Here is a 144179-nt window from a genome sequence, read left to right on the forward strand (position 1 = left end):
AGATTCTGGTAAGCCCCCTGCCCGCAGACCCCCACAACCACCGGCCAGGGTTGTGGGGAAGAGGCCCTTGTCCTCATCAACATGGGGACAAGGTGCTTTGGGGGGGGAGCCCCCCCTGCCCCAAAGCACCCCCCCATGTTGAGGGCATGTGGCCTGGTATGGTTCAGGTTTTCTGACCTGCCGGGCTGCATGCTCGGATAAGGGTCTGGTATGGATATTGAGGGGGACCCACGCTGTTTTTTTTTTAAATTTCAGCGTGGAGTTCCCCCTTAATATCCATACCAGACCTGAAGGGCTTGGTAAGGATGAGAGGGGGGACCCACGCTGTTTTATTTTTTTATTTTTTTTTATTGCGGACCTTTATTTTTACATTCAGCTGTCAAAATAAATATTATCTAGACCTTTGAAATAAGTAAAATCATTACAGAAATAATTATAAAGTATAAGAAACAAAAATAGAATCACTAGAACTAAGGAAATCTAATTAGATTACATGAAGATATGCTTAGTGCTGTTTATTAAACACAGTAGTCACGACCGAGTGTCGGCTGTCAGAGGACTCCACAGTAAGATTCACTATTAGTCAGTGGCTAAAAAACAAACGCCCATGGCAGAAGTCTAAAATGTGTTCTGCACATGCTCAGTTGTATCTGCCAAAGACACTGCACGGGCGTCTAGATTTTTACTGTGTCGATTTCCTTCAAAAAAACGATTTTTAACACATTCTTAATTTTTTTTGAAATAGCAGATATTGTTTAAAGTGAAGTCCTGATATTTGGCAAAGCAAATTTCTAAGTGAACATGTCTCTGCAGTGATTTTTCATGGTGTTAGACTTGCTTCTTAGCAAGTCTGCTTTGTGAGTCTGATTCCGGGCGTGTGTCTTTTTGTGAATTAGATTGGACATCTGCTTATGGGCTCTGGTCAATAGTGAATTAGGTTGCAGGGTAAAAAATAGACAGACGCCCATGAAAATTGGGCTTAAGCCCATGAATATGCGCCCACGCCCAATAGTGAATCAGGGCCCATCTGTCGTCTCAAAAGGAGCATGTCCTGACATTGTCAGGCACGCATACAAGCAAGTGGGAGCCATACAAACTACTGAGTACCATTTTGAGTTCCTGCAATGAAATTTCAGCAAAATGGACTAGCCCGCTGCATTATTTTTTCATATTTTCCCCATTGAGATCTAATGTGTTTTCAAAATGTTCCTTTAATTTTTTTGAGCAGCGTATATACAATATATTGCCAAAAGTATTGGGACACTCCTCCAAATCATTGGATTCAGGTGTTCCAATCACCTCCATGGCCACAGGTGTATAAAATCAAGCACTTAGACATGTAGACTGCTTCTACAAACATTTGTGAAAGAATGGGTCACTCTCAGGTGCTAAGTGAATTCAAGCATGGTACTGTGATAGGTTGCCACCTGTGCAATAAGTCCATCTGTGAAATTTCCTTGCTACCAAATATTCAACGGACAACTGTTAGTGTTATTATAACAAAGCTGAAGCAACTGGGAGCAACAGCAACTCAGCCACAAAGTGGTAGGCCACGTAAAATAACAGAGCGGGGTCAGCGCATGCTGAAGCACAGATTGCGCAGAAGAAGCCAACTGTCTGCATAGTCAATAGCTGAAGACCTCCAAACTTAATGTGGCCTTCAGATTAGCATAACAATAGTGCATAGAGAGCTTCATGGAATGGGTTTCCATGGCCGAGCAGCTGCATCCAAGCTTTACATCACCAAGTGCAATGCAAAGCGTCGGGTGCAGTGGTGTAAAGCACACTGCCACTGGATTCTAGAGCAGGGGAGACGTGTTCTCTGGAGTGATGAATCACACTTCTCTGGCAATCTGATGGACATGTCTGGGTTTGGCAGTTGCCAGGAAAACAATACTTGCCTGACTGCATTGTGCCAAGTGTAAAGTTTGGTGGAGGGGGATTATGGTGTGGAGTTGTTTTTCAGGGGTTTGGCTTTGCCCCTTAGTTCCTGTGAAGGGAACTCTTAAGGCGTCAGCATACCAAGACATTTTGGATAATTTCATGTTCCCAATTTTGTGGGAACAGTTTGGGGATGGCCCCTTCCTGTTCCAACATGACTGTGCACCAGTGCACAAAGCAAAGTCCATAAAGACATGGATGAGCGAGTTTGGGGTGGAGGATCTTGACTGGCCTGCACAGAGTCCTGACCTCAACCCGACAGAACACCTTTTGGATGAATTAGAGCGGAGACTGTGAGCCAGGCCTTCTCATCCGACATCAGTTCCTGACCTCACAAATGTGCTTCTGGAGGAATGGTCAAACATTCCCATAGACACACTCCTAAACCTTGTGAACAGCCTTCCCAGAAGAATTGAAGCTGTTATAGCTGCAAAGGGTGGGCCAACTTAATACTGAACCCTATAGACTAAAACTGGGATGCCATTAAGGTTCATGTGCGTGGAAAGACAGGCGCCCCAATACTTTTGGCAATATAGTGTATATATGTTTGGGGGTTCTAGGTAATTTTCTAGCAAAAAAGGGATTTTACGTGTAGTAGAGAAATCTCAGAATTGGCCCTGTAGAGAAGTAGCAAATTCTGCGTTGAGCCACGCCCAATGTTTAGCGCAGTGTAGACACTCCCATTCTTTGCTGCACACAGTATGCGTATTCTGACACTGGGAGGTATAGGTTCATGGTAAATGCTGGAAGTTGAATAAAGTTCTCTGTATAGAAGAATGAAATGAGAAGAGACACTGTGATTGGTTCTGTTCCCTCCTAAGTGGAGTCTTCTCACAGTGTAAGCTGAGCGTTCACCAAGGGACTGCGCCTTTAAACGATAGCCACATGACATTACAGAAACTTCAACCTCTCTCCCAGCCAATCACAAGCTGCCGCTCTGACTTGCGCGCAGCCAATCAGCTCGCCCTTCTCAGTTTGACTCGTCCGCTTAGCCAGATAAACTTTATGCTGGGATCGGCCTCGGGGGTCCCCGGAGATGGGCTGGCCTCGAGTGACGTCAGAAGGACAGTAGCCAGTCGCGTCTTTCGCCACGCTAGATTGATAAGCCGGCCGACCAATAGGATCTAGGCGCTGGTATTTCCTGTATAGTAGTTTTTAATATGGCGAAGACTTACGACTATTTGTTTAAACTGCTTCTGATCGGGGACTCGGGGGTCGGGAAGACGTGCGTGTTGTTCAGGTTCTCAGAGGATGCCTTCAACTCTACCTTCATCTCCACCATAGGTGAGAGGCGGGGAGCAACTGGTGGGACTGACAGGGGAGCAGTGCTGGGGCCAGCAGGAAAGTCAGGGCAGGAGGCTACGTGTTCAGGCTGGTGGGAGCTCGTTCATCTGAACACTGTGTGGAATCAGCCGACAATTGCTGGCAAAGTGACTCTGGTGCTTAAAGAAAGATTAACAAAAAAACATTGAATAACCTTCCTTTGGTGGTGAATGTGAAATTCTCTGTATTTAAGAGCTTCATACAGAATCCTCGGCTTCTGACACTTCTGGGTGTGTTAAATGCCCCAGCACCTGCTCCCCTGAGGATGGAGCATCTTTTGCAGTGTTTCTTTTCAAGTCACAGCGTTTCTTAAAGGGTTTGTACACGCGGACAGGTTTTGTTATAAACTAGTGCGATATTCCCACGTGCACGCTGCGTACAGCCACCCATACAAGTGATTAGCTGTATGTAACAGTATTCTTCTTTGTGTGCCCGGCCAATGTATTTCCTGAATGTGACACATCCGTATTTTAGAGGTATGAGCAGGGAAACACCAATGAAAAAGAGCAGAGGCATTTACAGGAGTGCTGCTGCGTACAGCCATTCACTTCTGTGGCTCTTCTACAGGGGCATGCAGCTCCCCAGGAAAGTGGCAGGAAATGTATGCTAGGGATTCAAAATATAAAAAGCCATCCACAACACTGCCCCTAGCTACATCGCCAACCTCAACTGCAGATATCGCCCACTCCGCTCCTCCCAAGATATCTTCCTCTCTAGCTCCCTCACCACCACCTCCTCCCACGCTTGCCTCCAGGACTTCTCCAGAGCCTCTCCTATCCTCTGGAACTCCCTACCACAGTATGTCCAGTCAGCCCCCAACCTGTCTGCCTTTGGGCGATCTTTGAAAACTCACTTATTCAGGGAAGCCTACCCCACCTCCGCCTAAGAACTGTACTTGAATCACCTCCACCAGATCATCCCCCGCAGCTATCACCTTTTGTATCCCCTCCCGCTTCCTTTAGATTGTAAGCTCCACGAGCAGGGCCCTTATATTCCTTCTGTACTAAAATGTATTGTAACTGTACTGTCTCCCTTATATTGTAAAGCGCTGCGCAAACTGTTGGCGCTATATAAATCCTGTATAATAATCTGTCTTTATGAACCTTTAGGCTTACCATACAATGTAGTGCAAGGCCCTGCCTGACTGCAACTTGAAAGTGTTTAGGTTTGACCTCATATTATATAGTTTTGGTAAATCTAAAAGGAGAATTGTAAAATGTATGGCATACATTATACAATTCTCCTTTTAGATTTACCAAAACTTTAGAATTTGGTCAAAGCTAAACACTTTCAATTTGCAGTCAGGCAGGCCCTTGCACTACATGGTTGAAGGTAAATCTAAAGGAAATTGAACAAGAAAATTGTAAAATGTATGGCCAGCTTTAGGCTCCTTTTCACATCTGCGTTTCAGTGTCATTAATTGGTAATGGCACCCCCAAACGCGAGAAGCTCTACATTCTCTAAAAGGGTTGCAGGAGCTTCTTTGGTGTGCGTAGAGCAGCCCATTCTAATGAATGTCATGCAACCAAAAAAAAAATGACACAGTGGTTAAAGTATTTTTTTTTAATAGAGGTAACCGTTTACACACGTTAGGTTTTATTGTTGGCTATTGGTGTCTCAGATGACCGATACCCCTTCACTTCCTGTCTTAAGAACACGGCAGGAAGTGAGTGGAAATCTCTCCAAGGTGAGAGAAATTCCCTCCTAAAGTGGAACATGTAACATGTTCACAAAAGTGAGAAGGGGCCAGCGTGACGTGATCTAACAAGTTGATAAAAAAATAACGTTCTTTAGAAAGAATCATACATTCCACATAATGTCACCAAAATGAGTTTGTGCTGTAAATTGCCTCCAGCATTGCTCCTGTTTTTTCTTGCTGGAGGCTGCCATTTTGCTGAAGATTAGAGCTTCTGAGCAGCAGTAAATCTTTAGGCTGTCAGAAGATCGGCCTCTACATTTTCAACACCGTGCCTAAAAGTAAGAGCAACTGTGCATGTGCAGAGCTGGATTTTAAAGGATAAGTTCACCTTTCAACAAAGGTTAAAAAAAAGTGCATTTATTATTTTTTTGTTGCAGGAGCCTATAAATCATTGCACCAGCAATCAGCTGATACCATGCAGGTCTCCTGCAGACTCATTGGCCTTGATTCACTAAGATGTGAGTGTATTAGCAGAGACTGACCATTCAGGCAGACTCCGGTCAATCAATCAGTCGTCTGACCAGCGTCTAGCAAGCTCATTGACGAGCGTCTACTGACTACTTTGCTATCAATAAATGTGGTATCCCGTCTGGCACATTTTTAGGTGCAATACCGGATATGTTCGCTAGATGGCGCACAAGCGCGGGCTTTATTAACATTGGCGTTCTTATGATGGAAAAAGAGAATTCTTAGAATGTAATAAATAGTACACCTGTATTAGAATTTTCTATTTTTTTTCTATTTCTTTTCTTGCTGTGTCTCCAAAATGATCAGGAAACTAATGCATTTACTAATGAATGTCATACATTCTGTACTCAAATGTTAAACATTTTCACACTTATATCTCAAATAATTTATATACTTCTAATTTCCCAATATAATTATATATCTTCATTCTCTTTAATCACGTAACTATTCTATGGTAAAGACAAGTGCAGCGCTATAAATGCATGTGATCAATAATGAATGCATGTAAAAACCAAAAAGTGCAAAGAATTGCAACAATGATGTAATATTGTAAATGGTGCTAAAATAAGTTCATAGAATCATTCCTGAATAATGGAATGTCCTTCGTGTGAGAGTACCAACTCAGAGAGTGCCTATGAATGGCACGTGTGGTTTCTCCGTGACGGACAGTAGTGCATGAACTCGTGAAAGGTAAACCACCCTTGGGACTGGTCTACACTCGCCAGAACAAAAGTATTAATGTGTATGGGTTATACACATCACACATCTGGGGGTGCAGCGGTATGCTGGCAGTTATGGGTTAGTCATCCAGCTCCATCCATCCATCCATCCATCAGGGTGGGTGCCCAAATGGTCCTGGGGAGGAATTAGCTCAGCCACAGGAGCCAGAAAGGTGCTCAATAGTGTAGTACACTGTCACAGGGGTGGATGACCTTTCACGAGTTCATGCACTACTGTTCGTGGTTATATTTATCTTGTGTAATACCATTTTACTAGTCTATATCATTTGACCAGCGCTCGCTTTATCATTTTTAAACAATGTAACTATTCTACATTATAGCTCAAACTGTCTCCCACAGTGGTTTAGTGGTTAGAGCTCAGAACTTACAGCACTTGGGTCATGGGTTCTAATCCCAGTCTTGGCAACATGCCAAAAAAATGGAGATCAATTTTCTGGGTTGTGGCAGGAATATTGATCAATCAATTATGATTTTGCCTAATGACTAGAAAGTGGATGAATGTTACTTGCGTACTGTTCTTCTGCCAATTAGGAAATGTGCAAGTTTCATGCCGTGTATATTTCATTGTAACTTTTTTCTCTTTTAAATCTGTCTCCTTATACAACTTGACCCCCTCCCCCACCCCATCATCACCTGTCCCATATGCAAATCTATGGATCACCGCCCCACTCTTTAACTATTTACTGATCAAGTGAATGTGTCTCATTTTCTATCAGCTACAGCTCAGATCTCACATTATTATACAATTGCTGATTGTATCTCACCACTAGTCTGATTGAATTCACAATTCCTGGTCAGTCCTGTTCCCTGACCTCTAATAACCTTTAGGGCCAGTTCACACTACATGTGTTTCAGTTGCTTTTTCAGCATCACAAACGCACAGAAAGAAGGTTATATGGTTGTCAATGTCATAGTTCACATCAGCGCTTGCATTTTCAATGCATTGCAGGTGCTGTAAACAAAGTTGACCACGCTGCATTGTTTCTGCACAGAACTGTACTGGAACACATTGAAACGTCCTTGAATGTACTAAAACGCACATGTCCCTAACTACATTGAATACAAAGAAAATAGAAAAAAATAAGTGGAAGGGATACAAAAATGCAATGTAAACATGTCCAAAACGCATCCAAAATATACTGGAACACACTAAACATGCATGCCAAAAGGGCATGAAAAAAACCCATCAGGAACACATCTAGACTTTCTATAGTGTGAACCAGCCCTTAGGACTTGTTCACACCATTGGTGGTGCAGAAACGCATGCAAGAACACACATTTTCCAGCACAGCAAAGAAATGCAATGCCCTATGTAGATGTGCGCAGGTACCATGATGAAAACGTTGTTGCACCTACACACGTCTATTAAAAACAGCCCCATTCACAGCCACAAATACGCATGGCACCACACTACTGTGCGGTTAGGTGCGACACACTTGGAAAATAACATAAAAATAAGCCAACATGGCTAAAACATATCTTGAAAATATGGGGACTCTGATATCCGGCGACAGTCCGTTCACGAACGAGAAGCAATTCTGCACCCCTAAAACCAACATAGAGGAAAGGGATGGTCCAATTGCTGTGCTGCTTCCAAACCACCTCAGGCATGCCAGGGTCATTATGCAGGTCCTCGATGCCAGTTCTTGCCTGCGGCCACAAAATATCCACTGGCCACAAGTGAAGGTGAGTGGAGGACGTGAAGGTGGATTTCTACCAGCTTCAACCGCAAGCAGTACCACTCCTGAAAAATGAGAGCAAATAATCATTGACACGTCATCATGACAGTCAATTCTCAGTGCAGGCTATCTAGAGTGTCTTTCCTTTTTAACCATTTCAAGAGTTCAAGGAAACATTCTTGGAGCATCTACTGTGTTTGGAAAGGCCAAAGGTCCCCCCCTCCCCCAGGCACACTAATGCTTATGCAGGCCATAGACGGGGAGAAAAACAGCCGATTTTTCTTTTAAAAAATGAAAAATCGGTTGTTCAAGCGGCCGATGTTACTAGCAATGGTAAAAAAAAAAATCGGCCGATTTTCATCCCGTCTACAGCCGGCAAAAAGTGTCCCTGCAGAGAGCTCCGCTATTTCTTTGACAGTTCTTTGACATTTATAGCGGTTGCAACAATGTATTTGTATCCATTTCGGATACAGATGTTTTTATTCGGAAACAAATAGATACAATGTTGCAACCGCTGTAAATGTCAAGGAACTGTCAAAGAAATAGCGGAGCTCTCTGCAGGGACACTTTTTGCCATACTGGAATTCCTCTCACTTTTCATCCTTCTTCTTCATCATCATCCTCTTCTTCTTCATCATCATCCTCTTCTTCTTCATCATCATCCTCTTCTTCATCATCATCCTCTTCTTCTTCATCATCCTCTTCTTCTTCATCATCCTCTTCTTCTTCATCATCCTCTTCTTCTTCATCATCCTCTTCTTCTTCTTCATCATCCTCTTCTTCTTCATCATCCTCATCCTCTTCTTCTTCTTCACCATCATCCTCTTCTTCTTCTTCACCATCATCCTCTTCTTCTTCTTCTTCATCATCATCATCCTCTGCATCATCATCCTCTTCTTCATAATCATCTTCTTCTTCTTCTTCATAATCATCTTCTTCTTCTTCTTCATAATCATCTTCTTCTTCATAATCATCTTCTTCTTCTTCTTCATCATCATCCTTCTTCTTCTTCATCATCCTCCTCTTCTTCTTCATCATCCTCCTCTTCTTCTTCATCATCCTCCTTCTTCTTCTTCATCATCCTCCTCTTCTTCTTCATCATCCTCCTCTTCTTCTTCATCATCCTCCTCTTCTTCTTCATCATCCTCCTTCTTCTTCTTCATCATCCTCCTTCTTCTTCTTCATCATCCTCCTTCTTCTTCTTCATCCTCCTCCTCTTCTTCTTCATCATCATCCTCATCTTCTTCTTCTTCATCATCCTTCTTCATCATCTTCATCATCATCATCCTCTTCTTCTTCTTCATCATCATCCTCTTCTTCTTCATCATCATCCTTCTTCTTCTTCTTCTTCATCATCATCATCATCATCATCATCCTCTTCTTCTTCTTCATCATCCTCATCTTCTTCTTCTTCTTCTTCATCATCCTTCTTCATCATCTTCATCATCATCATCCTCTGCATCATCATCCTCTTCTTCTTCTTCATCATCATCCTTCTTCTTCTTCTTCATCATCATCCTTCTTCTTCATCATCATCATCATCATCATCCTCTTCTTCTTCATCATCATCATCATCCTCTTCTTCTTCATCATCATCATCATCCTCTTCTTCTTCATCATCATCATCATCATCCTCTTCTTCATCATCATCATCATCCTCTTCTTCTTCATCATCATCCTCTTCTTCTTCATCATCATCCTCTTCTTCTTCATCATCATCATCCTCTTCTTCATCATCATCATCTTCTTCTTCCTCCTCTTCCTCCTCTTCCTCATAATCATCCTCTTCTTCTTCATAATCATCCTCTTCTTCCTCTTCTTCTTCATCATCATCCTCTTCATCCTCTTCTTCATCCTCTTCATCCTCTTCATCCTCTTCTTCCTCTTCATCCTCTTCTTCCTCTTCATCATCATCCTCTTCTTCCTCTTCTTCCTCTTCATCATCATCCTCTTCTTCCTCTTCTTCCTCTTCATCATCATCCTCTTCATCCTCTTCTTCCTCTTCTTCATCATCATCCTCTTCTTCTTTTTCTTCTTTTTGTCTTCCTCTTGCAGGTCACTGCTCATGTGCAGATTTTTTATCAGTAAAAAATCGGCCGATTTGCCCATCATTGCCGCGAAAATCGGCCGATCGGCAAATTCGGCCGTTTTTTTTCCAACTTTACCGAAAAAAAAAATCTGCCAAAATACCGAAAATCGGCCGATTTTATTTTCGGCCGAAAAATCGGCTGATTTTCGACCCATCTATGGCCTGCATAAGATATGGTGTGGCCCTAGGGTCAATGTGTGTTTAGAATACTTCCAAAATGCACATACAAAGCATGTTGCATTTCTATAGCATGTTAAACAGAAGAAAAATGCACTTACATAATGTTAACATGCGCAAGTAAAAATAGACAAAATCCACATACTTTTATTCTGGCTTCACATACATGCATTGTGGTCTAACACCGCACTCCTGGGCAAATCACATGCAATTTGTGTGCGTTGCAATTAGAGACAAACATTTTGCACACCTCAAATTGCACCGCATCCGGGCCAAAAATGTGCAGGACCCTTTTTCAGGGTATGCACATGGGTGTGAATAGGCATGCCATCCAATTTGGCAAATCGCAATACGCTTTGTGTACCAATATTGGTGTGTTGGTAACTTCACCTAGAAAGCCGCAGCAGGTGGCATGAAGGGGTTGCGGTTGTGATGCGGTGCAGCGCTTGCACAGAAAACACTGCAAATTTCACATCGCATCTGTGTGAAACCAGAATGTGCCAATATGTGGCTTGACAAAGCACAGTGGTCAGTGCAGATTATTTTCAATCCATGTTTTTTTACACTTTTCATTCACTGGTTTAACTCAGGTGATCGTTAATCACAATTATCTCCGGAGATCACATGCAGCCCCTCAACCATCTACACATATCTCTGGAAATCTAGACAGATCTCCTTGAAAAAAAGTCTCCTCTCTTCTTCGGAAAACCATTGTCCTCCACCTCATAAACAGGGGGACAGAGAAGACTTCTCCTTGATAACTAAAATCAGATTAATTATCTGTGCTTAACCACTTGAGCCCCAGAGGATTTACCCCCCTTAATGACCAGGCCTTTTTTTGCTGTTTGGCGCTGCACTAATTCAAATGATAATTGCGCGGTCATGCAATGCTATACCCAAACAAAATTTACGTCCTTTTTTTCACACAAATAGAGCTTTCTTTTGGTGGTATTTGATCACCTGTGCGCTTTTTATTTTTTGCGCTATAAACAAAAAAAACACAAATTTTGAAAAAAAACAATATTTTCTACTTTCAGCTATAAAAAATATATCGTAAACTCAAAGTTAGTCATAAATTTAAGCCAAAATGTATTCTGCTACATGTTTTTGGTAAAAAAAATCCCGTGCATTAGCGGGCAAACTGGCGCTATCTAGGAGGGGCGCTAACAATCGGAAGTCACCAGTGACACTAATACAGTGATCAGTAAAAATCTGTTCACTGTAATCAATGACACTGGTGACAGGGCAGTGAAGGGGTTAACTGGGGGGGGGGCGATCAAGGGGTTAAATGGGATTTCTGGTGCACTAGCGGGCAAACTGGCGCTATCTGGGAGGGGCGCTAACACTATCGGAAGTCGCCAGCGACACTGATACAGTGATCAGTAAAAATTGGTTCACTGATCAGTGACACTGGTGACAGGGCAGTGAAGGGGTTAACTGGAGGGGGGGGGGGTGATCAAGGGGTTAAACGGGATTACTGGTGTACTGGCGGGCAATCTGGCGCTATCTGGGAGGGGTGCTAACTCTATCGGAAGTCGCCAGCGACACTGATACAGTGATCAGTAAAAATCGGTTCACTGATCAGTGACACTGGTGACAGGGCAGTGCAGGGGTTAACTGGGGGGGGGCGATCAAGGGATTAAACGGGATTACTGGTGTACTGGCGGGCAAACTGGCGCTATCTGGGAGGGGCGCTAACTCTATCGGAAGTCGCCAGCGACACTGATCAGTAAAAATCGCTTCACTGATCAGTAACACTGGTGACAGGGCAGTGAAGGGTTAACTGGAGGGGGGGGGGTGGCAGCGATCAGGGGGTTAAATGTGTCCTAGAGTGTTCTAACTGTAGTGTAGTGCTTGTGTACTCACTTTTTGGATGTCTTCTTCTCTGTCTGGAACGGAATGTGTCCAGGCAGAGAAGAATGACATCATATCCTGCCCTGTGTATGTCAACACAGGACAGGATAGGACAGGGACCGATCATGTGATTTCAGCAAGAAATCACTGGCTGAAATCTAATGATTGATCCCTCCTGGATCAAATAGTGTCACCCGCGGGTCGGCGGGAGCGCGCGCGTCCCCTGCCGGCGAAAGTGTCGGGAGCGCGGAACCCGTTTTTAAACATGGTTTTGCGCTCCACTGCCGCCCTGCACACGTATATACACAGTGGCAGGGCGGCAAGCGGTTAATAAACATACACCAATACTGCAAATGCATTGTACTGTCGAAGGCATTGCACACTAACGCATTGCACACTAGAAATGTCAAATGCGTTCGTGTGTACAGTGCATGAGTGTAAAATGCTTTAGTGCACACTGCAGTGTACAACGCATTGCACACTGTAATACACTGTACAATGTAATACCGTGTACACCCACACATTGTAGACTGTAATGCACTGTACACTGTCATGCAGGCTGGAGCTACGCATTGCACACTGTGATACGCTGTCCACTGTCATGCAGAATCCAGCAACGCATTGCACACTGTAATACCATGTACACCAACATATTGTAGAATGTAATGCATTATACGCAGTATACATGTCCAGATATTCAAAGATTAGCCATGAAGGCCTAGCTGGTTACCTATTTGGCGACTGCAGATAGCCGAATAACGCTACACTGCATCCAGGCAGCTCTGGGAGGGCGTCATATGACGTCCTGGCAGAACGCGCTCTCCGTGATTGCTGTGTCCTAAGGACACAGCTGATCACGTGATGTGGTAAGGCCAATCACAGCGGCTTTTTACCATGTGATCAGCCATGTCCAATGACACGCTGATCACCGGGAAATGCATTTGCCGGGTCTTGGCTGCACTTTCATCACGCTGTCAGAATGTGTGGAAAGTACTGCCGAGAACCGGCAGTTATCAAAGCAGGGGTCGGCCCCGATGATCAGTGCCCACCAGTGCCACCCAACAGTTCCGCCCACCTGTGGCCAGCAGTGCCACCCACCAGTGCTGCCTCATCAACGCACATCAGTGTTGCTAAATTACCAGTTTACCAAATGTTATAATATAAACAGACTTTTATTCATTATGAGCTATTTTGTGGTTTATCGAGCAAAAAGTAAAACTCACAGCAGCAAGTCAATACCACCCAAAGAAAGCTCTATTTGTCTGAAAAAACTGATACAAATTTAGGTTTGGGTACAATGTGGCATGACCGCACAATTGTCATTCAAAGTGTAACAGTGCAGAAAGATGAAAATTGGCCAGGACAGGAAGGGGGTATGAGTACCCAGTAGGCAAGTGGTTAATATCATTGACCCATCAATACCCAGGAGCTAATGTACAGATAAGTAGCATGTGCACCAAGTGAGATTCTGCTAGGCCCCACCCACAAAATTGCAATTACCTGTCCCTCACATGTTATAAACATATTTGCAATGGCCACAGTTACTTTACATATAAGGATCATCTCCTCAGTTGAGAACTGTGCTCTCGCCATGTCCAAATGCCAATAAAGTTATCAAAATTTTCAACCAACACAAAACCTCCAACCACTTCTCATCCACTTACACTCCCCACAACCACTTCCGGGTGCGCGCGCACGTGATGACGGACTTCCAGGATAGCCGTTCATGCGCCATGCGGACACCTGTTTGGTGCTTATTTGTTTGCAATCGCGCATTTCTATGCACGGCTATGATAGCTTTCGCAAATGTGTGTTTCTTATTGATTTGTTTTTTTTAACTTTGGCTAATATTTGTTGCCAAAGGCCAAAAATCAACAAAGTGTGGACTATTTTATTACTGTAAATCGAATTGTAGAAAACCTGTAGCTGGCTGCACAGTGAATGTGACATATTCATTAGTACATAACAATATTGTGGTGCAAGTGGGTTTTTTTTTTTTTTTTTGGCTTTGAAAAAGCCAGTTTGCACCCACTTGCATATTCACGCTCTTACAAGCTACATTTGAGCAGATTATATAAGTATACAAAGTAACTATTAAGGTTGTTCATATATTGAACATAAAATAAACACAAAAACATCGGTCAAACATTTATTGATCAAATATATCTTCATTTATTTGGTCAGCAGGAACAAGTAGGTACAGTCAATATCTTGGTGAGTCACAAAAATAGGATTCACGTGGCAAAAATAAAACACTCCTGCTCATAAGCGCTTACAATCTAAAGATACTTCTAGTGAACTGTGTGTGCTCAGGTTATAGCAGGAAACAAAGGGGAAGATGAATCAAGTAACATTTTCGTGCACATAAGATTTACTTACACAATCACTTAGTATGAAGATCCATTCACAAAAAAAGTCTACAGATCAAAATATCAAGAAAACAAAGCATGTGAAAAAAAACCCTCCCACCTCTACAAACCCCCTACACATACATTTGTCAGCAGGTTTGTCAGAAAAATGCATTGGAGTCTAAATAAGCAAACAAAATTAAAACGAGCAGATTTTAAACAAAACAATTGACATGTGTGAGGCTTTCAATGCAAAGAGAAAAAACACAATCCTTGTGCAATAACACACAAACACACTTTACAAGGCCAAAAATATGCAAACATTTCCAGCCCACTTCCAAACACAGCCTGAGTGGTGTCTGGGGCAATTCAGCACAAAATCTCTTCTTCCCCCAAACCACACCATGCAAGGACTTAGTCACAAACCACACGGCCTAGTAACAGGCCAAATCACTCACTACTGCACGTCTTTATATAAGCTAGGTTGTATTTGGAGCGTGCCAAACAAGGCCCCACACCCAATGAAGCCTCACCCACCACTGACCTTAATTTGGTCAGTGAAAGTGTTTTCACCTGATGAATCCGCTTCCTACCTGCATTAACCCTTGGTATACAGGCCCCACAAATCAGAAAGAAATATACAGTGAAATGTACGTGTGCAGCATACAACAGAACATTGAGCAGGGATGTAAAAGGGAACCCCAATTGGAACCTTTATTGCTACTATGGTCACAATTCCCTCCAGATTCTCGCATGAGTTAAGACAGTCACATGACCACATCTTGTATGCAATACTGAAAATGACAAATCGATTTGACTAGTATGGTGAATTTCCCATCAATTGGCAAAACACTCCAGAAATCAAACTTCACCAAACATTACACTCTGGGCAAAGCTTATTTACAAATCCTGCGACTTACAGTAAAATTGACCATTTCAATGCAATTTTCAAGACATCTGACACAGATCTCTATGCAAATTGCCACTAAAGTAGTACATGTACTACTATATACTACATACTATATGTACTATAGAAATCAATGTTTGAAACACACCCATGTGGTCGCTCTAATAGCATACAATAGGGTGCGACTTTGCAGACTTTCTCTCTCTCTGTCAGCTCTTTGCTTGCCAAATCCTTCACAAAAGTGGATGGAGTGTAAACCATCATTATCAAATCTATTAGTGCTCCAGGCTCTTATCCCATTGTATGACATTCACATAAGGTGCAGCTTTGAAGGTGTTTCAACAGACAAGGCCTCATTCTAATTCACATTTTAGGGATCATTTAGACAGAAAGCAAAGATGTTGCCAGAACATCTATTTGAAGACAGCCACACACGGAGATCATGCTACTTCCTCACCGGGGTTGGGATTCAAACCGACAACCCTAGAGTTGTGAGGCAGTAGTGCTAACCACTAATCCACGGAGCTACATTGCTAATCCAGCCTGTATTTCTGTGCTGTGAATCAATCTTAGGTCCCTGGGCAAGGTCAGCAAAGTAATTACTTCTGTCCCTGCAGAGAGCTGCGCTATTATATTTGACATTAAAAAGTATAAAGGTTGCAACAATGTATCTATTTGTATCCGAATAAAAACATCTATATCCGGAATGGATACAAATAGATACAATGTTGCAGTCTCTATACTTTTTAATGTCAAATATAATAGCGGAGCTCTCTGCAGGGACAGAAGGAATGTTTCAGCTGTCATCGGGGTTTCCCACTGACAGCTGAATTTCAAATTATTTCCGTGAATTAAATAAATAATAAAAAAAACAGCGTGGGTCCCCCCCTCTCATCCTTACCAAGCCCTTCAGGTCTGGTATGGATATTAAGGGGGAACTCCACACTGAAATTAAAAAAAAAAAACAGCGTGGGTCCCCCTCAATATCCATACCAGACCCTTATCCGAGCATGCAGCCCGGCAGGTCAGGAAAGGGGGGGGGACGAGCGAGCGCCCCCCCCTCCTGAACCATACCAGGCCACATGCCCTCAACATGGGGGGGGTGCTTTGGGGCAGGGGGGGCTCCCCCCCCCAAGCACCTTGTCCCCATGTTGATGAGGACAAGGGCCTCTTCCCCACAACCCTGGCCGGTGGTTGTGGGGGTCTGCGGGCAGGGGGCTTATCAGAATCTGGAAGCCCCTTTTAACAAGGGGGCTCCCAGATCCCGGCCCCCCCCTACGTGAACGAGTCTGCGGTACATGGTCCCGCAGACTTATTCACAAAAAAACTAAGTGTGGTGTAAAAAAAACACAGTACAGGGTCTTTGACAAGTCCTTTATTAAAACAATGTCCCCCGAAGTAGATCCAACGTCAATCACGGCGGCAGGGACCCGAAAAAAGAAAAAAAAAAAAAAAGGTTCCGCTCCCGTCGGAGGCTTCCAGCCTTGTGAAGAAGAGGCTAGCTGACATTTCTTAAATAGGTATGGGGCGGGGCCAGCCGGGCACATCATCCCCGCCCCTTACCTATTTAAGAAATGTCACCCTGTCTCTCCACTGAGGCTAACTAGCTGAATGCAGGAGACAGTCTGACATTTCTTATATAGCTATGGGGCGGGGTCAGCCGGGAACAGCAAGCATGTGACATGGGGCGGGTCACTCGGATGATGTCCCCGGCTGGCCCCGCCCCATACCTATATAAGAACTGTCAGCTAGCCTCTTCTTCACAAGGCTGGAAGCCTGGGACTGGAGCGGAACCTTTTTTTTTTTCTTTTTTCGGGTCCCTGCCGCCGCCGCCGCTGCCGCGATTGACGTTGGATCTACTTCGGGGGACATTGTTTTAATAAAGGACTTGTCAAAGACCCTGTACTGTGTTTTTTTTACACCACACTTTTTTTTTTTGTGAAGGAGTCTGCGGGAGCATGTACCGCAGACTCGTTCACGTAGGGGGGGGCCGGGATCTGGGGGCCCCCTTGTTAAAGGGGGCTTCCAGATTCTGATGAGCCCCCCGCCCGCAGACCCCCACAACCACCGGCCAGGGTTGTGGGGAAGAGGCCCTTGTCCTCATCAACATGGGGACAAGGTGCTTTGGGGGGGGGGGAGCCCCCCCCTGCCTCAAAGCACCCCCCCCATGTTGAGGGCATGTGGCCTGGTATGGTTCAGGAGGGGGGGGGGCGCTCGCTCGTCCCCCCCCCCCTTTCCTGACCTGCCGGGCTGCATGCTCGGATAAGGGTCTGGTATGGATATTGAGGGGGACCCACGCTGTTTTTTTTTTAAATTTCAGCGTCGAGTTCCCCCTTAATATCCATACCAGACCTGAAGGGCTTGGTAAGGATGAGAGGGGGGACCCACGCTGGTTTTTTTTTTTTTTTTTTTTTTTTTTTTTTTTTTTTTTATTGTGGACCTTTTATTTTTACATTCAGCTGTCAAAATAAATATTATCTAGACCTTTGAAATAAGTAAAATCATTACAGAAATAATTATAAAGGATAAGAAACAAAAATAGAATCACTAGAACTAAGGAAATCTAGTTAGATTACATGAAGATATGCCGAGTGCTGTTTATTAAACACAATAGACGCGAGCGAGTGACGGCTGTCAGAGGAATCCACAGTAAGATTCACTATTAGTCAGTGGCTAAAAAGCAAATGCCCATGGCAGAGGTCTAAAATGTGTTCTGCACATGCTCAGTTGTATCTGCCAAAGGCACTGCACGGGCTTCTAGATTTTTACTGTGTCGATTTCCTTGAAAAAAACGATTTTTAACACATTCTTAATTTTTTGGAAATAGCAGATGTTGTTTAAAGTGAAGTCCTGATATTTGGCAAAGCAAATTTCTAAGTGAACATGTCTCTGCAGTGATTTTTCATGGTTTTAGACTTGCTTCTTAGCAAGTCTGTTTTGTGAGTCTGATTTCGGGCGTGTGTCTTTTTGTGAATTAGATTGGGCATCTGCTTATGGGCTCTGCTCAATAGTGAATTAGGTTGCAGGGTCAAAAATGGACGGACGCCCATGAAAATTGGGCTTAAGCCCATAAATATGCGCCCACGCCCAATAGTGAATCAGGGCCATTGTATCTGTGTGCTCGTACATGCTCTATGGGCAAGCTGATACTTTTTGACTGAAATACTCAATGAACTACCACAGCACTTACAGCGCCTTGGTAGGTCATTGAAAACTACAAACTGACAGCCACTAAAGGTGTCGGGGCTTTTAGTTCATTCATTCACAGAACTGTAAATGGATGATGTGGCCCTAGCCCTGCACAGTCACCCTGTTATTTAAAACTGACAGCTAGTATGGGGAACTTCTCCCCATACTGCTGTCACTGGGAGGGGGCAGTGGCTGCAGCATTGGGGACATGTTCCACCCTAAAAACACGTGGAACATGTCACATGTTCCCAAAGGTGAACTTATTTATTTCAGGTACTTATATAGTGCTGTCAATTTATGCAGCACTTTACATATAGATTGTACATTCACATCAGTCCCTAACCCTCAAGGGGCGTACAATCTAAGGTCCCTAATTTGCATTTATACATACACATACTAGGGCCAATTTAGACAAGAGCCAGTTGGCCAACCAGCATGTCTTTGGGGTGTGGGAGGAAGGCGGAGTACCTGGAGGAAACCCACGCAGGCACAGGGAGAACATGTAAACTCCAGGCAGGTGGTGCTGTGGTTGAGATTTGAACCAATGACCCTAGTACTGCCAGGCAGAAGTGCTAACCGTTTAGCTACTGTGCCGCCCCACAGTATAGGCACTTATTCTGTATAATTCTATACCCGGAAAAGGGGCCAGCATGATGTGATCTAGCAAGACCTTAAGTGCAACTATAGGCAAAACTTTTTTTTTTTTTCCCCATTTTGGATAGAGCAAGGAAGGGTTATAACCCCTGTCAGTTTTATATTCTCCATCTGTGTCCCTTTGCAGAGATTTTCCTTCACTACCTGTCCCATAGCTAAAACAGGAAGAGAGTGGAAATCCCTGCAAATTAAGATAATCCCTTAGGGACCCCAGTGTCACCAGAACCAGTGTCCCCACTGGAAAATTTCCCCTCTATTACTTTTCCAGTTACAACCCAAAATGTGGGATTTTCTTTTACTTTCAATGATAATGGTAAACAGGACAAATAGAGAGGATGAATCTCTCTAACGGGAGCACAGACCGCAGGCAGTACAAAGTAAGAAGTGTTCTAATCCCTCTCCAATCTAAAAGGCAAAACTTTTTTTTTTGGATAGTTATTCTTTTAATTTTCTGAAAGAAGTTCCACTTTAAGCTCACCCCACACATTACAGTCTGTATAATCTCTTTTACATCTACCAACAACTATGTAGTACAATGGCCTGCTTAATTGGATAGTTTGGTAGGTCCTTATATTACAGAGTTTTGTTAGATCTGGAGTTGATTGTATGGCCAGATTGTAATATGTATGATGAGCCTCAGACTGTAGTCACGGGGACTTTTGTCCTTCTTTTCCTATGTAACAACTTAAGCTCGCAACACATATTCCAATCTGATTGTAAAACCTCTATTAGATCTGTCAATGTAATGGCAAAGGCCTGCCTGATGTTATACAGAATGATTGGATAGTTTAGAAAAGTCCACATTGTACCTAGTTCTGATAGATCTAAAGTTGATTGTACAGAGTTTGTATAGTTAGAATGTAAGCCTTAGGGCCGCCACACAAGTTATAACCTGTTTGTACAGTCTCCTTTAGATCTACCTACAACAGTGTAGGTAAGGGCCTGCCTGATTGCATGTAGATTGATTGGTTATTGTAGGTAGGTGGTCATGTTGCATAGTTTTTGTAAATCTAAGGCTTGCCATACATTATACAATTTTCTTGTACATTTTCCTTTAGATTTACCCAAACCATATAATATAAGGTCAAACCTAAACACTTTCAATCTGTATGCATTCAGACAGGTCCTTGCACTACATAGCTGAAGGTATTATTATTATTATACAGGATTTATATAGCGCCAACAGTTTGCTCAGCGCTTTGCAATATAACGGAGACCGTACAGTAACAATACAGTTCAATACAAGAGGGATAGGAGTGCCCTGCTCCTTGGAGCTTACAATCTAGGAGGGAGGGGCTAGTGGTACAAAAGGTAGTAACTGTTGGGGATGGACTGGTTGGAAGAGTAGAAGATTCCAGTATTAGCTGAGGGCAGGATCGGCTTCCCTGAAGAGAGAGGGTTTCAGAGATCGCCTAAAAGTGAGCAGAGTAGGCGATAGTCTGATAAATTGGAGTAGAGAGTTCCAAAGGATGGGGGAAGCTCTGGAGAAGTCCTGGAGATGAGCATGGGAGGAGGAGACAAGGGAGCTAGAGAGTAGGAGGTCTTGCGAGGAGCGGAGAGTATGGTTTGGGTGATATTTAGAGACAAGATTGGTGATGTAATTTGGGGCAAAGTTATAAATGGCTTTATATGTTATTGTTTTGAATTTTAATGGGAAGCCAGTGAAGGGATTGGCAGAGAGGGGTGGCAGATACAGAATGGTTAGTAAGGTGGATGAGTCTGGCAGCAGCATTCATGATAGACTGAAGAGGGGATAGCCTGTGATTCGGTAGGCCAATGAGGAGGGAGTTACAGTAGTCAAGGCGAGATATAACAAGGGAGTGAATAAGTTGCTTAGTAACTTCCGAGGTTAGGAACGGGCGTATCTTGGAGATGTTGCGGAGGTGAAGTCTACAAGATTTGGACAGTGATTGGATTTGGGGCTGAAAGGACAGATGGGAGTCTAGGATTACACCTAGTACTCTGGCATGAGGGGAGAGACTGGTGATTGTGTTATCTAAGAATGGTTGAATAACCAAATTGTATAATGTATGGCCAGCTGAAGGCTACACGACACAATTTGATGTTGCAATCTCCTTTAGATTTTGCAAAACTGTGTAATATCAGGACACACCTAATATATCCAATCATTGTGTATCCAATCAGGCAGGCTCTTGCACTACATAATTGATGGTAGATCTAGAAGAAATTGTGCAGCTCCACATCCACTATACAATCTGATTTTACAATCAACTCTAGATATGACAAAACCATGCAATTTGAGCAATTACCTACCTACCTAATATATCCAATAGTTTATCCTCAGTCAAGCAGGTCCTTGCACTACATATATGTTGGTATGCCATGTATTATGCGCACCTACCTAATCTATCCAGTAATTTTATACTCCCATCAGGCAGGTCCTTGTACTTGTAAGTATATGTAATGGAGATTGTGCAGTCATATTGTAAGGTGTGTGATGAGCATTTTGTCCCAGTAGTGGGAATCTCTCTAATGAGGACACAGCCAGCAACACCATTCTGCCAGTGGTTCTATGGCCTTACTGTTCTGTCCAATAGAGCTCATACTCCTGTCCATAGGACTTTATATAGGATCTCGTTGAGCGGTGAGATCCAACGTAAAATCTTACAGGTAACATTTATTCCAATGATTACATGTGTACAGCACAAAAGAGGATGCAGGCTTCAGATGCTGCCTACCATCCCTGGTTACTAGATCACAGGCAACTCCTGCCTCCTTTCATCTTCGGTGTTTTGGCCTATACTGTATATGCAGCACTGTGAACATGGATTTTACTTACTTTTTCTTTTCTTTGTCCATGCGGCCCTCAGGGCCCCTGCAGCCAGCAGTCTGTTTTCAGCTTCTCATGAAATGTATTAAAAGTCTATATTTAAGCTGAATTCACAGAGATTTATTTTAGTCATGTGACTGTAATTTTCAAATCTCATTGGACCTAAAAATAACTGTCTTTTTTTTTTTTTTTTTTTAAGTTAGGATCCTTAGGCTTCCCTTTTACATGTGTTTAGCTGCATACATTGGGTTCCATCGGCAAGAATTAGCGGTTTCTTGTGGCTGGGATGACAGGCACTTTTAAATAGCAGTGGTAGCTCAGCCTGTACATAGTATTGACAGGCAGACAGCAGCTGACACCATTTCCTTGTAGACTCACACCAAGCGGTTGCCTGTAGTCAGAGATGGGTGTTCAAGCCTAGACGCATTAAATATCCGGTGTTTGTGCTAAATGCCTGTGTGAAGTAGGTCTTCTGGTGTATTAGCTTTGTGAATTGAGAGCTATGTCTCCTGAAGTATGTCCCCACTTTTCAACAACCACTTTAGCATCTTCGCAGTCTCTGACCATCTCTTGTAGCAAGCAGGTAGTCGTTGACCATATCCTATTGCTTGACTGCAGGTCTCCAACAGCTTTCTGTAGTATTGCATTCAGTACAGATTATATGTGGCCCTTTGATGCCAGGGGCCACACCTAAAGCCCCCTGTATCAGGAAAGGTGACCACCACTGCTTTAGGACTTTTTTCCTTCATAAACTCTTTCACAGTTTTGAGGACAGGGTGTTCCAAATTCTATTGTAATGGAAGACATTGTAGGACAGATATAAAATACCAGTGTTGATATGACTGTGTGACTGACTCGTTAAACTTTGGACTTGCTGCTTAGTTTTATTGAGGAGGATATCAGGTGCTGCGTTTTGTATATTTCCTAGTCATTGCTAATGGTTTGCAGATCAGTACTTTATTTTCTTTATTATGCTTAGGCCCCTTTCACTTGGGTTGGACTACATTTTACATCAGTTTTTTGCTTTGAATGCAAGTAGGAGATGTGAGTAGATTGCACCTCACCCCTTTCACATTAGCAGGGGATCTTTCCACAGATCCCTTGCTGATCGGAGCAGAGCAGGTGGATGAAAGGTCCGTGTCTGCTCAGTTTATGCAGAGCAGACACAGACCAAGCCCACTCTGTTCTACGGGCGGCTGGGAGCAAATGGACTGTGATGTCCATTTATACCAAAGTACCCTCTGATCTGCCTAAACAGAGGAGGATGGATCCCCTTCAGTGTTTGTGTTTTTTTTGTTTGTTTTTTTTTCCACAAAATTACTGTGAAAAAGTTTATGAAGGAAGATTGGATTGGAGGTAGGTGGAGGAAAATGGACACAAGTCTGTTTACACCTGCCAGTCCGTAGGGGGTAAATGGAGGGCCTGATCAGGTCCACCTGAAAAACTGACAGGTGGACCTGATCAGACCTTTCGCCCTGGTTCACATCTACTTCAGCTTGACTTGGAAGCCGCCGATCAGAGTGACTTCATATGCTGCTTTCCGACATCTCTGCGACTTCATACACAGATGTCATTACAATTCGCACATGAAGTTGCACAAAAATGGTGCAGGGACCTTTTTTCAAAGTCACATCAATTTGAAAGGTTCCATAGCAACAAATAGGGTGTGACTTGCCATGGGACTTTTATCTGTCAAGTTGCAAGATGAGTCACACCCGGTGTGAAAGGGGACACTCTCCATGACTAAGCCCTGGTGGGCAGGGTGAAATGCATCAGAGGCATGGCTTAGGAGGAGTCCAGGGATGGGGCCATTCACATTCCTCTTTGCTCGTTGAGCTAGTGGTGTGCAGTGTTCATCATCCCCTCACATCTCCTCTCTCTGTGAAGGTACAAATCATATGTACTTTCCACAGAGTCTGATTAATCGGAAGCCTGTTATTTTTTTCAGCTTGCATTTTAAAGGTTTAGTTCATATTTTTCTTTGATTCCTTACCTTAATTGAGCTTCGGAAGGTTTCACCACTGGGTTTTTATTTTTTATTATATAGATGAAAAAAGAACACAGATTTGGAAAAAAGGCTATATTTTCTAACTTTGTTATAAAATATATCCAATAAAAATCCAAAAATCTAATTTTTCATAAATTTAGGCCAAAATTTATGGTTGAACTGGATGGACTTTTGTCTTTTTTCAGCCAGACTAACTATGTAAAATGTATTCTGCTACATCTTTGTCTTCGTTTTTGTCTTTGGTAAAAAATATCCCACATCTAATACTGCGTTTTTGGGGACACTTTTATAGTTCTGACCATGACTAGGATCCTGATCTGTTCAGACACAGAAAATAGCAATGGTTGTTCTAATGTGACTGTGATAGTGTGGTGGGCATTTAGGGACTGGCGCTAACTGACACTGGCTGGGAGGGACACTAACTTGACTCTAACACCATCTGATGTCTATAGTGACACTAATACAGTGATTAGTGATAATACTGTAGAGTATTACTGTACTAATGACACCCCTGGTGACAGGTGTGATCAGGAGGGCAGTCCAGGGGTTAACTGTGTGCCTAACAAGTGTATGTGTTCTGATTTTACTCACAGATTATCTTGCTTTTCTCCCTGATGTCAGCTCTGAACGGAAAGTGAGATCAGGGGGCAGAACCAGCCAGATCTAGGTTCTGTGTTTACATTGGCCTCCTGACAAACTCGTGCTGTGTCCAACCACAGCATGAGCAGCAGGGGGCGCACGCACATATAAACCCGGATGTTCCTCCGTGATGTACAGGTATGTTGCAGGGGAACAACAGAGACACTGGCTAGCCGTAAAAGTTCAACTGCTGGCCAAATACTGTAGCTGCTGACTTTTAATATTAGGGCACTTACCTGTCCAGGGATCCAACGGTGTCCTCAGCTGAGCTGATTCTTCAATCCGCTACTGGGGGCTGGCGCCGCCATCTTGACTTGAAGCCTTGTGGTTTCACAGCCGGCTTCCTATTACATATGCGCAAAGCATGCTACGCTTTGTGAATGGGCCACAGTTTTCTGGTGTCCCAGAAGGCTGCTGGAAAAGGAGGGGGCCAAACTTTGGGGTCAGTTCACCGTGGCGAACTGAGCTGGAAGTGGGAGTGGGTACTTGTCAAAACCAGGTACCTGCTCCCCCCAAAAACAAAAGGTACCAGATGTGGCAGCAGAAGGGGGGGGGGGGGTTTAGGTGGAACTCCGCTTTAAGTTGAAAATAGCCTTTGCTATCGCTGTACGTCATTTACATACCTCATGAAGCCTAACTACAAAACTGCCAGGATGATGCTAAGGATGTTGCTAAGAGAGGCTTAGCTGTTACTGTTCACCTTCACCATCACTGGAGTGAGCTCTTTCTCTGATTCAGATCTCTTACATTCATTTTCATTCCTCTGATGCAGTAGCTCTGAGCTCAGCATTTGAAATCTCACTCCTGTGATGGTGAAAGTGAACAACAATACAGGACATGACAAATTTGCTTTGAATCTAAGAGCCAGCTTAAAATAGGAGACCGTTTTTTTTTCTTTTTTTTTTTTTTTACCAGTTGCCTACTGGGCACTTTCACCCCCTTCATGCTTTGGCCAGTTTTAAGCTCTCACACTTTGAACGACAATTGCGCGGTCATGCAGCACTGAACACATGAAATATATTTTTTTTCATACAAATAGAGCTTTCTTTTGGTGGAATTTATTCACTACTGGGTCTTTTACTTTTTGCTAAACAAATGAAAAAGACTGAACATTTTGGAAAAAAAAACCCCTTCATTCTGTTTTAAAATTTAGCAAATAAATAATTTTTCTTCTCCACTGATGGGCACTAATGAGATTGCAGTGATGAGGCTGCACTATATGGGGGTTAGAGAGAGTGGGTGGGTGAGAGGGAGGAGGTTTACATATGGGGGGGGGGGAGTTGACCAAGAGAGGGGGGGGATTGACAGAGGGGGTGACCGGGGGGGTTGAGAGTAGGAGGGGGGGTGACAGGTGAGAAAAAGAAGGGGGTGGTGAGAGAGAGGGGGGGTTAGAAAGAGGAGAGGGGGGAAGGTTGACACAGAGAGAGAGTAGGGTGACAGTGAGGTTGGGGGGGTGACATAGAGAGGGGCTGACGGGGGTGTTGACAGAGAGAGGGAGTTGAGAAAAGAAAGGGGTGACGAAGGGCTGTGGGGGGGGGGGGGAGATTGCCCTAGTAAACTAGCCCGCCCCTGTCTGTAGTCCCTCCTGTGTCCCCATATTCCACTCCCTGTCTTCAGGAGGGTGTGTGATGCTCAGTACATTACCTTCCATGCCTGCAGGATGTACATGATGGCCAGCAGTAGCCAGGACCCATTTTCGTTCTGTGTGAGGACAGGAGGTGTTCTCCTCCTTCCAGCAGATCTGTTTGATGTGAGGAGTGGTCCCTAGCTGTCTGCACCTCCCGCCCCTCCTCGTTCTCCGGGCCCTTGGTCAGCCTGTCCTCCGGGCCTTGGAGAGAAGGTTGATGGAGTCCAGGGGTTCCAATCTCTGGGAGACGCCGGGGATGTTGTGCTCGCATCTTTGGAGGTCTTCTTCCTCCCTGACTATTGGCCCATGCCACTCTCAGTTCTCGCCGTCCCAATGACCTCTGTCTCCGGGGCCGCCCACTTGCCCTGTGGAGATGGTGCCTGGAGATAGGTGCTGTCATCCTGCCCACACCCTGAGGCCTTTGCTGTCTCACTCCCCACATCTGCTGCCACCAGACCGGGACTCTCCATGACTAGGCTCCATTGGCTCTGGGCCCTTGTGAAGTGCCCGATTGGTCAGTCCACCTCTAGGCCTATATTAAGGTAGGGGCCTGGAGCTGCAGCTCCATGAGCCCCCACATTAATCCAGCTTTGGCCAAGGGGCATTTTACTGCCCCTCCAGCCTGTCACCCTAAGGCAGCTGCCTAATGGTGGTGCCAGGATGCAATTTCTAGTCGCCATTGCAACCTGGCACCTGGAATTTGTGAAGCTCTGCAGCAACAGCTGGGTGTGTCTTAGCAACATTTTAGTTTTACAGTCAGGCCTCATGAGGAACATAAATGGCCTACACTTATAGCAATGGCATTATTCAACATTGAACAAAGTGGCACAGTTTGTTTTTCTTTTTTTTATCTACGGACACCCCTTGTCTGCATAGGCAGTTTTTTTCATAGAGGTGAACTAACCCTTTAAGGAAATCATCTCTAAGAAATATATATGGGCCGCTAATGCTTACCTGCTCCTAAGAAAGCTTGTTTTTTGCATTTTTATGGCTACAGTTTTCAACAACGATGCAGCCTTGAAATCAGGACCGCAGATCCACTTGGTCATTGACTGAAAGTATGGAAGCCAAAGAATTGGCACAGGAACCAGGCAGCTACTAATTTTGGGTTGCTAAGGAAGCCCACTTATTTCTTTTGTGACGGGTTCCCTCTAAGAAGCACCTACTCTTGTTTTCACTGGATACAATTAAAAGTTTGGTTATCCGTTAAAAAAAAAAAAAAAAAAAAAAAACATCAAAGGCGTGTTCAGGAGTGGAGCTGAGGAGCAGAAAAATGCTGAATGCACCTAAATATGCCTAAAAGCTAGATGAGTCTACCATTTGAGTGTTACTGCATTACAGTAGCCAAAATAAATTAATATTCTGGCCACTGGAATCTGTTAATGCTTTGGTGCTTGAGGTGCCTAAATGTGTGTGCAGGCCATAGCTTTTACTGATTTTCTCCTAGCTGGAGTTCTGGCATTCAGAGGGGCTAAACAGATGTCCTATGTGTAAGAGGCCTTAAAGTCATTGTTGTCTGACAGGTAGCCCAGCATGAAAAACCTGTCTCATGTCACTGGTAGTTTTGGCTGTAAAAATTCTTACACAGCTGTTTTAAGTTCAGATGCTGGATGTGTGGCACATCCTTTAAGTCTTACTGCTGGCACTGAAGACAATACTCTCCTGTGTCTCCCAATTTGTGCAGTAATGAAAATTGTGCAAGATCGGACACTTTAGGAGTGTCAAGTTTTTGCCGATAACCAGCATTTCCTGTATTCCCGGTGATCAGCTGTGATTGGACACAGCTGGTCGAATGGTAAAAGCGGCTGTGATTTGCCTGTTCTGTAACCATGTGATCAGCTGTGTCCAATGGGGGCGCGGTTCTGGGAGGGCGTCCATGGATGCCCTCCCAGGACTAGTCAAACATGCTGTAGCCGTCTTTCGGCTATAGCGCAGTCGGGAACTGGTTAATATTTGATAGCACTTGGGGAAAAAATAACTGAAAACTATCGCTTCCTGTAATAATCTATGAGTTTCTTACACCTCGCTACTGGAATTCTTTACCACTCTTCTTTCGCCAGGTCTCTCAGAAGGGTTCCTTTTCACAATTGATGTTTTGGGATCTCTCCACAGGTGCTCTATGCGATTGAGATCTGGGGTCATTGCTGGCCAGTTCAGTAATCTCCAATGCTTTGTCCTGCTGTAAGACCCATGACCTCTGACAGAGACCAAACTTTCTGACACTTGGCCCTACATTGCACCCCAAAATTCTTTGGCAGGGGTGTGAAATTATTTTTAAAAAACTACTTGTCCGGGGACTAAATCGGTGAGCCAATCTACTTGTCCCTCATGACAATATATTTGTCCAGATGAAAAATAATTTTTAACCAAAACAATATTTAAATCGGAGGTGATTTTAGGACTGTTTTAAAAACAAAAGGGGTTTTATGGCGACTTAAATGTGTAACATTTTTAACATTGTGCTGTTTATCTCCTCCTCTCCCCCTCCATCTGTCTCCATCACCACATCTGGGGACTAGCAGGGAGGAGAGAGACCTTGTAGTGTAATGAGCACCGATTGGCTGCACCTCAGGAAAGCGGAGTGTCAGGCTTATCCTTTTCGCTGCCAGAGCCGCTTTTGCGGTTTTTGTACAAGATTTAAAAAATCATTTTCTGGCCTGAAGATTACATAAAACCCCCTAATATTATATATTTTCTGAAATCGGAGACCTTAGAGAATAATTTTTTATATCAGATGATATGACTGCAAAATTTCAGTAAAAATACAAGTAAGTTAATTTTAGGGCACAAAAAAAGTAATTACCCTAATTTAAAAAAATAAAAATAAAAGATGAGGTTGCATTCAGATGGCGACGTATAGTGTGAGCTGACACAGTTGTACCCTGTGCCTGAAGGGCAGCTTGAATTTGTCTGGAAGTTGATCAAGGTTCTTTAGCCACAATTCAAATAATCCTTTTGTTGCAATCTTTGATACATTTTTCTCTTTTGTTTACGTCTGGTGAGATTGGCTACAGTGCTGTGGGCCGTAAACTTCTTGACATTGTTGCACACAGTGGATACAGGATCATTAAGGAGATGGACTTGTAACCTTGAGATTGTCCATGCTTTTCCACAATTTTTTTTTCAAATCTTTAGACCATTCTTTGCTGCTCTTTCTCTTCTCCATGCTCCATTAGGCACAGAGACACACAGCAGAAGGGTTGTCTTTTTTTCACCATTTTAACTGGTTGCCGGAGTGATTTCTAGATTGTCAGCACCTGTTAATTGATGCAGTTGAGTTTAATTACAAATTACAGGAGCATGACAAACTTGGAATGCAATTATTTCTTACAATTTTAAGAAGGTGCCAGTAAATTTGTCCAGCCCATTTTTGCAGTTCTGCGTGGAATGTGTAAGACTTGGCTGGCTTTTTGTTTGTTTCGCACCAATACAAACAAGAAATAAACATTTGTAAATACCTAAACATTTGTAATTGCAACAATTTTCTGGGTGAAGTGGTGCATTATCTGATAGAAATGTAGGGGTGCCAATATTTTTGGCCTTGACTGTGTTTTGCTTCTTACCCTTCTGATCACATTACCTTCAGCATATGTAGGGCCTCTTTACCCTCCTAAGTGGGACATATAGTAAGCCAGGCCTGAGATAATTTCACCAAGGAGCGAACTTTAAAAACTTATGAGCCAGCACTACACAACCTGCTTGTGACTATATAGGTAGCTAAAAGCCATTGCTTCTACTTCCTAAGTGGGAAGAAAGAAAACACAATTAAAAACCTCACCGATCCTCATTCAGTGTTCTTCCTGTCCCTTTCATGATAGGATAGGACTAGCCAAACATACTTGTATTTCTTTCATTAAGCCCCTTCATCCATGCTATGTTTGGAGGAATCTACACTACCAGCTGTTGTATTCTGACAGCCACAGCTGCCTGACTGCCCTAACAGTCACTGTACCTCATTGGATGCAGCTGACAATTTTCTACTGGCTCCTTCAAACCCCCCCTCCCCCTCCTTTTGAAATCTACTTTTGTTGACCTACACTATATTACCAAAAGTATTGAGACGCTTGCTTGTACACGCACATGAACTTTACTGGCATCCCAGTCTTAGTCCGTAGGGTTCATTATTAAGTTGGCCCACCCTTTACAGCTATAACAGCTTCAACTCTTCTGGGAAGGCTGTCCACAAGGTTTAGGAGGGTGTCTATGGGAATGTTTGACCTTCCAGAAGCGCATTTGTGAGGTCAGTCATTGATGTCGGATGAAAAAGGCCTGACTTGCAGTCCTCGCTCTAATTCATCGCAAAGGTGTTCTATCGGTTGAGGTCAGGACTCTGTACAGGCCAGTCAAGTTCCTCCACACCAAACTCACTCATCCATGTCTTTATGGACCTTGTTTTGTGCACTGGTGCGCAGTCATGTTGGAATAGGAAGGGGCCAACCCCAAACTGTTCCTACAAAGTTGGGAGCATGAAATTGTCCAACATGTCTTGGTATGCTGACGCTTTAAGAGTTCCCTTCACTGGAACTAACTTTAGCTATTGACTCTGCAGACAGTTGGCGACTTCTGTGCGCTTTAGCATGCTCTGACCCCGCTCTGTCATTTTACATGGCCTACTACTAGCCTACCCCTTCGTGGCTGAGTTGCTGTTGTTCCCAGTAGATTCCTCTTTGTTATAATACCACTAACAGTTGACCGTGGAATATTTAGTACCAAGGAAATTTCACGGACAGACTTATTGCACAAGTGGCAACCTATCACAGTACCACACTTGAATTCACTGAGCTCCTGAGAGCGACCCATTCTTTCACAAATGTTTGCGGAAGCAGTATGCATGTCTAGGGGCTTGATGTTATACGCCTGTGGCCATGGAGGTGATTGGAACACCTGAATCCAATGATTTGGAGGGAATACTTTTGGCAATCTAGTGTAGGTCAGACCTGGGCATATTATGGCCTCAGAGCTACATCTGGCTCTTTGGCTGTTGCTATCCAGCCCTCAATGCCTCCATTATCAGCATGCCTCTGAGTCTGTCAGCTTCCTCACAGATGTCCATCTGGAGAGCTGCAAGAACTGAAAGGAGAGAGCTTGAGGAGCTGATTGGTACAGCGGGGAGGCTCAGTTCTGTGGGGAGAACATTGCCTAGGTGATGTTCCAATGCTTTCCCACCACTCTGCTAGCTAGCCAAGCTCTTCCTGTGTTATTGCCTGCACACTGCAAATCCCAGGAGTTGCGCACCTGTTCTTCACTCCAGGTCAAGGTCTACAGAAACCTCTGCTGTATCGATCTCAGGCGCTCTCTTTCCAGTCACAGTGCTTTTCAGAGGGCATTTGACAGGTAGTAAGGAGGTGTTCTATTGCCTGTCCACCGCCTGATTCATAATGGCACATTGCAATTGCATGTGTTTGTGACACCTCGCCATTGAACTCGGTGGGGGAGTTTGACACGCAGTTCCATTTGTCAAACCCTGCAGCAACATGTAAACAGCCTCATTTGTCATTTTACAATTCAGAGACATGGTAAAACTGCAGCTCAGCCACCTGTATTTTCCACCCCCAGCCATCCCCCTGCCCCCCCCCCCAAAAGGTCTCTTTCAGATGGGCCAATTTCATGGGTAGTAATACCTGTTATTTTTAGCGCCAGGTGTTTGTTTTCTATATGTTTACGTACTTGCGGACCGCCCAAAATGTATACTGAGCAGAATGTAGTTTGGCCCTCCACAACAGTCTGTTTCTCATGTGGCTCCTTGGGGAAAATGAATTGCCCACCCCTGAACAAGGTGATGCTGGCATGAATGGCTCAAATTTCCTGCTAAATCAAGCGATGTATGGCCAGCTTATAGAAGATGTTTCTCCAGCTACTTTCGTTTTTTAAGACTGTAGACTGGGTTGCAGGTTTTCTCTGTACTACACTGTGTTCCAAATTATTATGCAAATGATATTTTTCTCATTTACCTAAATAATTGATGTAAATAACAGTCAGCATAATTCTCATGTTATCAACTATTAAGAGTACAATTCAAATTTTATTGAACAAACCTCCTAATGATAACCGTATTTTTTTTTAAACATACAAAACCTACAATGCACTGTTCCAAATTATTACGCACAGTAAGTTTCAAAACACTTTATAGGTTGTAAAGAACTGAAAATTGTCATTTGTTGTGTTTGCAGCATATTTATCAAAAGCTATTTCAATCAAACTTTTAACAACATTTTAACTTTTTTAAACATTTTAACAGGTCACGTTACATTTTAACATAGGACCCCTTATTTGATAGCAGCTTCACAAGTCTTGCATTCATTGAACTTGGGAGTTTTTGGACAGTTTCTGCTTGAATGTGTTTGTAAGATGTCAGAATAGCCTCCCAGAGCTGCTATTTGGATGTAAACTGCCTCCCACCCTCATAGATCTTTTGCTTGAGGATGCTCCAAAGGTTCTCAATAGGACTGAGGTCAGGGGAGGATGGAGGCCTCACCATGACTTTCTCTCCTTTTATCCCCATAACAGCCATTGATGCAGAGGTATTATTTTCAGCATGAAATGGTGCATTGTCATGCATGAAGATGATTTTATTACGGAAAGCATAGTTCTTCCTTCTGTACCAAGGAAGAAAGTGGTCAGTCATAAAATCCACATACTTTGCAGAGGTCATCTTTACACCTTCGGGGCCCCTAAAGGGGCCGACCAGATCTGTTCCCATGATTCTGGCCCAAAACATGACTCCACCACCACCTTGCTGACATCGCAGCCTTGTTGGAACAGGGTGGCCGTCCACCAACCATCCACTACTCCATCCATCTGGACCATCCAGGGTTGCACGGCACTCATCAGTGAACAGGACTGTTTGAAAATTAGTCTTCATGTATTTTTCTGCCCAATGCAGCCGTTTCTGCTTGTGAGCATTGATTATTGGTGGCCGAATAGAAGGTTTATGCACAGTTGCAAGACTCTGGAGGACTCTACACCTTGATGTCTGTGGGACTCCAGAGGCACCAGCAGCTTTAAATATCTGTTTGCTGCTATGTAATGGTATTTTAGCAGCTGCTCTCTTGATCCGATGCATGGATCTGGCAGAAATCTTCCTCGATGTGCCTTTATCTGCACGAACCCATCTGTGCTCTGAATCCGCTACAAATCTCTTAATAGTGCGATGATCACGCTTAAGTTTTCATGAAATATCTAATGTTTTCATACCTCGTCCAAGGCATTGGACTATTTCACTATTTTCGGCAGCAGAGAGCTTAATAATGTGGAACACCGTCCTTTAGTAGTTTTTCCTTAAATTGGGCTCACCGGCCAATCTAATTATCACAGGTGTCCAAGAATGTTTTCAGTGATCAAAAGAGCCCTGAGACACAATGCCATCCATGAGTTAAACTGAAAAACAAAATATTTAATCTTTGTGACACTTAAATAGAATTTGCATAATAATTTTGGAACACGGTGTATTAGCTCAGGTGAGTTTTTCTTGCCTTTCCGTCTTCACATTCCCTCTTTTATACACTTGCCGACCAGTCACATACCTGGTAAGTCACCGGTCTTCAAGTGGAAGAAGCATCATCCCGGTACTGTTATTTTACAGCCAAAGGTTTGCTTTCTTGTAATAGCAATCGGAGTGGCTAACTAGCCCCTCCCATTAAAGCGGCGGATTGGCCAGCCAGCTGCTTGTCACGGAGCTGAACAAAGACTGGATCGGCTTTGTTTGGCTCCGTTCAATAGTAAACGGAAGTGATGACTTGACAAAATTTCTGGTTTACTCTGGAAACGGCGCAATTTTTTAAAAGTAAAAGCATTCAAGCACAGTAATCTTGGTGTGGGTCTTATTGACCCCAAATCCCTCCATAAAGAGTACCTGTCACAGGCCTATTTGCTGTCATAAGGGATGTTTACAGTCTTTGTGACAGCAATAAATGTGATTTAAAAAAAAAAAAATTAAACTGCCCCCGTGTGCTTGCACACAAAGGCGAACGCACACGTCAGTCCCGCGCATGCAATCGGCGATCGTCCCACACATTAGTGGGGTATCGCTGATCAGATAATGGGCAGTAATTCTAGCACCAGACCTCCTCTGTACATCTAAAGTGGTAACCTGTAAAGGCTTTTAATAACATTTATATCTTTTGTTGCTGTTGCATGGGCATGCACACTAATAAAGCATGATATGTTTGGTATCTATTTACTTGGTGTAACATCGTCCTTTTTTTTTTTTTTTTTTTTTTTTTTTTATTATTATTTTACAAAACTTGATTTTGTATTGTGTGTTTTTTTTTTTTTTTTTTTTTTTTTTTTTTTAAGCTTTGCAGTAAAAGTTTTTAAAGTGCATTTTTTGTCCCCCAAAGTTGCGTTTGAAAAACCACTGCACGTATACCGTGTGACCTCAAAAATGGCAAAACCCAATGTATTTTTTAGGTCCTCTGCTTTAATAAAATATATAATGTTTGGGGGTTCTAAGTTATTATCTAGCAAGAAAAAAACCTGACTGTTAAATGTGAACTAAACGTGCTAGAAAAAGCCTGGTCCTTAAGTGGTTATGCTATTAAGAGAGCTCAGGCGCAGTGGCAAGGCTTCCAGTAGAATACCAGGTTGGTGTGTAGCTGCGTAGCAAGGAAGGTTAGGCTGGAGTCTGTGTTTTGTCTGTAAATTATTTTAACTTTTCACTACAGGGAAAGGTATGTAAATCCAAAGTTTAACCTTGCTAAAATTTAACTGTGCATTAGGGAAATTCTCGTCTTTTATAGTAAATCAACTTGTATACACATAAATTGTGAATGAGAGAAATTCAATTTCTGTAAGATATATGATCTCTAGCTTTCAAGCAGAGGTAAGAGATACCATCAAGGTCATTGGAGACTCCCTTTAGGGGTCCATTCAAACCATATGTTTTGGGCTGGGCTTTGCAGCCTTAAATAACACATTCCCAATGCATAGACGAGGCAATATACCTTGAGTCCCTTATGTTCAGTGCACCGAAGGTGTGTGTTCTGTGTTGGAACATGCAGTACTTCTCAGAAAACTCACAGAAAAATAAAAGTTGTTGTTTTTGCACAAAGATGCAGTGTTCTTTATAATCTCTGCAAGAAGGAAAGCAAATTCTTGTTCATGCTATTTTTGTAAATTGTGGCATAATTATTGCAACATTAGTTTCATGAGATAACTTTCAACCTCCAATCTCGTGGATAAGTAATTCATGAACAAAAATATCTCCTTATTCCATTCTTGAATAGCTGCAGCTGTTCATCACTTGTAATGATTGCTGTTGGATACATTTTGTGTGTATCCAGCAACAATCACTACAGGTAATCACTGGCTGTGACAGCCGCGAATACCTGCGGGCCAGAGACTTGTCATTGTGAGCGGGGTCACTTAGAGCAGCAACAGGAATCAGTCCGGTTTAATTTGCACCGGCTTAAATCATTGGTGTAGCCTAAATTAAAGCCCAACTACAGAAAAAAAAATCCATGCCACCCCCTGGACCCCCGCCACCCCCTGCACCCCCACATTGCAAGGGGTAATTGCTTGTTATGTCTAGGGGAGAGATGAAGAGGCACCATCATTTATCTGTTTCCTCACTCCAACTGCCTCTGGAGCCCTTCTTCTCTGCCTGAAGCTCCAGTCTGTGGGCATAGTCTCAGCGTCACCACATTCAATACTGGCATAAAAGGACTTTAACCCAGTATGGTACGCTTAGGAGGCCAAAGTGCCACTGGAGTTGGTTGCATCTTATATAGGAACTGACTGGGACTGTCCGCAGTGCTGGAGCAAACCTGCCAGAGCAAGGAGTAAGGCAAGTATTCAAAATTACACTAAAATGTATTCTTTTTCTCCAAAAATAATCTGTACGCATCCACTAAGTGGTTGTAAAGGCTCAAAGTTTTTTACTTTCATGCATTCTATGCATGAAGGTAATACAACTTCTGTGTGCAGCAGCCCCCCTAATACTTACCTAAGCCCCATCGTGATCCAATGATTTGCACGAGAGCCTCGGCTCTCTGGGGTCTCTCCCTCCTCATTGGCTGAGACAGCAGCTGGAGCCATTGGCTCCCGTTTCTTTCAATCGCAGCCAGTGAGCCAAACTAGAGAGAGAGGGGGGGGGGGGGACCGAGTCGCTGCTGTGTGTGTGTGTGTGAATGGATATGCAGAGCAGTGGTTCGGGAGTGAGCCTGCTTGGGTGCCCCCATAGCAAGCTGCTTGCTCTGGGGGCACTAGACAGGAGGGAGGGGCCAGGAGCGCTGGTGGGGGACCCGAGAAGAGGAGGATCGGGGCTGCTCTGTGCAAAACCACTGCATGGAAGAAGGTAAGTATAACGTGTGTGGCCCTGCAGCAATGTGCCCTGTGCAGGCTTGTGCCATAATGTGCTAGTATGCACCGCAGATTATGACAAACTGACCTTTCACATGAAGCCCTGCAGCTCTGGGCTGTTACTGCTTCCAGTGCTTCCATCTTCGCCTGGTCTTCCAGGTTCACGCTGTCTGTCCCTTTTGAATGGCCGAGCCACGTTGATGTCACTATGCATGTGCATAGCATGACTCCCTCATTTTCCCCAGAACTTTGTGCAAGGAATATTTAAAAAAAAAAAAAAAAAAATTCTTGCTTGTGCATGATTGGATGACAGAAATCAGCAGTTCACCACATTTGCTAAGCTTTGGTAAAAATGAGTGCAACCGCAAATGCAGTCTATTTGCTTTTAGTAGATCAACCCCAGAGTGTCCGGAATATAGAGAGTACTGTGCATGGCTGGAGCTGATGACCATATCTACTAAAGGGTGCAAATGTAAGCTGTTTCCAAGGTTGGCTTTAAGTATATGTAAACCCTCGCCTTGTAAAACACCCCATACAGTTTAAATATAAATGAAAGGCAAAACATTTGTGTATAGATATAAAAAAAAACCTGAAGGCGCCCTTGTTGAAAGGCTGGGCTTACCCGTAGATCAAAATTTTACTATAGACTTTACTACTTCTTTAATGGCCCATGTAATCTGTTTTTCATGAAAATGATTCAGTGTTTTTCTACCCCCTTGTAACATCCTTCTATGCTAGTCCACCCATCAGCCTTTGTAGACCACATACATGCCACAATGTTATGGGTCCTGCATAAATTAGGGATTTGTGTTTTACCTGAGAAAAGAATCCCCCACCCCTTCTTTTTTTTTTTTTTTTTCTCTAGTAACTGAACTAGAGTACAAAGGCTGCCATTCCCACTGTTGTTTTGAAAATCTATTAAAATCTAAAGGCCCATGCCAAGCAAGCAATGCTGTTGCTGGTGACAAATTCAGGGGCAATGACCACAGGCAGATTGATACATGAAGGTGATTGTGTTGCCCTTGTTAGACTTGATAGGTAAGATGAACTGAGGTTGGTGCAATGGTGTTTTTGCCAGTTGTTAATGAATTGTATATTTGTACAGGCCTTGTGGTAAAAACTAGAGAACAGGCTTCAATGGGAAAAACTGTCAATAGCAATCGTAAGCGAACACTTATTTCCGCATGCCAGTCTTCTCTATCACTTGGGAGTCTGGTACTCGCCATTACAAACTTGCACCAGGACCCTTTTCATAATGGCACTCAAAACACAATGTGTGTGGATTGCACCTCAATAGGAACACAAAATATCTAGCTTGTCATGCAAATCTGAATTTCAAAACTAATCCAGAATCGCATGTGTGTGAACCAGGGTGGCTCCATTCACACCCGGGTGGTTTGGGATCGCAGCAGAATCACTGTGATTACCAAACGCAGTTTCAGGTGCCATTATTTTCAATGGCATCTAAAATGTGGTGCGGTTTTGCCATGATTGTCACTTGGCAAATTGTATCGCATGATGTCCCGGGTGCTGACGACCCACGCTACGCTAAAAAAAAACAAAAAACTGGCTCCTAGTTTTTTTTAGCTGGCTCCTAGATTCAAAGCAAATTTGTCAAGCCCTGTGTTGAACAGTATAACCAACTAGTGTGTGTGTATGTGTACATATACACAGTACTGTCCAAATGTTTTAGGCAGGTGTGAAGAAATGCTGTAAAGTAAGAATGCTTTCAAAAGTATATAATTACATTTGTTTTGCTTTTGTCAATTTACAAAAAGCAAATTGAGCGAAAAGGAGAAAAATCTAATCAATAATTGGTGTGCCTACCCTTTTGGCTTCAAACCAGCATCAATTCTTTTAGGTACGCATAGTGCTTATGCACAGTTTTTGAAGGAACTCGGAAGGCAGCTTCTTCCAGACATCCAGGAGAACTAACCACATATCTGTAGATGTAGGCTGCCTCAAATCCTTATGTCACTTCATGTCATCCCAAACAGACTTGATGATGTTGAGTTCAGGGCTCTGTGGGGGCCAAGCCATCACTTCCAGGACTTCTTGCTCCATCATGCCATACCACAAGGGAGGTGTGTGATTGGCCCCAAATCATTCTGCAGCTGGATAACGACCCCAAAGAAAAATCTTCAGTGTACAGAAGAACAAGGAGTCCTAGAAGTGATGGTTTGGTCACTCGTGCCTAAAACTTTTTTGTACAGTACCGTGTGTGTCACACACATTTATAACTGTGCTATCATGTTTCATTTTTCTTTTAGGATTTAAAAGGCCTTCTTGTTTTTTTTGTTTTTTTTTTTTGTTTTTTTTTTAAACCATTAGATCAATGCTTTTTTTTGATCTAATGCTTTACATTGTAGAGGAGAGATGTGGGGTCTTATTGACCCCATATCTCTCCATAAAGAGGACCTGTCACTACCACAAGGGATGTATGCATTCCTTGTGATAGGAATAAAAGTGATTACAATTTTTTTTTAAAAGGGACAGTATAAAAAAAAAATTAAACAAATTAAAAAATAAAAGTTTAAAGTGCCCCCATCCCCCGTGCTCGCACGTAGTGGTGAGTGCATACGTAGGCACGCCCACATATTTAAATGGTGTTCAAACCACCCATGTGTGAGGTATTGCCACGAATGTCAGAGCAGGAGCAATAATTCTAGCACTAGACCTCCTCTGTAACTTTACACTGGTAACTTGTAGAATTTTTTAAAGCATCACTCATGGAGAATTTTAAGTACCGTAGTTTGATACCATTCCATGAGCGTGTGCAATTTTAAAGCATGACATGTTGGGTATCTATTTACTCGGCGTAACATCATCTTTCATATTTTACAAAAAAAATGGGGTATATATTGTAGTATGTGGGTTTTTTTTTTTTTTTAAATAAAAGTATTTTTTTCCCAAAAAAAGTTTGAAAAATTATTTTAATTTTTAAAAACTGTCCATTTCGGTTTCAGTTTTCAGCCAAGTGCATCCTAAATTTTTGGTTCGGCACCAGAATTCTCATTTCGGTGCACCATTACTAAAAAATATCATTAGTGTCATAGGTTTGGCTCTGCCAAGTGGCATTGGCCCAAGAGCTATGTAGCCAGAGTTCCTCGGACCCGTGGTTGAGAATGGCTGGGTTAGAAGCTCTGATTTTATTGCTGCCTGTGCTCTCTCCCTTTCTGGCTAGTGTATGTCCAGAAGGAAGGATAAATATCCCTAGTGGACACCTTGCAAAGTGTGTAGCCCTACAAATCCTACTAAAGAAAAATGTTTTTTGTCTGAATTTGTCCTTTTTTGAGGAGATGGCTTTCTGCCACTGAGACAGGAAGTAAGGGCAAATTTTCCCTAACACAGACATACATAAAAAAGAGCTTTTGATTCTAACATCCCACTACAGTATCCCCCCCCCCCCCCCCAAAAAAAAAACAAAAAACAGTGGCACAGCCAGTAAGGAATAAGGGAGTGGAAGGACTACAATGTTAGAAGAGAAGGGTACTTCCTATCCATTAATTTTGATTTCTCTTGGTGATTTTGTAAGGGGGAGGGGTCATGAATACTTCATTTTTTGCTGAAAGGTCTCCTTTAAGGCATACCCATTCAATTGGATGAGCTGCCTATGCTCCAAATAAGATGCATGCAGTGCCTTTGCACCACAAAGCATAGTAGTCTGTAACTGTGTGCTGCAGCACAAATGCACTGGTAATGTGCCTTAGGTGTGCCATTAAGAATGAAAAGAATTGCAGTGCACTAATATGCAGAACACGCAGCAGGGATCAACCAAATATTGATCAGTGTGTGACCATCCCTGCTTGACAGAAGTCAACTGTTCCATCAACTTCTGTCAGAGAAACATACTGGAAAACATCTGTCGATCAGTGGCTGCAGCCTCTAATCAGTCTCTTCTAGCAGAGGTGAGTCCCTTTGTGTGGATGAAGGGATCTGTTAGTTTTTTTTGGTCATTCAGTCCCCATCTACGACCAGCTAAAGGAGGCACCCTGAGTCAGAAAACCTGGGGCAGTGATTATGGCATCAGTTTATAGAATAAGTTCATGTTTCAGGAAAAAATAATAAATGCACATATTTTTGCAGGAAAAAATTGTGCATTTATTATTTTTCCCCAAGGAGTCTGCAAAGCATTGCACCCACGATCAATAGATCACGGATGCAACTTCAGGCTCCTGCGGACAAGTCCTCCAGCTTTATTCCTGTACCTCGCTACGGACTTTCTGGTATACAGCTGCAGGGCTTGTGAATGAACCACCAGGGTGCTCATCAGTGCCCTTGCAGTTCTTTGAAAACTACAAGGTGTCGGGGGAGTGTCCAAGATGGCGACTGGAGTGGAGGTCTGATCGTGAGCTCCGGCGCCCTACCACCATCCGGGCGGTGACGTGCTCTGGGAGGGCACCAGAGGTCCTGCGGCCCCTGACTGACATCCGCGGAGGGGTGTTGGACGCTCTTGTCCCTCACGCGGAGCTCCGGACGACTGCGGCCTACCGCGGCCAGTGAAGCCGCAGTCTTTCCTGCGGTCGGAGCGAGACGCCGCCGCTCCTCCTCCCGGCCCCCTGCTATTGGGCCCGCCCCGGGGGGAGGACTGTGTGTGGCCCCCTGGCCTCTCCAATAGCTCCGGGGATTGCACCGGGCCGGCACAGCCTGCAATAAGGCCTGGAGGCCCAGTGTGGTGGAGGAGAACCACCCGACAGGCCTGGAGGCCTACCCTATCTGCCCTCTTCCTACAGGGGATGAATTAGAGGCTCCTGTGCCCCCTTTTGTGGGCCTACGTTGCTGCCGTCCACCTGGCCTGGTTGTCCTGGATCCACTCGCCCCATCTGGTGTTGGGACCCCGGGGGTCTTCACTCGCTCCGCCTTGGGCTTCGTCGCCCTAAGGAAGGTATCGTTTCAGTTACAGTTTCGGCCTGTACCTACCCCTCCCCCTCAATTCTGACATATTTTTCTACAATTTGATGGCTGTGGCGGGACGCATGGGGCGCTCTGCAGTAATCGTTCGTATGTAAGCGCAACCCCGTTGGGAGACACGCACACGTGGCCAGGGAAGATGACCATTTGATCTCCCTGCACCGCGCCACTGGAACATCTACCTCGGCAATAGGGCTTCTACTCCCCTGCATGTAATCTCTATCAGCTGTAGGTGCTTGTGAAATACCTGGGCCTCACCTAAAAATGCATCGTACCCCACGTACCAAACCCAAACACCGGGCCCAGCAGCAATCTCCTCTACATAGCCACGCTGCCGAGATAATGCCCAGCCCCCCAGAGCCTGACAACACTACGCAGCTTACCGGGGATCCGGAGTCGGATGGCGATAATCAGCAGCAATTTCCCTCGGGTCTGACTGGCCCCCTTGAGCAAAACCCTGAAGCCTTACTACACAAATTGCGCGAGAGGAGATCACAGTTGCCTCTCGTAAATTATCGTCTGATCTGGCAAGAAGCCTAAAAGAATTGGGTCACCGTGCCCATCAACTAGAACAACGTATGGATCTGGCGACTACGGTTTTGGAGGGCCATGAGAGGGAGGTGGACGATCTGCATGCTGAGCTGGACACTTTAAAAGATAAATTGGAAGATGCTGAGAATAGGGCCCGCAGAGACAACCTCCGCATACGCGGGGTTCCTGAGGTAATCACTGACCTACAGGGTACAGCTACCGCCCTGTTCCGGAAATTGGCTCCTGAGATCCCCTTGGAATGACTGGAATTTGACTGTATTCATAGAGCTTTAGCTCCTAAACTCTCGGAGGGCCCCCCAAGGGACATAATCATTAAATTCCATTTTTACCGCACCAAAGAGCTCCTGCTACAGGCGGCTCGAAATTGTCCGGCTCTGGAATTTCAGGGTAACTCCCTCCAGCTGTTTACAGATTTGTCTCCTGTCACGATTGCAAAGCTTCGTACCCTGAGACCCTACCTTCTGATTCTACAATCAGCGGATATCAAATACAGATGGGGGTTCCCTTTCAGACTTTCTCCTTTCAAGGTCGTCATTTCCAAGCTTCTTCACCTGCAGATCTTCGGCTCCACTTTCAGGAACTGAAACTGGAATTACCATGCTCCCAGACTGCGGAGGCTACAGTTTCCACATGCCCGCGGGGCTCCCAGTCTTCACGTAAATCATCTCCTCCAAGCCAGAGTAGCTCTCAGGCTCTTCGATCTTTACAGACCCAGCGTTTCCAGGAAGTTTCTGCGAGTTGACATTCTGGGGTTTATTTACTAAAGCTGGAGAGTCCAAAATCAGACTCCCTTCTGCATAGAAACCAATCAGCTTCTAACCTCAGCTTGTTCAATGAAGCTTTGGCAATAAAACCTGGAAGCTGATTGGTTTCTATGCAGAAGGGAGTCTGATTTTGGACTCTCCAGCTTTAGTAAATAAACCCCTCTGTGTTCGGTTGGATATTCACATTTGCTTTTTACTTATTGAGATACGGGCGACACCGCCGATAGATGTTTCTACGCAGCTATGTCATATCGCACCTTTTTCGCTGCAGCCAACGTCTCAATAGCTATGTTAGTTCTGTATAGATGTTTCTATCTATGTTATTGTTGATAGGCAGACCCGGCGGTGGATCTCAGGCCGTGGGTGTGACTCTGTTCACTGGGTAGGCCCGTGAGCGGTTTCGCTTCCCTGGTTATTTTGGAGTTCATTTTTGGAGATTTGGTTGACTGAGATCCCTATTGCCTCAAGAGTCATTTTTAGACCACCTATTCGTGGGTGTGTTAGCCTAAGTTGATTGCTTTGTGTTTTCTGGTTTTTATTAAGCTGTTCCGGTGGACTACTGTGTCCCCCTCCAAGCTGGCTAGTGGTCTGGATTGGTGTCCTGCCCGCTACCTAGCCTTTTTATGGATATTTCACCCACAGTTGATTATTACGATGTTTGTACTAATCTTACTGTTTCATATGTATATTGCTCGTATACCAGACGGTTTCTTGTTTTCTTCCTTTTTTTCTATCTCCTTCTCTTTGCTCCTTGTCATGTGTGTTCTGTGTTTTTTATACATTTTTTTTCAGGGCTCTCGGGGATCGTGGCGGATTTGATCTTTTCTTCTTCCGATCGCCATGTCGTTGAACTGGTTATCTTTGAATGTTCAGGGAATGAACTCCCTGCAAAAACGGGTAAAAATATTTAAGTTTCTCCAGGCTCGTCATGTCGATATTGCTTGTCTGCAGGAAACTAAGTTGCTTTTCATAGCAAAACCCCATTTGTCTGTGTGAAGCGTATTGCTGACCCCAGTGGCAGGTATCTTTTATTACAGGGCACGATTCAGGGTATAGATGTCACAATACTGACCTATTACGCTCCCAATGTCAACCCCAGACCCTTTCTATCATATATCTGCTCCCTCCTGGCTGTCCATCAACGGGGTACCCTTTTGATGGCAGGAGATTCCAATTTAGTATTAAATCCCTCCTTAGATAAATATCCGGCAGAGATCTCTAGTTCTTCCACCTTAGCTAAATCCTGTACCCGTACGTTAAGTACCCATGATCTGGTGGATCTATGGCGTGAATTCCACCCCCGGGGGAAAGACTATACTTACTACTCTCACCCTCATCATTCTCACTCTAGAATTGACCATGCTTTTGTATTGCGCAAACATCTCCCTTTGATACGCTCAGTCTCTATCCTCACGGTTTCATGGTCTGATCATGACCCCACTTTGGTGGTTTGTCGATCTCTCCTTTGTAAGCCAACCTACTCCTCTTGGATTATGAATGACTCCCTACTTTCGCTAAAGGAGATTCAGGCGGAACTACAGCGTAAATCCCAAGAATACTTTCAGCTAAACGCGGGATCTGTCTCTTCTTCGGTGACGTTGTGGGAAGCTTACAAGGCGGTTTGTTAGGGGCCATATTATTCAGATGGCTTCGAGGCGGAGGAGGGATAGACAACATAAACAGTGTCAGTTGGAATCAAAGCTAGCTTCCGCGTCGGCCCAATTTAAGCACGTACCAACCCCATCGAACCGTAGATTGCTAGATCAGGCCCACCTGGAACTGGATCTCCGTTTGACGGATGAGGCTGAGCGCTCCTTGCGTTGGACGCGCCAGAAGTGGTATAGTAAATCAAATAAACCGGATTCCATGCTAGCACGTACATTACGCTCTTTTACACATCACCCCAAACCGATCTCTCTACGCACTCGTCAGAATGCTCTCACAAGTAACCCAGTAGCGGTATTGGAGGAGTTCCGGCATCGACTTGCCAGACTTTATACGGATCCTACACGAGCTGACCCTCAGTCTATTTCTGACTTTTTATCCCATCTGTCCTTGCCTACCTTGACTCAGGCTCATAAGGACCTGATGTACCAATTATATCCAAATATCGGAAGTTCTGCAATGCATTGCGGACCTGAAGACGGGCAAACGCCCAGGCCCAGATGGTTATACGGCTTTATATTACAAGAAATTGGCTGATATGCTTGCCCCTCACCTTGCCGCTATGTTTATTGCGGTGAAGGGAGGTTCACACTTTTCCTCTGACTCTTTGACCGCTAATGTGGTTATGATCCCAAAACTGGACCGTGATCATTCCTCTTGGGTGATCTATACACCAATTTCTCTTATTAACATTGACATGAAAATCCTCACCAAGATCTTAGCCACTCGTTTGAATTCTTTCCTATCTCGTCTGATAAAAAAGGACCAGGTGGGTTTCGTCCCCCACAGACAAGCCGGAGATGCCATCAGACGCAATTTACAGTTACAACATTTGGCTCATGTTCGCAAAATTGATATGATGCTCCTATCTTTAGATATCAACAAGGCCTTTGACACTTTGTCCTGGCCTTATATCATGTCGGTCCTTCACCGTTTTGGATTTGGTCCCTCGTTTTTACGTTGGATCTCTTAATTATATACGTCCCCTTGCAAAACTCAAATATTATGGTTTTGAGTCCTCAACATTCCCGATTTGGCAGGGGAACGAGAGAAGGATGCCCACTTTCTCCCATACTATTTATCTTGGCTTTGGAACCTTTGGCAGAAGCTATTCGTATGCATCCTGATATTAAGGGAATAGATGTAGTTGGTTCTCAGCATAAGTTATCTGTTTGCTGACGACATATTGTTGTCGATCACGAACCCAGGGGTCACTTTGCCAAATTTACTTGCGGTACTGGATTCCTTTGCAGCTCTCTCAGGCCTCAACGTCAACCCTGCCAAATCTACGGCTATGTCAGTTACCCTCTCACCATCACTCCTGGCTACTCTGAAACATTTGTTTCCTTTTCAAAGGCTCTCAGCCTTGCCGTATTTAGGAATCAAGCTCACCCCGAATTATGAAGGACTTTACCGGGCTAATTTTCCCGCCATCTTTAATGAACTGACAGCTGCTGTCCTCCTGGTCTCATTATCCGCTTTCGTGGTTCGGTAGAATCAATGCGATTCGTATGACTTATCTACCCAAATTATTGTATGTGTTTCGAGTTCTACCTGTCCCTGTTCCCTCACACATTGCGTATCCATCAGCGAAAACTCCTGTCTTTCATTTGGGGTTCTTCTCGACCCTGAATTAGTAAACAAATCTTATTTGCTCGTAAGACCGAGGGTGGGTTATCTGTCCCAAACCTTCAGTCTTATTATCTGGCAGCCAATATTGCCCCCTTAGCCCATCTTCATGCATCTCACCATTTTCCCTTGTGGGCTACTGTAGACCTGATGGATTCCCACCCGATACCACTCTCTTCTTTCCAGTGGCTTCCCTCTACTCATCGACCTTCATCCCTTAGTCTGACGCTAATGCTTCGTCTTTGGGATTCTATTAAATATTTCGCTGGCCTCATCTCTGCCCACCTACCGTTACTACGTTTGCTACATAATCCATTATTCCCCCCGGGTCGGGATAACCCTGGACAGTTTGCTTGGTGGCAAGCACATGGTTTCCATTATGTACATTCAATGCTATCTCCCACTCGAATACTCACCTTTGAAACTCTGCGCTCCTCTCATGATATCCCATTGCGGGAACATTATGGCCATCTTCAAATCCGCCACTTCATCAATACGTTAATACAGACGCACTCGGGACCCTACAGGTTGTCACCCTTTGAAAATCACTGTAGACATAGACCCCATGCTCCGGGCTTAATTTCTCTGGTTTACTCTTCTATTACTTCTTCTAGAACTCCCCCGGTCCATTCTTATCAGCGTTGGCAGTCAGAACTCGGAGGCACCCTGAATCAACAGGATTGGCGGACCATGACCCAAGAGTTATCTAAATGCTCTAGGAATGTTATCATATTAGAAAATGCTTATAAGGTCCTTTACAGATGGTATTACACGCCTGCTCGTCTGGCTCGTTTTATCCCAACATATTCCCCGACTTGTTTTCGGGGCTGTCAACAAGTGGGTACTATGGCACATATTTGGTGGACGTGTCCTAAGGTTTGTAGATTGTGGATCAGAGTTTATGCCCTTCTCCGTACTATGTTTCACACAGACATTGAGCGCAACCCATATGAGGCGCTTTTATTTAAACCATTAGTGGGCCTACTTCGTCCCGAACGGCAGCTGGCATCACACCTGTTTATGGCTACCAAGCTGACGATCGCAAGGGCTTGTAAGACTCCCCTCCTCAGCTTCGAAGCTGTCAAAAGCCGGATGAACTTCATAATGGTCAATGAAAAATTGACGGCTATACTGTTGGACTCCCACACAAAATTCCTGCAGACATGGCGTCCCTAGCTTGATATAGCCCAACCATCGAGATTTGACCAGTCCCTTCTGTCGATATAAAATTTACATATCCGTTTCTTTTCTTTTTTTTTTTTCTGCTGCGGTCCCCCTGGAGCCCTTTTTGTTTTCGTTTTCGTCTTCGTCTCCTTTTTCTTCGTTCCTCTCTTTCCTTTTGTCTAGTCTGTTTTCATGTCACGTGTACTGATTGTGCTTATTGCTTTGAGTGCCGCGCTAGCAATACCATATCCTTATACTGGACTCCTTCGGGAGCCCTGCGTGTGGAATGCCCATTTTTATTCAGAGAGGTTCCATTCCATATCATCTCCGCTTTCTATATGCTGATATAGTGCAAATTTTTCCTTAGAGTTGAAATTCTCATTGGTCTATAAACGTTTCCAATTTTTGCCACTTATTGTTTCTTCCCCTTTTTTATACCTCTTTCTGGATTTGGCACTTCAGTATGCTACTTATTCTTATGTCTCTCCATCAGTATGTATCCTGTAATATGCATTGCATACCTTGTATGTTTTATTCCTGTTGATCAATGTATCTGTTTTTCACTGATTTGATGTTCTTATCTATTCTATAATAAAATTTTTTGTAAAAGAAAACTACAATGTGTCTGCCACAGTGAAAGACAGGACTTGTACTATTAAAGAAGAAATACAGCCTGTAGATCACAGGCATGTAGTTCATTCTGCACTCCTGTGACCCATTTCCCACTGATGTCACTCAGTCAGTCCAAGCTGGGGAAAGATCCTGACTTTAAAGTGTTACTAAACCCACGAGTGTATATGCAGTATACCCACCCATTGTATATGCAGTAAAGCATGCTTGTTATACTCACTGTGGAAACTAAGGGGTTAATCCTCTGCATTGTGTAAAAAGGCTGTTTGATGCTTTCTTCTCTGCCCCTCCTCTTGTTGAAATGACCACCTGATACAGACTGAAGTGTAGTCACGTGCAAATGCTTAGTTTAGTGTGTATTGCTAGAGAGGATTTTTTTTTTTCTTGGAAGACTACATGTAATCAGAAAACTCCTCCTACAAGCTTAAACCAGTGCTCTGCTGAAGTCACAAGACTGCTCTAACTGCTGATGAGAAAAGGTATTTAGCAGTTTATATTTACTAAAATAATTGTATGTCCATGTTCTGTGTACTATGGGAGACCAGGTATAGTGAATGCAGGGTCCTGGGTTTGGTATCACTTTAAAGTCGGAATCCACCCCAGAGTCTGGAGTGGCATCTGGCTCAGCCTCTCAGCAATCTGCTGAGAGCCTGATTCAGCCGCTCTCGCCGTAGCCCAGCGCTCCAGTGAGCGTGTGCGGGGGGGCTGGGCAGAGCAGACAACAGTGACTGACTTTCACCACTCTCTGCTCAGAGCGGCTGTGAGTAGTCTGTGATCAGCGGTCATGTAATCGCTGAGCTCTTACACTTAGAGCCAGCGGGGGACAGATGAAGCATCGGACCGATGCAGCATCCACCTAGGTAAGTATGATTATTAAAAAATACGAGACCCCATACTTTTAATTCACAAATTCCTGTGAATGAATGACAAGCTGTGCGAGCAGAGCCTGCACAGCCATGCCATTTATTTTTAAGATGTGACAGTGGGTACAAGGAGAGGATCCCCCATCCACTGTCACTGGAAGATGTGAGGGGAGTGGGACACCAGTTGGAACATACTACACCCTTTTCACATGGGGTGGACTTCGATTTGATCAGCAGGGGATCTGTCCACTGATCCCCTGCTGATCAGAGCAGGGTGGGCGGATGACACATCTGTGTCTGCTCAGTTTATGCAGAGCAGACACAGACAGAGCCCACTCTGCTCTATGGACCGGTGAGTATAAACAGACTCTGCTGGTGTTTACACCCGACTGCCCTCTGATTCTAACCATGTTTTTTATTTTTCTTTAGTGGACCAGATCAGATTGGATGTAGGCCGGTGTAAACGGACACAAGTTTACACCCACTGGTCCATAGTGGTGATTGTAGGGTCCAATAAGGTCCAGCTGAAAAGCTGACAAGCGAACCAGATTTGGACCCTTTTGTGTGAAAAGAGCCAAATATGTCCCAAAGGCAAAGTTATCATTTTTAAACTGGAATATAACTAAGGATTAAAAGATAAAAAGGCTGCATATTCAGCAAGTTATTCAATCAGCTGCTGAAAGTGTCTAGCTGGAACATTGGGACTGGGCCCCAACAATTAATATCTCCTATTTGCTCCATTTTGGTCTGGTAAATATACCATTGAAAGCATTTTGTTATGTCTTTGAGTGCGAAAAAATACCCCTTTTTGTGTTAGAATTTCAGAGCTGCCCTGTGCACACTTCCTGTGTTTACCCATGAAGTCTACCCTGTTCTTATCTTAAAGCGGTAGTAAACTTGTTTGAAGAAAAAAATAAATACATTTCCCCTGCAAAGTAATATCATAATGTGATCATAATGTGCATGCACATAGTATGCATTGTATACTAGCACATTATGTGAAACCTACCTTTTAAAATGAAGCCGTCCAGCATCGCACTGACGGGGCTTTCATCTTCACCCATTCTTCTTTCTGGGTTCCCGGGCTAGAGCTGATTGAACGGCCGAGCTGCCGATGACGTCACCCCTGTGCATACGCACGGGAGTTTCGGCCACGGCACACAGCTCTGAAGGAACGGCACGGGTAATGCCATTCCTTCAGAGCACATGCACCAGTGATGTCACCTGCTGCAGCTCTGTAGAATATCACGGTGCATGTTTAGGAGATATCGCATTAATTTTACCTACAGGCAAGCTTTATTATAAGCTTACCTGTGGTAAAAATAAAAATTAGTTTGCTACCACTTTTAAGCTGGCCATACATTGCAAGAATTTTCATAAGAACTTTTGTTTCTGTTTCTTATAATCTAATGTGATTGCCCAATCATTGTATCATACAGTTTTTGCCAGTTACAACATTTTTCTGATCATTTGCAACATTAAACATCATTTTTTTTTTTTGCCGCAATCAATTAGTACTACTTCTACCTCTATTACTCATGCACATTTCACTTGATTTTTTTTATCGAACGTTTGACCCACAACTGATTAGAAAATTGATTGAAAATAAATGAACACGGAAATATTTTTTTTCAATCTTAAAATGGATATTGACTGTTGCAGTAAGCACACTAACCATTCGAAAATTGATCGGTCCACAGTTTTTCATTCCATTTTCTATCCTTCTATGGCCAGCTTTACACTACTGAATAATTAGTCCCTATGCTGTGCAGATAATAGGTAGGATTCAGGAGATGTACTATGTCTCTTCTGTACTAAAGTATTCTTAACTGTCTGCTTGCAATGCACACTGAGTGTATGAATGAACTCCAGCGGATGTCACCTTGGCCCAGCCATTCAGAATCATTGAAGATCAGAACCTGAAGGAAGACTGGCAGAAGATGTCATCAGCTGGCAAAGGGAGCTCCTAGACAACGCATCGCTGGAGTAGAGGTTGGTATAGTTTTTTGCTTTAAAGTCGTAAAAAGGAGGAGGTAATGTGGTTTTTTTTGTTTGCTTGTTTTTTGTTTTTATTTGTTTTGTTTTTTTTGTTTTTTCTTTTTAAACTTTGTGTGTGTTTTTAAGTGGTAATCATATGAAATATATTCTTAAGCAAAAAAGTTTTACTGAGTGTGCCCAAGATGGCTGCCTCACTATGTGTCCCACCAACAAATCAAAGGATAGGTTTACCTTTGTAATAAATAGGTAATAAATGCACAACTTTGTAGGCAAAAAAAAATTAGCATTTATTTTTTTTACTAGGAGCCTGTAAAGCATTCCACCTGCCAACAGCAGATCATGGGTGCAATGCAGGGCTCCTGCAGACTGTCTGTAGAGCTGTCTGCTTGCACCTCTTACATACAGGCTGTTACACACTGACAGGAAGAATCCATGAACTACCTAGAGTGCTCTCAACAGTGCCCTTGGTAGTTCATTGAAGAATTACATGCTGACAGCCACAAAAAGCTGTCAGTACCTGTAGTTCTCCCATTCACAGAACTCTGTGAATCAGAGATGCAGCTGTGACAGCGAGTAGCAGGAGCAGCTACACCAGTGGGAACATGTTACATGTTCCACCCTAAAAACGTGAAACGGGTAACATGTTCCTAAAGGTGATCTTATCCTTTAAGCCATTTGGGTTCTCTAGGAAAGGAAAGAAATAAAAATGTAAAAATAAGTGGTGCCAAAACTGCATTGTATTTTGGGGTACTCCTGTTAACATTTCTCCACTACATAGTTTATAATACATTCATGGCTGTTCACTTTTGCACGCAAACTTGTTTGTAATAATTGTTGACTGTGATATATGGTTCATGGTATGCAAATCCTGTTACTTGTTCACATACATATAACTGTATTTGATCGGGTTTTTTTAGTATTTTTCTGAATATTCTATACACGACATCCTATCTATAGTGAGTTGGGGTGTTGCCATGAAAGAAGATACAGAAGGGTTTGGATGGGTCTGGTCACTTCCTCCTTAGCTGCATTGTCAGCAGGAAATACATAGCTGAATCTGCAATGTGTAAAGTGAGCAGCAAGCATCTACTTGTCTGTATATTCTATCCCAGCATATATGGCTGTGAGGTAAAGAATACAACATGGAATGAATATATTTCATGATAATTTCATATACTCTCCTTGTGTTGAAAGCTTTTCCAAAATGGTGGTTGTATACACCAGCTAGAGCAAGCTGGCTTTTTTAATGCCATGCATTACATTTTAAAAATGTTTTCACGTGTATTTGTTGTATTCATAATGTCTTATATGCATGTTAGTATGTTTTTACATATGTGTAAACATCAAGACGTATAAAGTGAAGCAAATTGTCCTTAGAAACATGAAAACTGAAACATATTTTTTTTTTAACGCAAAGAAAAAATAAATAAATGTACCCATTGCAGTGGGGCTGCACCTGCTCTGCAAGGGTTAGTTACTCATTTTGTCTAGGGGAGATGAGAAACATGGTTACTTACCTGATTCTCCACTCCCTTGGTAGATGGCACTTTCCCGTGTTCTGTTGGTGGACTGCCCTTTGGCAGATCAACATGTCCCATGCAGGACTATTGCCCCAGCATCAATCTTGATGATGTCAGGATCTTAGGCTTCTAGAGCACGAGGGAGAACATGCTGAGGGGAATGGTCTAGCACCAGGGAGGAGTGGAAGATCAGGTAATTACATGTTTTTTTTAACAAGCAATTTACCCATACAGTTCAGGTGCCGCCTGGGTCTGGACTATCTCTTGCTTATAACCCTGTACATTTTTCTTTTCCTTCCCTTCCTTTTACTTGGTATCAGAATTTATTTTTTTGTTGTTCAGATATTGTGAAGACCATGCATTTAGTCATTGGGAATTTCTAAAACACAATTTCAGTTTTTTTGTGAATTTTATAGTAGATGGGCATTTGTCTCATGGCCTGGACGTTTATTTGCTGAAAACTCTTAAAGCATATCCCAACACTTTTCCACACCCAAGGAATCATAGGTGCCGCGCACAGCTGCCAATACAGGGGAATGGCTGTACATGTGCTAACTCCGTTTTTGCTTTTGGAGAAATACATTGTACGCAAATGTGCAGGTAAACACCGATTTAGAAGTGATCAGCATTTACATGAGTACAGCTGCATCCAGCCATTTACTTGAATTGGTTGCTATACACGGCACCTTTGACTCTCTGGGCATGGGAAAGCACTGGGGATTTTACCTTTTTGAGGTATTAACAAGGTGCAAAACCTAGAAAGCTGTAAGTGTATTTTTTACGTTTCGTTAAGGTTACATTAAAAAAAAAAAAAAAAAATGCCAAAGAAGCTCACATACCACATTTTGGCATCACACAATACCATGTATTGTCTCTAGACTGCTACCTGTGTTTGGGGTGCCATTAAGAAATAATAGCACAACAAGCGTGTTGTGCATTTTTGCAAATACAGGGGAAAACGTGTTTTCTGCCCGCATTTCGGTTACTCCCAGATATGAACAGGGCCTAATAAATTGGCAGTTGGCTTATAGCTTTCATTTTCAAAGCTTAACTGAACAAGCCAAAGCTAGAAGCTGATTGGTTACCACAGCTTCTCCAGAATTTGTCTGCTCCAGTTTTATTAAATCCTGCCTGAATTGACACTACAAAAATAAATAAAACCATAAACCTCAGAGCAGACTAAGTGTTGGGGAGTGCAGTCAGAGGTTGTAGACCATGTTTCACTAAATTTCAATTCAACACAATAGATTCCATTTTGGTTGTAGTTATTAATGTTCATGTTGTTCATTGCAGGTATTGACTTTAAAATCAGAACTATAGAATTAGATGGCAAGCGAATTAAGCTACAGATATGGTAAGTGTATTGTGCCTGTCTTCACTTCAAAATAATAATATAGTAGTAATTAAATGATTTACCCTTTTACGTGTGTGTGTGTGTGTAGAGGATATTGTAGGAGAAATTGTTGATCTCCGTTTCTAAATGCTACAGGATTTCAAAGCTGCAGTGTTAGAAGCTGCATCATTTTTCAGAAACTTGTTCTTTGAACTGTGTTTCTGCTGCAAGGGAGTGTTAATTTACACAAGGAGGTTACAGTGAAAATGATCATAGTTATGATGCCAGGTCATTTTTGGCAATGACTTAACGTATGAGCATACCCTTTTATAATGGCATATCTTAAAGTGTCACATATTAAATAGTGAAGCGCTAGAAAATAACAACAAAACTCCCTATACATGCATCATGAGTACCATCTGAACCTATAATCATAAATACCATATAGTGATATAAAAATATATATAATAAATGTCTATTGGTGAGAAACTAAAATAATTGATAAATATCTCATAATTAAACTAACCATAAATGCCTCATATATAAATATGTGATACAAAATAACAATTGATATATGCTTAGTTAATCCTCAAATAAGTGATAAGAAATCAATATTCATAATTATGCAAATTCATAATAAGTAATAAAAGTGTAAATATCCGTGATAAATTGTGACAAACCTTTGAATAAAAATAAATAAACTGTGATTCTTCATCAAATAAATACGTGATTAATAAATTCTGTGATAAACTATATATCAGAAAAAATATTAATAATAAAATCCACTTAATTATGTGAAAAATAGATCAAAACACTGTGTCTAAATAAACATAAAAGTGACCGCCATTCCCAGTTCTATTCATAGGTTTGTCACAATTTATCACGGATATTTACACTTTTATTACTTATTATGAATTTGCATAATTATGAATATTGATTTCTTATCACTTATTTATTTGAGGATTAACTAAGCATATATCAATTGTTATTTTGTATCACATATTTATATATGAGGCATTTATGGTTAGTTTAATTATGAGATATTTATCAATTATTTTAGTTTCTCACCAATAGACATTTATGATATATATTTTTATATCACTATATGGTATTTATGATTATAGGTTCAGATGGTACTCATGATGCATGTATAGGGAGTTTTGTTGTTATTTTCTAGCGCTTCACTATTTAATATGTGGGATTTATGACTTATTGGTTGAGGTAGAGTGATAGCAGCTGTTAAGATAGGGACGCATCCATATTAAGCGCAGGAGGATATTCCCAATTATATCTTAAAGTGTAGTTCACCTTTTCACAAAAAAATAAAAGTTAAACTAATACCCTTTGTGTGCTGCATATACCTCCATGGATGATTAGCTTTCACTGCTTTTACAGCCAGTGCAGGAGTCAAAGAATTTGAAAGCAGTAGTCTTCTGGGGCTGATCAGAGCAGTTCTGATTGGTCAAAGCGGTCATGTGACCAATCAGACACACTCTGATCTGTCCTGGCATCCTTAGAAAAGAAGGGAAAGAAGAGCACTGCTTTCACTGCTGAAAGCTGTACTGGCTGCATGAGCAATGAAAGCTAATCATCTGCCGAGGTAAATGCAGTGGGGAGTGAGGGCACGGTGTTTTCATTTTGTAAAAAGGTGAACTTGTAAGCGTGTAGTAAGAGAAATACAGGTCCGCTATTACTGATTTGGGATATTTTAAAGATCACAACAAGGGTTACGGCAGGTGTCAAACAAAGTCCTGTTTATTTGATTGGCATAAACAGATCTTTCAAGACAGAGGCCTAACTCACTACTGTTCAGTAGAAGTTCTACCCAAACAAAGCTCACCAGCCAAGGGAGCATTGAAGTCAACAGCATCTTTTAGTCTGCATGGCCACAAGGTTTTCAGTCGCGCGCTGTCAATCCAGCACAGACAAGCTTTGTCCTGCACCCACATGGTGCCTTTCTTAAAGGTTCACCTTTTTGAAAAAAATATTAAATGCACATATTTTTTCTAGGAAAAATGTGTGTTTATCATTTATTTATTTTTTCCATAAGAGGCTGCAGAGCATTGCACCCGTGATTGTAGATCGTGGGTGCATTGTGTGGCTACTGCAGATACATCCTCAAGCTTTGTCTCTGTACAGGCTTTTGCTCTGTACATGCTTTTGGTTACTAAGCTGAAGGAAGTGTGGATGAACTACAAGGGCACTCATCGGCATCCTTGCAATTCGTAGAGCACTACAAGCTGTCTGCTGCAGTGGCAGACGGGACTTGTGGTCTTTTCTTCACAGATTCCTGTGAATCAGTGATGCGGCTGTGTGGATCATTGCACCTGTGATTGCAATGTTCAACTTCAGTGCTTTCTGAGTCCCTGACCTGAAAAAGGGTTTCTTGAACAGGAGCATTGATTTCACTGACTTCATTTACCACATGTCTACTTCCAGACTATGACTCAAGCTTTCAAACCCAGACACCAGCTATTTTCAGCGGTATTTGCAATCTCAGCAACTATATGTTTTCTTTATAGCAGGTTTTCTTTCAGATGTCAGCCAATCGAAAAAAATATTCCAACATGTTGGGACTGAAGGGGTGACCCCATAGTATCTGTGTAGACTTTTTGCACACAAATACACACCACAGCTGTAGTCCTCGTACTTCTGAAGATAAAGTGGATATTTCACAGCTGCTATTAACTTGAAAACTTTTGCAAGCTGTTACAAGTGGTATCTCTCCTAGAATCAAGTATTCAGGGCCATCCTCACGGACTTTGGACTTCTTGGTGGCTATTTTGAAAGATTTTTTTTTTTTTTTTTTCTTGGGTTTATCCAAGTAAGAAATGTTTGCCCCCACAGTCTTTGCGCCTAACATGGAGTTGGATACAAAGTCAGCCTCCTCAGGAAGCAATGACCAAGAGTCCTCAACTTTGCTCCACGCATTACTTAAGTCGGCTAGGGACATAATTTTGAAATTGTGGATTCCCCCTCTGTTATGTCCTGCCAGTGTTTTTTGGTATCTGAAATTTTTCTCTACTGCTCTTTTTTTTATGATAAATAAAGCGACCAACATTTTTCAGTGCATCTTTCCCTTAAGGAGGATTATACTAAAGTTTTCATCTCATCTGTGGTAGACCCTCCTGTTTCATTAAGTGTTCTTGCATGGCAAGACCACTTACTGTTATCTCACATATATATTCTTATTATTATAGCCAAATTTACCACCCTAACTCCTCCCACAGTTTTTACACTACTTAGTAATATACATGCAGATTTTTCCCGATTGGTGTGCTATTACTTTGTGGAACGTTTCGCCGAATGGTTCACGAAATATCGGCATTTTTGTGGTGAAAGTGGTCCCATAGGAATGAATGGCGGAATGTTCAAAACTAGAGTGGGAGCTGACAAAAGCTAGAGTGGGAGCTGAAAAATCAGGACATGATTTCTAAACTGCCATCACTCCCTCATTTTCAAGCCCACCTACACAAATCGTATATCAAAACGTTCAGCTATCCCTGCTGCCACTAAAAATGTCCACGGCTAAGCCATTGTCCTGATAGTTTTCACAATATGACCATTTGTTTGCAACTCACGCCGCCCATTGACATTCATTGAAACTCCACTCTAGCCACCTCAAATTTGAAGGGCAATTTCTAAACTGCGACTATGCCTTCATTTTTAATATTTCTGAGACGTACTCTGCATCAAAATGTAGGTCTGGGTCTTGTGATTCTCACAATATCTTCGTTGTAGGATTTACAATTTTTAAAATATAACCATTTGAAGATGACAACTGCCAGTGAAGTGAGCAAGTTGGAGCAGTTTGTTTTTAACCGCTCTTCTCTGCCCTTGCTGTAGAGTGAGTTGCCATAGGAACCCAGGTGTGTGAGCAGGCAACAGAGTGACAAGCTACTCCACCCAGTTACTCTGCCCACTCCAGTTGTAGACTACTGGTGGACGCAAGAACACTTCACACAATTTCCCCAGAAATTGTAGCTTTCCTAGTTATAATATGTTATTGCATTTTTTTTTTCTCCCTACCTTGTCTTCATTTTCTATAAATAATGTTCCCATTTAGAATTACATTTTATTCTCAATAATTGGTGGCAACTTGTTGTTGGCAAGTATGGTAGCTAATTTATCAGTCTTTTTAAAATGTACTTTCATACATTATACCCTTTGATCAACACATACTGTATATTTACATCTAGAGAGGTAACTGATTCTTTACAATTTTTTTATATGAAAATTGTTTTTCTCATTATCACAGGTCAGATAGTGTTAGGGGGCAAAATGTTTGTTACAACAAAGAGATCAAAGGTATGTTGAAACTCTTCCTACATGATTTAGGAATGTTCTAGGACTACTTTTGGGAGGTTGTAAGGTGAAGCTGGCCGCAGTCCTTGAAGTAACTTTGAGGGCAGGGTCAGGTATAGACGTTGAAGAGCCCATATGCAAAGGATATAGGGATTGGTAGTAATCTGAAACTAAATATGATAGATCATTTTATAGGGTCATAGGTTGTGTGGCCTTCGCTGGTATTAACAGTGTGTTGGGTTCTGGCACTCTGTACAGGACACCCCCTAGGCATGTCGTTTCCTGGTTCTTTGATTCGCTTTCTGATTTTCCCAGAATTCTGTAGTAATATGCAAGTCAGAGTTTGAACATCCCCTACAGCAAAAATTTTATTTTTGGTGAGATACTCCCAAAGGGAAGTTATGTCGAAAGGGTTGCAGGCCTTGCAGCTTTTCTCATTAGAGCCCCGAAAGGTGCAGCAGCTGGCTGATAATTGTAAAATCACTCCCATTTTCCTTTGCTTTGCACATGGGTGCAGACAAACAAACCGCTATTACTTCAGAACAACAAAAGCTAGGAATCTGCAACAAAGTTTAAGATCCCTACAATGTACATACTGTATATCACCCAGGTGGGAATGATACTTTTTTTTTTTTTTTTTCAAGAAAAGTGGAGTTACTCTCCTAACTGTGACACTGACCTAGCAAGTTTTGACAAATATTAGAAAGGGAAGACAGTTCCTTCAGCAAATTGCTTTCACTGAGTTGTTCTAGCTGGGTGTGGGGCAGAAATTACTGTTTTACCTCTATGGTAATGGCAATGGTGAATGTTTGGTCCAGATATCTAAAAATATAGCTTAGTGCCAAGAACATGAAGATAAATCAATATGTCAAAATAAACTCTTCCTGAATCCTCTTTCAGGACATCATATGAGATATAGGCACCTTCTCCAACAGGAACAAGAAGCTAGCCAGTTTTTGTGTTTCCTCTGGCTGGAGGAGATGGCCTCCTATTTTGTTTTGCTTATCTTTTTTTACCTAATCACCTCTTTTCCTATCTAGCTTCTGTGGGAGCAGCTGGTAGTGTTCTCTAGATTTTCCTTCAGGACTCTTCCTCAGTATGAGAAGGAGGTGGCTAGGTTCCTTTTCTCCTCCTGTGCTTGGCGAAGGCCATGTCTGAAAGTGGCACACCCCCTTGACAGGAATCGGCACAGGCAGCGTAGATTTCCTGTCTGGGTGTTTGCAGTGTCTGCGACAGTTGGTGTGTAGTGTGACTGTGTTCTGGATATGGGGCGAAATCATTTCCAGGTGTTGAAGGCTTTGGTTTCAAACCTCATTCTCAGCAAAGGTAAATGGCCGGCTGCTACCTTTTTTATGGTGGTTCCTTCCAGCAATGGCTGCCGAGACACTACAGGTGTAGTAGCTAATACTGCATTTAGATTCTTCAATGGTGGATTCAGCTCAGGTGGATAGAGGTGCCCTTGGCACCAGCAGGACACAGGTAAGCTAGATATTGCTGTACCTACTTGCTTTCTTGTATTTTGTTCCTAGTTTTTCACCTATGATGTAATCTTTCAACTGGGGTGCTTTGGTGTTGGGCTTAATGTAGCAAAGCACTGTTGGGCTCTTCCTATGTAGGGCTTCTTAGAGAGAGTTTGAGGTTCCTGACTGATCCTGACTGATTTCCTTTCTCAAGGAGAGGAAAGAAATCTGTGCACATCTGTACCACTATACTCCCCCACAGATAGAAGGTACATTTGGAGACTTCTTCCAGAGGAGATTTGGCATCCCCTAACATTTCCTGAAGTACTGTAGTTGCGTCCGCATTTAGACCAGCACTCTACTGCTTAGTCATTTTAGTGGCAGTAGGTGTACAGTAGCTTGGGGTATGAGCGGTCCCATTGTGATGCAAGTTTGTTGGTTATAGCCTGTTATTTCTAAACAGTGGTGTGTGGGGAGGTGGAGACACAGGTCCTTTAGATAATATTGTGTATTTCAATGCACAGGCTTTGTCACATTCATAATGGTAACAGAAATCACCGAAATGGACCTCATCAAAAGTTTACATACACCGGAATGTTTGGCCTTGGTACAGAAGCACAAGATGACACACACACAGGTTAAAATGGCAATTAAAAGTTTCCCACATCTGTGTTTGTTTTGTTTTTGTTTTTTTAAATCGCAATTGGTGTCTGTGTATAAATTGTCAATGAATTTGTTAGCACTCACGTGGATGCAGTGAGCCATGGGGAGCAGAAAGAACTGTCAAAAAGACCTGCATAACAAGGAAATGGAACTTTAAGGATGGAAAAGGATATAAAACGATATCCAAAACCTTGAATATGCCAGGTAGACCAAGAAAGATTGCATCCACAACTGCTAGAAGCATTGTTTTGGGATACAAAGAAAACCACACAGGTAACCTCAGAAGAAATACAGGCTGCTCTGGAAAAAGACAGTGCGGTTGTTTCAAGGAGGACAATACGAGGATACTTGAGCAAAAATAAGCTGCATGGTCGATTTGCTAGAAAGAAGCCTTTACTGCACAAATGCCACAAAAAAGCCAGGTTACAATATGCCATACAACACCTTGGCATGCCTCACAGCTTGTGGCACACTAATCTGGAGTGATGAAACCAAAATAGAGCTTTATGGTCACAAACATAAGCACTATGTTTGGAGAGGGGTCAATAAGGCCTATAGCGACAAGAATACCATCCCCACTGTGAAGCATGGTGGTAGCTCACTAATGTTTTGGGGGGGTGTGAGCTCTAAAGGCATGGAGAATCTTGAGAAAATTGGTGGCAAAATAAATGCAGTGTGTTATCGGAAAATACTGGCAGACAATTTGCATTCTTCTGCAAGAAAGCTGCGCATGAGGCACTCTTGGACTTTCAAGCATGCCAATGGCCCTAAGCACAAGGCCAAGTTGACACTCCAGTGGTTACAACAGAAAAAGATGAAGGTTCTGGAGCGTCCATCAGTCTCCCGACTTTAATATCATCAAGCAACTCTGGGGAAATCTCAAATGTGTGGTCCATGCAAAACAACCAAAGGCTTTGCATTACCTGGAGGCATCTTGCCAAGACGAATGGGAAGCTATACCACTTGCAAGAATTCGGGGCCTCATAGACCACTATTACAAAAGATGCTGCACACTGTCATGAATGCTAAAGGGGGCAATACACAGTATTAAGAACTAAGGGTATGCAGACTTTTGAACAGGGGTCACTTCCTTTGTTTACTTGTTGCCATGTTTTGTTTTTTGATTGTCGTTCTGTTATGACATACAGTTGAATGTGAATCCCATAAGAAATAAAAGAAATGTGTTTTGCCAGCTCACTCGTGTTTTCTTTAAAAAGGGTACATACTGTATATTACCAATTCTCCAACGGTATGCAAACTTTTGAGCACAACTGTACAAAAGTATGTTCGTGGTGGAAAGTAACTGGATATATGCTTCTGCAGCAAACTCCTCTTATGTGCTTATATTTTATATGGTCTATCCATATATTTTCTGTGGTGACAAAGTTTTTCTTTCAGCTTGCACTCAAGTCTTCATATACGTTTTTCTTTCATTATGTACATCAGTGGTCTCCAAACTGTGGCCCAAGGGCCGGATGTGGCCCTTTGCTTGCTTTTATCCGGCACTGTTTTTTATCCTCTGATACCACCAATGGGGCATAATTCCCTGCAATGACACCAATGGAGGGGCATAAATCCTCCCAAAGATGGGGTGCCATTGCTCCTACTAAAGTCAATTTTGGGGCACAATTCCTCACAGTGACCCCAACAATCAGGCCCAATGACACCAATGATGGTGCACAATTCCCCCCAATTACACAAAAGATGGGGTGCCATTGCTCCCACTAAAACCAAAGAAGGGGCATGCTTTATTCCCACTGACGTCAGGAGTGTGTGTGTTGCAGTTTACATATAGCAATGAGCAAAAGTATCTGGACATTCATATGTCCTTTAGTTGATAAAGGCCTGACTAGGGTTTCAACCTTTTTTATATTTGATACTTTTTTTTTTTTTTTAATCAATGCTGTGTAGCCTTGAGATCTTATTTCCTGATATTTGATTTTTCCCTGCAGTTAGGACCTGCCTTGGTTTTCTCTTTATTGAGAATTTAATAAGACCGGGTCCATATCTTTGATTTTTATGGTCAGCCCTTTGGGAGAAGAGGCCTCTGGGCTATTTTATTGTCCCTCCCTAGTCTGCTAAATTCTTGCAAATCCTTTCATATGCTGTTATGAATGATGATTTAGGAAAACCAGAGTTACTTACCAGTAGCTCTATTTCCATGGGTCTTCCAGGACAGCAGGATTCCTGTCCTTGTGTTATGTTCTTTTTTCTGTTTGTATATGTTTTGCTTAGGCTTGTCCTTTTGATTCTTGTTTAACCGCTTGCCGACCGCCCTATAGCAGAAATACTGCTACAGGGTCAGCAGCAGTACGCAAAATCACATATACGTAATTTTGCATTTCTGGGTAGGGGGCGCACGCCCTACCCGCGCCGCCATTCGCGGCCACGGCTGGTAATTACTCGCCAGCGCCCGGTGGTTTTGAAGGATTTCCTATGGGGAGGAGGAATGTTTTGTTTACTAACAGTCATCCTCCCTGTCAGCTCTGGCTCACTGCTTTTAGATAGCTGTGCACAGCAACGCCATCCACAGCAGTGTGATTACAAGTAAATCACACTGACACGGTCCCCTAGTAAAACACTCCCAGCACACAGTTAATCATTTGAACACCCCTCATGTTAACCCCTTCCTGCCCAGTGGCATTAGTACAGTGTGAGTGCTTTTTTTTTTTTTTTTTTTTAAGCACTGATCACTGTATTGGCGTCACTGGGGATGTCAGTGACACCAAGTCAATTTCCCCCAGTGTCAGAATGTCCGCTGTAAGTCGCTGATCACTGCCATTACTAGTAATAATTAAAAAAAAAAAAAAAAAAAAAAAGTCCCAGTATATATACTGATATTTGTAAACCCTATAACTTTCACGCAAACCAATTAATTTACATGAATTGGGATTTTTTTTTAGCAAAGACGTAGCAGAATACATTTTGTCCTAAATTTTTGCCGAAAATTTTGATTTATTTTATTTTTTTTTATATTTTTTATTGGACATGTTTAACCAATACACGCCCGGCCAATAGCCAAAAGACGGCCGGCAAAATGTACTGCCTTTCCGGGTTGGACGCCAAATGGCGTCCTCCCGCACATGCACACTTTTCGCACTTTCAGAGCCGCGCAGCGGCATGATCTGTCACCGGCTGTGTACCTCGGACACGGCCGATGACAGATCTGAGTATCGGCCCTGTTGCCGGTACCATGTGACCTGCTGTGACCAATCACAGCAGGTCACATGACCCTTGTATACAATGGATGGCTTCATTCATGCCATCCATTGTATACTAGTGTCTAGCTGTGAATGGTCACAGCTAATCACATGCACATGTCATGTGATTAGCTGTGGCCAAATCACAGCTAAGCACAAAAAAAAAAAAAAAAAACCCTGAATGAATCGATGTCATTCAGGTAAATGCTTGCTTATAGCAAAGTAATTCTTTGAAATAAGCAAATTGTGCAAAAAAAAAAAAATACTGATCACTTCCCCAAAGCAGTACAATGTTATTATGGTAACATTGTACTACTTTGGACATAGTGAAATATGAAAAACAAAATCTTAAAAAAAAGAAAAAACATTTTAATAAATTTAAAATAATTTTTTTTTTTTTTTTCATACTGTCACCAGTGTCCCTGATCACCGCCATGCCAGTTATATGAAGACGCTGTACTGCACTGGTGACAGTATGTAAAAAAAAAAAGTGAATTTTTTTGCTTTTTTTTTTCATTTTCCGAAAAATTATGACAAAAAAAATACAACTTCAAAAAACTCGCCATGCCTCTTATGAAGTACGTCGGACTGTCTACTCTGGAAAAAGGGGTCATTTGGGGGATATCTGTACTATTCTGACATTCTTGGATCTCAAGAAATTAGATTGGATCTCAAGAAATTAGAAATTAGGATTGATCAATATTCAGATCTATACCATAGTTTGTAAACTCTATAACTTTCCTAAAACTAAAAAATACATCCTAATTTGGGTTATTTTCACCAAAGACATGTAGCAGAATACATCTTGGCCTAAATTTATGAAGAACAATTATTTATTTGCAAACATTTATAACAGAAACAAAGAAAAACGTGTTTTGTTTTTTGTTTTTTTCTTCAAAATTTTCAGTCTTTTTTTGATAATTTAGAAAAAAATAAAATACCCCGGCGGTGATTAAATACCACCAAAAGAAAGCTCTAGTTGTGTGAAGAAAATGATAACATTTTAGTTTAGGTACAATGTTGTATAACTGCGCAATTGTCTGTCATTGGGCAGGAAGGTGTAAAATTGCCCAATATTCAAATGGTTAATAGCAAAAAGTAAAAAATACAATTTTTTTTTTTTATAGCTCAAAAATAAAAAACGTACAGGCAATCAAACACCACTGAAAGCTCAACCCGTGGGGGGAAAAAAAAGGAATGTAAATTTAATTTGGGCGCAGCGTTGTTTGACTGACAATTGTCAGTTAAAGTAACGCAGCGCCGTAACGAAAAAAAAAAAAGGCCTGGTCAGGAAAGGGGGTAAATCCTCTGCAGGGCAAGTGGTTAAAACTGACCACTTCAGCAGAAATACTTCTTCTTTTTAAAATGTGTTTGGTTATGCGCTTTCCTGTTTTGAGGAGGTGCCTATATCTCATATGCTATCCATGAAGACTCATGGAAATGGAGTTACTGTTAGGTTTAACTGGCTTTCACACACAAATGTTTAATTTGTATAGGTCAATGTAAAAAAAAAAAAAAAAATCCTAATTTTTTTTTATTTTTTAAACAACTGTACATTATATGTAATACTACAAGACAGATGCAAACCCTTTGTATACTGGCTTTAATTGCAAATCAGGTTACGTTGGCTATATACAACAGTATGAAGTCATAGTGGTTTCAAATTCAGTAACATCAGGAAGTGCTGTAACTGATGAATGTTTCATGGTATGGCAAATTCAAAGGTTTTATCATGCAGTGTGTTTTTTTTTTTTGTTTTTGTTATGCTCCTGTAATTTGTAATTAAATTCACTTGTATCAAAAAAAGAGACCTTGTTTTCTCCCATCTTTGCACTCCCCACAACCTCACAAACACCCCTTTCCTCTCTCTGATCACAATCTCATCACCTTCACAGTGTCCTCATTTCAAACACCTATCCCTCCAAGCAGCAAACAATTACCTGCTGAAACCTTCACAACTTGAACCCTGCTCCTTTCCACTCTGCAACTGACCAACTCTATGACAGAATCTCTCCCCTGTCCTGCCCCGGCCTGGCCACTGCTGTCTACAACAGTTCGCTTTCATCCGCATTAGACTCACTTGCTTCTCTAACAACACGAAGCATCAGGCCCCGACCGTTACAACCTTGGCAGACTGACGACACCAGAAATCTTAAACGTCATAGTCGTGCGCTGGAGCGATTGTGGCATAAAACCAAATCTCGCCAAGCTTTCACCCTATATAAATCTGCTTTCTTAACATACAATTCCTCCCTCCATGCTGCCAAACAAGCCTACTTTGTCACTCTTATTAATACCTTGTCATCCAGTCCTCATCGTCTCTTCTCTACTTTTAACTCTCTACTTTCTCCACCGCCACCCAGTAACTCTCTCACTGCTCACGAGATTGCAAATCATTTCAAAAACAAGATTGACGCAATTCGTAGGGGCATCACCACTGCACAGACACCCATCCCACTTAGCATACCTTATACTAAACTTCCCTCAACACTTTCCTCTTTTGACCTTGCTACTACCAAAGGGATCACTAAGGTTTTCCGAGAAGCCCGTCTCGCCACCTCCCCCCTGGATCCTGTCCCCTCACAACTACTACGGTCACCCTCTTCTTCCATCCTATGCTCCCTCACTCACTCTTCAATCTTTCCCTCTCTACTGGTGCCTTCCCCTCCCCTGTAAAAGCATGCGCACATCACTCCCATATTTAAAAAGCCCTCCCTGGACCCCACCAACCTGAACAACTTAAGACCCATCTCCCTGCTGCCATTTACCTCTAAACTCCTAGAATGCTTAGTCTACAATCACCTGAGCTCCCACTTCACCGACAACAACCTTCTTGACCCTTTACAGTCTGGCTTTCGCTCTCTACACTCCACTGAAACTGCCCTACTAAAACTCACTAATGATCTAATAACAGCTAAAACCAATGGCCACTACTCCGTACTCTTACTACTTGACCTCTCTGCAGCTTTTGATATGGTTTACTATCCCCTCCTCCTAAAAAAAAAAAAAAAAAAAAAAAAAAAAAAATCCACTCTCTTGGTCTCAGAGACTCTGTTCTCTTGGTTCTCCTCCTAGCTATCGCAGTGCTCCTTCAGCATTACCTATAACGCTGCCTCCTCCTCTTCACTCGCTCTTTCTGTAGGGGTCCCTCAAGGTTCTGTCCTTGGACCCCTTCTCTTCTCCATCTACACCTCCTCCCTTGGTCACTTGATAAACTCCTATGGCTTTAAGTACCATCTCTATACTGATGACACACAAATCTATCTTTCTACCCCTCACCTCACCCCTTCAGTCTCCTCTCACATTACTAACCTACTAAGCGCCATATCGGCATGGATGTCACTCCGTTTCCTCAAACCCAATCTTTCCAAAACTGAGCTCTTAGTATTCCCCCCAGCCCGTGCCCCCTCCCCTGACTTCTCCATCAAGATCAATAACATAATGATCAGTCCCTCCCCTCATGCCAGGGTACTAGGTGTAATCCATCTGTCCTTTTAGCCCCAAATCCAATCACTGTCCAAATCTTGTAGACATTTCCAAGATACGCCCGTTGCTAACCTCGGAAACCACTAAGCAACTTATTCACTCCCTTGTTATATCTCGCCTTGACTATTGTAACTCCCTCCTCATTGGCCTACCTAATTGCAGGCTATCCCCTCTTCAGTCTATCATGTATGCTGCTGCCAGACTTATCCACCTTACTAACCATTCTGTATCTGCCACCCCTCTCTGCCAATCCCTCCACTGGCTTCCCGTTGTCCAAATAAAATTCAAAACATTAACAATAACGTATAAAGCCATTTATAATGCCCCAAATGACATCACTCATCTTGTCTCCAAATATCACCCAAACCGTACTCTCCGCTCCTCGCAACACCTCCTCTCTAGCTCCCTTGTCTCCTGCTCCCATGCTAGTCTCCCGGACTTTTCCAGAGCTTGCCCCATCCTCTGGAACTCTCTACCCCAATTTATCAGACTATCTCCTTTTCTGCTCACTTTTAGGCGATCTCTGAAAACCCTTCTCTTCAGGGAAGCCTATCCTGCCCTCAGCTAATAATGGAATCTTCTACTCTTCCAACCAGTCCATCCCCCAGAGTTACTACCTTTTTGTACCACTAGCCCCTCTCTCCTGGATTGTAAGCTCCATGGAGCAGGGTCCTCCTTTCCCTCCTGTATTGTTGCTGTATTGTCTCCCGTTTATATTGTAAAGCGCTGAGCAAACTGTTGGCGCTATATAAATCCTGTATAATAATAATCTCTAGGTTACAAATCCATCTCCCGAGATCTTTGTTTCTATGTCCACTGTGTTCAACATTGTCAAGAAGTTTACAGCCCATGGCACTGTAGCTAATCTACCTGGATGTGGACAAAAGAGAAAAACTCATCAAAGTTTGCAACAAAGGATTGGTGGCTAAAGAACCTCGATCAATTTCCAGACAAATTCAAGCTGACATTAAGGAACAGGGTATAACTGTTAGCTCGCACTATACGTTGCCATCGAAATGAAAAGGGACGCTATGGTGGGAAGACCCCACTGCTGATACAGAAACCTAAAAAAGCCAGATTGGAGTTTACCAAAACTTACCTGAGGAAGCCAAAATCCTTTTGGGAGAATGTGCTGTGGACAGACAAAACAAAATTACAGTTTTTTGGTAAAACTCATCATTCTACTGTTTTCAGAAAAAGCAATGGGACCATTAAAAAAAAAGAATACAGTCTCTACAATCAAACATGGTGGATGTTCACTGATATTTTGAGGTTGCTTTGCTGCTTCAAGCACTGGATGTCTTGACTGTGCATGGCATTATAAAATCTGAAGACTACCAACGAATTCTGAGGTGCAGTGTAGGGCCCAATGTCAGAAAGCTGGACCTCTGTCAGAGGTCATGGGTCTTACAGCAGGATAATGACCCAAAGCACATGTCCAAAAGCATCCAGAAATGGTTTCAGACAAAGCGCTGGAGAGTACTGAACTGGCCAGCAATGAGTCCAGATCTCAATCCCATAGAACACCTGTGGAGAGATCTCAAAGCAGCAGTTGGTAAAAGGAACCCTTCCAATCTGAGAGACCTGGAGCAGTTGTCAAAAGAAGAGTAGTCCAACATTCCAGTAAAGAGGTACAAGAAACTCCATTGATTTCAGTTATTTTTTTCCAAGGGGTGTGCTACGAAATATTAAATTGAGGGTGCCAATCATTTTTTTTAATCCATTTTTGGGGTTTTGCGTGGAATGTGTCAGATTTGGCTTTTTGTTTCTCCACTTTTTTTGTGGCATACAATACAAACAAAAGAAATAAGCAGAATGCCTAGACATTTGTAATTGCAACATTTTTCTAGGTGAAGTGGTGCATTATCTAACAAATGCAGGGCTGCCTAAATTTTGGCCATGACTGAATATGCATTTGTGGTTTTTGCATTTAAAGTGTTTTGCATTGCGCTAATATGTGTTCTGGTACCGTTCTATGAAAAAATTGCAGCATGTTGTACTTTAAAGCACATGAAACTACTGAAATGGTGTAAACTTGGCTCATTGAAATACATTTTTCTTGCTTTGAATTTAAAACACATTTGACTGCATCTGGTGTACCGGAGCCCTGAAATTGTTATAAAAGTACAGCCTTACCTCTCATACATTTATGATAGTATTAACATCTTCTGGCATTTTAGGCCCGATTCACAATTGCAAATGGGGCCGTTTGCAATTAGAAGCAGGGTTCTCTGAGACTAGCTGCCTGAAGGAAACCCCATTGAAAACAGTGGACACTGACAGCTCCTTCAGCTATTCATGGCTGCTCACATGTAATTGCTCATGGAGCCATTCTGCATCCAGGGTTGATCATTCACAGGTTATTGCTCCATGAGCTGCTACACGTGAGTAGCCACAAATAGCTGGGGGAGCTGACAAAGTCTTGTTTTCACTGGGGCCTCCTGCTTGCAGCTACATGCAGGGAACCACCACTGGATCCTCCAAAATCTAGTTGCAAACTGCCCCATTTGCAAGTGTGAATTGGGCCTTTGTGTGCCAGATATAAGTACTGTGCCCAGGCATGAGACAAGCCATCCTCCCATGGGAGCCTTATAGTCTGACTCTAGGATGACAGTTCTTCCCTGACAGGAAGCAAAATCAGTAAATGGCACAAATGTATCCCTAAAAAGCAAAGCTTCTCTGTTCTACTGTAATAAGGATGAAGATTCCAATTTTTACAAAGGCCAATTCTGCGTTATAAAGTGTAGCATAAATATTCTTACATTAGGTACTTAAAGCGGAGTTCCACCCAAAAGGGGAAGTTCCGCTTTAAAGATTGGTCCCCTGCTCCCCATTAAGGATTGGCACCTTTGGGGAACGGGTACCCGAATTTGACAGGTTCCCACTTCCGCTGCGATCGCCTAGGCGATCGGAAACGGAAGTTGTCCTCCTACCCTCCCTCCCCGAAGTCTTGTGGGACACGTGACCAGTCCCAGAAGACGATGGGGCCATTCAGGAAGTGCAGCGCTACTCGCTCATTCGCAGTGGGCACCCGGCTGTGAAGCTGCAAGCTGTCGCAGCCGGGTGCCCACACTGAAGGTACCGGCACCTGGAATACAGGACGGCTGGTGAAATGGGCTGCTGCGGGGGCAATGCAGGATCATGGGACAAGTGAATGGCAGTTTTTTAAAAGTCAGCAGCTACAGTTTTTGTAGCTGCTGATTTTTATTTTTTTACAGAGTGAGTGGGACTACGTTTTAAAATTGCTATTGCTGGCTGCTAAAGGCTGGACATAAACCATGATTATCTCTTGGCTATGTAAGTCATCTGTGTATTGCTTTGATTCTAACCAACCAATGTAGTAAATTTCAAAGTAGGTTCTAGACATCTCAGCCCTTTTTTTTTATATTTCATTCCAACTACCAACAACTAACTACTAATCAAATTTATATTCTTATGTAAATTATTTGATGCTTTTCATATTTATGGTGTTCCTTTTTTCAAGGGATACTGCTGGACAAGAGAGGTTTCGTACAATCACAACGGCATATTACAGAGGAGCAATGGTAGGTACCAAAATTCTTTAACTAATATGATTTATGTTTATGCTGTGTTGCGTTAAAGCTCCATTTTAGGGCACAATCGTGCATTACAGGGTCTACATTAATAAACGTAAGCATATAAATACACATATTTTCATTCTTAATAATGGACTTTTTATTTCTTGGTTGAAAAATCCCTCAATCCCCTGTAGAAACTAGTTAAAGCTTTAACCATTAGCCGCCCGGCCAACGGCCGTTTGGCGGCTTCAGAAGTGTCTCTCCGTTCCGGGTACACGCCATTTGGCGTGCTCCCGCACATGCGCCGTTTGCGCTAGTGCAGAGCGGCGCAGCAGTGCGATCTGTCATCAGCCGTGCACCTCGGACACGGCCGATGACAGATCCGATTACCGGCTCCCGTTGCTGGTACCATGTGACCTGCTGTGACCAATCACAGCAGGTCACATGACAGTTGTATACAATGGATGGCTTCATTCATGATGCCATCCATTGTATACTAGTGCCTAGCTGTGAATGGTCACAGCTAATCACATGCACATGTCATGTGATTAGCTGTGACCAAATCGCAGCTAAGCACAAAAAAAAAAAAAAAAAAAGCTGAATGAATCGATTTCATTCAGGTAAATGCTTGCTTATAGCAAAGTAATTCTTTGCTATAAGCAAATTGTGTAAAAAAAAAAAAAAATAAAATACTGATCACTTCCCCAAAGTAGTACAATGTTACTATGGTAGTCAGTGTCCCTGTTCATCGCCATGCCAGTTATATGATGACGCTGTACTGCACTGGTGACAGTATGTAAAAAAAAAAAAATAGTGAAAATAATAGTGAAAATAATTTTTTTCATTTTTTCATTTTCCGAAAAATTATGACAAAAAAATACAACTTCAAAAAACTCGCCATGCCTCTTATGAAGTACGTCGGACTGTCTACTCTGCAAAAAGGGGTCATTTGGGGATATCTGTACTATTCTGACATTCTTGGACCTCAAGAAGAGATTGGCCGTCAGTACTTCAGGATTGATCAATTTTCAGATCTATACCATAGTTTGTGAACTCTATAACTTTCCTACAAACTAAAAAATACATCCTAATTTGGGTTATTTTCACCAAAGACATGTAGCAGAATACATCTCGGCCTAAATTTATGAAGAACAATTATTTATTTGTAAACTTTTATAACAGAAACAAAGAAAAATGTGTTTTTTTTTCAAAATTTTTGGTCTTTTTTTGTTAATTTAGCAAAAAATAAAAACCCCAGTGGTGATTAAATACCACCAAAAGAAAGCTCTAGTTGTGTGAAGAAAATGATAAAATTTTAGTTTGGGTACAGTGTTGTATGACCGCGCAATTGTCATTCAAAGTGTGAGAGCGCTGAAACCTGAAAAATGGCCTGGGCAGGAAGGTGTAAAATTGCACGGTATTGAAACGGTTAAAGAACCTATACAAAAATACAGTTTAAAAATGTGCATATTTTAAACACATATTTTTAACATGCATCAACACAAGTTGATGTAGAAATGTGAATAGGGCCTTATAGCCTGGTTTAACATTAACTCACTACTTTGTAGGGACATTTTTTTAAGCAATTCTCACTAGAATCAGGTACTTATTGTAAAATTGGACTGCAGCTCATTTTGCAAAGGATTGTAAGTTATGTAAGCATTTGTGACATGCCTACAGTTGTATTTGTTATACTCTTTCAACTTTAAACAGATGCACATTTAATGAAGTAGTATCCGCAGCAGATAAAAAAAAAAAAGCTAAACATCGCAGAGGAACCACTGCACACCTCTTTTGGTCTCATTGAAATCTGTGCAAGGATTGCAGAGCAGCATTGTCGGATAGCTGGGCTTCCCCCTGTTTTTTCCCAGGATTTTGGCCTCATTAACAGAGGCCAATTTTTGAAGTGCCGTGTGCTTCGGACCCTGTCCTCTTTCTTCCCTGTGAGGAAACATGATTAATTCCAGCCCAAACAGGGTCTTTTTAGGGTATCACATCAATTCAGTAGCCCAAAAGTTAAGACAAAACTCTCCAAGATACAAGCTATCTCCAATTGCCTAGCCTCATCTATAGTAGTCTCGTTAAGGGAGTCTTTTGGGATTCATTTCATTAGTAACTTGGGCCCAGTTGCGTTCTAGAACCCTTCAGTCGTTTCTTTTGTCCACTTGCAAGAAGAGTTCCTTAGATCTGGTTGTTCTCCTTCCCTTGGAAGTATCTCAGTCTCTAAACCGGTGGATGAATCCATTGAATTTGCTGCAGGGCAGGTTTTGGCGACTTCTGCGCACTGTGCACTTCAGCTTTCGCTGACTCCACTCTGTCATTTTATGTGGCCTACCACTCTGTGGCTGAGTTGCTGTTGTTCCCAGTTGCTTTCACTTTGTTATAATACCACTAACCGTTGACTGTGGAATATTTAGTAGCAAGGAAGTTTCATGGATAGACTTATTGCACAGGTGGCAACCTATCACGTTGCCACGCTTTAATTCACTGAGCTCCTGAGAGCGACCCATTCTTTCACAAATGTTTGTAGAAGCAGTCTGCATGCTTAGGTGCTTGATGATTTTATACACCATGGAGGTGATCGGAACACCTGAATCCAATGATTTGGAGGGGTGTCCCAAAACGTTTGGCAATCTAGTGTGTGAGCCCTGGTTCACACTGATGCGGTGCAGAATTTGCAGCATTTTCTGTGCGAATTCCGCACCGCATCAGAATCGCACCCTGTTCTTGCAAACCGCTGCGGGTGTGCGTGTTAAGTTAACAACACCTCGAAAAGGGTCCGCAAAACGCGGTGCGATGTGCAGAATCGGATTGCATAGGTGTGAATACCCATGTGATCCGTTTCTAGTGTGGACCAAAAAAAGGGTCCTGCACCTTTTTTGGTGAGATTTAGAGCCATACAAAATGTATGGCTCCAATCTCACCGCACACAAATAGCTTGTGATTTGCACAGGAATGCGGTGTGTGTGTGTTAGTGTTATACAATTTTATTTTATTTTTTCCTTTTTATGCTGTGTTTTAATTACTGTGGTGTGTTTTTATATTTTAGGGTATTATGCTGGTTTATGATATTACAAATGAAAAGTCATTCGACAATATAAAAAACTGGATACGAAATATTGAAGAGGTATGTATGATACAGCAGTTTAAAAATGTTGTTAGCTTATATAAAGATTGGGGGCCATGTCTCTTTACCCTTCAGGGATTCTTGAGGGAATAAGAAGGGGTATCTTCTTGCTTTGTGGCTTTGGTACTTAGAGACTGACCTATAATCATCTTCTGAAGTGTAGAGGATGCAGGTCGATGGTATTGAAGAGCCACTTGCGCTATATGCATGCTATCTTCTTTTTTTGTCTACAAGACCCTAGACCAACTCTGATGGAGTCCTACATATCCTGGGTTCATACGCTATTTTTTCAAGCCTTAAAGTTAATTGGGCCAAGTCCCAGATTTTGCCTTCGGACCCAGATGCAGAAGCACTAGTGGACCAGGTGCTTCGGCCTCGAACCTCCTCTTCTGTGTCCCTTGCCAGCTCTCTCAGCTCCTCCTCCCTTCCACGTGCCCCCATAGCAAGCAATTTACTATGAGGGCAATCGTGCAAACTCCAAAATGAGAAGAGGCTTCCGTCTAGCCACTCTGCCATAATGCCCAGATTGATGAAGGGCTGCAGTGATGGTTGTCCTTCTGGAACGTCTCTGGAGCTCAGAGTGAACATCAGGTTCTTGGTCACCTCTCTAACTAAGACCCTTCTCCCCAAATTGCTTAGTTTGGCTGGGCAACCAGCTCTTGGAAGGGTCCTGGTTGTACCAAACCTCTTCCATTTTTTTTTTTTTTTTCGTAGCCTTCCCCAGATCTGTGCCTTGCAATAATACTGACTCTGAGCTCTGCAGGCAGTTTCTTTGATCTCATGGCTTTTCCTCTGCTACAGTATGCATTGTCAGCTGTGAGGCATTTTATAGAGAGCTGTGTGCCAAATCTTGTCCAATCAATTGAATTTACCACAGGTGGACTCCACTCAAGGTGTACAAACACCTCAGTAACGATCAGGAGAAATGGGAGGCACCGGAGTTAAATTTTATGTGTTCTTGCAATATACATATCATGGATGCGCTATTTTGTATCACCCGATGCCTGGGACATGTAGTACCGGGCCAGTGTTGTTGTTTTTTGTTTTTTTTTTCCCCCTCATTTAGCCCTGCTGAGGGCAAGCAGCAGGTTTCCCTGAAGCCCCCCCCCATGTATCCCGGGCTCCACTTGGGGCTAGGATCAGTATTGCGAGTGCCAGCAGTAGGGGGGGAGGAGTTGAGTGGGCACAATCTGCTCTCCTCCCCTTCTGGACCTGACCAAGAAGTGACATGAATGATTGTAAAAAAAATCACCCCCCCCCCATCGTATACATAATTTTGAGGGACCTTACCCACATATACCCACGTACAAATGTAAACGCACACATCGGGGCGCCTATGCATGAAAACGTTGATTGCCATACATGTGTTACATAATGCTGCGCATGCCATGGGCAGCACAGTGGCTAAGTGGTTAGCTCTTCCGCCTGGCAGTACTCTGGTCATCGGTTCGCATCCCAACCACGGCACAACCTGCCTGGATTTTGCATGTTCTCCCTGTGCCTGCGTGGGTTTCCTCCTGGTACTCTGGTTTCCTCCTGCACTCCAAAGACATGCTGGTAAGTTAATTGGCTCCTGTCTAAATTGACTCTAGTATATTTATGTATGAATGTGAGTTAGGGACCTTAGATTGTACACCCCTTGAGGGTTAGGGACTGATGTGAATGTACAATATATATGTAAAGCGCTGTGTAAATTGACGGCGCTCTATAAGTACCTGTAATAAATAGAAAGAAATAATCATGCCAGAATCAGAGCAATTTTTCTAGCACCAGACTTTCTCCGTACCATTAAACAGATGACCTATTGGAGACTTTAAAAGTGTCGTCTATAAAACGAATACAGGGTACTAAAAATTGCCATTTCTTGAGCACACGCAAATTAAGAATTGACATGTTTGGTATCTATTTACTCAGTACAACCTCATCTCTTATACTTTACCAAAAAAATTGGCAATTTATTGGCTTTTTGTTCCCTATAGTTAAGTGTTTATTTTGTTTTTTTTACTGAAATATTGCATTTCCTGGACTTTTGCGGTAATATCGTGTGACGTAAAAAATTGTAACTACTGCTATTTTATTCTCTAGTGTGTCTACGTTCAGAAAATATATAATGTTTTTGGGCGATTATGTAACCTTCAGGCCTAAAATTATTTTTTTATGTGTGCACAAAACGCAAAAGGGGCTCTGGCAGCAAAAAGGATAAGTTTACCTTCGGGAACATGTTGCATGTTCCTCCTGTTTTTAGGGTGGAACTTGTAACATGTTCCTGTTCCTACAGTGGCTTAGGGATCCGCTGCTTGTGTGTGACAGCAATACAAGGAGAAATTTCACATACTAGCTGTCGCTTTTTTTTTTTATTTTAAGAGTGCAGCTGTGCAAGGCTCCGCACACATGGCCTCATCATTCATTCACAGAGTTCTGGGAATGAATCCACTAGAACAGTGGTTCTCAACCTTTCTAATGCCACGACCCCTTAATGCAGTTCCTCATGTTGTGGTGACCCCCAACCATTAAATTATTTTCGTTGCTACGTCATAAATGTAATTTTGCTACTGTTATGAATTGTAATATAAATATCTGATATACAGGATGTATTTTTATTGCTACATATTGAACATAATTAAAGCATAGTGATTAATCACATAGACAAAATGTAGTTATATATTGTGAAATATTTATTTTTAATTACAAATACATGAAATTTTATCTTGAAGCATTGTGTAGCATGGATAACAGGCTTAATATAACAACAGTAAACTAAATTGCTACATTTTGCAACAGTATGCATAAAAAGCCAACGTCAGTGCGAAGGTTGAGATTGCTTTCTTCTCACCAGATCAGAAATTCTCGGGGCAGTCTTTGCAAGAGCACAACGAAGATCATCTTCCACAACAAGTCTGCTTCTGTATTTAGACTTGATAACCAACAAGTTGGAAAACCCTGTTTCACATAGATATGTTGTTGGAAATGGAAGAAGAAGGCGCAACACAGTCTCAGACAGAACAGGATATGACTACAAATACTTGATCCAGAATTTTGTAACTGGCATTGTAGAAAAATCAGTTCTCGCTGCATCGCTGTTAATAAGTTCAAAGAACTCCTCTTGTGCTGTCTCGGGAACATCTTCAACTTTGACTGTGAATGGGCTTGTGGCAAGTGCAAACGGGGTGTCAGGTAGATTTGGAAAGTACGATGAAATTTCATCTTCAAGCATGTGCAAGTGTTCTTTCACAGAAATTATCATAGTAATTCTTTTGTCTGGTTCAATGCTATGTTTCTCAAAGAAAGCAGATAAGGTAGGCAACATGTAAATATTATTTTTATCCAATTTTTTTTGCCAAAGCTGAAGTTTCATTTGGAATGATCGAATCTTTTCAGACAAATCGAGGCAAGTTGCATTTGGTCCTTGCAGTGATAAATTTAACTCATTCAAGATGGCAAAGATGTCAACCAGGTAAGCTATTTTCTGCAATTCACGTTTATCACTGAAAAGTGCTTCGAACTGCGGTCTTACCTTCTGATTAAAAAACGTTTTAAGTTCATCACGAAGCTCAAAAACACGTTTTAAAATTTTTCCTCTTGACAACCATCTCACTTCAATGTGAAATAGCAAAGCATTGTGTGGCGCATCCAACTCGTTGCACAGTTGCAAAAACAGTCGACTGTTTAAACTGCTCACCTTTACAAAATTGACACAACTTATGACGCTTTTCATTACTTCTTGTAACTCTTGTGGCAGCGTCTTTGTTGCTAATATTTGCTTATGAATCATACAGTGAGTTCCGATGACTTTTGGTGACTCATTCAGTACCAAACGTTGAAATCCAGATCGACATCCTAGCATAGCTGGAACACCATCTGTGCAAACACCACAAACCTTTTCCCAAGAGATCTGATGCTCTTTCAGAAATGAACCAACTGTGTCAAATACATTATGTGCAGTAGTTGTCGTTTCAAGAGGTTTGCAAAAAAGAAACTCATCTTTAAAGTCGCCATCATTAATATACCTCACGTAAACCAGTAACTGTGAACAGTTTGCCACGTCTGTAGATTCATCAAGCTGGATACTAAATATTGAAAGTGGAGCAGATTTAATTTCCTGCACTACCTGACCAAGAATATCAGCAGACATGTCATCTAATCGCCTGCGGACAGTGTCGTTGGATAAGGAAATTGCATTCAATTTCGTAACAAAATTCGTCTCCGATCATAATTCGAACAATGTCTTTGGCCGCTGGCAACAGTAAATCCTCACCAATGGTGTGAGGTTTCATAGCTCTGGCGATTCTGAGTGCCACCAAATATGAAGCTTCAATGGCGGCTACGTTTTGTTTGTAGTACTTGCCACCAGTGTCAAGTCTGGCTTTCTTGAGTGCATCAGCTTTGCTTCTAAAATAGTTGGTATCCCTGCTGGCAAAGCTCGGATGCTTGCTATCAAAATGGCGTTTTAGTTTGTTCGGCTTCATAGATTCAGCTGATAGAACTTCACAACAAATAACACATTGCGGTTTCTCAATTCCTACTGTAATTATTGAGGTAAAACCATACTGTAAAAAATCCTCAGTATATTTTCTCTTTTTAGGGTTCTTCTCTACACGATCCATTGTCATGGGATGGTTTGTTATATAAATGAAAATATTATATGACAATAGCTGATAAACAATAATTCAAGTGTTGTCCCGTCTTTCAACACAGCAGCTGTTTTCTACAGTACCTGCTGTCTGCACATGTGTGAACGGTCTGCATAAATACAATGGCGCCAACCCCAGTGTCGGACTGGGACTCCCGTGGCTCACCTGGAGAATTGGGTCTGATGGCCCACCAAAAACACATACAGACACCAAGTCATCAAATGTTAATTCAAATAAATACAGGTATTTATTCATAACCATAGAACTTTAGAATAAATACAAAATATTTGTAAACCAAATAAATAATAAACATAACTTAAACCACTTATGGCCCGTACACACAATCCGAATATCGTCCAAAAATATTGCTTACAAAGCGATTGTACGATAATCTGATCGTTAGTACAGAGCTTTTGAGAGCCAATCACGACAGTTCATCCCATAAAATCCAATCGGACATGCACGAAAATTATTCTCGTATGATGCCCGATCGTACGATTTTCATATAATCAGTACAGTTGTCGACCGAAAATGCAATGCAAATACACTACAACACATGACATCACTCCCGATTTTTTTTTTTTTTTTTTTTTTTTTTTTTTAATTCTGTTGTACGAGAATTTTCGTAACTTTAGTACACTTTATTTTCGATGTGCGACCAGCATGCAAAAAAAAAACCGGACGATCCATTGTCCGATTTTCGCATTGTGTGTATGGGGCAATAGTCACAGTAGTAATTAAAACAATAAATGCAGAAAAGTGCAAAGGATAACCACAGAATATGTGGTATTGAGTAAACGTTTTAAAAATTTCACATACTTCACATTAAAGCCAGCTTCCTTAGCAAGTCACTTGAAAACTGTCACCAAGTCTAAAAATCTGCTATTTCTACACAGGGGCAGCACTAAACAAAACCACCATTAAAAAAAAAAACAAAACAAAAACGCCAGCAAACCTGTGAAAAGCGCTTGCAATCGTTGGGGATTTTCTTCTGACACCACACCCACCTGTCTGATGAACAGCAATGAAAGCAGTCAATCACAACAGTCTAATCCCCCCCCCCCCCAAAAAAAAATCATTGGTGGCTCAGTCCCGCCCAAAAAAATAAATCATTGGTGGCTCAGTGTATCACTCCCCATACAAAATATATTGATCAGTGGTGGCTCAGTGGGGGATCCCTCCAAAACCCATTTTATACCAATGGATGGCAGTGGCTTTGCAGCACCGCGGGCGCCCCTTTACCTAACTGTGGGTAGCGGTGGTGCTGGTACAGTGTCTACTCTCCCGAGTGCAGCAAAATCATCAGACCCGACTTACCAGCCTGGGCATCCAGCTCCTTCAAACACAGGAAGATATGACATCACTTCCTGTGCACCAGCATAAGCGTCCGCCCGTCCTCTAAGGTCCGATCTACACACACACAGCACACACACGACACACAGACAGAGCGGCACCGTGCCGGCTGCTGTCATGAGTCTGACCCCCGAGTCTGGCGACCCCCGTGAAAGGGCCGATCGACCCCCAAGGGGGTCGCGACCCACAGGTTGAGAACCGCTGCACTAGAAGTATTAACATCCTTTGCGGATGTCTGCTCTTAGTTCTCAATGAACTACCCCGGCACTGTTGAGCGCTCCGGTGGTTCATTGATTCTTCCTGTCAGTGTGAAACTGCCTGCCTGTATGAGGAGTACAGGAGTCAAGCCTGGCACCAGCAATCTTCTGATCGCTGGTGCAATGCTTTACAGGCTCAAAAAAAAAATTAAATACGCATTTTTTTACCTGCAAAAAATGTCCGTTAATTTTTTTTTTTTAAAGGGGGAACTTGTCCTTTTAACGGATTGGACACCAAAGGTTGAGTTGACTACTCCAGCATATGCGTGTACTGAGCCACCAAGTGTTTCTGTGTGCGAGGGTAACCTGAGAGAATAACTTTTTTTTTTTGTCATTGTGGCTGGTACTTTATTTATTCGCTCAGTAGATACGCTGAGATCTGAGGGTTAAGAGAGCCCGACACTTCCCTTTCCTGATGAGCACCAAATCAGTGCTCGTCAAACTGCAAGGTTGCTCCTCTCCCTGCTAGTCCCCGAGTGCATTGCTGGAGACAGGAAGGGAGGTGAGGAGGAGATAAACAGTGCAATGTTAAAACCGTTTAAGTTGCCATAAAGCCCCTTTTTGTTTTTAAAAGACATTCCTAAAAGCACCTCAGACTGAAATACGACTTTGATTCGAAATTTTTTTTTTTTTTTCAGGACAAGTAGATTGTCATGGCAAATGTGAAGAGATATGGTTCAGTACAAATGCTTTGAAAAATACTTACAAAATGCAAAGGGGTCGAACAGAAAAATCTAAATCAAATCATTATTTGATGTGATTATCATTTTGGCTTTAGCATAAATTTTTACACATGCACAAAGCCAGGGATTTTGGCTTTAGCATCAGTTCTTACACATGCACAAAGTAAGCTGTATGATTAACCAGTTATACCAAGCAGGTGTATACCAATTTCATATGTAGGTTTAAACACTGTCATTAACAGAAACTGCTATGTAGGAGGCTTAAAACTAGATGAGGAACAGCCAGACTCTGCTAGTAAGGTGAGGTTGTGAAAGAAAGTTTGATATCACAGGTCATACACCTTGGCAAGACTGAGCACAGCAACAAGACACAAAACAGTTACATGCATCACCAAGGTCTTTCCCAGGCAAAGATTTCAAAGCAGACTTGGGTTTTAACATGTGCTGTTCAAGCTCTTTTGAAGAAACACAAGAAAGCAGGAAACGCTGAGGACCGTAGCTGCAGTGGCTGGCCAAGGAAACGTGATGCAGCATATGAAAGACACATCTACTGTCTGGAGAAGTCTGGCCAGAAGTGGTTTTCATCGACGATTTGCATCCAAAAAGCCATACCTTCATGGAAACATAGCTAAGCAACTCAGCTATTCATGAAAACATAGGAACTGGCATGCAGAAAATGGAAGAAGGTGCTTTGGACTGATGAGTCAAAATTTGAAATATTTGACTGTAGCAGGAGTTTGGCAAAGGGTTGGAGAGTGGTATAACAATGTGTGTACAGGCAGCAAGTAAGCATGGTGGAAGTTCCTGGCAAGTTTTGAGGCTGCATTTCTGCAAATGGACTTTGCCTGTATTTCTCAGGATTGAGGACACCAATGATCCTGACCAAATCTCAGATACTTCTCCATCATGCCATACTATCAGGGAGGTGTGTGATTGGCTACAAGTTTATTCTGCAGCAGGACAATGACTCAAAACATACAGCCAATGTCTTCAGTGTTAAGAACAAAGAGTCCAGGAAGTGATGATTTGGCCCCCCACCGAGCCCTGATCTCAACATAGTCTGTCTGAGATTACATGAAGAGACAGGGATTTCTGGCAGCCTACATCCACAGAAAATTTGTGGGTAGTTTGGATGTTTGGAACAACCTACATGCCAAGTTCCTTAAAAAACTGTGTGCAAATGTACCTAGAAGAACTGATACTGCTTTTGAAAGCAAAGGGTGGTCACACCAAATATTGATTTGATTTGGATTTCTCTTTTTGCCCTCCAGAGGATTTACCCCCTTTCCTGACCAGGCCATTTTTGCGATATGGCGCTGCGTTACTTTAACTGCCAATTGCGTGTTCATGCAACACTCCACCCAGTTGAAATTTACACCCTTTGTTTCCCCCACAAATAGAGCTTTCTTTTGGTAATATTTGATCGCCTGTGTGTTCTTTATTTTTTGCGCTATAAGCCAAAAAATCTGACTTTATTTTAGGTACTTCTATAGTGCCGTCAATTTACACAGCGCTTTACATATATATATATTGTACATTCACATCAGTCCCTAACCCTCAAGGGGCGTACAATCTAAGGTCCCTAACTTACATTCATACATACACATACTATGGCAAATTTAAACAGGATTCAATGAACCTACCAGCATGTCTTTGGAGTGTGGGAGGAAACCGGAGTACCCGGAGGAAACCCACGCAGGCACAGGGAGAACATGCAAAATCCAGGCAGGAGGTGCCGTGGTTGGGATTTGAACCAACGACCCTAGTACTGCCAGGTGGAAGTGCTAACCATTTAGCCACTGTGCTGCCCGATTTTTTTCAGAAAAAAATGTTTTTGACTTTTTGCTATTAAACATGTCCAGTAAAAAAATCTAATTTCATCATAAATTTAGGCCAAAATGTATTATACTACATGTCTGCTAAAAAAAAAAAAATCCCAATACTTAAGTTTTAGCGTTTACAAATGGCAGTATAGATACTGGAATTTTTTTTTTAATGTTTTTATTTTTTGCTAGTAATGGCGGTGATCAGCAACTTACAGCAGAATTGCGGCGGGCATTCTGACACTGGGGGGGAACTGATTTGGTGTCACTGACATCCCCAGTGACACCAATACAGCGATCAGTGCTAATAAAATGCACTGACACTGTACTAATGGCACTGGGCATGAAGGGGTTAACGTGGGGTGGTCAAAGTGTTAACTGTGTGCTGTTTTACTACGTGGGCTGTCTGTGTTTCACTGTAAGCACACTGCTCTGTATGACTGCTATGCAGAGCCATACAAAGCAGTGTGCAGGAGCTGACAGGGAAGAGATCCCCCTACCCGGAACTACAAAATCGTGTGTGTATGTATGTATGTATGTATGTATATATATATATATATATATATATATGTGATTTTGTGCACCCCTGCCGCCCTTGTAGCAGTATTTCTGCTATAGGGCAGAGTGGAAGTGGTTAATAAAAATAAACTATTAACACTTTTTTCCTGAAAGCTTTCTTAAAGTGATACTAAAGCTAAAAAGTTTTTTTTAACTTCATGCATTGTTTGCATTAAGGTAAAAAGCGTTTTTTATTCCCCTGTCTCTCCCCTTCCCTGTGTGAAGGAAGTGAGGGGAGAAGAGATCCACTGCTGTGCACTACTGCATCTTTTCTGCCCTCTCTTCCTCTTCATGCAGATACTCGAGCAGCAGCAAGAGCTGCTTCCTATTTATGAATTGTCTATACATATGTTCAGCATTGTTAACCAATCTGTATTTTAACATTTTATTAAGTTTTGATGTAGGAGTTTGGGCGTGGACTGTGCATCTTTTTAAGTTTATTTTCTTGTCAACCAGTAAAAGTTTTAATGCTTTACATCAGGGGTCTCCAAACTTTCTAAACAAAGGGCCAGATTACTGTCCTTCAGCTTCTTGGGGGGCCAGACTGTGGCCATTGGTATTAGAAAATGCTTGAGTTTCAGTGGGAGTATACCATGCCTCTGACTTTGATGTCAGTAGGAGAAAGAAAATGACATAGTGCCTGTGGTCAGTAGGAGGAGGAATAGTGCCCAATTGTTGGTGTCAGTGGAAGGAACAGTGCAATGGAAGGAACTGTGCACTATCTTTTGTATCAGTGGGAGGAATAGTGCCTCAAGGGCCAGATAAAGACAAGCATGTGGCCCGCAGTCCTCTGTTTAGAGACCACTGCATTACTAGGCTGTTAAAGTGTACCTGCAGCCTAAGATAGACTGTGAAAATATTACATCTGTCAGTTATTCTATTGCTGTCTAGTTTGAGACTCGCTCTCACAATCATCATCAGAAAAAAGAGTGGTCATCTCCAAATAGCGATACTACTTCTAGTTAAAGCTGGGCTTCCTCTCAATTCCTGTGGCATTTCTAGAAGAGGAAGTTGAGGGAAGTCTTCCTCATGGTAATACTTTTAAATTGGACCTTTGCTGAAGGGTTAACTTGGAGCCATGTTAACCGTCTCACAGTATGGTTATGGACACAGGAAGATAGTAATTTTTGACAGTTTGGCAATATGCAACTGCCTTCAGGATGTGAACAATGGCAAACAGAAAAAATTCCAGGACCAGCCCCTGTATAACGCCACTTGTAACCAACATGCTTCTGTTTTTTTGCTAGTGGCCTAAGAGGTTGGGTGATTTTTCCCTAACTCTGAGGAAAACTCTATCTGTATGTTTGACATTTCACCTTTATCAAAATTATTGGTCCTTCCTGGATGTTTTTTCACTTCAATCAAAACTCTTTCACACTGCTTGAGCTGGTATACATAAGCTATGTGATTCAGCACTTATCTAGTATAGATTTGGAGGTCTTACTAATACCATGCTTGACCGTAGATTGAGGAGCCTGCCTAAAATAAGACCTTCGGGCACAAAGCTGTAATTGTGGTTCTTTCCATACCTCTACAACAGAGCCCTTGCCAGGTCCAGAATCATGGCACAGCCTCTGGTATGACCCAGTTTTTGAAGACTCCCTCAGCGTAGACCAATGGATGGAAGAAGATAAACAGGAATGTTTGTGACCTTCAGGCACAGGGGACCATAGTGTGGTGCTTTCCAGACCCTTGTGTACCATGACTACTTTCCGATTTCAGAGCACAACCTTTGGTATGACCCGGTCTCTGTAAGCTCTCTCCCTGTAAATTAATTTTGCGGTTCACATATCTTGGTGTATACATTTCATAGCAAACCGCACTTCTTTGTAAATTCCATATTTATAAAGCTGCAAGCTGTGCAATGCTTTTGCAGAAATTAGGGGGTATAGTAAATTAATTGACCATGCAATATAGTAAATCGAGTGCTATATGTAAAGAATCTTGTTTTTTTTCACAGAACATTAAGGCAGGTTTACAACAGTTGCTTTTCCATTGTGTTTTTAAAACCACATCCAGACTGCATGCACTGTGTTGACCATGTATTCCATGGTCAGTTCCAGTGCTTACAAAAAAATACCTGCAGCGTTTTTTTTTTTTTTTTTTCTTCATCTGAAATTCTTCAAAATGCATGTAAGTGCACTGGAATGCACATTGTCCTAATAAAGATTTTTCAAGTGTCAATATAAAAAAGGGGAAAAAATGCACTGGACTGCATTTAAAAAGTGTCAAAGGCATCAAAAATACACGTAAATGCATATGCAAAAACACATCCAAAATGCTGATTATTGTTGCGTGAACAAGCCTTACAGAGCTATTGGAAGAACTGGGGTTTTCCTACAGGTGCTGGGTTTTTTTTTTTATTTTTTTTATTAGAATGGAGGTATGACGATTGATGTGTGTGTTTGTTTTTTTTGCAGCATGCATCTGCTGATGTTGAAAAAATGATTCTTGGAAACAAATGTGACGTGAATGAAAAACGACAAGTTTCTAAAGAGAAGGGGGAAAAGGTAGGAGGGCTTGGAGCCTTGTTCAAAATCAATTTGTAAGCCAACAAAAAATTTTTTTTTTTTTCAAAATGATGTATAATATGCCATCTAAAAGGCTCAAATCAAAACGTTTCTCCTTTTTTTCATTTTTGTTTCTATCATGTAGTACACACAGTTATATGCGTAAACAAACTGTTACCTGTTGAAGTGCAGCAAACAAATTTTAGTCTGTACCTCCTCTGGGAAGGTGAGACTGTGATGCTTACTGGTTGTTAGGAGCAAGCCACACGCCTGGAGGCTCAGCGAATAAAGTGAACCTGTTTCTTTGTCCTAAATGGGTCAAATCCAGGTTCACTTTAAAGTGGCACTATCCTAATTCTCCAAAGTTAATTCTCACATATCCATTAGCTAATGGCCCTGGTATAAATGTGTGATTTACATTTTTTTTCTTACTGTGTTTTTCCACCTCCTTATAACATCCTGCAGGAGAGGTAAGCTTCTGAACCTCTCCTTTTCCCTTTACTTCCATTCGTTTGGAATGAGCAGTGTCCATTCATTGCAGTCATGTCTACTGCTCTATGCACATTACAAATCCCATAGTCCCTAGCTGATCTCAGGAGCGTGCAAAAGAGGGTGGCTATGTTCCTTTATACAGTGGGACTGTGAAGAATGAACATAGCCATCCTCTGACAGAAAGATGGACCACAACAGCAAAAAAAAAAAAAATGAAGATTTGCAGGAAGCTGAGATCAACAGAAGGTACTTTTTTATTTGTTTTTCTTTTTCTTTTTTTTTATTTAACAATACTTTTTTTTAATCCAGAATTTTAGTGTCACTTTAAGGCTATTTCTGTTGATTTTTCTGCCATCCACTATATTTTGTTTTTACATCTTCTAAATTTGCTCCACAATGTGGGGCTAGTTCTCAGCGTAAACCAGTGTGGGAAAGGCACGTACCGTGCGCCTTTCCCGCACCACAGGTAAACGGACTGCCCTTGCCATCTGCATGCGGGTGCCAATGTATTATTTGCACCCCGGATACAGATCACAAACACAGCTGGCACCTAATTGCATGGTACTACAGTACCGTGCTGTTTGGTGCCCAGCTTTTTAAAAGTAGTGCAAGCACTACCTTTCTTAAAGTCCAGTGCACTTTGCAGCCTATTCAAATGAATTGACTGTCAAAGCGCATCATGAAATCCTGGTGTGAACTGGTCTTTAGGAAAAAAGGGAAAAAAATGTTGGCTACTTTTCACTGAAGATCTATAACAACATCTTTAAGTTTGACAGGCTAGTGCTTCACATGTCCTACTAAAAGTTCAGCCACCTAAATTCACTATATCATCATACGTACATTTTAATGTTCTGCTCCAGTTATCAAATATTGTTTTTTTTCATTTTTTTTTTCCAGCTGGCACTTGAATATGGAATTAAATTTATGGAGACTAGTGCAAAGGCCAATATTAATGTGGAAAATGTAAGTTAGTGATTTTTTTTTTTTTATTACCTTGATCATAAACCATACATTTATGGCTTCTTTCATTAATCCCTTTCTATCAGATTTTCATTTCTATGTCTTTATTGAGATTTTGCCTTCCTTTCTGCCCTGGTGACAGGGTTTAGAGGGAGAGGGAGTGATAGGAAATCTCTCCAGTGCGGACAGAAATACACATTTGTTCGAGTGGGAAAAGGTTATGTTCTTTTTGTTGTCATGGTAAAAGAGAGTGAACATGCACATGAATTATGCAGTGCATAATGTCTTTAAATTAATGGATATGTGTTCCACGTCAGGCAGAGGGCAATTCAGTCTGAAACACTAGGGCAGGCTGTGGTAGAGTGAAGCAGAGCTCTAGAGTAGAAGGAACAGAAGAAGAGACACAGCGCCTCTAAGTGTAGACTGCATGACAACTTTAATAATTACAAAGGTAAGCTGAAAAACTCACATCTTGGTAATGTAAAACAGACTCATAGGGGTAATTGTGCAGAGCGCCTATCGCCAGATGTTGAAAACCGCACTGGGTGTGATGCCGGCCAATCAGCAGGAAGCACTGGAGGGAGGACAGGCGTTGATGGTAAAGCCTGGCAGGTTCTCTAGTATGTCCGGAGCGGTCTCATTGGCATCTGACGTCATCAGGATGCGACACATTTCTGACCATGTGCGAGGACCAATGTGGACTTGCGCACTCTTTCTTCAGGCAAGATGCCAACGCCACCGCTCTGGACATGTTAGAGAACCTGCCAGGCTTTACCACCAACACCTCTCCTCCCTCCAGCTCTTCCTGCTGATCAGCTGGTATCACTCCCAGTGCGGTTTTCATCATCTGGCGATAGGCGCTCTGCACAATTACCCCTCTGAGCCTGTTTTACATTACCAAGATGTGAGTTGTTAAACGTACCTTTTTAATCATTAAAGCTGTCATACAGTCTACACTTAGAGGTGCTGTGTCTCTTCTTCTGTTCTTTTTGCTGTCATTGCTATCCTTTCATGGTGACTACCATTCCCCTAATTTCTTGTCCTGGTGTTACAGAAATGAAAGCCAAGGAAAATCTCACTGTTGGAGTCATAATCACAATTAAAACCTGGCACATGTTCTAAACCTTTCTCATGCTACCTAAAACTAAGTGTGGGTTTAAGCTGAACTCCAGGAATATTTTGGATTGCTTACTTAAATTTGTCCAGCTTGGCCACTGTGTAAGTATGCATATCTCACACCTGATGGGCTGCTGCGGAAGCTGATAATCACTGCAGTAGTCAGTGATACTACAGTGATATCCGTGATCTTCGGGTTCCTGCTCAGGTTCTATGTGTATAGCCATCTTTTCAACAGAAGCCGGTCTCATGACCCGCTTCTATTGAACAGGCATGCTGGAAAACAAGCATCCAATCAGCACTGGCAGCTCATGTCATGTGTCAGAACACAATAGCACAGCGGGGGGAAGGCTGTCAATTTTTTAAAGCGTAGTATGAGGTAATCTAAAAAAAAAAAAAAAAAATTACACTCGCCTAAGTAGATGCTGCATCTGTCCCTCCCAGCTGTAAGATTGAGTACTGAGTGATCAAAACTGCTAATTGTTAGTTCTTGGCCTTCAGTGAGCAGAGAGACCCGGGGACTGTCAGTCACCGGCTTTCTGCTCTGTCCATCCAGCTCTCACTGGAGTGCTGAGCTATGAAGTGGGCGGGAGTGTGGTTCAGTCTCCCAGCAGCTTGCTGAGAGGATGAGCCAGCTGCTGGTCCGGGCATCTGCTTGCTGAGAGGATGAGCCAGCTGCTGGTCCGGGCATCTGCTTGCTGAGAGGATGAGCCAGCTGCTGGCCTGGGCATCTGGATGGGTCCTGGCTGTAAAGTTAGGATCCTTCCTGAGCCTAGACTGGATGAGTGACATCAGCCAACAGCGGGCTTTATCTGAACGGTGCCCCTGCGATCCATAAGAGGAGTATATCCAAAAAGCTTTGGCAATGCTTCTCCATTAAGGAATACAAGGCATTATGATCAAAGGAGATGGAGAGAAGGGTTAGTGACATCACAACCTCATCCAGTTAGAAAACACATTCAATGAAAAAAAAAAAGGAAGATAATTCTATGTATGGTGGTACTGCGCAACAAACCACTTGTATTCTGTGTACAGAGGGTAAGCCACGTGCATAGAACCTGTGCAGGACCCAACAGATCGTGGCTATTACTGTAGTAGTGCAGACCAATGTAAGTATGCAATACAATAATTCCTGAAGTTCAGCTTTAACATGTATATAACACTGAATAAAAACCCAGAAGTGCTGCAAACAATGCAGGTGTTCTAGAATAAACAAAGCATGTTCTGGGAAAAACGTGAGGGCTAACTTTTCATTCTGCAAATGCTTGTTTCCTCACCATCATGTTGAATTCTTGTCAAAACATTTTGAATGGGGCACAGCTGATTGTCTTCTAGTATTGCCCTGACCTGTCTCAGTCTGTGTGCAGCTGTACAGGAGACTGATAGGAGCAGATACCAAGTCTAAATCAGGAACATTTGCTTTGTTTATCGTACAGCACGGAACATAGAGCAGGCTATCAATGACTATTTAGGTTATAGGCCACCTATAGGTGAATGGGCAATAACCGACCAATCAGAGAGGAGGTCCTCCCCTGTATAACCCCTCCTACACAGGAAATACTTCCGTTTTTTTTGCCAGTGTCTGTAAGGTGGATGGTCGCAAAGTGTTGCTGTGCTCTTGGAGCATACCTGAAAGTCCAGGATAGTTCCATTAGAGAATAGGGGACTTGAATCGGATCCATTCGGAAAGCTGTGAGCCAAAATGGATGATACCCGAGCCTCACTGGATAAGGAGAAGAATCCTCAAGGTTTTGCCTGTAATGCAGCCTTACGGCGCTGGACCCTGCGCAGATGGGAACCCTGTGCAGTTTTAAATCTCACCAAGGCGCTTTCAGCGGGCTGCTGTATTGTCCAAGGTACTGTCCCCTCAGTATGGGGACCGGGTACTTGAAGGTCTGTATGACAATGCCCGGCGTGATGAATGAATGTTTGTGCCTGGTGTAAGTCAGGGACCTGTAGCTGGACAGGTTAGATATCTCCCTTTTTTTTTTTTCTCTCTCAGAGAAGCAATAAAGCTCTAAATTGGAGGGAAAAGGAGAGGTGTTGTGACTGTGGTTTCCACCAGGAGGAGTGCTTGCGATTTCCCCCCCCCCCCCCAAGATATGCTTGCCTTTTTTGTTTTCAGTCACTAGATAGAGTACAGCCAGCCGTAGGGCGCGTGCACACGAGGATCGTGCACACATGCGCAGTAGCGGCCGGAAACCGAAGTCTGCCATATTTATCTGGAGGCCAGGACACACGTGGGCTACTGCTGCTACTTCTACTGAGGGATTCCTGTGGCCGGGACACAGAGCAGGCTATTCAGTGGGGCACGCGAGTACTCTCCTGAGGGGGCAGAGTTAGCCAGTCAGTCAGGAACCGTGCTTAGTGGCTCAAAAGGTCAGCAGTTGCAGTGAGTGTTTTTTCTTCAGCAAACTACTTGCATAGCTGTATCTTGTGGCCTGTGTTTACTAGTGAAGGGTCACAGGTTTTATGCTGTCTAAAGTAATGTCTTCCAGAAAGCGGAGTGGAGGGGGTGCAGCAGGAAAGAGCACCAATGTGCCACCGCCAGGTCCTGAGGAACCTAGCTGTAGGTCCTCTGTATTATCCTCTCCTGAGAGGCCAGAAGCAACTCGGCATTTGTAACCAAGGATGATCTTACTTCAGCCTTAGCGGGCTTAGAAGATAAGATTGCAAGGATGATTGCATCAGTTTCTCGGGACTAATAAGCGAGATATATCCCCATCACTAGAACCACCAATGGGTGGAACCTGAGGATGTGGAGGAAGGTCAAGTGGTAGAATCTCTGTCTGAGAAGTCACAGCCTGAGGAAAAGCAAGAGAACACTGCCTCCCAGTCACTGAGATTTTTAGTCCAGATTCTCACTGATTTGGTATGGTCTGGATTCAGGCTACCTCCGATAGAAACCTCTGAGGTTACGTATTCTTCTCTGGGCACTTTTAAAGCCTCCAGAGTACTCCCAGGCCTTTCCGGTGCATCTTCTCCTGGAGCAAATGATATAAGCTGACTGGGATCACCCAGACAGGGTTTTTGATCCACCAAAGAGGTTTTCTTTGTTGTACCCCATGGAAGAAAAGTTTAAGAACTGGAGTTTCCCTGTAGTGGATGCAGCGGTTTCATCCCTGAATAAATCTTTAACATGTCCTGTGGATAATGTCCATGTTTTCAAGGATCCAGCAGATAAGAAGCTGAAATCTCTCCTTAAGGCCTCCATCTCTCTGGCAGGTTCTGCTGTACAGCCAGCAGTGGCAGCTATTGGCATTCGCCAGTCTTTCTGACCGAGCCAAGCAACAGTTTGGAAGACCATCAGTACAGGAGGAGTGTTCGGCCAAGGTCGTTTCTATGAATATTTATTACAGAACCTGTAAGACTTACATTTCTTAGTGTGAGGTTCACAAATGGCACCCATGAAAGCATGTGTTTGGTAGAATTATTTCATTTCTTCAAGCAGGGTTGAAGGAGAAATTGGCTGTAGGTACCATTTTAAGGGCAAGGTTTCAGCTTTATCTATTTTTTTTTCCCAGAGGCCCATTGTGTCTCACTGTCTTTGGTCCGCACTTTTTTTTACAAGGAGTGATGCGTATTACTCCTCTTGTCAGGTTGCTTTTCTGTCCTTGGGACCTGAACTTGGTTTTGGAGGTTTTGCAAAAACCACTATTCGAACCTATTGGAGAGATTCCACTGGTCCTATTGACTCGTAATGTTTTGTTTCTAGTGGCAAACACTTCTGCAAGAAGGGTGTTGGACCTGGCAGCTCTATCTTGCGGAGAACCATTTCTGGTTTTGCATCATGATAATGTGGTGTTGCAGCCTAAACTGACTTTTTTTTTTTACCAAAGGTGGTTTATAGTTTTCATCTCAATCAGGACATAGTTCTGCCTTCATTCTTTCCTGAGCCTTAGTCAGCAAGAGAAAGATATCTGCATACCTTGGATGTAGTACTCATAAGGATCTTCTTGAAGGTGACAGCACAGCTCAGGAGGTCAGATGCTCTGTTTGTGCTGCCAGTGGGACCAAGGAAGGGGCAGGCGGCGTCAAAGGTGACTATTTCACGTTGGATCCGCCAGTTGATCATTCAAGCCTATGGTTTGGATGGTAAGGTACTAACCTTTCGAGTGAAGGCACACTCTACCAGGAGTGTGGGGGCATCTTGGGCATTCCGTCATCAGGCATCAGTGGCTCAGGTTTGCAAGGCTGCTACATGAGCTTTGGTTCACACATTCACAAAGTTCTACCAGGTGGATGTCAGAGATGCAGAGGATTCTGCCTTTGGCTGCAGTGTTTTATGGACGGCTGAGTAGGTCCTGAGGGATTGACAGTGGCTAGCATGGTGTCTCCCTCCTCTCAAATTTCTTTTTGCCCACATAGTCATGCATAGCCTGCTCTGTGTCCCATGATGTATGATAAAGAAAACTGGATTGTTTCAAATTACTTACCTGTTAAATCATTTTCTTGGAGTACATCATGGGGCACAGAGGTCCCGCTCCTCCTCTTTCTGGAATTTCATTGCTTGCTACAAAAACTGAAGTACTTCCTGTTTAGGAGGGATGTATAGGGGGGGACCTCCTCTCTGATTGGTCAGCCAGTGTCCAATTTTACCTATATGTGACATATAACCAGCACAGTCATGAATAGCCTGCTCTGTGTCCTGTGATGTACTCCAAGAAACAGATTTTTACAGGTAAGTATGTAGTAAAAATCCAGTTTTTACATAAAAAAAAATACACTTGCTAATTTATTAATGAAAATTTTAAAGTAGAACAATATCCAAAATGGGGAAAAAAAAAGTTTTGCCTAGAATAAGGGAGTGTTATAACACCTGTCAGTTTATTTTTTGCCAGCTGTGTCCCATAGGGGAGATTTACTTGCACTTCCTGTCCAATAGCCAAAACAGGAAGTGAGAATAAATCCCTGCAAATTAAGGGAATTCCTTGGGGACTCCTAGTTCACCAGAACTAGTGTTCCCGTTGGAAGATTTGTCCCACTTATTTTTCTAAGGACAACCCAAATTTTTTTTTTTTTGAAGGTAACGGTAAACTGGACAAAGAGATAGGATAATCTCCCTAATGAGAGTGTAGACAGCAGTAAAAACCATGTTCTAATCCATCTTCATTCTATCCAAAACTAACAAAAATGTTTTGCCTTTAGCTGTACTTTTAATATAGCTTTTCTATCAGCTTGAGGTTCTGCTGAAAGTTACATGAATTCTCCACTAGGGAGCACTGATAGACAATTGAAGGCTTTGAGTGAGCATTCTGTCATGTTACTTTAAGCTCCTGAAATTCCACTTATGTAAAGATATATGTTCTAATAAAAAATGCACTTGAAACTTGAATGTGCAAAAACAAAGACACAGCATCTACAATTCAGCCAGTAGTACAAATGTACTACTGGCTGAATTGTAGATGCTGTGTCTTTGTTTTTGCACATTGTACTAACAGCATGATCCTGTTAAATTGTTGGTTACCCGGCATCCAAAATGGACGAAATGGTTGAAATAACGTAAGGTAAATGCATCCTAATAATATTGTGTACATCAGTGTAGTTTTCACTAATAGTCCCTGCTGAACCAGCCGAGATTTGATCCATCTATGGCTGGCTTTTATCTATATTTGTGCTCTGTTTTTTTGCATTGACGTTTTTTATGTAGTTGATAGTAAATGGAGGTAAGCTTTTCACAACCAAACATTTTTGGAAGTAAACTTCTATGTAATGTAAGCACTCACATTACATCATCACCTATTTATTCACTAGGCGTAATATTTAATTAAGTTTTTTTGCATTCAGTTTTGAATTTGAGTTTTAACAAATTTTTTTTTTTTTCTTTTTTTACATTTTATTTCCTTTTCTTCTTTTTTTTTTTTGTTGAGATGACACATGAGATATACACATACTTTTAATACTTTAATTATCAAATTATATCATAGGCTTTTTTTACATTGGCACGAGACATCAAAGCAAAAATGGACAAAAAGATGGTAAGTAAAATTTGTTTTCCAAATATGTTTGAACCACTTGAGTAACATCCTGTAATACCCCTTCATTACCAGGTCATTTTTTTCCATTTTGAATGATGTGATGCTTAAACAGTTACTTGACCACGCAACACTGTTCCCGCCTGGTGGCGGAGCTGTAATGAACACCTGAACTCAGAAGCTAAGCAGGGTCAGCTCCGCTTGGTATTTGGAGGGCAGACTGTCTGGGAATACCAGGTGCTGTAAGCTTTTCCCCTCCAGAGCCTGAGACTGCTATGTTTTGTGAAGTATTTTGGGTAGAGGATGCTAGGAAGTCTCTGAGATGATTCCTGTCCCCTTGGGACCTTCTGGATTCATTTCAGAGTTGTCAGGCTTTTGCCTTGCATTTTCACTTGGAACAGAAGTTATGGGCTCATTATTGTAAGACGCTCGACAGGTTGGCGGGCCCAGAACCAAACGGGCAAGTGAGATCTATCTTAGATCTCAAGGCACTAGACATAGCCTAGATGACCTTCTGTTTTGGATGCGATCGGTATGATCAATGGTGGCCTCTCTGCAAGAGATAGATTTCAGGTGTCCATAGTCCTCAATGATGCTTATCTTTGTGTGCCAATTTTTTTTCAGGGTTTCTGCGATTTTCAGTAAGGAATCGCCATTTTTGTTTTGGGGCACTGCCCTTTGGGCTGGCCACATCCCCCCAAGTGTTCCCGGTGCTGGGCTTGCTGAGAACACAGAGGGATGTATACCAGAATACCTTTTATGATCCTTTGCTCCAGAAGCTATTGGTTCCAAGCTTAACCGGTTCCCGACCGCCCTATAGCAGAAATACTACGGGTGCGCAAAACCACGTGTGTATGTATGTATGTATATGTATGTGTGTATATATATATATATATATATATATATATATATATATATATATATATATATATATATATATATATGTGATTTTACATTTCCAGGTAATGGGCGCGCCTTTCGCGGCCGCTGCTGTCGATCACCGGATCCCGGCCGGTGATTACTCGCCAGCGCCCGGTGATTACCGAGGATCTGACTGGCAGGAGAACTGTTTTGTTTACTAACAGTTTTCCCTGTCAGCTCGGGTGCACTGCTATGGATGACTGTGCACAGCACAGCCATTCAAAGCAATGTGCTTACTGTGAAGCATTAGAACCTCTTGAAGGGCCGGGAAGTGGCTTTGGGAAGGGGTTAAAGACCCGGTGGATAATAAATTAGACGCTCTTCCCAAGGCCTTATTCTCCCTTGCTGGCCCTGTCCTGAAACCTGCCAAATGTCCATGTGCTAGACCTTCGGTGCCTGGTCAAAGGAAATGTCTCGGAATTCTGGATCTGTCCTTGCAGACCCTCTGTCCTCCAACAACTGGAGCTCATGCTTGTGGCCACACTCTATGGCGTTGATGGGTTGGTGGATATTATTCACCTGATGTCCAGAATGAGTTTTGTTTCTGTACACATGTGGAGGGCCCTTTGCCGTAAATGTTGATCTGTGGAACATCTGTGCAAGAAACACCTTTTGAGTATGGCGTTTGATGGGGAATGCTGCTTTGGTGAATTCCTGGACTACTTTGTTACTACAAAAATTAAAAATCCACACATGTGCTCAATTATTCATATACTGAAAATGTTGCCTATAACTTTGTTATTATGTGTGTTGCTGCAAAATACCTGGTGATCCTGCCATTTGCTCTGGGTTCCTGCTTTAAACTGACCACACAAACTAACGAAACTTATCTGTCCTTGCATGGTCACTTTGCATACAAATGGTGAATGTTCTTCCCTGCAGGGCCTGACTTTTTGCTTACGAATCACACATGCCACCCATTGGATTTAGGTCAGTAGGGAAGCCGATATAAGCTGGGCAATTTTTGTCTCCGTGTGTGCAAGAGCAGCTGCAGAGTTTGGAAGAGAAAGTAGCTACATAGTGGGTGTTTTGGAGATAGGGGAGGCTTGCATGCTGCCCAGACTGTGCCAGCAAGAAGGTGTGTATGTTATGGCACTGTGCTTATTCCGCAATGTAGGAGGTTATTGCATCTTAATTGTGGTAACCTGATGTAAAAAATTTTTTGCCCGATGTTATCTTATATCGTGTTTGATTTACTGAAGGCCATTTAATTAGCAAGGCCCATGATGTGAAATAAGGTGACTCCTAGAAACATTGTGATAGGTTTAACACATTTTATATTTTTTTCCAGGAGGGAAACAGTTCCCAGAGCAGTAATCAAGGAGTGAAAATAACCCCAGAACAACAGAAGAAGAGCAGTTTCTTTCGATGTGTTCTTCTGTGAGAGACCTTGCCTTAATGGAGTTCCTTGCTCCATCAAATTGGACTGTGCCTGTATTTGAATTTCTGTTATCACAGACCTAGAACCTTAAAGCACCAGCTCTGCCAAACTTTGGCTACCTGAATGAGAGTGATAAGCTCTGTTTTACTTAGCAGTTCTGGAATATGTTCTAAGTTTGTATATTTCTTCATTATTTTTCTTTTTTGAAATGAAAACCAGAGTTTTTTTATTTTAATTCAAGGCCTGTTGTCTATAAATCCAAGCATTCATAGAGAGCCATATTTCCTTTAACTAACCTCATAATGTAATTGCTTTATATTTGGGTACATGCATATGATCTATACATGTAACACACACAGATGTGTGTGTTATCTACCCACCCAAACGTACATAAACGTACATGTACGGATTAGCACCTTTTACATTGTATTTCAAAACTAGTCTTCCTTGTCATATCTGATGGTGGAACCAAAAGTTATTTTTGCTTTAATTTAAAGAGATCTAAACCTGAGTAATAACTTAAAGAAATAATGCACAGAAATTAGACTTGTTTAGTTGCATCTCAACTGTATCCCTCTTCCTAATGTAGACTGGCTTCTGTGCAGGGATAAGTCATATAGTTCATCATACTTTCTTATCTTTTTAGATTTGAGATATGACCTGTTAATTTGACGTTCTAAAAACATTTACATCCAGAAAATAAAAGTACTGGTCATTTTAATAATCTTGACTTTTACCTGCAAGTTCAACCAAGCAGTGTAGAAGCCATTGCTACTGTGAGGGTCAAAGATCTCTATAAATGTTTTTGCCAATTCTCCAAATTTTAGATGTCTTAAAGTTGTAGAAAAAGTAGTAACAGATGTTTGAGGTTTACAGAGATTTACAGAATGGCATCAATATCAGAACCTGACATTATGTGCATTAATTTGTAGTATGACTAACTATAAAAAACCCAGAAAATAATGTTAGGGGCACTTAAAATTGCTGCAGGCCCATTCTTTGTAATAACTATATGGCTGTGACACCCAAAGAAGGCTGTGAGGAATAGATATATTTTTTATTATAGAATATTTCCACCTTTCTGATCAATATAGTATTGGAAGGAGACAATGAGAAGTGGATTTGCAAATTATATGCATTACAAATCACGTGCATTCATGCTTATGCAAGCATTGAAGTATCCTTTGCGGAATTGCCCAGTTTGTTTTTTTTTTTTTCATTTCAATGATGGACAATTGTAAAGTGAAGTGATCTTCAGTTACTTGTGAAATTTTTGTATGGACACAACATTTTCAGTAAATGTAAACATTTCTGTCTGAGGAAAATTGATACATCAGAAGCCTTTTCTAGTATAAGCAGACAAGTAATACCATTGTCTACAATGATTATTTTATTACCCTTGCTTTCATATCCTAGTGGTTAGAGAAGTGGATAGAAACTTTAAATCCACAGCTAAATTATATATGCACTTCCAGAAAAAAGGTTGTACCAATTTTATACATTAAAACTCCAAAAACTTTTTTAGTTTTTGATAGACAGGGAGATAATGTAGACCTTCCGCCATGTTTGTACTGCTATACAAGGAGACCAGTTGGGGAGATTTACCCTAATTTCCAGAAAGAAAGTGAGTAAAAAAAATCTGCAACAGGGACAGAACAAACTGATCTGACACAATTTCTTTTTTTTTTTTTTTCCTCCTGGTTTTACTATGGAAGAGTGTTTTATTTCTGCCTGTGTTGCTGATAAAGAGTTCCTCTCACTTCCTGTCTGGCACTGTTTAAAGTTCCAGTTAGTGGTAAAAACCTGACATATTCTAATTCTTCCTTGCTCTATCCAACAATAAGAACTGAACTTTAGTTTGAATTGGCAAAATATTCCTTTTGAACGCATAGTGGTCTTTTACACAAGATTAACACAACGTTAAAAAAAAAAAAAAGGTGTGAAAATGGGTAAAACCTTTAAAAATGGACCTCAGTGGATTGTTGGATTCTTTAAAAATTTGGATTGTTGCTTCACATTTTGAGTTTTCCACTTTCAGATAACTTATTTTTTGTAATGTTTCTTTCTAGAAACTGTTAATACATCATAACCTGTTCCTTCATTTTTTAGTAAAGGTTGTACATCTTTTATGATCCAGTAAGTCATCAGAAGAAAAATAATCGTTATACCTTCTGCATGTAATTAAGGCAAATTGGCAATAGTTTATTCTTTTAATTAAATGCTTGTAATATGAAACCGATGTCCTAAAATATGGAAGATATGGATATGGTTACATTTCATATGTGTTATGGTGGTCTAATTCATTACAACTGGAGAAAGAAAATGAGAAAAAATTAATTTTCATTAGTAACTATCCAGTCATTCGCTGAGAGAGTCAAATTCTGACCGGTGGCTGTAGGCTTTCCTGTTTTCATTTTCTACCTTTGCAGTGACTTAGCCCCAAAACTGGAAATCAGATGATCCCTGCAGCTTTCTTTGGTGCTGTCACGAACAACTTCAATGAAAGTTGATCAACTTTAACATCATGGTCTTAACATCTTTTGTCCTTTTTATATCCTTTGTATAATGTTAACATGCAGAAGTCTGCAGTAACTAGCTTTCCTCCATAAAACTTCCATACATATTCTGTCTGTATGTGCATGCATTAGGCAGACATTTTGCTGATGAATGTCATAAAATGCTATTTTCTACAGAGTGTTCTCTGCAATGCTCAGGAAAAATATATTTTTATTAAAAAAAAAAGCTCAGCATGAATCCCTAGAATCTAGAATTACCACTTTTTATAGTACAGTAATCTAAACTACTCCTCCTTAATAGCCATGTTCAAATGCTTTATTTTTAGTATTTTTTTTTCTTTAATGTTTATATCCGTTCTCAATATTGATGGTTATTAAAATGTCATGGCTGCCCATGGCTCAGGTGTATAGTATGCTGCAATTACAGATTTTACCTATGTGTCTTGGCTGTGTATGAAACCGCTAACCACTCCAGTGATTTCACTGTGTACTTCAGGCTGTAAAGTGCTATAACTTATTTTTTGTATCCATTCCATACACCACATCTTGTATGTAAAAGGTGTTTGGTGTGCATTATACCAAATGATATGTTTGATTAGCATGACCAAAGAGTGGAACTGGTGGATTTACAGCCTCTCAAGTTTATTTTTCTTAGTTTACTTTAGTTTAGGACCAATACCAATGCTAAAGGACCAGTTAATCTAAAATACATAGGACAGATTGTGTTTATATTTGTAGTAAAGATCAGTGTAGCCTATTCCATTTTGTCGTTAGGCTTTGGCCACATTCACACCTGTGAATGGGCCAGATACTCATTACATGAAAAAACCCCAGCAGGTGTTCCAGGTGATTGGCTACAGGAGGCAGACCCATTGAAAGCAATAGGGGGTACTGGCTCCTGCAGCTAATCCAGGCCAATAGTATGTAATCGCTTATGATTGATTTTGCTCTCAAGGTTTACTTTAAGAAACCTGAAAGGACCAGTTCAGTTTACAAAAAAGCCCAATCTCTAGCCCTGTGATTTAACCCAGAACCCTCCCTCCCAGGTGCTTACTTACCTCTCTATGATGAGCAGCAGCCTTCTCTGGTGCTTCCATCCTCAAGCCCACCCTGCACAGTAAGTCCTGTAAAGCAGCCCATAGATTCCAGGGTTAGAAGAAAAGAAAATTCCTCAATTCACGGACACAATGGGGGAATCCCACCCTCAGTGCTGTTGTGTTCTGCCAATGGGAAGCCTTCACTGCCAGCAGAACATAATAAACACATGAAAAAAATCCAACAGGCTGGTTGATCAATGGATTGAATTCAGTACATGTGCCTGTAGATGGATCATATCTCAGCTGGTCCCAGCTACACCGGCCACGATTTGATCCATCTACGGCATTTACTTCAAATGTTTACCTAAAGTAATATTTAATAGAATCAATGGAAGTCTGCCAGCTGTATGTAAAAAAAAAAAAAAAAAAAAAAAAAAATGCACACTTTTATCTTTGCCATCTATCTTCCGTTCTAAAGCCATTATGATTTTGCATACAGCCATAAATGTTGCTAATCTCTGTACCTTTTAAACGCATTGGAGGGAATTTACTAAAACTGGAAACAACTGAACAAAGTGAAACTAGAAGCAAGTTGGTTACTATGCATAGATACATTTTGAAAATTAAAGGAAGAAACGGATTGGTTGCCGTGCACAGCTGTTTCAGTCTTAGGAAATTCCTCTTATTGTAGTTTAGCTTTACTGGCCCTTTAATTAAACACTCCTTGCTAAAACACACTTTCTACACATTCCTTCTATAATGGCATTCACATGTGATGTGTTCTTTTTTCACACTGACCAAATAACCTAATTCACAGGTGTCAAACTGGCTGCCCTCCAGCTGTTGCCAAACTACAAGTCCCATGAGGCATTGCAAGATTGACAGTTACAAGCATGACTCCCAAAGGCAGAGGCTTGATGGGACTTGTAGTTTGGCAACAGCTGGAGGACTGCCAGTTTGACACCCCTGATTATTCCATATCTGCTTGGCAGCCTCTTTCCCAAACACAGCTCTTTGCTGCTTTTGCAGTACTAGAATCTACATGAGGTTTCATGTGTCAGTCTTTTTTATTTGTCTAGGTTATCATTTGAGAATACTGCATGCACCTATTTTTGTCTTTCTCAATTTTATTTTCACAGAATTTGTATAGCTTCCATCACAGTAATACTGCAGACTGCTGGACTATGCCAGATAGGGTAACAAGGTTCACAGTTAGCAGTACAGCAGAATTTGCAATACATGCAGCTTGCACTTCATGTTGATTGCCTATTGTTCAATAGATACAAATAAATATTTATAACAGTGATTTGGCTATTGAAGATTCTTTATTATAAATGGTGAATATATTTTGAAATGGATTACTCAAACTGATTTTGTTTTGTTCACAATTTGTAAAACAATGTTTGTTTTGTTAAATTGCAACGCTAGCCCAAATTTTGGCTGTGTGGTAGTGTACAAAAGCTAGAATATTTATCATGTTTTTATTAATAATTAGGTTCATATTTATACCCTTACTTTGTGGTGAGAGCAGTATATTTATTCAAAGAAAAACTGTAGCTGGAGTTCCAAGTTGAAAGCAAACCTTTTGTAATGACAAAACAGTGGAGGCTGCATTGACTGACCTTCCCTTTTTTTAAATTCTAGTTGACTAGTTCTCATTTTGTTCCAAAGACCTGTTAAATCGCTGACCAGGAAGTGCGCAGATCAGCAAAGGCAGACTGCATATTAAAATCCTAAAATAAGTTCTTGACCCTTTTATTACAAAAAAAAAAGTTAGCATCTACAAATGTAGCTGTTACAAATGCACACAAAGCCATTTGACTTTCAACTGTGATCAGCTGTGGTCATTTTGATTAGCTCAGCATGAAAAGAGCTTTCCTGGAGCATTTCAGTCCCTTAGGCAAACCATTAACTACGGTTGCAAGGCACTATCAAAAGATCTCTGGGATAAAGTTCATAGGCACAAGTCAGAAGATGGATACAAACACATTTCAAGAGGCTTTATCAATATCCATTATTAAGAAGTGGAAGGTATTTAGTACAACACAGACCCTCCCTGCAACAGGACGTTACTCCAAACTGGATGAAAGAGCCAGGAGGAAACTGGTCAGAGAGGCTACCAAAAGGACTACAGCGACTCTAATGCAGTTGTAGGAATTTGACAAAGAGTGGTCATTGTGTGCATGTGACAACACATACGTTCTCCTTGTGGCTTGTCTGGGAGAGTTGCAAGAAAAAAAAGCCACTCCTCAAGAAAGGCCACATGCAGTCACAACTGAGCTTTGCCAAAACATACCTTGAAGATTCTGAGGCCACCTGGAAAAAAGTGTTAGTCAGATGAGAAAAAAAATTCATTTGGCCTCAACAATAAACGATATCTGGAGAAATCCAGTACGGCTCACCATCCAATTAACACCATTCCTACAGTAAAGCATGGAAGTGGTAATATCCTATTATGGGGGTGTTTCTCTGCAGCAGGGACTAGAGCACTTGTTCAGGATAGAAGGAAAAATGGTTGGGACAAAATACCATCAAACTGCTGAGGAAAATCTGCTGCCCTCTGCCAGAAAGTTGTCAATGGTAAGAAGGTTTACCTTCCAACATGACAATGACCTAAAACACACAGCAAAAATGACCACACGGTGATTTAAGGAGAAAAGGTGAATTTTCTTGCATTGCCTAGTCCGAGCCCAGACTTAGTGTTTACTAAACCCAGGACCTGCATTCACTATATCTCACAGAACATAGAAGTGCAATTATTTTAGTAAATATAACCTGATAAATACCTTTTCTCAGCAGCAGCTAGAGCAGTCTTATGACTTCTATCAGTGTTCAGCAGAACACATGTTAAAGCTTGTAGGAGGAGTTTTCTTTCTGCTCTCGGAGGATGCAGAACCCCTGATCTGTCTGAACAGTGCTGATTGGGCCTGCGCTGATCACGTGCACTCCCCCAAGGAAAAAAAACCTTTCTAGCAATACACACCAAACTGAGCATGTGCAGAGTGACTCCACACAGTATGTCTTAGGAGATAAGAGTGAGGCACTAAAAGAAGGGGAGGATCAGAGAACACAGGATCAAACCGCCTTTTTACACAATGCAGAGGATTAACCCCTTTAAGTTCCACAGTGAGTATAACAAGCATGCTTTACTGCATATACAGACTGATTTTACTGTTAGTTTAGAAACAATTTAAACCCCATTGAAAATTTGTGGAATGACTTGAAAGCTGCAGTCCACAAACGGTCACCATCAAATACAGTATAACTAAACTTGAGCAGCTCTGCAAAGAAGAGTGGGCAAAATCTTGCAAAGTCTAGATGTGTAAAGTTAGTATAGGCATATTTATTATTTATTTCAGGTACTTATATAGCGCCGTCAATTTACGCAGCGCTTTACACATATATATTGTACATTCGCATCAGTCCCTAACCCTCAAGGGGTGTACAATCTAAGGTCCCTAACTCACATCCGTACATACACATATTAGGGCCAATTTAGACAGGAGCCAATTAACCTACCAGCATGTCTTTGGAGAGTGGGAGGAAACCCACGCAGGCACAGGGAGAACATGCAAACTCCAGGCAGGTGGTGCTGTGGTCGGGATTTGAACCAACAACCCTGGTGCTGCCAGGTGCAAGTGATAACCATTTAGCCACTGTGCTGCCCATATATTCCAACAGACCAAAGGCTGTAATTAAAGCACATGGTGGTTCAACAAAATACTGACACAAGGGGGTGCTCCTTTTTCCAACTCAGTCATTTTTTTTTTAATTTTTATTTTCTGTCATGTTAGTTTTTATAACTTTCACTTGGATATTATAAGTTGCACTGAGTAAATACAGCTGGATAAAACAAAAACTGTGTTTGTCTTCATTTCAGGCTGCAAAGCAACAAATGTGGTTATTTTAAAGGGTTGCAAATCTTTTCTATACCCACTGTAGGTGCCTGCTTACCATCACTCCCCCCCCCCCCCCCCTTTCCCCTCCAAAAAAAATAAAATGTCCAAAAGTGTTAGAGGATGGTGTAAGGGATTTCCGGCAAGAAGAATCGCGATCAGAAATGCGCATAGGGATTCCCACAGAAGACTTGCCGGTTGTGCGCATGGGCGCAGGAATGCGCGATCACGCACACGCACGGCAAAGATTGGTGCCAGACAGCCTATTTAAAGAGTGCCTCTGCTCATGTTCAGTGCTGACTGGTCTTCAGCTGCCCCATGTCCTGCTTGTTCCTGTGTGATTCCTTTGTTGCTGACCCAGCTTGTTCCTTACCTTACTCTGATTGCTCTCCTGATTGATACTGGTTCCTGACTTTGGCTCTGCTCCTGACCTTGGCTTTTCCTTCTGATTCTGTACCGTGCTGCCCAACTGTTGATGACCCTGGCTATTCCTATGACACTGCTCCTGTCTCTTGTCCTCATTACCTGCCTTGCTCTGGTGCATGCCTGGCAATCTACAAAACCTGCTCTGCCTACTACTGTGCCAAAATCAGAGGATCATCAGCCTTCCAAGGTCTTCATCTGCAAGAGCTGCAAACAACAACTACTGGCACTCCCTCTGTTCCAACTCCATCGGGGTCAGGGCTAGTGACACAAGTGAGGCCGACCTTGTCATTTCAGTCTCCCATCAGGTATGTGACAGATGGTGGGAGGACATAAAGCAGAACTTTCATTTTAAAATGAAGTTCCACTTTAATGTGCAAATCTTATGTAAATTTATTTTACATAAGATCTACCTAAAGTATAACCAAAGGATTTTTTATTATTTAAGATTTGGTTAGAGTACTGGGGGGGGTTGGAACCACTGTCATGTTTTATTGCTGTTTCTGTCCCTGTTAGACATTGGTGATCAGGACAGGATGAGAGAGAATTTCCCTAAGCAAATGAAAGTAAGGGTAGATCCAAAATTTGTAATTGCCACAGTACAGAAATAGAGGGGAAATGTTCCACCCTGAAGACGCTTGTTCCTGTGATTGGTAAAAGTGGAAGTAAAGAGAAATCAGATACACAGATGGCAAAACAATTACAGCAGTTTTGACTCTTCCTGCTCCATCCATAATAATAAAAAAAAAATTATTTTGCCTATAGATACACTTTAACCACTTCCCATCCGGCCCATGTATATCAGCAGCCGAACAGGAGCAGTGCCGAAGCGGGTCGCCATTTATAAATGGCCCCCGCATTCTCTGCCTGTGCTCGCTCCCTGGGAGCACTCGGCACCGTGATGTGTCCGGAGACCTCTGTGTGAGGTCCCGATTCATGTGGTCACTTCCTGACATCATTGCTTACTACTTGTGAAATCCGTGAATGATCAGAGAGGTCACATGGTACAAGGCTATCCACAACAGCCTTGTACCACGTGACAAGCTGTGACCAATAACTTCTGAATTTCAGGAATACAGTGAGAGAGAAGGAGAAATGATTGCTTTTACATCCATAAAGGTTGTAAAAGCAATCAGTGTAAACAAAGAAAACAAAAATCTTCATCACCCCGCACAAATAGTACAGTGTCACTATGGTAACGGTATGTTAAAAAAAGTCATAAATATGAAAATGTAAATTTTTTTTTTTTAAAAATTATGATTTTTGGTTATAAACTAAATTGGGTTATTTTTGTTTACTAAAAAGATAGCTGAATACATTTTGGCCATGATTTATGAAGAAAGATTATTTGCAAAATTTTATAAGAAAAACACTTTATTTTTCAAAGTGTTTGGACTTTTTCATAGCAAAATAAATAAAAATCCCAGTGGTGTATAAATACCACTAAAATAAATGTTATCTGTCTCAAAAAAATGCTAAAAAATTAATATGGGTACAGTGTTGCATGACTGCGCAATTGTCATTCAAAGTGTGATAGCACTGAAGGCTGAAAATTGGCCTGGGCAGGAAGGGCGCGAAAGTGTCCGGACTTGAAGTGGTTAAATTAAAGTTCATACACATCCAATGTTTCTTTGCAGTCATGCAACATCCTTGGTGAATGGTGGTTAAATAGTGACTACTATTGTCTGCTATTTAATTTGACCTTACAGTCCTGAACTTCAACTATACTATAAAAAGATCTGCATTCTGACCTTTGCTTTTGTGTAAAATGATGTGGTTGCAAACACCAACTAATGGGACTGCACAAAAATTAGTTTACGAAATTGAAGCCAGAAGCAAAGTGTACCTTGGTGGTACAGATGACCACAATAAGTGCGTACTCTTGCAGCAAGTTCTAAAAGAGAATTGTATTCTCCATTAAGTAAAATTAAAAAAAAAGAAAATTAAACTAGTGCAAGGGGAGTTCAAACAAACCGATCTGAGTCCCTGACAGTATATATACCATTGTGTCATTTCTACAGCATCTACCAAAAACGAACATATTACGTTTGGGAGGACTAGCTTTTTAGAGCACACCTGATAAAATACTAAGTGATTCTGGTTTTATTTTGTTACATTCCTTTACCATAAGCATAGCTAGCTTTACCTTTTGGTCTTTTTTTTTTCTTTTCCTATTTTAACATCCTTATGTTTGCAACTCCGTTGTGCAAAGGACTGGAAGGAATTATTCAGATCAGCAGACAAGAATGTCTGTTTTAATGGAAATTAAACATATTCTAAAAATACCAAACAGATCCGAACAAACAGACTTACAAGTCGACCTCAATGCACTGTTTAATTGGACAACTATGTGGCAAATGAGGTTTAATATTGATAAATGGAAGGTTATGTACTTGGGGGCTAAGAATATGCATATATCATACATACTAGGGGGAGTACAACCGGGGGAATCAATGGATCTGGGAGTTCTGGTAGATCACAAGCTTAATAATGGCATGCAATGCCAAGTTGCGGTTTCTAAAGCGAGCAAAATCCTCTCTTGTATTAAAAGAGGTATAGATTCCAGAGAGAGAGATATCATATTACCCCGGTACAAATCATTTGTAATACCTCATCTGGATTATGCAGTTCAGTTTTGGGCACCAATTCACAAAAAGAACATTGGGGAACTGGAGAAAGTACAGAGAAGGGCAACCAAACTGATAAGAGGCATGGAGGAGCTCAGCTATGAGGAAAGATTAGAGGAACTGAATTTATTCTCTCTTGAGAAGAGGAGATTAAGGGGGGATATGATCAACATGTATAAATACATCAGTGATTCATATAGTGAACTTGGTGTAGAGCTATTCACCCTGAGGTCATCACAACAAGGGGGCACTCTTTACGTCTGGAGGAAAAGGGATTTAATCTTCAAACACGGAAAGGTTTCTTCACAATGTGGAATAGACTCCTTCAAGAGTTGGTTCTGGCCAGCTCAGTGGATTGCTTTAAAAAAGGCCTGGATTCTTTCCTAGATATACAGAATATAACTGGATACTAACATTTATAGATAAAGTTGATCCAGGGAATATCCGATTTGCCTCTCAGGGAATCAGGAAGGATTTCTTTCCCCTGCAGGAGAAAATTGATTCATGCTTTGCTGGGTTTTCTTTGCCTTCCTCTGGATCAACTGTGGGTATAGGATTATGACTTTTTTTTTTTTAATGGTTGAACTGGATGGACTTTTGTCTTTTTTCAGCCAGACTAACTATATAACTATCCATATCATGTATCATTATCTAGCGTTACTTGATTTGTTTGCAATGACAACTGCACTTCAGGAAAAATGTCATACTCAAACTAATTTCAAATTTAATTACAATTTTGTTGATTTTGTTGTGCAGCATGTGTATGCTTTACTGACCCAATTAGATCCAGACCTAGAACAACTGAGGATTAAATTGTGCTGCTGTTCTTGGTTTGCCTATTGAGACAGGAGTGTTACTATATCCTGCTGTGTTTAAAAAAAATAAATGGGCTGCCTCACCACATTAAAACCCTGTGTTTAAATGGTCCCTTAGGGGTTGATTTACTAAAACTGGAGAGTGCAAAATCTGGTGCAGATCTGCATAGAAACCAATCAGCTTCCAGGTTTTATTGTCAAGGCTTAACTGAACAAGCTGAGATTAGATGCTGATTGGCTACCATGCACAGCTGCACCAGATTTTGCGCCCTCCAGTTTTAGTAAATTAGCCCTTTTGTGTGTTGCTGCTTCTGTATGTTGCTATTAAAGTATCAATGAGCAAAAATATTTTCTGAGACAGAGCTGCTTAATCAGTCCCATACTGTATCACCAGACTAGATGATAACCACATCTGACCATTAATGCAGTTTACATCAATACACAGCCCATGGTAATCTACAAAGGGGTGTGGTTCCAGACAGATTTCACAAATCTAACTTCTCTAGGGCTGGTTCACACCAGGTGCATTTCAGTGCATTTTTTATTCAGCATCAAAAATGCATGGACGGTGGTTAACATGGATTCCAGTGGCCCTGGTTCACACGAGTGCAGTGCATTCCAGTGTGGTCAACAAAAGTAGAAGATGTTGTATTCTGTGTGTATGGAACTCGGCAAAACTCCTCAAAATTGCACCAGATTGCAAATGTCCTCAATTGTGATGAAGCAAAAAAAAATACATCTGAATGCATCAAATGCGCACATGCAGAAACTCATCTGGAATGCAGAAATGATGCCTCCGAACACACAGCACATTTCATTTTATTGCTATCTGCGCGTTACTCTGTATGCATTCATTATTCCACTGTTTTCATGTGCAACATTGCAACAATTTTTTGGGGTGTTTGGGTAAATGGAAGTGCATTTTCCATGCATAATTTTTTTCTCCACCTTTTTAAAACTCAAAATGATTAATCAAGAAAAAAAATAGCTAAGGTGGATACTAAATGATCCCCAGCAGGAAATGAATGTTAGTCAATAATAGTAAATAGCACTGGTCAGTTTCAGAAATAAAGATTTATAGGCCTTGGATGATCACTTAGAAAAAAAAAATTGACGACTTTTCCGCCTGGCTGCCCTTCTTCCTCTCCTCTGAGCTACCCACCATCATCCTTGGTGACTTCAATATCCCTATCAATGTCAACAACCCGGCTCCATCCCAACTCCTCCACTTAACCTCTTCTTTTGCACTCACACAGTGCACACAGTCCTCCACCCACACTGACGGGAACACCCTGGACCTCGTCTTCTCCAATCTCTGCACCCCCCACAACCTCACAAACACGCCTTTCCCTCTCTCTGACCACAACCTCATTACATTCTCCATCTCCCCGTCCTCTAACACCTCCCCCCCAAACATCAAACCATCACCAGCCGTAACCTCCGCAACCTGAACCCAGCCCCTCTCCACTCTGCAGCTGACCGTCTGTACGACAGTATCTTTCCACTGTCATGTCCTGACTTGGCCACTACTGCGTACAACGACTCGCTGTCAGCTGCCCTAGACTCCTTAGCACCGCTAACCACACGTAGCATTAGACCCTGACCGCTTCAACCCTGGCAGAACGACCACACTAAAAATCTTAAATGACGCAGTCGTGCGCTGGAGAGACTATGGCGCAAAACCAGATCCCCTCGAGCGTTCTCCCTCTACAAATCCGCCTTCCTCACCTACACCTCATCCCTCCATGCTGCCAAACAAGCCTACTTCGTAACCCTCATCAACACCCTCTCCACCAGTCCTCGCCAGCTCTTCTCCACTTTCAACTCCCTACTCCCCACCTCCAACCAGTACCTCACTCACCTCCCACGAGATTGCCAATCACTTCTAAAATAAGATTGACGCAATCCGTAAGGGCATCACCAATGCTCAACCTACCTCCCCACCTTGCCTCTCTCCCACTATAACCCCACCAACTCTCCCCTCCTCTGACCTCGCAACCACCCTGCCCCCCATCACATCTAACGTCCCACACACTATTACCTCCCCAACACTCCGCTCCTTCAGCCTTGCCACCACTGAGGAGGTCACCAAGGTCTTCTCAGAAGCCCACCTTGCCACTTGCCCCCTTGACCCTGTCCCCACACAACTCCTTCGGGCACCCTCCTCCTCCATCCTACGCTCTCTCACCCACATCTTCAATCTCTCCCTCTCTACTTGCGCATTCCCCTCCCCCCTAAAGCACGCGCACATCACCCCCATACTCAAAAAACCCTCCCTGGACCCCACCGACCTGAACAATCTTAGACTCATCTCCCTTCTGCCATTTACTTCCAAGCTCCTTGATGAGCAACTTCCCCGATGCACTACAGTCTGGCTTCCGTCCCCTACACTCCACCGAAACCGCCCTACTCAAAATCACTAATGACCTGCTAACCATCAAAGCTAATGGCCACTACTCCCGTCCTTTTACTCCTCGACCTCTCCACGGCCTTCGACACAGTTGACCACCCCCTCCTCCTTAATAAACTACATTCCCTCGGCATCAGAGAATCCGCTCTCTCCTGGCTCTCCTTCTTCCTATCCCAACACTCCTTCAGCGTTACCTATAATACCTCCCCCTCTCTCCCCCTCTCTGTTGGGGTCCCCCAAGGCTCTGTCCTCGGGCCCCTTCTCTTCTCCATCTACACCTCCTTCCTCGGCAAACTGATACACTCCCACGGCTTAAACTATCACCTCTACGTCAATGACACGTACATTTACCTCTCCACCCCTCACCTCACCCCTTCAGTCTCCACCCGCATCACCCACCTGCTGAACGACATATCAGACTGGATGTCGCTCCATTTCCACAAACTGAACCTTTCCAAAACCGAGCTCCTAATCTTCCCCCCAGCCTGCGCACCCCCCCCCCCCAGACTCAAACCTGTCCTTCCAACCCCATGTCCAATTGTTGGCAAACTCATGCAGACTCCACCTCCGCAACATCTCCAAAATACGTACATTCCTAACCCCAGACACTAATAAACAACTTGTTCACTCCCTCATTATTTCACGTTTGGACTACTGCAACTCCCTTCTCACCGGCCTACCTCATCACAGACTATCCCCGCTTCAGTCTATCCTGAACTCAGCGGCCAGACTCATCCACCTTACCAACCGCTCCTCTTCTGCCATCCCCCTCTCTCATTCCTTCCACTGGCTCCCGATTGCCCAACACATTACATTCAAACTACTAACATTGACATACAAAGCCATTCATAATGCTGCCCCAAACTACCTCACCGACCTGATATCCAAATACCACCCTACCCGTACTCTTCGCTCCTCACAAGACCTCCTACTTTCTAGCTCCCTGGTCTCCACCTCCCACGCCCGACTGCAGGACTTCTCCAGGACATCCCCCATCCTCTGGAACTCACTACCCCAATCCATCAGACTGTCACCTACCCTCCTCACCTTTAGGCGCACCCTGAAAACCCATCTCTTCAGGGAAGCCTACCCCACCCTCACCTAACAGCCAATCTCCTCCACTCCTCCTACCACTCCATTCCCCCACAGCCACTTCCTCCTATACCACTTTCCCCTCCCTCCTAGATTGTAAGCTCGAAAAAGCAGGGCCCTCGAACCCCTCGTGTACTGTATTGTCTCATGTTCTGTCCCCCACTATAATGTACAGCACTGAGCAAACCTTTCTGGTGCTATATAAATACTGTATAATAATAATAAAGGTGTGTTTATTTTCAAACGTTGCTGAACATGTTGCCGCTTGTGTGTGGGCATTAAGACCATTAGGGCTCGTTCACACTTGACTTTATTTCTAACTCTTGCCAAACACCCCTATAGCATTTGACAAGCATTAGAGAGGTGTTTTTAACGCTCTTCAAATGCTCCCCAAACACCCAATGCTCGATTTTGAGGCAGTTGATAGGTGTTTGCCAAGCATTAAAACTGCACCACAAACTCCTATAATGAAGTTAAATGGTATTAATGCTCCGCAAACGCCTGCCAGGCATTTGAGGAGCTGCACCATAGCCTTGATTGGGAGGCTTCAACTCCTCCTAAGGCTACGTTCACACTAGCTTTGTCAGTAGGCATCAGACAGGCGTTTGTGAAGCGTTTTTAAGGAACATTCTGCAGGATAGCACACAGTGCTGTTCACACTGAAGCATTAGCGTCACGTCAAAACTGACACCTTGGCCCTTATTCAATATTGGGCGTGGGCGCATATTCATGGACTTAAGCCCAATTTTCATGGGCGTCTGTCTATTTTTTACCCTGCAACCTAATTCACTATTGACCAGCGCCCATAAGCAGATGTCCAATATAATTCACAAAAAGACACACGCCCGGAATCAGACTCACAAAGCAGACTTGCTAAGAAGCATGTCTAACACCATGAAAAATCACTGCAGAGACATGTTCACTTAGAAATTTGCTTTGCCAAATATCAGGACTTCACTTTAAACAATATCTGCTATTTCAAAAAAAATTAAGAATGTGTTAAAAATCGTTTTTTTGAAGGAAATCGACACAGTAAAAATCTAGACGCCCGTGCAGTGTCTTTGGCAGATACAACTGAGCATGTGCAGAACACATTTTAGACTTCTGCCATGGGCGTTTGTTTTTTAGCCACTGACTAATAGTGAATCTTACTGTGGATTCCTCTGACAGCCGGCACTCGGTCAAGACTATTGTGTTTAATAAACAGCACTCGGCATATCTTCATGTAATCTAACTAGATTTCCTTAGTTCTAGTGATTCTATTTTTGTTTCTTATCCTTTATAATTATTTCTGTAATGATTTTACTTATTTCAAAGGTCTAGATAATATTTATTTTGACAGCTGAATGTAATAATAAAGGTCCGCAATAAAGAAAAAAAAAAAAACAGCGTGGGTCCCCCCTCTCATCCTTACCAAGCCCTTCAGGTCTGGTATGGATATTAATGGGGAACTCCACACTGAAATTAAAAAAAAAACAGCGTGGGTCCCCCTCAATATCCATACCAGACCCTTATCCGAGCATGCAGCCCGGCAGGTCAGGAAAGGGGGGGGGACGAGCGAGCGCCCCCCCCTCCTGAACCATACCAGGCCACATGCCCTCAACATGGGGGGGTGCTTTGGGACAGGGGGGCTCCCCCCCCAAAGCACCTTGTCCCCATGTTGATGAGGACAAGGGCCTCTTCCCCACAACCCTGGCCGGTGGTTGTGGGGGTCTGCGGGCGGGGGGCTTATCAGAATCTGGAAGCCCCCTTTAACAAGGGGGCCCCCAGATCCCGCCCCCCCCCTACGTGAACGAGTCTGTGGTACATGGTCCAGCAGACTTATTCACAAAAAAACTAAGTGTGGTGTAAAAAAAACACAGTACAGGGTCTTTGACAAGTCCTTTATTAAAACAATGTCCCCCGAAGTAGATCCAACGTCAATCAGGGCGGCGGTGGCAGGGACCCGAAAAAGAAAAAAAAAAAAAAGGTTCCGCTCCCGTCCGAGGCTTCCAGCCTTGTGAAGAAGAGGCTAGCTGACATTTCTTATATAGGTATGGGGCGGGGCCAGCCGGGGACATCATTCGAGTGACCCGCCCCATGTCACATGCTTGCTGTTCCCGGCTGGCCCCGCCCCATAGCTATATAAGAAATGTCAGACTGTCTCCTGCATTCAGCTAGTTAGCCTCAGTGGAGAGACAGGGTGACATTTCTCAAATAGGTAAGGGGCGGGGATGATGTGCCCAGCTGGCCCCGCCCCATACCTATATAAGAAATGTCAGCTAGCCTCTTCTTCACAAGGCTGGAAGCCTCCGACGGGAGCAGAACCTTTTTTTTTTTTTCTTTTTTCGGGTCCCTGCCGCCGCCGACCGCCGTGATTGACGTTGGATCTACTTCGGGGGACATTGTTTTAATAAAGGACTTGTCAAAGACCCTGTACTGTGTTTTTTTTACACCACACTTAGTTTTTTTGTGAATAAGTCTGCGGGACCATGTACCGCAGACTCATTCACGTAGGGGGGGGGCGGGATCTGGGGGCACCCTTGTTAAAGGGGGCTTCCAGATTCTGATAAGCCCCCCGCTCGCAGACCCCCACAACCACCGGCCAGGGTTGTGGGGAAGAGGCCCTTGTCCTCATCAACATGGGGACAAGGTGCTTTGGGTTGGGGGCCCCCCCTGCCCCAAAGCACCCCCCCCATGTTGAGGGCATGTGGCCTGGTATGGTTCAGGAGGGGGGGGGCGCTCGCTCGTCCCCCCCCCCTTTCCTGACCTGCCGGGCTGCATGCTCGGATAAGGGTCTGGTATGGATATTGAGGGGGACCCACGCTGTTTTTTTTAAATTTCGACGTGGAGTTCCCCTCAATATCCATACCAGACCCTTATCCGAGCATGCAGCCCGGCAGGTCAGGAAAGGGGGGGGGGACGAGCGAGCGCCCCCCCCCTCCTGAATCATACCAGGCCACATGCCCTCAACATGGGGGGGTGCTTTGGGACAGGGGGGGCCCCCAACCCAAAGCACCTTGTCCCCATGTTGATGAGGACAAGGGCCTCTTCCCCACAACCCTGGCCGGTGGTTGTGGGGGTCTGCGGGCGGGGGGCTTATCAGAATCTGGAAGCCCCCTTTAACAAGGTGCCCCCAGATCCCGGCCCCCCCCTACGTGAACGAGTCTGCGGTACATGGTCCCGCAGACTTATTCACAAAAAAACTAAGTGTGGTGTAAAAAAAACACAGTACAGGGTCTTTGACAAGTCCTTTATTAAAACAATGTCCCCCGAAGTAGATCCAACGTCAATCACGGCGGCGGCGGCAGGGACCCGAAAAAAGAAAAAAAAAAAAAAGGTTCCGCTCCCGTCGGAGGCTTCCAGCCTTGTGAAGAAGAGGCTAGCTGACATTTCTTATATAGGTATGGGGCGGGGCCAGCCAGGCACATCATCCCCGCCCCTTACCTATTTGAGAAATGTCACCCTGTCTCTCCACTGAGGCTAACTAGCTGAATGCAGGAGACAGTCTGACATTTCTTATATAGCTATGGGGCGGGGCCAGCCGGGAACAGCAAGCATGTGACATGGGGCGGGTCACTCGAATGATGTCCCCGGCTGGCCCCGCCCCATACCTATATAAGAAATGTCAGCTAGCCTCTTCTTCACAAGGCTGGAAGCCTCGGACGGGAGCGGAACCTTTTTTTTTTTTTTTTTCTTTTTTGGGTCCCTGCCGCCGCCGCCGCTGTGATTGACGTTGGATCTACTTCGGGGGACATTGTTTTATTAAAGGACTTGTCAAAGACCCTGTACTGTGTTTTTTTTACACCACACTTAGTTTTTTTGTGAATAAGTCTGCTGGACCATGTACCGCAGACTCGTTCACGTAGGGGGGGGGGGCCGGGATCTGGGGGCCCCCTTGTTAAAGGGGGCTTCCAGATTCTGATGAGCCCCCCACCCGCAGACCCCCACAACCACCGGCCAGGGTTGTGGGGAAGAGGCCCTTGTCCTCATCAACATGGGGACAAGGTGCTTTGGGGGGGAGCCCCCCTGCCCCAAAGCACCCCCCCATGTTGAGGGCATGTGGCCTGGTATGGTTCAGGGGGGGGGGCGCTCGCTCGTCCCCCCCCTTTCCTGACCTGCCGGGCTGCATGCTCGGATAAGGGTCTGGTATGGATATTGAGGGGGACCCACGCTGCTTTTTTTTTTAATTTCAGTGTGGAGTTCCCCCTCAATATCCATACCAGACCTGAAGGGCTTGGTAAGGATGAGAGGGGGGGACCCACGCTGTTTTTTTTTATTATTTATTTAATTCACGGAAATAATTTAAAATTCAGCTGTCAGTGGGAAACCCCGATGACAGCTGAAACATTCCTTCTGTCCCTGCAGAGAGCTCCGCTATTATATTTGACATTAAAAAGTATAGAGACTGCAACATTGTATCTATTTGTATCCATTTCGGATATAGATGGTTTTATTTGGATACATATAGATACAATGTTGCAACCTTTATACTTTTTAATGTCAAATATAATAGCGCAGCTCTCTGCAGGGACAGAAGTAATTACTTTGCTATTATATTTGCAGGCCGTAGACAAGGCGAAAATCGAACAATTTTTTTACCATTGGTGGGAACGTCGGCCCATTGAACAACCGATTTTTTTTTTTTTTTAAAACGGTCAGTTTTCGCCCCATCTATGGCATGCATTTTTCTTTTTCTTATTCTTTTTTTTATTATTCTTTTTCTTGCAGGTCATGGCTCATGTGCAGACTTTTTATCTGTTAAAAGATCAGCCAATTTGCCGATCATTGCAGCTAAAATCGGCCGATCTGCAAAATCGGCCAATTTTTATCCAAATTTACCAATTAAAAAAAGTTGCAAAATCCCCAAAAATGGCTGACCATTTAACCCACTAACGGGCCGAAAATCAGCCGATTTTTTTTGCGGACGATTTTAGACTCATGTAAAGCAGGCCATAGATGGGTCTAAAATCGGCTAATTTTTCTGCCGAAAAAAAAATCGAACGATTTTCGGGCCGTTAGTGGGTTAATTGGTCAGCTGTTTTCGGGATTTTGGCACATTTTTTTTATCAGTAAATTTGGAACAAAAAATTTTCAACTTTACTGGTAAACAAAATATGCTAAAATCCCAAAAAATGGCCGACCAATTATCCCAATAACGGAAGAGGCCCTTGTCCCCATTAACATGGGGTCAAGGTGCTTTGGGGGGGAGCCCCCCTTCCCCAAAGCACCCCCCCATGTTGAGGGCATGTGGCCTGGTATAGTTCAGGAGGGGGGGCGCTCGCTCGTCGTCCCCCCTTTCCTGACCTGCCGGGCTGCATGCTCGGATAAGGGTCTGGTATGGATTTTGGGGGGATCCCCAAGCTGTTTTTTTTTTTATTTCAGCGTGGAGTTCCCCCTTAATATCCATACCAGATCCGAAGGGCTTGGTACAGATGGGAGGGGGGACCCCACGCTTTTTTTTTACATTCAGCTGTCAGTGGGGAACCCCGCTGACAGTTGAAACATTAACACATGGCTGTCGCTCCTACAATCCCGCATGAGTTATGTTATCAACTCATGCAGCATTTTAGTAGCGAAAACCAATGCAGCGCTCATGTTTCAGCTGCCGGCGGAGTTCCCCACTGACAGTTGAATGTAAAAGTATTGCAGGGAATTACAAACAATTTGTAAAAAACCCGGCGTGGGGTCCCCCCTCCCATCCATACTAAGCCCTTCGGGTCTCGTATGGATGTTAAGGGGTAACTCCACGCTGAAATTAAATAAAAAACAGCATGGGGTACCCCCCAAAATCCATAACAGATACTTATCTGAGCATGCAGCCCAGCAGGTCAGGAAAGGGGGGGGGACAAGCGAGCGCCTCCCCCCCTCCTGAACCATACTGGGCCACATGCCCATACCAAATTATTCAAACATTTGTAAACAGACCAATTAACTGAAATGGTTTGGCATTTGTACCCCAAATATGACGTTCCCTGAGGCGTTGGTAAACCGAGGTACGCCTGTATTAGTATTGCAATCCTTTGTATTGGGATACATAGAACCAACATACATCTGAATTGGCAACATAGCACAACATTTGTGTCACATTGGAGATATCTGGCTAGTTACACTGACCTTGCCCAGGGACCTAAGATTGATTCACAGCACAGAAATACAGGCTGGATTAGCAATGTAGCTCCGTGGATTAGCGGTTAGCACTACTGTCTCACAGCTCTAGGGTTGTCGGTTTGAATCCCAACCACGGTAAGGAAGTAGCATGATCTCCGTGTGTGGCTGTCTTCAAATAGATGTTCTGGCAACATCTTTGCTTTCTGTCTAAATGATCCCCAAAATGTGAATTAGAATGAGGCCTTGTCTGTTGAAACACCTTCAAAGCTGCACCTTATGTGAATGTCATACAATGGGATAAGGTAAGAGCCTGGAGCACTAATAGATTTGATAATGGTGGTTTACACTCCACCCACTTTTGTGAAGGATTTGGCAAGCAAAGAGCTGACAGAGAGAGAGAAGAGCGAGCCAGTGAGGCGAAGAAGAGTGAGCGAGAGATACATACTGAAGAGAAAGAGAAACATTCAGAAGATTGAGCGAGAGAGAAGAGCGAGCCAGTGAGACAAAGAAGAGTGAGCGAGAGAGAAAAGACTTGGTTGGTGAATCCACACATCAAACTTGTCACAAATACTGGTATGGATTTTTCCACCAAATACAAAGCAGACCCTTATCCCAGCAGGCAGGTACCGCACGCCTTCAAAGATTTATTTCCTTTGTTGATTTTCCTGCTTCGTTCACACTATATGCAATTGAAAATTACTGTTTAAGTTGCCAATTTTACTGTGTTTTCTAGAGAATTACTAACTAGTTGTGTTTTCAATTGTGTGTAGCATTGCGATTTCTATTTGAGTCTAGATGTTAAATTGCTAATAAATGGCCAAAATCTTCAAATACCTTTGAACTCTCACTGCAACAAATGGCGTACGTTAATACACTCACATTCACATTCATTATATCCAATATCCGGTACGATGTCAATTCACAAATCGCACCTGAAATTGCACACCCTGGATGCGACTTGTCATGCGATTGGCATGGCCAGCAACTTGCCCTTTGCATGGCAAATTGCACACAATGTTACTGGGGGCTAACACCACTGTCACATCTAATCCGATGCGGCAATTGCCCAACTTACAGTGAAGTTGCACGAGTTCACAATCCAATTGGATGTGAACAGAGCCTACAGTGGCCAATAGGGTGCGACTTGGTCTACGATTTGCAAGTCGCCTGTCATGCCAATTGCATGGCAATCGCAAACAATGTTACTGGGGGCTACCCGGTCACATTAAAGCAGATTTCTAAGTGGTGTTATTGACACCACAGTCACATCATGTGACTTGCATAGAAGTTGCATGATTTCAAAGTCGGGGTACATGGTGATTTCAAGTGCAATTTGCAAGACAATCGACACCGATCTCTCAGCAAATTGCATGAAAAGTAGTGTATTCATTACTCTATTATTACTTGCGGCTCCTACCAAGTTTGAACCACAACAATATGAACACTCCAATAGCGTGCACATTGAGTGGGACTTGGCATGTGATTTGCACAACATGCAAGTTGTAAATCGTCTGCAAAGTCGCACCCTATTGTCTGCTATTAGAGCGACCACATGGGTGTGTTTCAAACACTGATTTCTTAAGTAGTACATGTACTACTTTAGTGGCAATTTGCATAGAGATCTGTGTCAGATGTCTTGAAAATTGCATTGAAATGGTCAGCTTTACTGTAAGTCGCATGATTTGTAAATCAGCTTTGCCCAGAGTGTAATGTTTGGTGATGTTTGATTTCTGGAGTGTTTTGCCAATTGATGGGAAATTCACCATACTAGTCAAATCGATTTGTCATTTTCAGTATTGCATACAAGATGTGGTCATGTGACTGTCTTAACTCATGTGAGAATCTGGAGGGAATTGTGACCATAGTAGCAATAAAGGTTCCAATTGGGGTTCCCTTTCACATCCCTGCTCAATGTTCTGTTGTATGCTGCACACGTACATTTCAGTGTATATATCTTTCTGATTTGTGGGGCCTGTATACCAAGGGTTAATGCAGGTAGGAAGCGGATTCATCAGGTGAAAACACTTTCACTGACCAAATTAAGGTCAGTGGTGGGTGAGGCTTCATTGGGTGTGGGGCCTTGTTTGGCACGCTCCAAATACAACCTAGCTTATATAAAGACGTGCCGTAGTGAGTGATTTGGCCTGTTACTAGGCCGTGTGGTTTGTGACTAAGTCCTTGCATGGTGTGGTTTGGGGGAAGAAGAGATTTTGTGCTGAATTGCCCCAGACACCACTCAGGCTGTGTTTGGAAGTGGGCTGGAAATGTTTGCATATTTTTGGCCTTGTAAAGTGTTTGTGTGTTATTGCACAATGATTGTGTTTTTTCTCTTTGCATTGAAAGCCTCACACATGTCAATCGTTTTGTTTAAAATCTGCTCTTGTTTTAATTTTGCTTGCTTATTTAGACTCCAATGCATTTTTCTGACAAACCTGCTGACAAATGTATGTGTAGGGGATTTGTAGAGGTGGGAGGGGTTTTTTTTCACATGCTTTGTTTTCTTGATATTTTGATCTGTAGACTTTTTTTTTTGTGAATGGATCTTTATACTAAGTGATTGTGTAAGTAAATCCTATGTGCACGAAAATGTTGCTTGATTCATCTTCCCCTTTGTTTCCTGCTATAACCTGAGCACGCACAGTTCATTAGAAGTATCTTTAGATTGTAAGCTCTTATGAGCAGGAGTGTTTTATTTTTGCCACATCCTATTTTTGTGACTCACCAAGATATTCACTGTACCTACTTGTTCCTGCTGACCAAATAAATGAAGATATATTTGATCAATAAATGTTTGACCGATGTTTTTGTGTTTATTTTATGTTCAATATATGAACAACCTTAATAGTTACTTTGTATACTTATATAATCTGCTCAAATGTAGCTTATAAGAGCGTGAATATGCAAGTGTGTGCAAACTGGCTTTTTCAAAACCAAAAAAAAAAAACCCACTTGCACCACAATATTGTTATGTACTAATGAATATGTCACATTCACTGTGCAGCCAGCTACAGATTTTCTACAATTCGATTTACAGTAATAAAATAGTCCACACTTTGTTGATTTTTGGCCTTTGGCAACAAATATTAGCCAAGGTTAAAAAAAACAAATCAATAAGAAACACACATTTGTGAAAGCTATCATAGCCGCGCATAGAAATGCGCGATTGCAAACAAATAAGCACCAAACAGATGTCCGCATGGCGCATGAACGGCTATCCTGGAAGTCCGTCATCACGTGCGCACACCCGGAAGTGGTTGTGGGTGTCACGACCCGCGGTCGCCGCCACCAACAGGCGACAATCGCGCAGCCGCGACTAACAGTATTACGTCACACCCACGGCGTCAGACCCCAGACCTTCTTACCAAACTCGTGACCGAAGGGCCGGCCGATCCAAAACCGCGGTGTGACGCGCGTAACAAGGCCCCACCCAGCTGCACCCTACACAGCGATTGCCCAGCTAATGGACTACAATCGGTGCCTGCAGCCTGAATGCGCTTGTTACTGGGTCGGGTTAGTTACGCAACTAACCCTCTACTGCCACCACCACTTTTGTCGGAGACTGGGAAACTCCCGTTATCAAATATACACTATAATGATTGAAATATTGATCTATATAGCACGGCCCGCAGACCTACTATACAGAAATATAACCACAGTAGCGTCTCTTCAAAGGCAGGGATTCGTGAATTGCAAGTAAGCGCTTAGAAACAGTTTAACACTTTCAGAAAGAAAGATTTATTACCAAAAGCGTTGGATGCAAAATAAATATGTACAAAGAGATATCACAAAAATATATATATATGTATATAAAGACACAGCAAACATAGAATAGCGAGGAAATTACAGGGTAAGTTACTTGCCTTGCCTGGTTTTAGCAAATTCAAGTTGTGAGCCGAAAGGTTCTTTGATCTCCCCTTGTTACGATGTTGCTGGGAGATCCCTGTGTGTATGTGTCAGTGTGAGTCTAACTCACTTACTCTCTTAAAGGTTCCTCTCAGGGGCAGGGAGGGGGCTCTGACTACACGTTTTGGGAGTAGTCATTGGGGAACTCTAAACTAACTACAACTCTTCCCCCATGATATGAAACATACAGTGCAGTTTTCTTATCTTGATTAAGATGGGGGAGGAAATACACTTTACAACCATTATGACTGCTGGACGCAGGATGTCTTAGCCTGGTTGACCCCCACACCATCTGCCAGAAGATAACGTTTGCCTCACAGGAATGCAGGGGGGATGTGAGGAGTGATTTGAAAAATGCCTCAGATAAACAGATAGAACACTGAAAAGGGAGTTGAAGGGGGACTCCGCTCCAACAAGGATGAGCATGTTTGCCACACCTCCCCCTTAAGTGGTTGCCAAGGAGTGAGCTACAAGTTCTCTCCTGACGCAACCGACTTCTGCTGGCTCGACCTGCCGTGATAACCCATCCGCGTTGCTATGGGTGCTGCCCTTCTTATGCTGTATGGTGAAATCGTATTGCTGGAGAGTTAGGCTCCACCGGAGTAGTTTGCCATTCTCCCCAGCCACACGATTTAGCCAGCTCAGGGGATTGTGATCAGTGATCACGGTGAAGTGCCACCCATACAGGTACATTTGTAGTTTCTGGAGAGCCCACACGATCGCCAGGCACTCTTTCTCGATCGTGGCGTATGCTACCTCCCTCGGGAGCAGCTTCCGGCTCAGGTAGAGGATGGGATGTTCCTCTCCTGAACCATCAACCTGGCTCAGGACGGCACCCAATCCATATGCAGAGGCATCCGTCTGCACTAGGAAACGACAGGTGAAGTCTGGAGCCTGTAGCACAGGGGCGCTGGCCAGCGCCTCCTTCAAGGCCTGGAAGGCCTTCTCACACTCGGGTGTCCACGACATCTCCTTGGGCAGTTTCTTCTTGGTCAGGTCAGTCAAGGGTTTCGCCAGGCTACTATAGTTACCTACAAACTTCCGATAGTAGCCAGCTGTCCCCAGGAATGACATGACCTGCTTCTTGGTTTGTGGGGTAGGCCAGGCCAGGATGGCCTCCACCTTCCCTGTTTCAGGCCTCAGGGTGCCTCCTCCTACCTGGTGTCCCAAATACTGGACATCTGTCATGCCTATCTGACACTTGCTGGGTTTGACTGTCAGATTGGCGGCTGTCAGTCTGTCCAGAACTTGTGACAGATGCCCCAGATGTTCTTCCCAGGTGGGACTGAACACGGCGATGTCGTCCAGTTAGGCTACTGCGCACTGTTCCAGCCCCTCCAACAGGTCGTTCATGACCCTCTGGAAGGTGGCTGGGGCATTCTTCATCCCAAAGGGCATGACCGTGAATTCGAACAAGCCGAATGGGGTGATGAAGGCCGACTTTTCCCGAGCCTCGGGCGCTAGAGGAATTTGCCAGTACCCCCTGCTCAGATCCATGATCGTGAGACAGCGGGCCGCCGCCAGCCTATCCAACAATTCATCGATCCGGGGCATGGGGTAGGCGTCTGCAGCGGTGATGGCGTTCAGCTTCCGATAGTCCACACAGAACCTGGTCGTCCGGTCCTTCTTGGGGACCAGGACTACAGGGGACGCCCAGGCGCTGTGAGACTTTTGAATCACCCCCAACTGCAGCATTTCCTCCACCTCCCTCTTCATATCTGCCAGCACCTCTAATGAGACGCGATAGGCGGATTGTCTAATAGGAGGATGGGCCCCTGTGTCTACTTTGTGGGTAGCAAGATGGGTTCTCCCAGGCTTCCCAGTAAACCTACCCCCATGTACTGCCAGCACTCTCTCCAGCCCAGGTACCTGGGTGGGGTTAAGGAGGGGGTTGATCGGGAGGGCTGACTCCCCTTCCCTAGTGTCTGCGAGTAGGTCCAGGAGGGGGTCAGCCTCCTCGGTCTCCTGTTGGCTGCAGACTGGCATGACGTAGGCCGTACGTTCGTGGTGAGCCTTGATCATGTTAACATGGAAGGCCTTCTGCCGTCTGCTTCCTTCGCCTAACCTAACCAGATAGGTCACATTGTTCAGGCGCTGGGTGATAGGGTATGGGCCTTCCCAGGCAGCCTGCAGTTTGTTCTGCCGCAAGGGTAGCAGAACATACACCTGCTGTCCAACGTTGTATGTCCTGCTCTCTGGCATTACGGTCATACCAACGTTTCTGCCTGGTCTGGGCCTGGGCCATGTTTTCTCGTACCAACCCCACCAGCATCTCCATTTAAATCCCGGAACCTGAGCACGTAATCCACCACGGAGACCGGGTCCGCAATCTTGCCCTCCCAGGTCTCCCGGATTAGGTCCAGAGGCCCTCTCACCCTCCGCCCGTACAGAAGTTCAAAGGGCGAAAACCCGGTGGAATCCTGAGGCACCTCTCTGTAAGCGAATAACAGATGAGGCAAATATCGTTCCCAGTCCTTGCCCTGGGACTCCACAAAGGTGCGCAACATTTGTTTCAATGTGCCATTGAAACGTTCGCACAAGCCATTCGTTTGTGGATGGTAAGAACTGGCCATGATATGCGTCATCTGTATCTTCTGACAGAGAGCTTGCATCAGGTCGGACACAAACTGGGGCCCTTGATCACTAATAAGCTCGGCCGGAAATCCCACACTGGTGAAGATTCCCAGCAGAGCATCCGCAACCTTGTCCGACCGGAGGGAGGAGAGAGCCACAGCTTCCGGATACCGGGTGGCATAGTCGACCACTGTCAAGATATAACGTTTGCCTGAGCTGCTAGGGATGGCGAGAGGCCCCACGATGTCTACTGCCACCCTCTTAAAAGGCTCGTCAATCACAGGCAAAGGTTGTAATGGGGCCCTGTGCACCTCTCCTGCCTTGCCAACTCGCTGACAGGTATCACAGGACCGAGAGTAATCTGCTATGTCCGCTAACATAGTGGGCCAAAAGAATTTATGGATCAATCGGGCTCGCGTCTTCGTGATTCCCAGGTGCCCGGCCAGAGGAATCTCATGAGCCACCTTCAGCAGCTGTCCCCGACAGGGATGAGGCACGACAAGCTGTCGTCTACCAATGTCAGTCCCCCTTCCCTCAGTGGGCAGCCCCTCCCTATATAGTCTGCCTTGCTCCCAGTAGACCTTTTGTTTAGCATTCTCCGCAGGGGGGCAATTAGCCAGATTCCTGAGCTGCTCCAGGGTCTGGTCTGTCAGTAAAGCAGCCTCAAATGTGGAACTACAGGTCCCAGCCAGCGGTCCTGTAGCAAACAATGACAGCTGCTGAGACTCCCTGGAGGCAGAGTCCACTGGGTCAGAACAAGGGGAGGGGTCTGGGACATCCTCCTGCTGTTCTGAGACCAGAGTCTGTGCCTCAGCTACCCGAGCTGCACTGCGGGTGACCACTAAGGTGAGGGATGCCTCATTAGTATCATCAGAACCATCAACATTACTGACCTTATTAATGACATTACTAATGATATTACCGACATTGACATCAACATTACAGGCATTTGCAACATCATTGTCCTCATCATTATCAACAGTTACTTGTCTACTGTCCATTTCACCTGAGTTTGTTACCTCCCCCAACAAGGGGATTTCTTCTCCCTCTCCAGCTAATGGAGAATCTTGCCACCCCGCTCCCTTCCCAGCCCCCTCCCTCTGTCCATCCACAGGCTGCCCAGACATTAGCTCAATATCTGCACACTGTACCTTGGTAGGTCCCGAGAGTTCCAGGGGGGCATCCGGAGAGTCCTTAGCAGGGGCATAATAGGCGATAAGGGTGCCCAGATTGGCCCCCAATAGGACAGCTGTGGGAATATCATCAGAGACTCCTACCTGCCTCATCCCCCTCCCTGCACCCCAGTCCATGAACACATATGCCTGGGGTATGCGGGAACGGGTTCCCCCCACTCCGGTGAGGGTCAGGAACTTCTCGGGGATGATGTCTGTGTCCTCTATCACCTCGGGTCGGACTAAGGTGACTTCAGCTCCAGTGTCACGTAAGCCTGTTACGGTCCGGTTGCCGACGATGACCGGCTGTAGGTTGATGCTGGGTCCCCGAGGTTTCCTACTGACCAGCAGCACGGAGGAAGAGTTGCGGGCTGGCTGGCCCGATGATGTCATCTTCTTCTGCTCAGGACACTGTGTCCTGAGATGTCCGGCTTTCCCACAGGCGAAACATCTGCGGGTGTCAGGCAGGAATGCCTTGGCTCCAAGCGCTGCAGGGTTGGGCGGAGGTGAAGCTTGACTCACCGAAGTAGGAGAGGTTGCTAGGGACGATTTCCCCCCTTTCCAGCTGTTTGGAGGAGCCTTGCGAGGTTCAGGCACTCGCGTGTGGACAAAGGTATCTGCCAGGTCTGCTGCAGCTGTAGTAGATGCTGGCTCCCTCTCCAAGACGAACTGTCTGACGTCTGCTGGACAAATGTGCAAGAGTTGATCTCGGATCATGAGATCCTCCAAAGATTCATAAGAATCAACTTTCAGTCCCTTAGTCCACTGTCGGAATGTGGTGCGTAAGCGACTTGCCACATCCGTGTAAGAGTCCCCAGGTCCTTTCTGCATGGACCTGAACCGCTTGCGGTACACTTCCGGGGTCATCAGGTACTTCCGGATAATGGCATCTTTTAAAAGTTCATAGTCATCATCTTGCCCCTCTGGCAATTCAACAAACGTTTCCAGGGCCTTGCCTTGAAGCCCTGGTGTCAGGTACCGAACCCATTGAGTTTGGGGCACATGGTACTGACGGCACGTTTTTTCAAAGGACAGTAAGTACGTGTCAATGTCACTGTCCTTTTTCATCACTGGAAACTTGGCTGCGCCCACTGAAAGAGTGCCGTCCCTGTGATCTAGGGACCCGAGGTTCTGACCCGATCGCTGCTGGAGCCTTGCCATCTCCATCTCGTGCCGACGATCAGCTTCCCTCTGCACTGCCTCTCTTTCAGCTTGCCGTTCTGCAGTTTCTCTGTCAGCCCGGCGTTCCACAGCTTCTCTGTCAGCCGCTGCTTGGCATTCCATGAACCGCAGGTATGCCTCCAAATCTGTCTCCATGAGGCGTTTTAGGGCCTCCTGCATCTGAGAAGAGTCTCTGCTGGTTACCGGCACCTCGTTGCTAGCGCACTCAGGCGGTGGTGTGACGTTAACCTTTGGTGATCCTCCAGTGTCAGTCTCTGTATGCCCATCCTGTGAGGCTGTCTCTGAGCCACTGGCAATGTGGGTAACGGGAACCACTCCATGTTCAAGTTCCCCCGAGTTCTGATTTGCTCGGATATCATACTCCACTAGATCACTAATCAAATCTTCACGAGTTTTGCGACCGACGTCCAATCCTCGTGAGGCACATTCAACTTTCAAATCACCTTTGCTCATTTTCTCGTAATCTGCTTCACCAGGCATAATTGCAAGCAAAGATAGAAGAAAAAAGTAGGAAAAGAAGGAGCTGTTGCTATGTGTCTCTCTATACACACATATATATAAAATAAAATATGCACCGCTTGTTTCTAAGGACTGTTTCCACAAAGGTTACAATCCTTCAGTGCAGAGCCAACTTTTAACACTGCACTGAAGCTCTTACTGCAATTATCCCATGTACGCTGCCAACAATATGTCACGACCCGCGGTCGCCGCCACCAACAGGCGACAATCGCGCAGCCGTGACTAACAGTATTACGTCACGCCCACGGCGTCAGACCCCAGACCTTCTCGCCAAACTCGTGACCGAAGGGCTGGCCGATCCAAAACCGCGGTGTAACAAGGCCCCACCCAGCTGCACCCTACACAGCGATTGCCCAGCTAATAGACTACAATCGGTGCCTGCAGCCTGAATGCGCTTGTTACTGGGTCGGGTTAGTTACGCAACTAACCCTCTACTGCCACCACCACTTTTGTCGGAGACTGGGAAACTCCCGTTATCAAATATACACTATAATGATTGAAATATTGATCTATATAGCACGGCCCGCAGACCTACTATACAGAAATATAACCACAGTAGCGTCTCTTCAAAGGCAGGGATTCGTGAATTGCAAGTAAGCGCTTAGAAACAGTTTAACACTTTCAGAAAGAAAGATTTATGACCAAAAGCGTTGGATGCAAAATAAATATGTACAAAGAGATATCACAAAAATATATATATATGTATATAAAGACACAGCAAACATAGAATAGCGAGGAAATTACAGGGTAAGTTACTTGCCTTGCCTGGTTTTAGCAAATTCAAGTTGTGAGCCGAAAGGTTCTTTGATCTCCCCTTGTTACGATGTTGCTGGGAGATCCCTGTGTGTGTGTGTCAGTGTGAGTCTAACTCACTTACTCTCTTAAAGGTTCCTCTCAGGGGCAGGGAGGGGGCTCTGACTACACGTTTTGGGAGTAGTCATTGGGGAACTCTAAACTAACTACAACTCATCCCCCATGATATGAAACATACAGTGCAGTTTTCTTATCTTGATTAAGATGGGGGAGGAAATACACTTTACAACCTTTATGACTGCTGGACGCAGGATGTCTTAACCTGGTTGACCCCCACACCATCTGCCAGAAGATAACATTTGCCTCACAGGAATGCAGGGGGGATGTGAGGAGTGATTTGAAAAATGCCTCAGATAAACAGATAGAACACTGAAAAGGGAGTTGAAGGGGGACTCCGCTCCAACAAGGATGAGCATGTTTGCCACAGTGGGGAGTGTAAGTGGATGAGAAGTGGTTGGAGGTTTTGTGTTGGTTGAAAATTTTGATAACTTTATTGGCATTTGGACATGGCGAGAGCACAGTTCTCAACTGAGGAGATGATCCTTATATGTAAAGTAAGTGTGGCCATTGCAAATATGTTTATAACATGTGAGGGACAGGTAATTGCAATTTTGTGGGTGGGGCCTAGCAGAATCTCACTTGGTGCACATGCTACTTATCTGCACATTAGCTCCTGGGTATTAAAGGGTCAATGATATTAACCACTTGCCTACTGGGTACTCCTACCCCCTTCCTGTCCTGGCCAATTTTCATCTTTCTGCACTGTTACCCTTTGAATGACAATTGTGCGGTCATGCCACATTGTACCCATCTTAAATTTGTATCAGTTTTTTCAGACAAATAGAGCATTCTTTGGGTGGTATTGACTTGCTGCTGTGTGTTTTACTTTTTGCTCGATAAACCACAAAATAGCTCATAATGAATAAAAGTCTGTTTATATTATAACATTTGGTAAACTGGTAATTTAGCAACACTGATGTGTGTTGATGAGGCAGCACTGGTGGGTGGCACTGCTGGCCACAGGTGGGTGGAACTGTTGGGTGGCACTGGTGGGCACTGATCATCGGGGCCGACCCCTGCTTTGATAACTGCTGGTTCTCGGCAGTACTTTCCACACATTCTGACAGCGTGATGAAAGTGCAGCCAAGACCCGGCAAATGCATTTCCCGGTGATCAGCGTGTCATTGGACATGGCTGATCACATGGTAAAAAGCCGCTGTGATTGGCCTTTACCACATCACGTGATCAGCTGTGTCCTTAGGACACAGCAATCACGGAGAGCGTGTTCTGCCAGGATGTCATATGACGCCCTCCCAGAGCTGCCTGGATGCAGTGTAGCGTTATTCGGCTATCTGCGGTCACCAAATAGGTAACCAGCTAGGCCTTCATGGCTAATCTTTGAATATCTGGACATGTATACTGCGTATAATGCATTACATTCTACAATGTGTTGGTGTACATGGTATTACAGTGTGCAATGCGTTGCTGGATTCTGCATGACAGTGGACAGCGTATCACAGTGTGCAATGCGTTGCTCCATCCTGCATGACGGTGTACAGTGCATTACAGTCTACAATGTGTTGGTGTACACAGTATTACAGTGTATTACAGTGTGCAATGCGTTGTACACTGCAGTGTGCACTAAAGCATTTTACACTCATGCACTGTACACACTAACGCATTTGACATTTCTAGTGTGCAATGCGTTAGTGTGCAATGCCTTCGACAGTACAATGCATTTGCAGTATTGGTGTATGTTTATTAAGCACAGATAATTAATCTGATTTTAGTTATCAAGGAGAAGTCTTCTCTGTCCCCCTGTTTATGAGGTGGAGGACAATGGTTTTCCGAAGAAGAGAGGAGACTTTTTTTCAAGGAGATCTGTATAGATTTCCAGATATATGTGTAGATGGTTGAGGGGCTGCATGTGATCTCCGGAGATAATTGTGATTAACGATCACCTGAGTTAAACCAGTGAATGAAAAGTGTCAAAAAACATGGATTGAAAATAATCTGCACTGACCACTGTGTTTTGTCAAGCCACATATTGGCACATTCTGGTGTCACACAGATGCGATGTGAAATTTGCAGTGTTTTCTGTGCAAGCGTTGCACCGCATCACAACCGCAACCCCTTCATGCCACCTGCTGCGGCTTTCTAGGTGAAGTTACCAACACACCAATATTGGTACACAAAGCGTATTGCGATTTGCCAAATTGGATGGCATGCCTATTCACACCCATGTGCATACCCTGAAAAAGTGTCCTGCACATTTTTGGCCCGGATGCGGTGCAATTTGAGGTGTGCAAAATGTTTGTCTCTAATTGCAACGCACACAAATTGCATGTGATTTGCCCAGGAGTGCGGTGTTATACCACAATGCATGTATGTGAAGCCAGAATAAAAGGATGTGTGTTTTGTCTATTTTTACTTGTGCATGTTAACATTATGTAAGTGCATTTTTCTTCTGTTTAACATGCTATAGAAATGCAACATGCATTTGGATGTAGTGTTTTTGTATGTGCATTTTGGAAGTATTCTAAACACACATTGACCCTAGGGCCACACCATATCTTATGCAGGCCATAGATGGGTCGAAAATCGGCCGATTGTTCGTCCGAAAACAAAATCGGCCGATTTTCGGATCGTTAGTGGGCTATTTGTTCGGCCGTTTTTCGGTATTTTGGAAGATTTTTTTTTTCCGGTAAAGTTGGAAAAAAAAAACGGCCGAATTTGCCGATCGGCCGATTTTCGTGGCAATGATGGGCAAATCGGCCGATTTTTTACTGATAAAAAATCTGCACATGAGCAGTGACCTGCAAGAGGAAGACAAAAAAAAGAAAAAGAGAAAGAGGATGAAGAAGAAGAAGAGGATGAAGAAGAAGAAGAGGATGAAGAAGAAGAAGAGGATGATGATGAAGAAGAAGAAGAAGAGGATGATGATGATGAAGAAGAAGAGGATGATGATGATGATGATGCTGAAGAAGAAGAGGATGATGAAGAAGAAGAAGAAGAAGAAGAAGAGGATGATGGTGAAGAAGAAGATGAGGATGAAGAAGAGGATGATGATGATGATGATGAAGAAGAAGAGGATGATGATGATGAAGAAGAAGAGGAGAATGATGAAGAAGATGATGAAGAAGAGGATGATGATGATGAAGAAGAAGAAGATGATGATGAAGAAGAAGAAGAAGAAGAAGAGGATGATGATGATGATGATGAAGATGAAGAAGAAGAGGATGATGAAGAAGAGGATGATGATGAAGAAGAAGAAGAAGAGAATGATGATGAATTAGAGGATGATGATGAAGAAGAAGAAGAGGATGATGATGAAGAAGAAGAAGAAGAAGAGGAAGAAGAAGGATGAACAATGAGAGGAATTCCAGTATGGCAAAAAGTGTCCCTGCAGAGAGCTCCACTATTTCTTTGACAGTTCCTTGACATTTACAGCGGTTGCAACATTGTATCTATTTGTTTCCGAAGAAAAACATCTGTATCCTAAATGGATACAAATACATTGTTGCAACCGCTATAAATGTCAAAGAACTGTCAAAGAAATAGCGGAGCTCTCTGCAGGGACACTTTTTGCCGGCTGTAGACGGGATGAAAATCGGCCGATTTTTTTTTACCGTTGCTGGTAACGTCGGCTGCTTGAACAACCGATTTTTCATTTTTTAAAAGAAAAATCGGACGTTTTTCTCCCCGTCTATGGCCTGCATAAGCATTAGTGTGCCTGGGGGAGGGGGGGACCTTTGGCCTTTCCAAACACAGTAGATGCTCCAAGAATGTTTCCTTGAACTCTTGAAATGGTTAAAAAGGAAAGACACTCTAGATAGCCTGCACTGAGAATTGACTGTCATGATGACGTGTCAATGATTATTTGCTCTCATTTTTCAGGAGTGGTACTGCTTGCGGTTGAAGCTGGTAGAAATCCACCTTCACGTCCTCCACTCACCTTCACTTGTGGCCAGTGGATATTTTGTGGCCGCAGGCAAGAACTGGCATCGAGGACCTGCATATTGACCCTGACATGCCAGAGGTGGTTTGGAAGCAGCACAGCAATTGGACCATCCCTTTCCTCTATGTTGGTTTTAGGGGTGCAGAATTGCTTCTCGTTCCTGAACGGACTGTCGCCGGATATCAGAGTCCCCATATTTTCACGATATGTTTTAGCCATGTTGGCTTATTTTTATGTTATTTTCCAAGTGTGTCGCACCTAACCGCACAGTAGTGTGGTGCCATGCGTATTTGTGGCTGTGAATGGGGCTATTTTTAATAGACGTGTGTAGGTGCAACAACGTTTTCATCATGGTACCTGCGCACATCTACAGAGGGCATTGCATTTCTTTGCTGTGCTGGAAAATGTGTGTTCTTGCATGCGTTTCTGCACCACCAATGGTGTGAACAAGTCCTAAGGGCCGGTTCACACTATAGAAACAGTCTAGATGTGTTCCTGATGGGTTTTTTTCATGCCCTTTTGGCATGCATGTTTAGTGTGTTCCAGTACATTTTGGATGCGTTTTGGACATGTTTACATTGCATTTTTGTATCCCTTCCACTTATTTTTTTCTATTTTCTTTGTATTCAATGTAGTTAGGGACATGTGCGTTTTAGTACATTCAAGGACCTTTCAATGTGTTCCAGTACAGTTCTGTGCAGAAACAATGCAGCGTGGTCAGCTTTGTTTACAGCACCTGCAATGCACTGAAAATGCAAGCGCTGATGTGAACTATGACATTGACAACCACATAACCTTCTTTCTGTGCGTTTGTGATGCCGAAAAAGCAACTGAAACACATGTAGTGTGAACTGGCCCTAAAGGTTATTAGAGGTCAGGGAACGGGATTGACCAGGAATTGTGAATTCAATCAGACTAGTGGTGAAATACAATCAGCAATTGTATAATAATGTGAGATCTGAGCTGTAGCTGATAGAAAATAGACACATTCACTTGATCAGTAAATAGATAGTTAAAGAGTGGGGCGGTGATCCATAGATTTGCATATGGGACAGGTGATGACGGGGTGGGGGAGGGGGTCAAATTGTATAAGGAGACAGATTTAAAAGAGAAAAATGTTACAATGAAATATACACGGCATGAAACTTGCACATTTCCTAACTGGCAGAAGAACAGTACATAGGTAACATTCATCCACTTTCTAGTCATTAGGCAAAATCATAATTGATTGATCAATATTCCTGGCACTGACACAACCCAGAAAACTGATCTCCATTTTTTAGGATGTAGCCATGACTGGGATTAGAACCCCTGACCCAAGTGCTGTAAGTTCTGAGCTCTAACCACTAAACCACTGTGGGAGACAGTTTGAGCTATAATGTAGAATAGTTACATTGTTTAAAAATGATAGAGCGAGCGCTGGTCAAATTATATAGACTAGTAAAATGGTATTACACAAGATAAATATAACCACGAACAGTAGTGCATGAACTCGTGAAAGGTCATCCACCCCTGTGACAGTGTACTACACTATTGAGCACCTTTCTGGCTCCTGTGGCTGAGCTAATTCCTCCCCAGGACCATTTGGGCACCCACCCTGATGGATGGATTGAGCTGGATGACTAACCCATAGCTGCCAGCATATCGCTGCACCCCCAGATGTGTGATGTGTATAACCCATGCACATTAATACTTTTGTTCTGGTGAGTGTAGACCAGTCCCAAGGGTGGTTTACCTTTCACGAGTTCATGCACTACTGTCCGTCACGGAGAGACCACACGTGCCATTCATAGGTACTCTCTGAGTTGGTACTCTCACACGAAGGACATTCCATTATTCAGGAATGATTCTATGAACTTATTTTAGCACCATTTACAATATTACATCATTGTTGCAATTCTTTGCACTTTTTGGTTTTTACATGCGTTCATTATTGATCACATGCATTTATAGCACTGCACTTGTCTTTAACATAGAATAGTTACGTGATTAAAGAGAATGAAGATATATAATTATATTGGGAAATTAGAAGTATATAAATTATTTGAGATATAAGTGTGAAAATGTTTAACATTTGAATACAGAATGTATGACATTCATTAGTAAATGCATTAGTTTCCTGATCATTTTGGAGACACAGCAAAAAAAAGAAATAGAAGAAAATAGAAAATTCTAATACAGGTGTACTATTTATTACATTCTAAGAATTCTCTTTTGCCATCATAAAAACGCCAATATTAATAAAGCCCGCGCTTGTGCGCCATCTAGCGAACATATCCGGTATTGCACCTAAACATGTGCCAGACGGGATACCACATTTAGTAATAGCAAAGTAGTCAGTAGACGCTCGTTAATGAGCTTGCTAGACGCTGGTCAGACGACTGATTGATTGACCGGAGTCTGCCTGAATGGTCAGACTCTGCTGATAGACTCACATCTTAGTGAATCAGGCCCTTATGTCCAGTCAGGAGGAGTTGAAGCCTCCCATTCAAGTTTGTGGTGTGGTTTTAACGCTTGGCAAACACCTATCAACTGCCTCAAAACCATGCATAGGGCATTTGGGGAGCATTAGAGGAGCGTTAAAAACGCTTCCCAAATGCCTGTCTAATGGCTGTCAAACGCTATAGGGGCGTTTGGCAAGAGTTAGAAATAAAGTCAAGTGTGAATGAGCCCTGACTTGACATGAGGAATCAGTGTTGACGCAACGCTAACGCTTCATTACATTACGATTACTTGGTGGCTGATGTTTCTGTTCTCTCAATGCACGCTCCCAGCACAGAGATCCAGCTGGCAAAGACCACTATCTGTCCACTCTATTGGCAGCCGGTGGGACCGATTCCCGATTATGTGCTTACTGTGCCTGCTAATCACCGTGGTCACAGATTGCCAATCCTTCTCGCCCACCAGGTATTCAGACCTTTGTAAAGGAATCCTGCAATGGGCAGTAAGTCAAACTAATCTGAATTCTGTAATTGTGTGTGTGTGTTACTCCATTCTTTAAAACAGAGCGTGGATTCTCTAGGCTTGATTTACTAAAGGTAAAGAGGGTGTTTACTTTGCAAGGGAATTTTCTATTCACGTAGCAAATTGCTGACTTCCATTATCATCATTCATAATTTTTTTTTTAATTTCCCTTGTGTGTGATGGGTATTTTTTTGCAAAATTACCATATTCACTAACCTAGGGGAAAATCCTCTTGCAAAGTTAACAGTCTATTTACCTTTAGTAAATAAACATCCCTTGTGAGGGACAGTTTGTTGTATGGGCAGAGGCGGACTGATCATTTGCAAACTCGGGTCAGTAGGGGGCCCCATGAGATGCCCCTGGTACCTTTTTCATAGGCTTTTTTGAGTTTGGACAAGGACACAGGGGCCCCATCATCCCCTATTTCCTGGGGGCCCCATGAGTTGTCAGTCCGCCCCTGTGTATGGGTGTTCTGCTGTGCTTTATTTTATGTCTTGGAGGTTACCTAAAGAAATTCTGACAGGAAAGTTTCCAGTTACTGATAACAGATCCCCATATGAGTGGCAATCCTGTATCACTTCTTTGTGTTGCGATCCATGTTTTAAAATTATATTTTGGCACCCCTTAACCACTTGCCTACCAGGCACTTATACCCCCTTCTTTATCAGGCCAATTTTCAGCCTTCAGCGCTGCCGCACTTTGATTGACAATTGCGCGGTCATGCAACATTGTACCCATATGAAATTTTGATCATTTTTTTCTCACAAATAGAGCTTTCTTTTGGTGGTATTTAATCGCCACTGGGCACTTTACTTTTTGCGCTATAAATAAGAAAATTGCAAAATATTTGAAAAAAAAAAAAAGTTTATTTGTTTCTTTTATAAAATTTTTCAAACAGGTATTTTTTCTCCTTCACTGATGTGCGTTGATGAGTCAGCACTGATGGGCACTGATAGGCGGCACTGATGGGCACTGATAGGCAGCACTAAAGGGCACTGATAGGCAGTACTAATGAGGTGGCATGGATAGGCGGCACTGATAGACAGCACTACTTAGGGGTCAGGGATAGGCGGCACTAATATGCAGCACTGATAGGCGGCACTGATAGGTGACACTGATTATGGGTACTGATAGACGGCACTGACTGGCATCACTGCTGGGCACTGACTGGCGGCACTGACTGGCACAACCCCTGGGCACTGACTGGTGGCACTGACTGGCAGCACTGCTGGGCTGCACTGCTGGGTGGCACTGGTGGGCAGCACTGGTGGGTGGGCACAGGTGGGTGGCACTGGTGGGCACAGGTGGGTGGCACTGCTGGGCACATGTAGGTGGCACTTCTGGGCACAGGTAGGTGGCACTGCAAAGTGGCACAGGTGGGTGCACTGCTGGGCACAGGTGGGTGCACTGCTGGGCACGGGTGGGCGAAGCTAGTGGGCGCACTGCTCGCGGAACTTGCGGGTGGCACTACTGGGCACCGATCATCAGGGCACTGATCATCAGTGCCCTGATGATCGGTGCTGATCCCCGCTCTGACAACTGCCGATTCTCGGAAGTACTTTCCTCACGATCTGACAGCGTGAGGAAAGTGCAGCCGAGAACCGGCACTTGCATTTCCCTGTGATCAGCGTGTCATTGGACACTGCTGATCACGTGGTAAAAGGCCGCTGTGATTGGCCTTTTACCACATCACGTGATCAGCTGTGAACGCGCAGGAGAGCGCGTTCTGGGAGGACGTCATATGACGTCCACCCAGAACTGGCCGGCCACAGTGAAGCCGTCATTCGGCTATCTGCGGTCGGCAGCTGGTTAATTTTAAATTCTGGCCATAACCAGAGCACAAATTTAATTCTGTGCATTGCTATAGACTTTTTGCTAAAACTTCTCATAACCTGCTATAAAATACAGGTTTTATGATTTATTTCAGGTACTTATATAGTACTGTCAATTTACATATATATTGTACATTCACATCAGTCCCTAACCCTCAAAGGGCATACAATCTAAGGTCCCTAACCTACATTCATTCACACGCATACTAGGGGCAGAGTGTGGGAGGAAACTGGAGTACCCAGAGGAAACCCACACAGGCACAGGGAGAACATGCAAACTCCAGGCAGGTGGTGCCGTGGTTGTTCGAACCAACAACCCTAGTACTGCCAGGCTGAAGTGCTAACCATTTAGCCACTGTGCTGCCCTGGTTTTGATTCAACTACTATCAATAAGTTAAAGCGATACTAAATGTTCAGTTTTTTTTTCCTGTAAAATAACAAACATGTCATACTTACCTTCTCTGTGTAGTGGTTTTGCACAAAGCAGCCCACATCCTTCTCTTTTTGGGTCCCCTGGCGGCTCTCCTGGTTCCTCCTTGCTGTCGGTGCCCCCATTGCAAGCAGCTTGCTATGGGGGCACACAAGCAGGTGTGTTCCCAAGCTGCTGCTCCATGTGTCCATTCACACACGGAGCTGTGGCTTGGCCCCACCCCCTCTCTCTTGTTTTGGACTAGGTCACTTACAGACCATTTACCGTGCTCTACCAGTGAGCCAAATTAATATGAGAATACGTGCACGTGGAAGTAAGACACTGACACTTCGCAGTTTGCCAACTTCCTAAAATTCTGTTTTATTGAGGAACTAACAGTATCATTTATAGGGCTTATGATGCAGGCAAAGCATATACATTGATTGGGTGAAAAGTCCACTGGGTTTCTGCGTGTTCTTCCATCCGTGTTGATATCTTCCAATCATTGTCCCCAAAGAGACTCATTCCCTTTTATGGGGGTTGTTTACATTAAAAGATACTTTTCTCCTAATGAGTCACCAAGGGTGAGACTCCGGATGAAGGCGCCATCTTAATTATCATCATTGTTCTGTCAACCTATATCTAATTGTTTACTTAAGAGAGTAAGGAATTTTTAAAGCGCAAGAAACATAAAGTAGCAAGACTATAAAATTGTCATTTTACTGATCATCTAATAAAACGTGGACTGTCTATCACAATCCACTACAATCCCCCCTTAAAATGGCTATTTTATTCCTAACTGTCCCTATGTCTTCTGATGTCCTAACTGCCTGGTGGCCCTCCCCTTGGAACTCTTTTAAGACGCATATAGAGCCCCTGAGTGGCTAATCCATCCCTAGAGTCTCGATACGTCCTGAGAAGGCCACAGTCAGGCACTGTCTTTCCCTGCTTATAGTTGTCTGTTAGGGGGGGGAAATTTGTAGCATTCCCTTTTTTTTTTATAAGTCTGAAATATGATGATCAGGGGCCATGGTCTGTAAGGGAGTATAGGATTCCCTTTCTTCACGGGGGAGTTCAACATTGTTATAGTTCAGGAATGTAGGGGAGATCTCGTTCACAGCTTTCCCTATTAGCCTCTTAATACAAGGGATCACACAGCAGGCGACCATTGCCATTAGAATGATAATACCCAGGATAACCACCCCTGCTTGGGCGAGGGCTTTCTGCCAGCCACTCAGCCATCCAAACCACTGATCCCAGGGATGTGTAATACCTGAGTTTTCCTTAAGTTCCTTTGATAGGTCCTCCAACCTCTTGATGGCCAGTGTCACCTTCCCATTTGGGCCTGTGTTATCTGGGATATACGTACAGCAGGTCATGGTCTTTGGTATCATTTTACAGACCCCCCCTTTTTAAGCTAATAACATATCGGATGTCATACGATTTTTTAAAAAAACTATGTTTGAAGTAGCCTCCAACTGCTCTGCTATCCCCTTTAGGGCATCTTGTGTATAATTTACAAACCGTTGTTGATTATAGTAGATGTAGTTTATCCAATCTACATTCTTGTTCTCAGTGATGAAGAGGAATAGGGATTCAAATCCTGCGGCCACCTGGTCTCTGGCCTTGAATTCATCGCGTACCCCCCTTGGGACTCCTGTCGCATCTATATAGACATGGGGGTCAAAACTCCCTTGTGGGGCACTTCGTTTGTGCTTGGTTGCATGGGGGGGGGGGGGTTGGGCGGCCCCTTAAGTAATGGATCTGAGAGGATGTGCAATGGCATTATGGCATTGGCAAGGGTACATTCCCCTCTCCATTTCCCTATCAGTCGGGTCCTAATCTTCTGATCACCACAGATCCAGAATATATCCCCCAATGATATGACTTGGTTCTGGGTTAGATCTGACCGGGCTGTACTATAAGCAACACAGAATCCCTTTGTGAAGTTCCCCAGGAACCTTCCTCCTCCCTCGTAGTTGGCATAGCAGGTATAATTACCGGGATATATAGTTAAACCATTTGGGGCCTTTTCGTCTCCTTGGACTAGGGGGTAACGCTTCTTCCAGTCCTCACATAAAGACGGGTTCGTAGAGATGTTAGTATACAGGCTTAAGACACACTCCTCTATGGAATCTGGTAGGTTTAGTGGCACCATCCCCAGATGTGGTCTGGCATGACCACACACATAACAGTTGGACCTATTATGAGAGTTGGCATTATACCTCATCCATTCTAACCACAAGTTAATGTCTGAGAATCCTGTCTCTTCTGCCATAGTGTCCTCAAAGGATGGGTTTGCCAGAGCCACCATTTCTCCCAACTGCTGAAATTTAGGCATCAAGGGATTGGGAGAAGGGAGAGAATGATTAAGGGGGGCCAACCACTCTTTTGAAAGGTATATATCTTTCAGTTGGAACTCACAATGGTGGATTGTGCCACCTCCGGGGTATAACACCCCCAGAAGGTAAGTTCCCTGATCTCCCGGACTGGGGTTCTCTATGGTCAGAGTAAGGGGGATGGCTACAGTGAATTGCTTGTTCATTTTTGTGTTTCACCTATCTACCTTAGGGGTGGTAAGTGAGTGTCATTTGGGAAATTAGAGATTTTCCATAGCAGTCTTTCCGCTCTACTGCACTTTGTGGCTTATACCCCCAAACCGGTCTCGTGTTCCATCCCACTGATAATTAGTAGCCACAATCTGCTCCCCAATAGTTATCTGTAACACATATATATATTGTGGAGGCAATGGGGACAGGTGTGTTCTTGCACAGGCTATGATTGAAGAAAAATGTTGCTACTTGTGTGTTGGATGAATTATACCAAAACTGGGTGGAGTCACCCTTGTGAGTGATGGCCACCTGTTGGCCCCCTCCCATTCCCACCAAAAAAAAGGATATGCAACACAATCATTGTGGTGTGGGTGACACGGACAGGGCCTCGTCCTCTGGAGCTGGAACCTTCTTGCAATGTGAGGCGTGTATCCAGGTGGACTTTCCCTCCAACTTCACTGAAGTGGCAGTCACCAGGAGCACCTGGAAAGGACCGTCATATCTGGGTTCCAATGTATGTTTTCACAGAAACTTTTTGACCAAGACCCAGTCTCCAGGTTGTAAAGTGTGGGTCCCTATGTCCGCCTCAGGATCTGGAATGGAGGAGAATACTTGCACATGGATATTAGTCAACACACGAGTCAAAGATATCACATACTTTGTCAATGAGTCAGACTGCAATTGTAATTGTTGAGGATAGTAGGTACCCAGTCTAGGGGCGGACCCAAACAAAATCTCATAGGGAGACAACCCATGACTTCCCCTTGGTGTGTATCTAACGCTGAAAAGAGCAATAGGCAAGCTGTCCAGCCATCCCATGCCTACCTCTTGGGCCATTTTTAACATTCTTAACTTCAGGACCCCATTTAGGCGCTCTACCTTCCCATTACTCTGGGGATGATAGGGTGTGTGAAACGCATGTGTGACCCCCAGAGCCCCCCAGATCTCTTTTGTGACATTGGCAGTAAAGCCGGTCCCTGATCGCTTTCAACCACCTCGGGCACTCCATATCTGCAGACTATCTCCGTGAGCAGCTTCTTGGGAGTGGTTCTTGCCGTCTGGTTGGTTACTGCGAACGCCTCTGGCCATCCTGAGAACATATCCACCACCACTAGGGCATATTCAAATCGTCCACTTTTTGGCATCTGGATATGATCTATCTGGATCCTCTGAAATGGATATAGTGCCCTGGCCAGATGTTTGTTTGGAGGTTTCTCAGGTCTTCCAGGATCGCACTTGGCACATACAACACAAGACTTACAGAATCTGTCTGTGTAAGCCGTAATTCCGGGTGCCACATAGTATTTACTGATCAAAGAGTTTATTAGCATCTTGGACAGATGTGACGCTCCATGTGCCCACTGCACTGTTGCCGGATATAAGGATCTGGGAAGCAAAACCTTCTTCCCCACCACCCACAATCCTTTGTCCTCAACTGCTCCTTTCTGCATCCATTCCTTCCTTTCTTCTTCTGAAGCATTATCCTGGGCTTCCTGGAGTTGGTTGTCCTTGGTCTGATGAATTAGCACAGGCATCACCTCACTGCACATCTCTTCATCCTCTTCCTGCTCCCTGACCGCAGCTTGCTTAGCAGCCATGTCTGCCAGATGATTTCCTTTTGCTTCCATAGTGGTCAATTTACAGTGGGCCTTCACCTTCAGTATGGCCACTTGGGCTGGTAGTAAGAGTGCTTCCATAAGGCGGTTGATCGCCTTTCCATGCTTTACAGGAGTCCCAGCTGCCGTGAGAAAGCCCCTCATTTTCCAGATTAGACCAAAATCAAGTGCAACCCCCAGTGCATATCTGGAGTCCGTGTAAATGTTAGCTGTCTGTCCTTTTGTTAATTCACAGGCTTTGGTGAGGGCCCTTAGTTCAGCCTCTTGTGCAGACATAAAAGGTGGAAGAGGTCTAGCTTGCAGTACCATTGTGTCGGTAGTCACAGCATATCCAGTGTGGTAGGTGCCAGCATTATCTGCAAAGCAGGATCCATCCACAAAGAGTATTAGGTCAGGATTTGATAGGGGCGTATCATGGACTGTTGGTAGGTGTGTAGTTTCTGCCTGCATAAGTTCCAAACAGTCATGTACCACATCCTCTGGTGCCATGTCTTCGGTGTCTTCTTCTGCTTCGCCTACCCCCCCCCCCCCCCCCGGAAGAGGGAGAAGAGTTGCAGGGTTTATCTGGGTGCATCTGACCAGGGTGACATGATCAGGTAAAAGAAGGGAGCCTTGCAGTCGCAGATGCCTGGCGGCAGATAGATGTTTTGGTTGGGTTTGGTTCAGTATTGCGGTAATGTCATGGGGGGCCAGAAGTGTGAGTGTATGTCCTAAGACCAAATCTGCCGTTTTATCCAGAAGAAGATGAGCAGCAAAAACAGCCCTCAGACAGGAGGGACCACCTCGTGCAACCGGGTCTAGCCTGCAGGAGTAATAACCCAGAGGCCGGAGGCGACCCCCATGGCGTTGTGCCAGAACTCCTGTTGCATGACCCTGTCTCTCAGCCACAAAAAGTTTGAAGGGCTCATCATAATCTGGTAGACCTAATGGAGGTGCAGTGGAGATGGCTTTTTTCAGGCGATGGAAATCAAGTACAGCTTCTTCTGTCAGGAAAAAGGGTTCAGATTTCAGGGCATCATAAAGGGATTGCATCAAAATGGAGGCTTCTAGGATCCAGGAAGGACAATAGGAAACCAACCCTAGAAAAGCATGTAGGGTTTTTGGTCCCTGAGGTATTGGGACATTCTGGATAGCCCGTACTCTATCCGGCGTGAGGTGACGAGTGGCTTGGGAAATGCAATGTCCCAAGAAAATGACAGAAGTTTGGCACCACTGTAACTTGTCCTTTGAAACCTTGCAGCCCTGTTCAGCCAGGTGGTGGCATTGCAGACTCTTCCCACCCTGAGTTGTACGCATTGGGTCGCCGTGGACGTCTGGGAGCTCTGCATTCCCTTCTGAAATGTCCTTGTTTTTCACAGTTGAAACAAACAAGTGGGTTTCTTCTGGGGACCTGCTCTCTAGCTGACAACATGAATGGTGTCGGCTTTCGGGCCACCTGGGCGGTCTCCAGACCCTTTGCCACTATCAAACCCTTGCGAACAGACTCCTTTAGTCCTGATACAAATGCAGAGGCCAGCATTTGAGTATGTACCTTGTTATGGACACTGAATCCCAGGTCTGTAAACACCTGTGTTAGTCTGTTATGGAACTTTTCCACCGACTCATTCTTGTCTTGGGTAATGTCCTCAATGTGGTGGCCTGGTTCGCCAGTCTGCGTGGTGTCCTCATTTGGCCTTACTCTGGTGAGGTCCTTTTCCATTATAGGCCAATATGCATCTCCAGCCTTGATCTCACACAGACTGACCAAATCCCTCCAGGCTGTGGAATAGGTCTTGTGGATCTGGGCTATGCGCCGGTAAAAAGGCATCGGGTGTTTCTCCGGGTCCGGGAGAGTTGTGACTAGTGCGGAGGCTTGGGATGGAGTGAAGGCCACATACATGATAGGAGCATCAGGTAGGTTGGGCACCGGGCGGGGATGGTCTTCTTCAGATCCTTGGGGGCGATAGACAGGATTGTGGTAAGTGGAAAAAAAGGGATGAGGTGCTGAGTCTGCTCCCATTCCAGACTCATACATAGATAATTTTTGACAATGGGGTTGTGTGGTTGGGGGAAGTTGAACGAGTGGTTTGCTTTCTGGACCATGGCCTTCTGAGAACGGATCATTCCGTTGGGAACAAATGGAAACAGCATCATCCTCTCGGGTACCCTGGCGGACTGCCGCAGCCACTGTCTTTTCTTGAGCCCATCCTCTTCTGTCTGGCAGAGAGGTAGGGGTTACCACAACTGTAAAATTCCAGCCCGGCCATTCTGTGGGTGTCTTCAGTTCAACTTGGTCTGAAGCCTCTGTTTGTTTTGGTGGTGGTGGTACTACAGGCATTAGGGGTGTGTGGAGGGCCGAAGGTGGTTGGGAGCCAGAGACAGTAAGCACTGGGCAAAGGGGGGCAGCTGGTATGAGGTGTGTATGGTGTATCGGTGTACTAAGCCCAGAGTCAACATGGCTTCTGGTGGCTTTACTGGGCGTCGCCATCTTTGAAGAGGGCGGAAGGGGCAAGGCCGGAGGCGGAAATGGAGGTGACTGAGTTGGAAGCATCGGATGTTGCATAGTCAGCTTCCGGTCACATCCCTTGCAAATCTCCTCCCACCCCGGATTCTTAACTGAACACCCCTTACATATCCGGAGGTTCTGACTACACGGTATGCAAAAATCTGGACTCTCGGGGTGGGGCCTTCCTGTATTTCCACATGCCTCGCACCTCCAGGACGGGCCATCATCATAGGGGGGCGGCGCCTTGGCGGGCGCATCTCCTTTCCTGTAATATACATATACAACTCCCCCGTCCTGATTCAGTTTTTGCTCCACCCACCCCTCCTGATGTAGGGTGCGGGCCACATTAAACCAAGTTTCTGCTGTCTTTAACATGTTATGCTTCATTAGAAGCCCTCTCTTCTCTTTACACAGCTCCCTCCACCAGTTCACAAGCAAACGAACTGTTCTCTGGCTTTATAAGTTTCTGTCCCATTTTGTTTTACTTCCCCCCCCGGGGACCCTTAGGTGGTCCCCAAAGCCGTCACTCTCTCTTGTTCTGAAAGTGCTGTGTCGTGAGATGGTTTAAACAGAACCCACGGACAGCACGCAGCACTTCCCCCCCCTGCTTCTCCTTCAGAGAGACTTCCCTATTTTTCAGCTCCACTGAGAGTAATGCACATTAACCCTGTAAACCAATATATCAGGAGCTACGATTGTCACTGTACCACTACTTGTACTACTTTCACCAATCCCCACACTTTCGTGGTGTACACCAAACATTAATCCACATACACAGTGTGATCATGACATAGTATTTCAGACACGCCTGTCGGGAGTAAAATGTTTTTTTTTCCCTTTTTTTTAGTTTTCTTTTTTTCCCCCACAAGACCAATCCCTGGCTGTGGTTTTTTTCCCTCGTGTCACCATTACTGCGACTGCGAGTTCCCGGCACCCTCTCTCAAATCAGGGTGTATCCTGTCCACTCCTGACGAGGAATATTTTGCCGTAATTCTCCCCTCCCTCACAGGCGCATCAACAACAACCCAACCAATCACACTGGTACACACAGACAACACAAAAGACAAGACATATCACACTGGTAGATGACGTTACACTGACAGGTGGGTTCAAAGGAGCCCTGGGCAAGTATACCTGTCACTTTGCTGATCAACGGACAGCCAGACGGGTGAGTAGTCCCGCTGGGCAATTCCAGACTACGCAGGTAAGGAATTATTAGACATTCACTTACCGCTTTCGGAGGTCATCAGTCTCCGCGTCTGAAATGCTCCACGGTCCCCCTCGTCCACTCTGGGTCGGCTGGTCCAGTGTTCAGAACCCGGGCCCCACGTTGGGCGCCAAAATGTTTTGGACTAGGTCACTTACAGACCATTTACCATCCACAATCCACTAC

At 43.4% G+C, this 144179-nt stretch overlaps 1 protein-coding gene across 1 annotated transcript; it reads left to right on the top strand.

Annotated features, from left to right (window-relative positions):
• Positions 1-2958: 2958 nt before the first annotated feature.
• RAB8A (RAB8A, member RAS oncogene family) lies at positions 2959-100760 on the top strand. Its single transcript, XM_089654533.1, has 8 exons — positions 2959-3225; positions 53422-53482; positions 70060-70120; positions 73164-73241; positions 84967-85056; positions 86446-86511; positions 93552-93602; positions 95812-100760. The coding sequence occupies exons 1-8, from the start codon at positions 3102-3104 to the stop codon at positions 95902-95904; spliced, it is 624 nt and encodes a 207-aa protein (XP_089510659.1). The 5' UTR covers positions 2959-3101; the 3' UTR covers positions 95905-100760.
• The last annotated feature ends 43419 nt before the right edge of the window (positions 100761-144179 follow it).

Source organism: Staurois parvus, unplaced genomic scaffold (genome assembly GCF_062004578.1).
Source record: "Staurois parvus isolate SC_StPar_1 unplaced genomic scaffold, SC_StPar_1.0 ptg000773l, whole genome shotgun sequence".
Lineage (NCBI taxonomy): Eukaryota > Metazoa > Chordata > Amphibia > Anura > Ranidae > Staurois > Staurois parvus.

What these genes read in the sequence shown, in the direction of transcription:
- RAB8A (XM_089654533.1), top strand. Translation starts at nt 3,102, where the DNA reads ATGGCGAAGACTTACGACTATTTGTTTAAACTGCTTCTGATCGGGGAC. An exon ending in GGATACGAAATATTGAAGAG is followed by an intron (nt 73,242 to 84,966) that starts GTATGTATGATA and finishes TTTTTTTTGCAG; the next exon opens with CATGCATCTGCTGATGTTGA. An exon ending in CTAAAGAGAAGGGGGAAAAG is followed by an intron (nt 85,057 to 86,445) that starts GTAGGAGGGCTT and finishes TTTTTTTTCCAG; the next exon opens with CTGGCACTTGAATATGGAAT.